At 44.2% G+C, this 143857-nt stretch overlaps 4 protein-coding genes and 1 pseudogene across 15 annotated transcripts in view; 2 read left to right on the top strand and 3 right to left on the bottom strand.

Moving 5' to 3' along the window:
- The window catches only part of RHCG (Rh family C glycoprotein), a gene marked incomplete at its 5' end in the record, with an annotated part of 25637 nt that extends 21694 nt beyond the window's left edge, over nucleotides 1–3943 (bottom strand). Inside the window, one exon of the mRNA XM_082618174.1 lies at nucleotides 3757–3943. Coding sequence (XP_082474300.1) covers nucleotides 3757–3943 — 187 coding nt within the window. The remainder of the gene's footprint in view (nucleotides 1–3756) is intronic.
- Nucleotides 3944–34753: 30810 nt separating this feature from the next.
- Nucleotides 34754–36573, top strand: LOC309803552 (heterogeneous nuclear ribonucleoprotein K-like; annotated as a pseudogene). Its single transcript has one exon. The product of its transcript is annotated as a heterogeneous nuclear ribonucleoprotein K-like (transcript).
- A 22122-nt stretch (nucleotides 36574–58695) lies between these two features.
- On the top strand, nucleotides 58696–105831 carry TICRR (TOPBP1 interacting checkpoint and replication regulator). Of its 3 annotated transcripts, none has more exons than XM_082618330.1 (22): nucleotides 58696–59465; nucleotides 66669–66948; nucleotides 68000–68238; nucleotides 69502–69736; nucleotides 70696–70825; nucleotides 74708–74847; nucleotides 75660–75878; nucleotides 78603–78754; nucleotides 79601–79698; nucleotides 80743–80836; nucleotides 80927–81006; nucleotides 81344–81412; nucleotides 81929–82022; nucleotides 83638–83695; nucleotides 86793–86939; nucleotides 96018–96108; nucleotides 97123–97184; nucleotides 98831–98974; nucleotides 99589–99746; nucleotides 101517–103683; nucleotides 103808–103933; nucleotides 104819–105831. In XM_082618330.1, exons 1-22 carry the CDS (start codon nucleotides 58803–58805, stop codon nucleotides 104929–104931), a joined length of 5559 nt encoding a protein of 1852 aa, XP_082474456.1. In that variant the 5' UTR covers nucleotides 58696–58802; the 3' UTR covers nucleotides 104932–105831. The 3 variants fall into 3 exon arrangements, with proteins under 3 accessions (XP_082474456.1, XP_082474455.1, XP_082474454.1); XM_082618329.1 differs by having other exon boundaries at nucleotides 81176–81412; nucleotides 98840–98974; XM_082618328.1 differs by having other exon boundaries at nucleotides 81176–81412.
- LOC309802634 (acyl-protein thioesterase 1-like) lies at nucleotides 64220–65252 on the bottom strand. Its single transcript, XM_082618340.1, has one exon. It carries the CDS (start codon nucleotides 65175–65177, stop codon nucleotides 64485–64487), a length of 693 nt encoding a protein of 230 aa, XP_082474466.1. The 5' UTR covers nucleotides 65178–65252; the 3' UTR covers nucleotides 64220–64484.
- On the bottom strand, nucleotides 103943–136811 carry KIF7 (kinesin family member 7). 9 transcript variants are annotated; one of them, XM_082618338.1, is made up of 20 exons: nucleotides 136723–136811; nucleotides 133986–134337; nucleotides 132279–132479; nucleotides 131507–131900; nucleotides 130750–131275; nucleotides 130145–130261; nucleotides 129334–129561; nucleotides 128270–128409; nucleotides 127762–127877; nucleotides 127407–127559; nucleotides 125943–126145; nucleotides 124701–124898; nucleotides 124176–124301; nucleotides 123803–123979; nucleotides 122513–122728; nucleotides 121586–121792; nucleotides 121222–121420; nucleotides 120990–121136; nucleotides 120517–120786; nucleotides 103943–104237 (listed from the first exon to the last, which is right to left on the bottom strand). In XM_082618338.1, exons 2-20 carry the CDS (start codon nucleotides 134311–134313, stop codon nucleotides 104218–104220), a joined length of 3966 nt encoding a protein of 1321 aa, XP_082474464.1. In that variant the 5' UTR covers nucleotides 134314–134337; nucleotides 136723–136811; the 3' UTR covers nucleotides 103943–104217. The 9 variants fall into 9 exon arrangements, with proteins under 9 accessions (XP_082474464.1, XP_082474463.1, XP_082474462.1 ...); XM_082618337.1 differs by lacking the exon at nucleotides 103943–104237 and adding an exon at nucleotides 104260–104547; XM_082618336.1 differs by lacking the exon at nucleotides 103943–104237 and adding an exon at nucleotides 119856–120412.
- Nucleotides 136812–143857: the final 7046 nt, after the last annotated feature.

Below are 143857 nucleotides of genomic sequence, written 5' to 3'. Positions count from 1 at the left end.
AAGGCTCTGTGCCCACCTCTCCCACGCCTCAGAACCGACCACAGAACCACCCCATCACTGCAAAGTCTCCTGGGGAGGTGGCCAGGGAGTAGCCATGCGGCAGAGACTGGGGGCAGCTGGTTGGCTGTGCAGTGGGAGGGCTTGGCCTCGCCCCTGCCTGTGCCACTGACCAGCTAGGCAAGTCTCTAACCTCCATCACTGGCACCATAAAATAGAAACAAATACACTCCCTGCCTGACAGAGCATGCAAACAGCACTTGTAAGTGGGGAGAGCACAAAGGAATTTAAATGCTATAATAGTTCAAACTAATATTGGAAGAGACATTCCTCGGCCACATCTCTAAAGGGATGCTGAGCCTGCACTTAAACATGTTCAGCAACAGAGCACTCACTCCCTTCTGAGTAAGCTCGACACCAGCATTTACTGTCCTCTGGTTTCATGCCATGAGACGTGCCCTCCCAGCCACCTGCCATCTTCAATCTTCCAGGAGAGCCTGTGCATTAAAGAACATTCCCACTTCACAGATGAGCATATTGAGGCTCAGCATGGTTAAGGAGGTGGCTTACTCCATTTAGTGATGGACCCAGATCTGTTTAATTCCAAAGTCAACCACCAGGTTACACTGCCCTCTGCTTGTGGGAACATTGGTCTTTTATTAAATGGAGTTGAATCTGAGGTTCAGGTTCCCAGGAGCACAGGTCAAGCCTTGTTGCCTCGGTTTCATGAAACAGTCCTTCAGGTTTGAAACTGTGGCATCCTCTACCTTGGGTGATCTCCCTTCTCCCTTAGTTTTCCCAGGAGCCTTCAAGAGCCGAGGCTCTGATGGCTCCTCCTCAGGCCAACCTCCCCCAGACACTGCCTGGAGACCCTCACGCCCCAGAGCACCAGCCCAGGAGGAACTTCGTGTTCAGCAGCCGGTGCCTGCAGCACGGCCTTTGAGGCCACTGCCAGGGCAGGTCCCCAGCTGGTTCTGTGCCTGCCGCCAAGGGGCCCACGCTTGGGGAGTTGTCCTTAGGCACTCCCGGGCCCCAGCCTGAGCCAGCTGGAGCGGTACTCTTCTGGAAACCGAGATGCCCAGTGGACTCCACTAATCCCTTGGGCAGGAATGAGGCCCACACAGGTGCTGACAGCCTGGAACCAAGAATCCTGAAAGTACCACAAGGGCTGCCCTCCCTCCCCACCCCTGGGAATTGCCTTGAGGCCCAGGCTCAATTGAGCAATCCAGGCACAGGGTCCCACCTGGGCTCCAACTCCTAACCATGGCCACTGGCCACTGGGAGCAAGTGGGGCAGGAAGAGAGGGGAAAGGTGAGACTAGGGGGAGGGGGGCAGTCCAGCAGGGTGGGCTCAGGTCCCCGGAGCTCCTAATCTGGCTCACTAGTTTCCTAGTTGAGTGACTTTTGCAAGATACTTCCCCTCTCTGGCCTTAGTCTCCTCACCTGTAAAATGGGAGTCATAACATTGCCTTCCTCATGCAGTGGCGGTGATGACTTGTGGAGAGATTGCATGTTCGGTTTGAGTTGCTGCCACTACTTCCTGCCCTTGCCAAGGAATCCTGAGGCTGAGATTCTCTCCCTACACTCCTCTCCTCTCTGTCACTTCCTGCTCAGATGACAAAGAGTGCCCCGGCCCTCACAGAGGCCATGGCAGGAGAAACTCAAGGTCCTCATTGATGGCTGGGACTACCTCATCCCGCTTAGCGACCTCCCTCCCAGTCTTTTCACAAACTTGAGCCGCTCAGCCCACGTCCCTGCATGCTCTTTCCATGGACCCCTTAACTGCCCTGCTTTCCCCTCCTCACCATCCCACTGCTCTCCAGGAAGCTGTCACAGATCTCTTCTGCACAGAGCACTTGACCCCCTCACTGAGGCCTGTGGTGTCGGGGTGTACCTCTCTGACCAGAGTGGCCAGAAGCCCTGGTTTGCTGAGACAATCATGGTTTATGCCTGTGTCCTGGTAAATTACTACTAGCACAAATTTCCTACCTCTTCACTCTCCAAAGTGTCATTTGGTTGACAAATTATACGGCCACCCTATAGATAAGTGATCACTAAGTGAATAAAGGTAGAGCATGCAAGGAAGTGGGTGGGTGTGGAGTGGGGATAGGAGTTGGTGAGATGTGAGGATTGTACCCCCGACTGGCGTGGTTCTGTAGCTCATATTAGAGGGTCTTCAGACCTTCCACTGCACAGACACATGGAGGAGCTATAAACGCCCATGGGAGGCCTTGGCCCTGATGCTTTACCAAGGGGCTGGCTCTGTGGCCAACAGAGAAGCAAGAACTGGAGGGAAGGAGTGAAACAGGCAAAGGAGGGTCTCAAGCTTGCCTGCCTCACCATTTGCTGGGTCAGTCCCCCACCAAGAAGCATAAAAGTGGGCAATGTGAAAGGTGGATTTGGAGTCTAAATTCCAAGGCTACAGCTGTCAAGATCTCTTAAAACATGGCCCTGAGTGGAGCCCAGTAGAGGCTGTGGTGTCACCAACGCTGGGCACCCTCTTCTTTCACCTCCCTTCTTTTAGGCACCATATTTCTGTTAAAGAAGCCTGTGATTTTGCTGGCTTTTTGGGAGGCACTTAATGTGGCTGGCTCCCACAGGGCCTACAGTCTCCTCCACCTCTACTTCTTTTCATGCAGGCTGCCATCCTGAATGTGTGTACTTATTTAACTGGATCTGAGTACAATGGGTAGAATCCCATTACAGAGGGTGTACGAGCCATGCAGGGAAGACCAGTTTGTATAGGTGACTGTTCCAAAACCAACAGTCCATGACTATGTGAGCACCAACAGTTAGAAAGATTGTCTTTGGCTGCTGGTAGATGGTGTGGAAAACTAGAAAGCACAAGGGCATGAAAAGAGTCCTGGGCTGGGAGTCTGGAGGTTGGGCCGACCCGAGTGACCTTGGGCCAGTTCTTCTAACTCCTGAATCCTAAGGCCTCTGTGTTTAGTGCTCTTCTAGTAATTGCTCCATTATGAAGTGAGGATTCCATGCCCAGCACCATGCCAGAACTTTATGTGCAAGGTCTCAACCCACTCCTGGGAGGTAAGATCTATTATTATCCTCACTGGACAGATGAGGAAATTGAGTTTCTGCATTGTTGACATTTGCCTAAGGCCACCCACCTGGTTAATGGCAGAGCCATGATAGAGGTGAGGTCTGGTGATTCCAAGGCCATGCTCTTAACCACAGCACCACAGACGCGAGAGAATTCAGGGGTGCTCTTTCTCCCTCTCCAAGCCAAAAGATGGTAGGTGCCGCGGTCCCCCACACCTCTTCCAGCAGCAGGGCTGGTAGGCCAATGAGCCACCCCTGCAGCCCTCGACATTGGAACTACCCCCTTAACGTGGAGAGCATGGGCACAGTTGGACAAGGGAACCAGAGTCACCCACTGGTTGGTGACCAAGATGAGACTCAGGTCTTTGGAAGACATCAAGAAGGGCTCTCTGACAGGGAGGTTGGAGGTCTCTGGCGGCACCTGGAAGGAGTGAGCTCTCCCCGGTGAGTTTTCAGCGGGTGAAAGGAATTTGTGCACTTCGGGCCTCTTCCCAATCTTGATCTCCAGACATTGGGAAGTCCCCCTGGTGAGGAGCCTAAGAGGGGCGGGGCAGGGGACCTGTGGGCAGTATTTCCTCCTCCGCTCCCGCCTGTCCAATGTTCCTGAGCAGCAGGCTGCGGAGGTGAGGCCAGGCAGGGCCCTCAGCCCGGTGGGGACAGCTCGGATATGCCGCAGCTGGGCCTGCAAGGTGGTGGGACTTACTCGGGTAGCGATAGTAGAATTCGTTGTCCAGGTCGCTGGAAATGTTCCTGGACATCCTCTCCTCGATCCAGTGGGCGTCGGCATCCAGGTCGTAGCGCACGAACACGCCGAAGAGGACCACCAGGGCCACCTGCAGGAGCAGGCAGATGACCGGCAGCCGCCAGCGGAGATTGGTGTTCCAGGCCATGCTGCAGGGGGCGCCTGGCCGGGACGGGCAGCAGGCAGTTTGGACGCTCGGAGGCGGGAGAGGCTTATAAGACTTCGGCAGGGGCGGGGCGGCCGCGTCCGGTTGCGGAACAGTTGAGCCGGGGGCAGTCCGCGCGCTCGCCCAACCGGTGAGGGGACCCGCGGCCCGCGGCTCGCCCTCCGCCCAAGGGCCCCCGCGCTGGGGTGGCGGTGACGGTGGCGGGAGTAGGGACCGAGAGGACAGAGGGCAGGGATTAAGGCGCCCAGCCTCTGTGGATCCCATAGATACCGGGCAGCACTGCCTTTCCTCTTCTGTTCTGGTGAACAGAGAGAAAAAGCTGATCATTTGCCTCCCACCGAGATAAAAACGAAGGCATTCCCGGGCATAAATCATCATCATCATCATCATCATCATCATCATCATCTTCATCTTCTTCATCGTCGTGCCTTACAAAATTCACACAGGGTACATGAAAAACCAGGAAAGTTCAAGAAATTGTCACAGACCAGGGAAGTCTGAAGAGACATGACAAATCAATGTGATGTGGTACCCAGGATTGTATCCTGGAACAGAAAGAGGATGTTAATGGGAAAACTGGAGAAACCCAAATAAAGCCTGAAGTTTAGTTACTAGTGTTGTACCCACGTTGGTTTCTTAGTTGCGACAAGCGTACCCTGGTTATGCAAGTTAGGAGGGACTGGGTGAGGGGTACAGGGGAACTCTCTGTACTATCTTTGCAAATTTCCTGTAAATTAACATTATTCCCAAAGAAAAGGGCATTAAGAAAAAAAAAATATATATATATATATAAAAGATTGTAGGAACAGTTTAAGAGCTTTTCACAAGTTCATTTAACTATGATCAGGAATTATCTATTGGTTACTATAGGTGATCTTGATATGAGTCAAGATAGAATTTAACCTTGGAATTTAAGTTAAATCTTTGCTTAGTCCGTATTTTGTCAAAATAAATTTGATTTTCTAATTTTTCTTTTTTTTAATATTGCTTTCCCTTTATTTTTTTTCACACACACATACACTGTATTCTATTTTTACAAGAGATAAATAAACTGACACCAAGCATTGTAAATGGATGATCACAACAAAAGCAACAATGATTGCAATTACCAAACACGAAACACACTCACACTATGTCATAATATTGACATTCAGTCCAGGAATCCTCCACTGTACGAGCTCCTTTACTTTGCAGTGAAAATTGATTTGTATATTTTTTGCCTCTGAGTCCTTGTGGGATTTTTTTTTTAATTCAAACAGAAAGTCACAAAAATTATAATCATCCTCATCAGTTCACTCAGTCCCATGTAATTAAAAATGTTTTATCTTGATCTTTTGTTAGCACTTTTATGAATTCATCAGTTAAAAAGAAAGAAAGAAAGGAAGGGAGGGAGGGAGGCAGGGGGAGGGAGGAAGGAAGGAAGAAGATTCTTCTGCTGCCTTTAGTCCCAGCTCGCCCCTGAACTTGGGGACCATGACCTCCTCAGTAGCATTTTGATGCTATTGCACTTTACTGAATGTCCCAGGGCAGCTGTCCTCTTCACTGGCTGCCCTTGGTCTTAGTGGTGAACTGAGCTCTGTTTTTCCCTTGAGTGGCTAGCAGTTTCATTTCTGGTGCCCCTGGGGGGAAATGGCCACTGCTCCAAAAGCCTAGGGAAAATATCTCCTCCCAGAATACCTTCTCTCCAGCTAACATAAGGCCAGGCCAGCAGGCTGCCCCATCTCAGGCAAGGGACAGACTCTCTGCAGAGCGCCTGTCCTCCCAGGGTGATGGCAGGAGGATGGGAGCTCCCTCCCCAGGCCATTCACCCACTTTCTCCTCTCCTTGATCTACAGTTCATTCATTCAGTCAGTCAGTCAGTGAGTCATTCACTCACTCTTTCTTTGTAGTGCTGGCCTCACATCATCTGCTTATTTATCTGTCTGTGGTCTGTCCCCCTACATTCAGTCCCCAAGGGCAAGGGCCCCTAGAAGAGATTCTAGCTCAAGGTAGTTGCTTGTTAATGATTTTTCGAGTGAATGAATGCATGAATAGATGAACTCTCATTTTATTTAGCTAATCAAACATGTACTGAGCACCTACTGCATACACAATGCAGGATTAGGACCAAATAGCTGCACAAAGATGCACCCCCCCCGCCCCCCCAGGTTTAGTACTATACAAGAGGAGGCACAAGTAATTTGCCCCAGTGGTTAAAACAGAATTCAGCACTTTCCTATGCAGTTGAGAAGAGCTTGGTGGGCACCAAGGTGATCAAGGTGGGCTTCATGGAAGAGGTGAACTGATCTGGGATTTGTAGAGCAGTTAAAAGGTAGACCTTTCCCCTCTGCCCTCTGGCTTCCCTTGACTCACCCACATCCCACCAGTTGATTCCAGGCCACCTCCCTGTCCTGGCCCAGTATTTCCTCTTGCCACCAGCAGGCTGGGATTCTAGGCTTCTCCTCTGAGACCAGGGTTCAAGAAACCGGCTGCTCAGGTCTGTTGGGCCAGGCAGGCGTTTACCACAAAAGCCAGCCACTTCCTCCTAAAACGTGAGTGCCTTGACAAGTAGGGAGGATGAGTGGGGATTGCCGGGACAGGATGGTTTCCTCCCAGCCAAAAAGAGGCAGGGCATGGCAGCCACGGGGGCAGGCATGAGGGGGGTTGTGGTTTGGGGGCAAAGGTGATTCTGAACTGCCCTGGGAAGCAGTTCTGGCCACACCCCGTTCCCTTCATCTCCTCAGAGCCACAGAGAATGCCACCTCCCCACGCTCATGAGGTGGTCTCCAATGTGGCTGGCCTGCGGGACAAGGGGAGAGGATGCAGGCTTCTGCAGAATTCTCTCCCCTGTGACAACCTGTGGGATCAAAAATGAGGTCACAGATAGTGGGACACGGGACATCTTGTGCTCCCTGGTGGGCTGCTCTGAGAGGGTCACAATATTCTATCTGTGCTATTCCTACCAAAAACATACACACTGAAGTTAATCATGTGCAAGCAGCAGACAATCCCCAATTGAGGGACATTCTGCAAAACAACTGGCCTGCATTCCTTAAAAAAAATGTAGGTGTCTCGGATGACCAACAACAAAAAAGAGAGAACTAGGTTAAAAAGACATGACAGCTGCATGTGGTGCTTTGATTGATCGTTGATTGGCTCCTGGATCAAAACAAACAAACAAAAAGAACCCTGTAAAAAACCACTATTGGGACAACTGGGGAAATCTAAACAAGAACCACGGTTAGATAAGGGACTTATCAGCGTCAAGTGTTTTGAGTATGATCATTGTAGTGTGGTTGTATAGGACAGTGTCCTTGTTCTGAGAGTACGCCTGGTGAAGCATTTTGAGGTGAAATGTCATGGTGTCAACTCTCAAATGGTTCTGAAAAAAAATGTGTGTGTGTGTGTGTGTGTGCGTGTGTGTGATGAAGCAAAAGTGGTGAATACAGGTGAGGGGTACATGTATGTTCATTGCACCATTCTTGCAACTCTTCTGTAGGTTTGAAAATTCGTAAACAAAAAGTTTGGAGAAAATCCCTTGTGGAGCTGTCACTGGGAGCCTCCGATATCTGCTAGGAAAAATCAGCTTCCCCAAGGCCTGGGGCAGAAACCACAGAGTTATAGGCTCAAGGAGAGTCCCACCCACACACTCTGCCCAATTACAGTTCAAACTTTGCATGACCCACTGGGCTCCCTGTGTTCCGTACAGCACAGGGGCCAGCATGTACCAGGGACTCAGCACTTACTCAGGACCTACCCCACGCCAGGCCCTGTACTGGGCACCAAGACATCAAGCCCCTGCTTCTTTCAGTGTGCACAGTTCATGGAGGGGTCAGCTCATGCCACTGCAGAGTATGTTCTGGGTACAGGAGTCCAAAAACACACAAATCAAAATGCAGGGGTCTCAGGGAAGACAGAAGCAGAGATTAGCAACAGCAGCAGCCTCTGTAAACTGGGCGGTCCTAGGAGCCACGCACAGAGCTGGGCCTTCTCTGGACAACACTGTGTCTCCTCTTCACGATGGCTGACCATGCAGGAGGGATTTTTTTTTTTTTTTAACAAGGTGGAGACTCTGGCTCAGAGAGGTCACATCACTTGTCTAAAGTCACACAGCTAGAGGATGGCAGATCTGGAAAAGGAGGTGACGTGATCTCAGTCATGAAGAGGTTTGACAAACTGACTTATTTTTGGTTTTGGTTTTGTTTTTGGTTGCACCGTGCAGCATGTAGGATCTTAGTTCCCCGACCAGGGATCGAACCCATGCCCCCTGCAGTAGAAGTACGGAGTCTTAACCACTGGACCGCCAGGGAAGTCCCCCCAAACTTAGTTTGTTGTATGCCAGGCATGAAGGGACTGTTTGAGTGAAGATGTGGAGGGAGGAAAGTGTGGGCAGGGTTTCTCAGCTTTAGCACTAGTGACATTTGGGGCCAAATAAATCTCTGTTGTGCGTCTGTCCTGTGCGCTGCAGGATGTGTAGCAGCATCCCTGGCCTCTACCCACTGTATGCCAGTAGCCAGTAGCACCCTCCACCCCTCGTTGAAACAACTAAAAATGTCTCCAGACGTTGGCAGACGTTTGTCTGGGGGCAAGATCCCTGCCGCTGAGAGCCACTGGGGTAAAGCAACTGCATCCTGCCCTAAGCTGAAGGGCAACTCTTGGCCTAGCTCTGCTCCTGGCTGGAGGGCTGTGCCTGCTCTCTCCTGAGGTGGGCAGGCGGACAAACCCTGGCATGAACTCTACACTATCTCTGCGGCTGCACCCGGCTTCTCCTCCCACACTGTCCTCGCCTCCATTTCTGCCTTGACAGCTCTTCTTGGAGAGCCCAGTGAGCGGCAGCCCCCTGGGCCAGCTGAGAGTGGCCAGAGACAGGCCAGGCCCTGATCCTCACTTGCAGGGCCTAGGAAGGTCACCCCTTCCAGTGCCTCAGTGTCCCCACTTGTAATGCAGAGACAAACACAACTGCTTTGAGGAATCCCAGTGGATCACTGCTGTGGCCTCAGGGTTCCTGGCCAGGCCTGAATTCCAGACAGTGAGTGACAAAGGGGGGGCTCTTGCGCAGGGATCGTCCCCTCCACACCCACACAGGGCAGAGTTCTCTCTGCAGCCCAGATGGAAATGTTGTCCTTCAGACTTAAAAAGTCCCTGAGACCTTGGACAGTCAGGTCTCTAGGAATTCTCCGTTAACAAATAAAGTACAGTCAGTAAGCAGTGGTATGGCCAAACTAGAGCGCCCCTCCACTGCAGCTGACCTGGACGCCCTGGCTTCCCCCAAGCCAGCCACTGTGTACTGTGTGTTATTTTGCCAGCTGCTGCATTAGCCTTTAAAAGTATTTGGAGACTTGGGCCTCCCTGGTGGCGCAGTGGTTGAGAGTCCGCCTGCCGATGCAGGGAACACGGGTTCGTGCCCCGGTCCGGGAGGATCCCATATGCCGCGGAGCGGCTGGGCCCGTGAGCCATGGCCGCTGGGCCTGCGCGTCCGGAGCCTGTGCTCCGCAGCGGGAGAGGCCACAACAGTGAGAGGCCCGCATACCGCAAAAAGAAAAAAAAAAAAAAAAAAAAAAAAAGTATTTGGAGACTTAAGATGAACTACATTTCTTGCAAAGTATATTCCTTTCTGTATCACAGAAATTATTTTATGGAAATGTTCGCACTTCTGTACCAATGTTGAGTAAAATTAAAAATTAAAAAAAAAAAAAAAAAGGATAACACTCTCCTAATGAAGAACCTCCAGGAACCTCCTCCCCACCTCCCATCTGCCACCCCCCTCTGCTATACCGGCCATTAGATATTCTGGCTATTTCCTCTTCACTCCCTCCACCATTCAACATTTATTGCAAACCTACTATGAGCCAGGTCCTATGCTAGGTGCTGCCCTCAATGTGTTCCTGGGTCTGTAGGAACTAAAGAGACAACCAAACATCAAAGATTCACGTAGCACAGCAGTTGTAAAGGTAGAGGCCTGTACAGAGTCCCCTGGGGGCACTATGGAGGTAGGAAAGGTCTACCTGTGGAGGAGTCTCAGAGGACTGGGTCTTGAAGGATAAGTGGAAGATCGTAGTGAAGGACAAAGGGGGAAGGGAATTCCCGGAAGAAGGACCAGCATGTGCAAAATCAGAGCTCATCCATAGGATGTGGAGAGAAAATGTTAGAACTTGTATTTATATTAAGTTCTAGTCTCATGCTTTTTTATTTTCTATTTTATAGACATATTAACATAGTGATACATATATGGTGGTGGTTGTTGTTGTTGTTTTTGGCTGTGCTGCAAGGCTTGTGAGATCTCAGTTCCCCAAACCAGGGACTGAACCTGGGCCACAGCAGTGAAAGCCAGGAATCTTAACCACTAAGCCACCAGGGAACCCTCCTGGTTTATTTTTTAATATATGTATTTTGAGGCCCACCCCTCTCACAATTTCTACTGATGCATGATCAAAACTGTTGCCAAGGCTGGCTTTAGACATGTTGTGTTTGAAGGGCCTGTGAATGTCCAAGAGGTAATGTCTAGGCTTGGAGCTAGATAAGGGTGTGGGTTAGGGAGACAGCCTTGGGTGCTGGGGGTGAGGAAGGCAGAGGGGTTTAGATTGTGTGTTTACAGAGACAAGGCAGGGTGGAGGAAGGAGCAAGTGGTTCTTAGCCTGGCTGAATCTGGGGAGCTTTTAAAAAGCACTCACTCCCAGCTCCTTTGATTTAATGGGCCTGGAGTGAAGCCCAGTCATCATCTTCTTTTAAACTCCGCAAGTGATTCCAATTGCAACCAGAGTCGAGAACCACTGCCCTAGATCAGTGTTCTTTAAATTTTCATGCTGTGTATCCCCTAAAAGAATTTTGGAAAACTACATACTTTCATATTTTTACGTTGACATCTAAATTTTTTATCATAATTTTAATAGCTGTAAAAATATAATTTCCTGCATGTTGTATATATTTTCTCCAGAACCTCAGGGTTGCAGATTTGGTTTATTTAATTTATGGGAAATGTCTGCCATATAAGCTAATTGGCAAAGCCAGAATTCATCGTCAAGTCGGTCAGCCCAATCAGACTTACTGTCAAAAGAAAATCTGCAAAAAAAAAAACAAAAAAAACAAAAACAAAAACAAAAGAAAATCTGGATTCATTTTTCAATTCAAGTAAATGTGTTAATACATAGCCTCGTGACAACCATCTCACTTTCATATTCTAGTTCTAAGCTAAATAGTGCACAGAGCCTTGTCACCTAGAATTTGTCCCTTAGATGGAATAAGATGCTGCCCCTTCCACATTTATAGCCAAAGCTCTCTGTGCTTTGTTGAGGGGGATCTCTCCCTCAGAAGTGTGCACTCTCTAATTGCTCCTTTGTTTGGGTCTGTAGTGGTCTGCACTTGTCTAAATGATGGACCATGGTCCAACTGAGATTGAGTGAAAAGTAAGCCTTACTTGGAAAGGTAAGTGAAGTGGAAAAGGACAACTGGCTTGATGTTTGACTGCAGAAGCAAATAGATTCATTTTAGAAAAAGAGGACAGAGAGAAGTTGAGGATCTGGAAGTTAATACCTCTGAAGTTGTTCATGATACATCCATACATATGGTAACTTGACTTACAATAAAGACACCTATGTAATTCTGGGGAGGAACCAATGCTGTTTTCTCTGCATACTCATAAGGGAAAAAAATCAGCTCTGACCCCTTCCCCCACCATACACATTAACTCAACATGGATCATAACCTAAATGTGAAACTAAACTAATAAAACCCTTGGAAGAAAACATGGGAGGAGATCTTCATGATAAGGCAAAGATCTTTTAAGTAGGACATAAAAGGCACTTACTAGAATTTTTTCTAATTGGTAAATTGAACTTCATTAAAATAAAAACCTCTGCTTATGAAAAGATGTCATTAAGAGAGTGAGAGGGCAAGAGAAGATTTTCACAGTACATATCTCTGACAAAGGACTCATGTCCTGAATATATAAAGATCTCTTCAAATCAATAAGAAAAGGACAGCCAAACCAACAAAACTTTGGGCAAAAGACTTGAAAAAGAGGCTATTGAAAGTGCCAGTAAGCATATGAAAAGACACTCAACACCATTAGTCATTAGGGAAATGCAAAATAAAACCTCAATTAGATTCTGTGATACTCTCATCAGAATGGTTAAAATTTAAAAGACCAGCAGCACAAAGAGTTGTCAAGGATATGGAGCAGCTGGAGCTCTCATACATTGCTAGTGGGAGAATAAATTGGTAAAAACCATATATACCCCTACCCTATGTCCCAGAAATTCCACTCCTAGCCATATAACCAAGGTGAGATAGTAGCTGCAGTTCAATCAGTGTGCAGGCAATAAGGGGATATGATGTTGTAGAAAATTTAGGACAGTGATAAAAACGACTAAAAGTCAATCTGCTTTATTGTCACCATGTACCAGGACCAGAAATTCTAAACAGTGTCAGTTATAAAATATCCTTCCCCCTAGAACATCTTTTCTTGGTCTAAGTTCTAAACAATTGCTGCAATTACCATTGAGTTAAATATATATATATATATATATATATATATATATATATATATATATATATATATATATATATGCTTCAAATTAGCACATTTATAGTACCTACCCTTTCTTCTTTTTGGCTGTGTTGGGTCTTCGTTGCTGCGCCCAGGCTTTCTCTATTTGCTGTGAGCGGGGGCTACTCTTCGTTGTGGTGCATGGGCTTCTCATTGCGGTGGATTCTCTTGTTGCAGAGCATGGGCTCTAGGTGTGCGGGCTTCAGTAGCTGTGGCTTGCGGGCTCTCGAGTGCAGGCTCAGTAGTTGTGGCGCATGAGCTTAGTTGCTCTGTGGCACGTGGGATCTTCCCAGACCAGGGATTGAACCCGTGTCCCCTGCAGTGGCAGGTGGATTCTTAACAACTGCGCCAATAGGGAAGTCCCTATAGTACTTATCCTTTAATAAGCATTGCATTGTACATGGAAGTTAATTTGGAGAATGTCCAGATACACACTTGGCCCTCAACACACATGAATTCTCTGTGTTTATTTATTTAGTGAGGTTTTTATTGTGGTAAAATATAAATACTCTAACATTTATCATTAAAAAATTATTTATTTATTTGGTTGCCCTGGGTCTTAGTTGTGGCAGGCAGGCTCCTTAGTTGTGGCTTGCCGGCTCCTTAATTGCAGCACATGGGCTCCTAAGTTGTGGCATGTGAACTCCTAGATGCAGCATGCAGGGATCTAGTTCCCTGATCAGAGATCAAACCCAGGCCCCCTGCATTGGGAGTGTGGAGTCTTAACCACTGCACCACCAGGGAAGTCCCTAAAATTTGCCATTTTAACCATGTTTAAATGTACAATCCAGTGACATTAATTACATACACGATTTTGTGCAACCATCACCACCACCCATCCGCAGAACTTTTTCATCTTCCCAAACTGAAACTCTATTAAACATTAATTTTCCATTACAACCTTCCCCTATCTCTTGGTAACCTCTAATATACTTTCTGTCTCTATGGATTTGCCTATTCTAGGTACCTTATGTAAGTGGAATCATATAGTATTTGTCCTTTTATGTCTGACTTATTTCACTTAGCATAATGTTTTCAAGGTTCATCCATGTTGTCTCATTTATGAGAACTTCATTCCTTTTTATGGCTGTATAATGTTCCATTGTACCTGTATTTATTTTGAGAGTAATTTCCTAAAGATTCAGAATCATTCAAGCTTTTTCAAGTCATAGTTCCTCTCTCCATTCCCCGTGGTATTACATATTCCTGCACCTAACCATATATTTGAAATAAATAACGGTAGCACAATGATTTTAAAGACAAAGAAGCAGAACTTAAGTTAATTTAATTCTATCACTTTATGTGATTATTGGCTTTCTTTTTTTTCTTTTGGCTGGGCCGAGCAGCTTGTGGGATCTTAGTTCCCTGACCAGGGATCGAACCCAGGCCCTGTGAATGAAAGTGCCAAGTCTTAACCACTGGACTGCCAGGGAATCCCCTATTGGCATTTCTGTGTTTAAAATTTAGTACAGTAAAACAGTATAAACTGGTATATGGTTTTTGCCTCCTTTAGAAAAAGTTAACATACTTAAAAAATATTAATCCTTTTTGGGGGGTTATGGTAATGTTTATTTTATTCTTAATTATTTTACTGGTGTGATGACATACACATGAAGTTCAATAAAATTAAAATGTCATTTTCTGTGTTGTTTTTCTTGTCATCATTATTATTATTATCAATTTCATTATTATTGCTAAAAATAATTTTGTTGTATAGAGAACTGGAAGCATTAAAAATATCCATTCCAAGTGTCCAATATTCTAGGTATGCCACTGGATATACTAAAGAAAAATGAATGAGTATGTCCACCAAAAAATATGTATTATACAGAATGTTCATAGCAGCTTTGCTCATAAAAACCTCGAACTGTAAATAACTCAAATGTCCATCACTTAGATAATGGATAAATTGTGGATTATTCGCACAATGGAATACTACATAGAAATTTTAAAAGAACTAACTACATATACATGCAACCATACAGATGTCTCTCACAAACATAAACGAAAGAAGCCAGGCACAAAAGACTCCATTTCTATAAAGTTCAAGGACAGGCAAAATTAACTGATGGTGAAAGAAGTCAGGAATATGGTTACCTTGGGGAGGGGGTGGCAGTTATTGACTGGGGATGGCAGATACCTAGACGTATATACTTATAAAAATTTATCAAGCTTTACACCTGTGATCAATGCATTTCACTATATGTAAATTATTCTTCAATACAGAAGAAAAAAAATGTTAGCTCCAAAAGTTCAGGGATTTTTGTCTGTTTTGCTCAACTCTATCCTCAGAGATTAGAACAGAGCCTGACACATGGCAGCACACAGTAAGCACTGAATGAACTTAAGACTGGTCTTATTACACCATCATGTAAGTCTTGCAAGGTTACATTTACTTGTCTATCTCCCCCAGTGGATTTCTGGCCTTGGGGATCAGGGACCTGGTGGAGTGAGGCTGTGCCTGGGATTAGGGTGGTTTGACGATCTGGGTACCTTTTTTTCCTCCAATACCCTTTACGGGAAGGTCGGTTGGGCTCTGAAACTGGAGAGCATTCAGGATGTGCTCCAAGGACTTTGAGATGGACCATCAGTGATAATGGAATAAAGGAAAGAGAGAAATAGAGACATCTGTAGCTACACTGACCCCAACATCCTTCGTATCCCCCTACCTTAGACCACACTCCGTGGGCCCTGCTCCTTCGGCCCATGGTCCCTCTTTCCCTGCTGGCCCTGGTGGAAGGTCTCCGCAGGCAGCAGCTGTAGATTCTGCTCCATCCTGCCCCATCTGATGAAAGCCCCTTCCAACCTTATTCCATCTTTTCTGAATTAGCCTCCATGGTGGACGCTCCTTTCTCACTGACTCCAGCAGTTTCCCTCCAATCCGTCTCTCTCTCTCTCTTTTTTTGAATATAATTTATTGGCAAAAAAAAATTTAAATCATACAGCCATGCATGTTTACTTTTTCTCCTTTCTTTAAACAGTTTCAGTGAGTCTCTCTCTTTGCCCTTGTTCCAAACCTCTCATCCTGGTCTCCAGCTCCCATGACTGAGCTTCCACAGTGACTCATACTGACCCTGATCTCTTCAAGGTCTATGTTCGCTTGGAACACCTTTTAAAACTAGGAAAATTTGGAGAGGGTAGTGGCTTTATCCACATGGACTAATCACCCCTGAATGGGTCTTTTATCAAATTATGGTCCAAACATGGCAAGTGGATCAGGACACCCAAGAGGGGTCCTTGGCAGAGGTGAAAGTAGTGAGAAAGATCCCCAGACACATTCCTGCTCTCCCACACTTTTGCTTAAAGTGGTTCCAAGTGCTTAACAATGATGGAGAGACAAACCTAATCACATCTTTCTAGAAGGTCTGCATCTAGAGCTGAGAGACCACTTTTTAAATCTTTGCTTATAATTAAAAAGAACACTGGATTAAATGCAGCAGAAAGGATCTGGGCTTAAAATAAGAAAAGTACTGCCAAACTGATGGTGAGAACTTCAGAACCTGGGCATGACCCAACAGGAGCAGTTGGGCCAGCTCCTTCCAGGAAGTCCTGACCACAAAGACAAGTGCTGATTCAGTTGCATTTATGGAGTGAAACTAAGCCAAGCTCTGTAGTCAAGGCTGCTGCCATTGTAGGGCCAGGTAGGCTGGGTTGCCAGGGAGGCAGTGGCATGAGATGGCCAAGGAGACTGCCCTAGCCAAAGAGGGTTTCTGGGCAGGGCTGGTTCTGTGGAGCAGGAGGGCCACTCAGGAACCTGAAGCTACAACAGACTTGCCCATGAGGCTTGAGTTCTTGCCCATTTTCTTTCCTGATCAACTCTTCCTCATTTATCAGGATCCACCACAGGTATCACCTCCTTCAGGAAGCCCTCCCCTAGGACTCTGAGTTCACAGCAGTGAACTCTGGGACTTGGCTACTTCCTTCTACAGACTGTAGGTCTCTTGAGGGGGGACAGAGGGTGATTCATCATTGTGTCCCTTGTGCTTGGCAGGTGCTTGGAGATGTAGAGAAATGAGAGAAGGAAGGAGGAAGGAATGGAGGGAAAGAGAAAAGGAAGGAGGATGAGGGGAAGGGAAGGATAAAGGAACTGAAGAGGGAGAGAGGAAGGAAGAGAGAGGGAGGGAAGAAGGAAGGGAGGAGGGCTGGAGGGAGGGACTCCTGCACCCAGAGCTTACACAGATGCCCAAGGCTCACCCCTGCTTGACGGTCAGTGGTTTATCAACAGCAACACTACTCCAGGCTTTGCAGCAGCTGGAACTTGGGCTGCTACCTATTTCCTGCCCCATGCAGGCCCAGCCCAGGGAGAGGGGTCAGGCAGGCTGGTGGTTGCTGAGCATCAGAGCTTGGGACTATGGGGGGTTGGGATGGGCACAGCCTGACAAGTGAGCGTGGACAGCTCTGGGGGCCAAGGGACAGCTTGGGAACAGACAGGACCGGCAAATTCTTATTAGGTCTAGTTCTTGCTCATTTCTATTTGATTCACGTAATTTCAGAGCTGTGTTCTTAGAGGGAAATGTGCTTTCGTTTAATATTAATGTTTTCCACAAAATGACAATAGTATTATTGTTCTCCCTGAATATAAAGGAAAGAAAGCTCATGATTACCAATACAAAGGAAAGAATACAAAAATGACCTAAAATCCCAGAGATAACTACTGTCAACGTTTTGCTGCATATCATTCTAGAATTTATATATATATTTATATTTATATATTTGTATGTTAAAATATATAAAAGATTTTTTAAAACAAACAAAAATGGAATCACACTGTACATAGTGTTTTGAAACTTCCTTTTTTCCATCCAATAATGCCTATGAACACTTTTCTGTATTAATAAATAAAATTTCACATCATCATAGTGGCTGCAAATATTTTAGTAAATGAAGGTACATAATTTATTTATTTAACCTCTTTGAACATTTAGAGTTTTCCCCCCATTTTTTTTTCACTGTTAAAAGCAAGTTTTGGGAAAACTTAGTTTTAGCCCTTGTCATTTGAAAAAAAAAACCAAACACACAAGTATACTATAAAAGACAGCTGATTTTGAACTACAAGTTTTAGAAATAACTTCTTTGATAATTAGCAGCAGTATCATTCAAATCCGACCTTGTGGGGAAAACAAAGAATTGGGCAATAACTGAGATTGAGATAATTGACAGTGAGCTGTGGAAAGGGAGACGTTTCATCCTGAAACAGGACTTTTTTTTTTTTTTTTTTTTTGCATCAGTAGACCTCTCCAAATATCGTTGTTTTGAACAAGCTGTTGCCTGTAATCATTCCATCTACCAATCTCTTTTTGTAATTGTACCCTTTCAGGGCACCCCTGGTAAGTGTTAGTTTGTCAACAAACACTAGGCATCCCTCCCTGTTCCAAGCACTGTGCTAGGCTCTGGGGATGGAGCAGTGAGCAAGACCCACCCACGTCTCACTCCCTGTCAGGCTTAGTGGCAAGGCCTTCAGTAAAGACAGGCTGGGTCTCTAAGAGTCAGCCTTCTCCCCTCCTTCTGTGGCCCCGAGCAGCAGCTGGGATCAAGGAGTTCCTGGGTGCTGACTCCCTGCTACCCCCTCCCTGGGAATGAGAAAACGCTTCTCCTAAACAGATGAGGATGTTGGAGTCCCCTGCCTCCTCCTCGCAGCTGCTCCAGATAACCTGCCCCTCCCCGGATGCCACTGCCCAGTACATACACCTTCAGGCACAGGGTGTTGGTATTGTTATTGAGATCAGGCAAGTTTCGGATTTGTTTCCAGTAGGCTAGAAGAGAGCTTAAAGGTCACCTTGTTCAACTGACCTGGCCCACTGAAGATTGAATTTTCTCTCTGATCTCTACCTTAGGTGGCAAGAAGCACTTTACCTCTCAAGGTGGCCCAATTACTCACTAGATACTGCTGTTTAGTAATCTGTTCACTCAAATGGTTCATATTGAGTGCTAGGTACTGAGTGCTTACTATGCGCTAAGAAATAATTCAGTGAATAAACAGACAAAAATCTCTGCTCCTATGAATCTTACCTTCTAATGGCATGGAGTGGGGAGGACAGACATTAAACAAAATAGGTAAATTACAGAAAGCTAGAAGGTAATAAATGCTCTAGCAAAAAAAGTGGGAGGAAGAGTGTGCTAAAATGGATCAGGATGGCAAGGATTGGATTGCAATTTTAAATAATATTAAAACATTAATGTGTTATTAGTTAATAATAACTAATAAATGTTAACTAATGAGTGAGCTTATTAGCAAGGTCACAGGATACAAGGTCCATATAGAAAAATTAAAATTATTTCTATACATTATCAATAAACAATTGAAAATTGAAAAAAAAAACATTTTAAAGCATTATTTACAGTAGCACCAGAAAACAGGAAATACTTAGGTAGAAATCTAACAAAATATGTGCAAGATCTGTATGCTAAAAATTACAAAACACTGATGGAAGAAATCAAAGAAAACCTGAAATATAGAGAGGTACATCATGCTCATGGGTTGGAAGACTCAATAAAATTATCCCCACACTGATCTGTAGATTCAATGTAATTCTAATAAAAATTCCATCAGAATTTCTTGTAGAAATTGACAAGCAGATTTTAAAGTTTATTTGGAAAGGCAATGGAACTAGAATATCAGAACAATTTCAAAAAATAACAACAAAGTTGGAGAATTCACATTAATTTCATGACTTACTCTGAAGCTATAATAATTAAAACAGTGTAGTACTGGTGAAAAGATAATATAGATCAATTGAACAAAATAGAGTCCAGAAATAGACCAAGACATATATGGTCAATTGAATTTTGACAAAGCCGCAAATGCATTTCAATGAGGAAGGCATAAACTTTTCAGGATTGGTACTAGAACAATTGGATATCCATATAAAAATAAAAAACCTCAATCCATACCTCATGTTACTTACAATATTTAACTCAAAATGGATTATAGACTTAAATGTAAAACCTAAGACTATAAACTTTCTCAAAGAAAATAGGAGGAAATCTTTGTGACTTTGCGTTAGGCAAAGATTTCTTAAATATGATGCTAAAAGCATTACCTGTAAAATTTTTTTTCTTTTTTGCTAAATTGTGCTTCATCAAAATGAAGAACTGATTTTTGAAAGATGTTCTTAAGAGAATGAATAGATAAATGACAGACTTGAAGAAAATATTTGCAAGTTACCTATCTGAAAAGGGACTTGTATCTGAATATAGAAAGAACTCTCAAAACCCAAAATACAATTCCTCAAAAATATTAAAAGTAGAATTACCATATTAACCAGTAATTCCACTTCTGGGTATATACCCCATAGAAATGACAGCAGGGTCTTGAAAAGGTATTTGTACACCTGTGTACATAGCAGCATTATTCACAATAGCCAAAAGGTGGAAGCAACCCAAATGTCTGTTGATGGATGAATGGATAAACAAAATGCGTATGCATACGATGGAATACTACTCAGACTTAAAAAGAAAGGAAATTCTGACACATGCCACAACATGGATGAACCTTGAGGACATTTTGCTCACTGAAATAAGCCAGTCACAAAAAGACAAATACTGTACTGTTCCACTTACACGAGGTACATAGAGTAGTCAAATTCATAGAGACAGCAAGCAGAATGGTGGTTGCCAGAGGCTGGGGAAGAGGGAAATGAGGAGTTCTTGTTTAATGGGTATAGAGTTTCAGTTTTGCAAGATGAAAAAGTTCTGGAGATGGCACAACAATGTGAATGTACTTAACACTACTGAACTATACACTTAAAATGGTTAAGATGGTAAAAAAAAAAATTATTTCTTAAAGCAAAATATAGCAACAGATAAATCTATAAAATGTGCATATTCAGCCCCTAGACACTGAGCAGCCTTAGTAAAGCCCTGGTTTATACAAAAGCCACAAACCAGCTGCCCTTGGAGCAAATCCAGACAATTGATATACTCTGTCTTCCACAGTGCCAACATTTAAAAACAGGAGATTTCTCATACATTTCTTTTTTTTTTTTTTAGATTTCTAGCTTCTCTTGAAATATTGGAAGAAGTGGCCCTGCTGACCTCTTATTCTGTGTGGCAATAAATTTACACAAGTGCCCACTCAGAGCTCTTCACCCAGTACATTACCTTCCTGGTCACTCACTGTAGGCATCTGAATTTACCATCCCTGTTTTGATCTTTATCCCTGATGGGCTTGTGATCTGTAGCAGGTATTTGTCATTCTTTTTGGCTGACCAGCATTTAAATCTCCTTCCAATGTTTGAGGACAGTCCTTTCTGATGAGGCATTATAGAAGTGGAAAATTCCAGGTACATTCCCAGTTTTCCTGGAAGTTTGGGAGCTGACCTAGTACCACTCATCAGGAGCATCAGCCTCAGACTCGGAATTGGAAGCAAAGTAGCAGGGATAGTGCACAGCTCATTTTGATGATGGGTGGTAGCTGCGGCAGTGACATATACAGTCTCTAGGGTTGTCATGGCCACAGTTCTTGTGGTATGTCCAGTGGTGGTGGTCCAGGGGGTGTCTAGGGCCTGTGATGGTCTTCCCTGGATTAGTCCCATAATGTGATTTTGGTCATTGATCCCGTGAAGTCTCTAAGCCTGATTCTCTAATCCCACATGAATTTAAGGAAGGATTTCTTCCTTCTTTCCTTCCTTCCATCCAATTCTGAGATCTACCCACAAATATGTAAATAAATTCCTTTCTTGCCTAACTCAATTGGAGTCAAGGGCACTGGTTGATGTAGTAGCTGGGACTTATTAAAAGAGAAGTCCCTGGGAATTCTCTGGCAGTCCAGTGGTTAGGGCTCAGTGCTTTCACTGCCGTGGACTGGGTTCGATCCCTGGTCAGGGAAGGATGAAGTTTCCGCAAGCTGCACAGCGTGGCAAAAAAGAGAGAGAGAGAGAGAGAGAGAGAGAGAGAGAGAGAGAGAGAGAAGTCCCTGAGAGAAGACCCCATGGACTAGCTCTGTTAAACAACCTTCCTCCCTACAGCCTGGTTGTTTACCTTTTCTTGGATCCCCTCGCATACAAAGTCTGTGGAATAAATATTATTTTCCCCCAGTTCCTTGACATAATTTGAATGGATCTCATTTTCCTAAAAGGAAAAGCATCCTATGAGAACAGAGTCCTTCTAAGGAACAATTCAAATGAAGAAAAAGCCAAACAAGGCTGTCCACTGCAGTGTTACTTCTAATAGTGGAAAACTGGGAGGCAACTAAGTGTCCAACAATGAGTGACTGATTAAATAAATCCATATGTGTTCTCCAGGTGAAATATTACAAAGGCCATGAAAATGGTCTCTGGCAGCAAGGAAATGTTTATGAAACAATATGAAATGAAACTTACATAACATTTGTTTACAAAATAGAACTATATATTCCTATGCTGAAGACTGGAAACTATAGAAAAATAAAAACAGCCTTGTCAGAGTGGTGGAATTTTTTCTTTTAAAATTTCCTTTTAAAGTTGTTTCTGACAATAAATTCTTAAAAGGAAAAAAAGTTTCTTACTACTAGATCTGCCCTGCAGGAAATGCTAAAGGAAAAGTGCTTCAGATGGAAATGAAAGGTTATTAGACACTAACTTGAAATCGTGTGAAGAAATAAGATCTCTCCTAAAGATAAATACATGGACAATTATAAAAGCTAGAATTATTATAATTTTGGTTTGTAACTCCAGTTTTTTTTTCTATATGATTTAAGAAAGTAGTACATTAAAAAAATTGTAAGTCTATGGTTTTAGACACATAATGTATAAAGATGTACTTTTCTAACATCAATAACTGAAATACAAGAGAAGACAGTAACACAAGAAATGAGGGCCAAAAGAGTCAAAAGGCATACAGAAAACAAATAGCAAAATAACAAAAGTATGTCCCTCCTTAGCAGTAATTTCTTTAAATGTAAATGGATTAAACTCTTGAATCAAAGGACAGATATTGGTAGGATGGCTTAAAAAAAAATGATCCAATTATATGTTGTCTTCTAGAGACTCACTTTAGATCCAAAAACACAAATAAGTTGAAAGTGAAAGGATGGAAAAAGACATTCCATGCAAATAGTAACCAAAAAAGAGCAGGAGTGGTTATACTAATATCAGACAAAATAGGCTTTAAATCAAAAAAGTTTATAAAAGGCAAAGAAGGAATTATCTATCAGTAAAAGCTTTAATATAGCAAGAAGATATAATAATTATACACATATATGCATCTAATAACAGACCATCAAAATATATGAAGCAATGGAATATTATTTAAGCTTACAAAGAAGGAAATTCTGACACATGATACAACATGGGTGAATCTTGAAGATATTATGCTAAGTGAAATAAGCCAGACACAAAAGAACAAATACTGTATCATTTCACTTGTATGAGGTACCTAAAATAGGCAAATTCATAGAAACAGAAAGTAGAATCACAGTTGCCAACGGCTTGGAGAAGGGAGGAATGAGGGGTTATTGTTTAATGGGTACAGGTTTTTAGTTTGGGAGGATGAAATACATTCTGGAGATGGATGGTGGTGATGGTTGCACAACAATGTGAATGTGCTTAATACCACTGAGTTGTACACTTAAAAATGGTTAAAATGGTAAACTTTATGTTATGTATATTTTAATAACAGCTAAAAATAAAATTTAAAAATCTAAAAGGAAATTTAAAACCTATGGGACCATATACAAGGCACTATTAAGATGAGTATCTGGAGTGGAGGTGGGGAATAAAGTGAGAAGTAGGTGGATAGGGAAAAGTAGTGGGAGGGAGACTTTCACTGCGTTCCTTTTAATACTCTTTCAATGAATGTATTGCCTATTCAAAACACTGAAAATAGAATAAAAAATTTTTTAAGAGAAAGTTCTTTCTGATGTTGAGCAAAAGTATGTCCGGGCTTCCCTGGTGGCACAGTGGTTGAGAGTCCGCCTGCCGATGCAGGGGACATGGGTTTGTGCCCTGGTCCGGGAGGATCCCACATGCCGCGGAGCGGCTGGGCCCGTGAGCCATGGCCGCTGGGCCTGCACGTCCGGAGTCTGTGCTCCGCAGCAGGAGAAGCCACAACAGTGAGAGACCCGCGTACTGCAAAAAAAAAAAAAGTATGTCCATGTTGAACAAATCAAATCCTCCTCTAAATGACAGCCCTTTAAATCCTTAGGACAGTATTCTGCTCCCTCTGAGCATCTGCTTCAGCTCTCTGTTCCTCCCTCTCAGTACTGGGGGCACCAATCACTACAGAGGGGTGTCTGAGTCGATGGGCTCTCTGGTGGACACTTGTGGTTTGGGGACCTCCAGCACCTACTCCACACTGTCCTATAGCACCCTACATCTCCTCTGGAGAATCTCCCACTGTGTACAGTCTCTGTGGAGGACAGCCCAACTTCCCACTATGAAAGCAAAAGGTACCAATGAGTCCTCTCTCTGTCTACACTGGCCCAAGCAGAGGAAAGCATGTGACTCAACCCATCAACTCGCCTTTCCTGGGCTTTGCTCTTCAGAGGGCTGCAAGGAAGCTGAGTGCCTAGTGGTTGTATTTATTCTAGCAGTGGTGGGCTATACTAATTAGACTGAATAGTTCTTACGTTCCTCCTTCATGTGCGTACCTGCTGCCCAGGCCTCCAGACCTCCCTGTTTATGGCCTATTTGCCAATCCTGGCCTTCCAGCCTCCATCAATTCTATGAGCCCTAAAGGTGTCCAAAATTTTTTTATTCTTTTTTTTTTTTTTTTTTTCTTTTTGCTGTATGCGGGCCTCTCACTGTTGTGGCCTCTCCCGTTGCGGAGCACAGGCTCCGGACGCGCAGGCCCAGCGGCCATGGCTCACGGGACCAGCCGCTCCGCGGCATATGGGATCCTCCCAGACCGGGGCACGAACCCGTATCCCCTGCATCGGCAGGCGGACTCTCAACCACTGCGCCACCAGGGAGGCCCCAAAATTTTTTTATTCTTAAGCTAACCAGAGCCAGCACTTCTGTAGTTTATGAATGATAACAGCCCTGATTTACATATGAATTGGGGGGAATGTGACAGATTGTATTTTCCCAAGATGCCCTCGTTAGTCAATTTCTCCCATCCCACACACTGATCGACAGTATAACCTTGCCAATCCTTCCATGGAGTGGTGGGGTCTATGGCCCCTCCTTTTGAATCTGGGCAGGCTTCCACAAATAGAGTATGGCAGATGAGATGCTGTGTGACTTCTAAAACTAGGTCATAAGAAGCCAGGCAGTTTTGGCCTGGTCCCCTTGAGATGCTTGCTCTGGCAAGGAAGTCAGTCCCCATGTAAGAAGTCCAACTACCCTGATGCAGGACAGGCATATGTAGGCAGTCTGGTTGACAGTCCCAGATGGAGCTCCCGGCCAACAGCCAGCATCAACTGCCAGCTGAGGAAGAGAGTCATCTTGGACATCCAGCCCAGCAGAGCCTTCAGATGATGACAGCTCCATTCAACAATTGCCTGGGAGACCCCCAGCAGGAACAGCCTAGATGAGCCTTCTCACATTTCTGACCCAAAAAATCATGAGAAAAAAAATTGTTTTGAGCTGCTAAGTTTGGAGACCATTTATTATGCAGCAATAGAGACTAGAAACTCTGGCTTGATTGCTTGTCTTGCCCCAGAGAAAATTCTTTATTCTCAGCCTGGAGAAAGATAACAGGATCAAAGGCCTCCATTTACTGAGTCCTGCCATAGACAGATCCTTTTCATAAACCACCTCCTATAACCCTCATGATTCTATGAGCTGGGGACAATTACCCCCGGTCAAAAAGAGGACATGGGTGTTCTGAGGGGATAAGAAGGGTTAGTTAAGTGTCAGACTGCAGAGCTGGTGTTCTTTTTGCTGGAGCAAAGCACTCGAAAGCAAGACTAAAGGAGCAAGTAAGAAGAAAGTTAAATTTAGCAACATGATGTCATGGGAGTAAAGATTACCGAAGCTATGTGGTCATTTTTCAGAGATTCAAGGGCCCGTAAGGCTTCACTCCATGCACCAGCCAGTGACAGGCGGAACATGTAGTCCATTAGCTGGGGCTGAGGAATGAGAGGTTTCACAGACCCTTCCAGTTACAGAAAGTTACAGGGAGTGAGCTTCTGTGCCTTCACACTTGTCTGTCCATCACTGCCTTTGGTTCTCAGACAACTCTGTTAAGACCCTTCAGCAGATGGTTAATTTTAAGATGGAAAGAGGTGATGCATTAACATTAAGATGGGGGAATATGAGGCTTAGTAACACTTTGGTGAGTTCCTACTATGAGCTGGGCACTTTCTGAACATTATCCCTAACCCTACAATATTGACATCTTATCCTCCATGACAGGTGGAGACTCAATTGCAGGTGATTTCGTTGTTTGTCCCAAACATCACACAATAAGGAAATGCAGGCTAAAGAAGTGTCCCCCTAGGGTGGAGTGCAGGGGAGGAGAAGGTGGCTGACAGGCAGCGAAGCCCTGTTGACACAGAGCCCTGGGCAGAGACACCAGCCTAGGGCCCCTGAGAGCTGTGGGCACAGACAGCAGGACCTGGAGGAAGAGCTAGCAGAATGCGGGGTTCCCACAGGCCGTGGAGTCAAAGATGCTAGAGAAGGGGCAATGTCCCCATAAACCTATTGTAGGGCCAGAACCCCCAGGGACCCACGTCTCACATTCATTAACTCCCCAGCTAGAAGAGGCCTGTCTGATCTAACCCTTTCAATTCAGAGATGAGGCAGATGCAGCCAGAGAGGACTCGCCCAAGGTCCCCCAGCTTGTCAGCAGTAGGGCAGGACAAGAGTCCATATTTTTTGCTCCTGGACCAGTGCTCTTTCAGAATCACCTTTCCTTGGTTCTGGAGATCAAATTTGGGCTATAACTAAGGTGACCCTAATTATCATCCAAACCAGAGTGAGAGGGGGCATTATTAATCATTACACCAGGACAGCAGGTGTAAACAGGACTGCCATGGGCAAATGGAACAAATGATCACCCTACCATGACAGCTGAATACCACCCACTTGCCCTCCAGGAAGTCTTCTTTGTAGCCTTATGGCTGAAGGGACCTGAAAACTCATCATCACCTTCCATACCCAGTGAGGGGCCAGAGGACCAAGCAACCTTGAGGGTTTGGCCTTCCCAGGGATTATAAGGGTGCCCCAGAACGGGCTGCTCCATAACTGGCCTCCCTCCCACCTGGAACTGTGTATGCATAAACAGAGGCCCCATTTGTACTGTCCCCTCCTATCAGAGGGCAAGTGCCTGCCAAGGCCAGCAAAGCTCTGGTTTCGGGTGCTTCCCTCTGGGTGATGCCCACTGAACCAAAGCCCTTCTCACTGTGGAGCTGTGAACATGGGGCCCTCCGGTGGGGCCCAGGGCAGTGGAGAAAGGGTCTCTCCTGGCCTGGTAGCCAGGTCACAGTAGAAACTTTAGGATTGAGGAGCGCACCTGAGTGTCTCTGGCTAGCTGTGCTGTTTCCTTCCCTCTTTCTTACACCTCTGCCTTCTCTCTGATAGTCACAAGTTTCTCAAAGTTTATTGTGCACACGAATGTCTTGTTAAAATGCAGATTCTAGGGGAGTGGTGGTGGGATGAATTGGGAGATTGGGATTGACATATATACACTAATGTGTATAAAATAAATAACAAATAAGAACCTGCTGTATTAAAAAATAAAATAAAATTCAAAAAATAAAAAGGGTAATCATAAGAAAAAAAAATGCAGATTCTGATTCAACAGGCCTGGAACAGAGCCTGAGTTGCTGTTTCTCTAACAAATCCCAGGTGATGCCAATATTGCTGGTCCAGGAACCACTTGGAGTAGCAAGGTCATAGATGTCCTCCTTTCCAGTTCTTTCCCTGCATTCATGTGGCTACTCCTTCTTTAGATATCAGTGCAAATGACCCTCTTCAGAAAGGCCTGCCCTGACTACCACCTAAATGAGGTCCTTCCTATGATCCTCTCACAGCATCTTGCTCTCTTCCTTCAGAGCAGTAATCAAAATTTGTCATTTGTTTATGTGTTTGCTACTGATTGTGGGAGATTGTTACAGTCTGTCCCCAACTGATCATGTCTCTCCATACTCACGTTCTTGGGAAGCCTCTCATCATAATGATTCTGGGGCCTGGCCATGTGATTTGCTTAGGTCAATGGCACATTAGCATGATGATGCAATCACAGACTTGAAAAGCACATGTGCATTGGGCTTGCCTTCTTCAAACACTGCTGTCAAGTGAAGAAGCCCAGGCTAGCCTGCTGGAGTACCCTGGCGCAGCCAACCACTACTGCCAGACCTTGGAGTAAGGCCACCCTAGATCAACCAGCCCCAGCTGCTCCACAAGCTGACTGAAGCCACAGGAGTGAGTCCAGAAGAAGCATTCAGCTGAGCCCAGCCCACATTGCTGACACACACAGTGGTGAGCAAATAAAAGGGTTGTTGTTTTTAAGTCACTGAGTTTGGGAGTGGTTTGTTACACAGCATTAGATAACTGATACACTCATTTAATGTCTCCATTAGGGCTGGGACTAGGTCTGTTTTGTTTGGTACCTTATTCCCACTGCTTTGATTCATGAATGAATGAACTAACCAGGATCTGTCTGATTCTAAAGCCCATGAGTTTCTGCTCCACCACTTTGTTCCCAGACAAGGTGCTTATCTTGGGACTAGTGGGGTCAAGGATAGAACATGTAATCTAGCCTAGGCCAATCAATGCTTTCTAGTTCACAGTGATTGATTAAGGGATGTATCCATGACCTAAGCTAATGCAATCAGACTGAGATGCAGGATGTTTGCTGAGGATGCTGGGGAAAACACCTTCTCTACCCGCAGTCAATATAAAGGAGAAAATATAGTTAGGGATGATTTTCAAAATCAGAACAAGCCAGTGCAGGAAGTAAGGATTTAAAGGCTCCTGGCTGTGCTGGGTGTTAACATTTTAGTTGCATTTTAGGGAGGTCCAGTGTGGCTAGGTGTATTACTCAGGGTTCTCCAGAGGAAAAGAACCAATAGAATACATGAATATAGGAAGAGATTTATTATGAGGAATTGACTCACATGATTATGGAGGTGGAGAAGTCCCATGATCTACCGTCTGCAAGCTGGAGACCCAGGAAAGCCAGTGGTGTAATTCTAGTCTGAGTCCTAAGTACTGAGAATGAGGGAGCCAATACAGTAAGTCCCCTACATACAAACCTTCAAGTTGCAAACTTTCAAAGATGCGAACATGTGTTCACATGTCCAATCACGTAAGTTAGTTCATGTGTCTCTGACATTATCTGTAAAAGTCAGGTACCTAGGCTAACTTTGTTGGATTTACGAACAAATTGGACTTACGAACACGTTCTTGGGATAGAAGTCGTTCATATGTAGGAGACTTATTATAGTATAAATTCCAGTCCAAGAGCAGGAGAAAACTGGTGTCCCAGCTCAAGCAGGCAAGTAGGAAGCAAAAGGGGTGAATTCCTCCTTCCACCATCTTTTTGCTCTATTTAGGCCTTCAATGGATTGGATGATGCCCACCCACACTGAGTCCACCATTTAAATGTTAATCTCATCTGGAAACACCCATAAATAATGTTTAACCTGGGCATAAAATTAACCATCACACTAGGGGTTACTCAGATAGCTTGGGATGGTGGCTATTGACCAGTGAGCACAGAAAATTTTCCAACATTATAACTATTTGTATCAATATAACAGCACACTGTTGCTCTCAGTTGTTTTTTTTTTTTTTTTTGGTACGCGGGCCTCTCACTGTTGTGGCCTCTCCCGTTGTGGAGCATAGGCTCCAGACGCGCAGGCTCAGCAGCCGTGGCTCACGGGCCAAGCCGCTCCGCGGCATGTGGGATCTTCCCACACCGGGGCACGAACCGTGTCCCCGGCATCGGCAGGCGGACTCTCAACCACTGCGCCACCAGGGAAGCCCCAGTGTTTTCAGTTCTGAGAGCTGTTTGATCTGTCTGAGCATGGAGCCAACACCCAGTAGGTGATCCTCAGAAATGTAGAGAAAGAAACCAGACCTGTTCAGAGCACTTAAGTCCTAGGTAAACCCTTTACTGATGCTAAAACTACGGCTGATCTTTTTGGTCCCAGGAACCCAGAACGTCATTTTGTTTTAGCCAGTAGGGCTCGAGTTTCTGTTGCTTGCAACTGTCGGGACCCTAACTGATAGACCTTTTTTCTGGTAATACAACTCTCTTTGAAGGTCAACCAGATGATCCAATCCCGATATTTTAAAATTAACCCAAGCTTAAACCAGACCAACAGGGGATGAATACCACTTCCTGCAGAGTCACCTTTACTCTGCTGTGCTTCTCAAAAATAATGCTATGCAAAACTCGGCACCAAGTCTATTACAAAGCTGGTATTAAAGGTGTGGCTCCCTACTTTACACAGGGTCATTCTGGTCTTTTAGCTGTGTCTCTCCTAAGGTGTGGATTCATTTTTTGCCACATAGACACTATGAAGTATGTAACTAACTAGTTGTCCCTTTTCCCCTTGCCTGCCGGGAAACCCAATACATAAGCAGTTGTAGCAAAAGTATAGAATTCCATAGTGGATTTTTTTGTTTGCTTGTTTTTTTTTTTTGCAGTACACGGGCCTCTCACTGCTGTGGCCTCTCCCATTGCGGAGCACAGACTCCGGACGCGCAGGCTCAGTGGCCATGGCTCACGGGCCTAGCCGCTCCGCGGCATGTGGGATCTTCCCGGACCTGGGCACGAACCCGTGTCCCCTGCATCAGCAGGCGGACCCTCAGCCACTGCACCACCAGGGAAGCCCTGCTTGTTTGTTTTTAATTGTAGCCTTGTTCCTCATTTAATTTTATGTTCTTATCCTTGTTTTCCCCATCAAGGGGAAAACTTTACTTTTTAGTTATATAATCTTGCTGCATTTCATGTATCCCTATGTGGAAATAGGAATTATATATCTAAAAAAAATCACTTTGATTTAGGTTTGATTAAGATGAAAAGACACTACAGGGAAGAGTACTGTTATATCAATTACTTTGAAGTTTAGTAAAGGAAAGTGAAAGGGGATGGAAGAATATTAAAATTCCAGGGATCTCTAGAGCAAAAGGAATCAAGACACCAGACAGGTGGGAGAAAACTCCTATTTACATTTTAACCTCTGTCTCATTTACTCCTGAGCAAACTAATACAGAGTTCCTCTTGAGATGGTTATTTAGTGTTAAGTACAGAGTCTCCACACTGGGGAAGCCCTGGAAACAATGTATTATTCATTTAATATATAAAGTGTTTGTTGATGAACTGGAATTTGCTAACTTAGCCTATAAATGAACTAACTACAGGCCCTTCTGTTAGAAAAATCTCAGACCCCTGGGTGTATCTCCTTTTACTGGCTGTGCAAGTTAAAAAAAAAAAAAAAGTGGCTCTAGCAGATTCAAACTCAAACACAACATAGAGCTTGGGTTCTCCAATAATCTTAAACTGATTTAAGACCTTTCTGACCTAATACAAATAAGTAAAAAACAAACTAAAATTAATTAAATGAGCACTATCCTCAGTTGTCATAGAACATGTTGAACAGTAGAGGGAAATGGGCACTAAAATCATGAAAGGGGAATCCATGAAGTGCTCTAGAAGGAAGTGTTTTCTGGGGGTTGGACAGGACCTGACAGCAAGGGAAGTAAAGAGAAGGGAAAGGAAAAGGGAGTCAGGGAGGATGAGGTTAGAATGTCAGAATCAGGACAGGGAACGGGAACACTCCAGGTGGTAAGTCCAAAAAGCAGCAGTCTGCAGGGAGGTGAACCTTCCAAGTGCCACTTGTACAGAGTGATGCCTTTGAAGTAACAGCTAACATGGCCTCTGTTTTCATGTGGGGCCCATCTGAAGCATCCCTGGTATTTGAAGAAAAAGATCTCATAATCCCTTATCTTGCCTGTGACTTAAATTGGCTGAGCCTCCTTGCTCCCACCTTAAGATGGGTCTCCCAATGTGTCACATCCAAAGGAAACACCAATCCTACTTTGAATGTCTTGTTTATGCATTTCCTGGGCTTGGGGTAGGGGACACAAAGGAGAAATCATCTCTACCAATGTCAGCCAAAATCCTCTTACCCATTTCTACTCCTAGACATCCACTTCTCAAGGCAGCTTCGACTCCTCTGGTTAAGAAAAAACTTTTTTTGAAATTGCAAAACTGGTTCTTTTTTGCATGTGCAATTAGAGAAACCTAGCTTGTTAAAATACTTTTTTTTTTCCTAGAATTCTGACCCTGAGGAGCAAGTCCTACTAGGAGAAGCTGACATTCTCTCCCTGTGCCTTGAGACTAGGACTCTCAGGAACACTTATCTAGACCGTCTCTGATTCCTGAAACTGAGGGGAAAAAAACAGGGAACGAAGCCTTTTACAATTTTTCTTATTCCAACTGTTATTTATAAACGAGTGAGTTTTATATTGTGATATCTGATTCATGACTAAGTTTAGAAAATGAAGCTAGGTCTCTCGTTGTGTCTGTCTGGATATGTATATATGTCTCAGTATGTGTCTTTGGATAATATTGCTGAGGTTAATTTGTAAATTATATGGAATTCCTAAAGATCTGATATGTCCTGGTAAAATGTTATCAGTGATAATTCTAATTATTATCTTAAAGTGTTGTATGTCACAACAGTAACCAAGTTACTTTGTCAATTGCATTGTAATCAGATTTTAAATGTGCCTTCTTAAGTCTTTTGTCGTTATAGACACTTACAGTTTCACCCTAATACCTTTGCAAAAATGCTTCCTCTTCCATAAGACTTATAGAAAGGACTTTTGGATTAATACAAGTTTCTGACTTTCAGACCATAATGCTGAACTGGGTAAGAAATTGAAGTATCCTAATGAAAAACCTGATGGCTTCATAAAGCTGTTAACAAAAAGGATAAGTTACATAGGACTGAGCGAACTGACAAATATGGTTATAATTTTTATGGTTTCTATCTGAAAAATTTACTGGTTTAAATCTGTGGTTTCCAGGTGTAAGGAAAATCTTCCCCTCAAACTAATTATGGCTTACAGTAATTTGGTAAATTACTTTTGCAACCAGAATTGAAACATTTATATTTTCTCTCTCTCTGCTCCCTCCAGAGATTGGAAACTCTTAGGTTCCCAGCAGCTTTAGCAGATAAATTAGGCTGGCTACCTCACTAACAGGGCCCCTGCACTGGGCTGGCCTATAAGAGAGGACTGCTGACCTCAAACTCACCTTAAAACAACATTCAAACAGAGGAGAAACTACACTTGCACTAAGAAGAGAAGAAGATGACATCAGAAGTAGACAGCCCAAGATCCTGGACCTGACTTGTATGATCATTTATAATGTTTGCTTCACTTCTTAGACCTCTGCATATGAATCAAATGTTTTCCTATCATGGGTATGATCCTATGCTAGTTTTAAAAATCAGTCCAATTGTTGGGTTTGTGGCCAATTACCTGTGCCTAGTACTTCTGAGTTTCCTTGCTAGATTTCTCCATTCCAAGGCTCTAATTGGTTGGCCCTTAGGAAATTTTTGACAGTGTGGCCACAATATTCTTTAGACTTTATGGAGAAAAAATTAAGTCATGTTCAGGCCACTATTGATATTACTAGATGGGATCCCCTCACCTAACCAATTAATAATACCTGTTCTGACCTTGGCCATAAATATGAATTTTCCTCTATTGCTCAAGCTCAATCAGAGCAACAAGCAAAATTTCAGCCAAGGAATAAAACCTCCCAAAACTATGGGATGGATTTATGTAGTTAACACCAGGCTATGGTAATTTAAGTTTAAAGGCTCCTCTGTGTTGGGAATAATTAAATCATACTAAGGATAGTCAGTCTAGTAACACTAGGAAACTGGGCTGGGTGCCTTATGGACAGTGCCAATATATAATTTCCCGGAAAGATAAGGATTGGTACAGAACAGACTAAGTCAGATGACCTGGGATATATTGGGCCACACCTAATGGAAGTTCTTGGCTTAATTCTTACTTATGAACTTACTAATACTGCTAGCTATATATTTTTTTATATTGCCTGTTTTACAAAATTGTTGTTTCTTACATTACCAAATGTGTGACTGAGCCTCTGATAAAATGAAAATATATAGTTCCACATGAGATCAATGATTATTAAGAGTGTAACTCTAGATATGGGAAGAAGCAACAAGAGGGAATATTTTCCTAGACCATAAGAGACTAGTAAGACAGGTGGTCCAGAGACTTTCTGCTGCTTGTAAGGCCTAGTCCAATAATAGTACATTGAGTAGCCTATCAGCAAAATCTTCACCAAACCTGGGAATGAGCATTCCTGGCACCATGGGGCAAAATGCCTCCCAAACCATGGTTAAATTTATAACCACGAGGAGGCCCTGTCACCTACAAATTGGCACTTGCCATTGGCACTTGCCATCTGCCTCTACAAAGATTAAATCAGGGCTTCCCTGGTGGCTCTCAACCACTGTTGAGAGTCCACCTGCCGATGCAGGGGACACGGGTTCGTGCCCCGGTCCGGGAAGATCCCACATGCCACGGAGCGGCTAGGCCCGTGAGCCATGGCTGCTGAGCCTGCGCTTCTGGAGCCTGTGCTCCGCAACGGGAAAGTCCACAACAGTGAGAGGCCCATGTACCGCAAAAAAAAAAAAAAAAAGATTAAATCAGGAGCCACTGCAGCTGCTGACCTTCAACACCCCCTGAAAGGAGTTCAGGGTGGAGATCAGGAATGAGGCACTCTGTGCTCTGGGAAAAACTGGCAGAACAAGCGTTCAGATAGTTAGATATTTTCAGGAGAAGATTTTATGAGCCCAAACTCTTGTATCTTCTCATACCCAGAGAAACACTAACATCATTAACAGTGACATCTGCTTTGGCTATTAAGGAGAGAATTACAATTAAAAGTCAAAATGGAGTAGCTGTGGTTCAGACATCCAAGGAAATAACTAGGTGACACTATGGGTGTGATTTTAGACAAGTCCTTGTGTTGCTAAGAACTTGAGTTTTCTGAGCTATGTCAGACTTGGGATGCCACCAGCCATTCTCAAAACAATGTCTGCTGGCAGCTGATAACTGCAACCTTATTTTTTAAAGGTCTCCTCTTGTAACTATTACTCCTCCAACTACTTCTAACTGGGTTTGTTACACCTACATCACGGCCACGCCCAGAAATTCTGATTTAATTGGTCTGGAGTACAGCTCAGGTATCCCATTTTCAAAAGCTCCATCCCTGGGACTTCCCTGGTGGTCCAGTGGTTAAGAATCCGCCTTCCGATAGGGACGGTAGCCTTGCCCGGTTACTGCAGCACTAGGGTGTCAGTTGGTCCTGCCCAGAACACTGCAGTTCTGCCCTGCAAGGAAATATTTAATAAATGATCGGTGTGTCCCTTTAATACAAGAAAATGGAAACTGAACAGCCAGAGGAAACTTTTCCCAACACCGAAACCAATGGCGGATTTGATAAATGCCCTGCTAAAGATAGGAAGAGGAACAAGCTTTTAGAAGATGTAGAAACACTGATGAGATGGTTGAATTACGCATTCTGCTGCAGAGCAAGAATGCTGCGGCAGTGATTGGAAAAGGAGGCAAGAATATTAAGGCTCTCCGTACAGACTACAATGCCAGTGTTTCAGTCCCAGACAGCAGTGGCCCCGAGCGCATACTGAATAACAGTGCTAATATTGAAACAATCGGAGAAATTCTGAAGAAAATCATCCCTACCTTGGAAGAGGGCCTGCAGTTGCCATCACCCACTGCAACCAGCCAGCTCCCGCTTGAATCTGATGCTGTGGAATGCTTAAATTACTAACACTATAAAGGAAGCGACTTTGACTGCGAGTTGAGACTGTTGATTCATCAGAGTCTGGCTGGAGGAATGATTGGTGTCAAAGGTGCTAAAATCAAAGAACTTCGAGAGAGCACTCTGACAACAATCAAGCTTTTCCAGGAATGTTGTCCTCAATCCACTGACAAATTCGTTCTTATTGGAGGAAACCTGATAGGGTTGTAGAGTGCATAAAGATCATCCATGATGTTATATTAGAGTCTCTCATCAAGGGACGTGCTCAGCCTTATGATCCCAATTTTTATGATGAAACCTATGATTATGGTGGTTTTACAATGATGGTCGATGACCGCCGTGGACGTCCCGTGGGATTTCCCATACGGGGAAGAGGTGTTTTTGACAGAATGCCTCCTGGTAGGGGTGGGCGTCCCATGCCTCCATCCAGAAGAGATTGTGATGATAGGAGTCCTCATCAAGGACCTCCTCCACCTCCTCCTGGACGAGGGGGCCAGGGTGGTGACAGAGCTTGGAATCTTCCTCTTCCTCCACCACCACCACCTAGAGGAGGAGAGCTAATAGCCTATGACAGAAGAGGGAGACCTGGAGACGGTTGTGATGGCATGGTTGGTTTCAGTACTGATGAAACCTGGGACTCTGCAATAGATGCATGGAGCCCATCAGAGTGGCAGATGGCTTATGAACCACACGGTGGCTCTGGATGTGATTATTCCTATGCTGGGGGTCATGGCTCATATGGTGATCTTGGTGGACCTATTATTACTACACAAGTAACTACTCCCAAAGATTTGGCTGGATCGATTATTGGCAAAGGTGGTCAGCGGATTAAACAAATCCGTCATGAGTCAGGAGCTTCAATCAAAATTGATGAGCCTTTAGAAGGGTCCGAAGATCAGATCATTACCATTACAGGAACACAGGACCAGGTACAGAATGCACAGTATTTGCTGCAGAACAGTGTGAAGCAGTATTCTGGAAAATTTTTCTAAGACTAGTAAAGAACTGAAGGAGTCCTGCATCTTTTTTTTTTTTTTTAATCTGCTTCTGTTTAAAAAGTCAACATTCCTCTACCTCATAGGTGTTCTGAATTTGAGGTGTAGTGAAATCTTTGCTGTTCACCAGATGAAATGTTTTAGTTCCTTACAAACAGGGTTGGGGGTTGAGGGAGGGTACGCAAAAACTAACACTGAAATTTTGAAACAGCGGCAGAGTGAGTGAATTTTAATTTTTGTTCATTGTTGGTGGTTTAAAAAAAGTCCCCCCATCTAATTATGGTGAACACTTTGTTTTGTGGTCGCTGTAACATCTGGAGGGGTGGGACAGGGAGGAAAAGTAACAATAGCCCATATGTCCCTGGCATCTATTCAGAGCAATGTGTAGAATGTAATGCTTTTTTGTAAGAAATGTTTTATGATTTTTTTTAAAAAGTTAGTGAACCTAAAAAAAAAAAAAAAAAAAAGAATCTGCCTTCCACTGCAAGGGACATGGGTTTGATCCCTGGTTGGGAAACTAAGATCCCACATGCTGGGGCAACTAAGCCCACGTGCCACAACTAGAGAGAAGCCTGCATGCCACAATAAAGATCCCACGTGCCGCAACTAAGACCGACGCAGCCAAATAAATAAATAAATATTAAAACAAAAACAAAAACAAAAAAACTCCATCTCTGAATCTAGTGTACTTCCAAAATTGTACCCTGGAATTCCCTCACCATTCCTGCTTCAGCCTGAGAGCTCCTCCTCTCTCCCCTAGGTATTAGTTTCACCTTGGTTTTCTCTTCCCTCTCTGGGCTGAAAAGTCAGTGAGACTTCTTCCTGAAATAGCAGGAGACAGGTTTGCTTGTATTTCTAGTTAAAGAAAAAAAAAATTATATGTATATATACCTGTCACATATCCAACGTTGCAGGGCAGGGGATAGATTTAGTCATACACTTCTAGAAGAAAAGGATCTTGGAGAGCATCTGGTCCAGGCACACTCTCTAGTTGAGGAAACTGAGGCCCAGAAAGAGGATGCGACTAGTCCAAGGTCATACAACGAATGAGGCACAGACCCAGAGACAAAACCCTAGTCTTCTGGTTCCAAGCCATGGTCCTTCCCTCCCCCGCCCCACCTTCACTCTGACTCTGTTCCCCGGGGGGGAAAGTAGAAGACCCCAGGGAAGGATCTGGCTCTTTAAAACCATCCCCCATTTCCAGGCAGAAGGGGGCCTGTTCAGTGAGCAAGAGCCAAACTCCCTGGAGGTGACCTTGGGGGAGGCGAGGGTGCTCTCCAGAGAGATTCTCATGGCTCAAGATAAAGGAGATCTGCAGGGGGAGGGGAGCCAGCCAGCTGAGACTATCACGTGGAAAGCAGAAAGCAATGAGGCCTGCTTCTAACCACCTACTCACCACCCTGGGTAGGAGGGGGGTGGGGAGAGAAGGGGTGTGGGGAGGGAGAGCTGGTGGGGAGGGGAGGAAGAGGCACAGTGCCAGGACTTGCAGATAAAGAGGCCCCTCCCTACTGCAGAGGCCCTGGGCCGACAGAGGCCTGGAATCCGGGTGAGGGTGAGCTAGGTCGGTGCCCCTCTTCACCCACCCCTAACACCTCCAGATCCTTCCCTCCCCTAAAGGGGTGAGTTGAGGGAGGAGGTGTGGACCGGAAGGAACTAGGCCTGGCTGCCAAGCGGCAAGGTTGGGAGGGGGCAGCCGTGTTAGGTGTCCCGAAAATCACACACAGCATTTGGAATCACGCAGTCGCAGATCCAAATCCCAAATCTGCCACCTCTTTCAACCGCGTGACCCGGAGCAAGTCTCTGAGCCAGGTTCCCTCATAAAATGGGGATAACAATGCCTGGTCCTTGAGAGGATTCGGAGAAAATACACGTTCATGTACGGTACAGGTGGGGCTCAGAAAATGGAAGGCAGTAGGAGGAAGGGTGGCAGCTGCCTGGGTTCAAATCCCAGCTCCACCCCTTTCCACCTGGCACAGGACTGCCTGGTGCCTATTTCCTCTAATAGAAAGTGGGGTGGCTGCAACATCTACCTGATAGGAGTAAGTGAATTCATAGGCAGATGTGAAAGCCTTAGTTAGGACAGGGGGGCCTGGCTCAGTGGGTGCTCCAAAGTGTCAGCTTAATTTTGCCGCTCCTCTTGCTCTGTGGTGGGCACAGCCAGCCTGTTGTGCCCCTCAGAGACTCTGGACAAGTGCTAGGCCTAGGAGGTTTTCCTATCAATAGAAACATTTATATCACCTGGGAAAAAAATATTTGGCCTCAAAATATGAAAGGAAAAGTGCAAAACCAAAACTAGTGAATGCCTTGTGAAGTGTCTACAAAACACTATTATTTCAACTTCCTTAACTGTCTTCGCAAACATTTAATAACATTTGAAATCCATTTATATGTTAGATTTTTTCATTCTACAAGAATCTAAGTGATGAGGACTAAGGATCAGAACCAATCGGAATGTAAGTAACTTGTAACCAGATAACTTCAAATGAAAAATTGTAAAAATTGTTTTCGTAAATCACTGTGATAGAGCTGAAAATGCAAACATTTTCAATCTGTTTCAGAAATATATATAAAGTTTAAGGAAATAAGTGGGAACAATACACTCAAAATTCAGGATGGTAGTTTCCTCTGTAGGGAGGGGAGGGTACCAGAGAGAGGTACACAGAATATTTCAACTATCCTGGGAACATTTTATTGCTTAAGCTGGTGGTGAGTACCACAGGTTTTTATTATATTATTCTTTATTTTATTTATGAAAAATGTAATAAATTTTTACAATATATTTTTGTAGCAGAAAGAAGAGAAAGAAATATCCCCACATCATTTCAAATGATTTTAGGGCAAATTTATATTTAATGTGAAATGTGGAGGCATCTTAATATGCTCTACATAATGTAAGGCAGGGCTCGCAAAAGTGCAAGTCCCCAAGGCCCTGCCTCTACCAATGGTCCTCCAGGCTCCAGACCTCTTACCTGGGAATCAGGTGCTCACCGTGGACCCTGCAGAACCCAGCAGGGGTTCAGTTTCTTTATTAAGCATATATCTGTCTATGAAGTACAGATAAGTATATTTCTCCCTATGTACTAATTAGGGAGGTCAGATACGTGGAGTTGTGAGAAAGCCAGAGAGTTGCAGAAAAGTAGGAATCACGTGTAGGATTGGAGGTCTGAGCAGGCCTGGTGGTCCCCCCTACAAGCAGGTCTAAAGTGGATCCATCTGTGTGTGACAAGGTGCTGGCTCAGCCAAATGGCCTGAGAGGACAGCCTCCTTCACTTCTAGGGAGAGGAAGCGTCTGCCTGACCCCTGACAATTATAGAGAGATGCTGATAGGCATGCAGGGTAAAGAGAAAACCGTGAGACTTTAAGGCCAGGCCTTGATGGTCAGGGAGTCAGAGAGGGGAGGAATGCAGAGTGGGGAAGGGCTTCAGGGTTGAAAGAGGGAGAGAAGGGGGTTGTTTATTATCTGAAGTGTAAGCTGGACTCCACAGAGTGTCACCAGGCCCCACCCAGAACCCCACTTGTTGGAGCTCCCAGGAAAAGGAAAAGATCTTAAATAAGAATCTGGGAAAGATGCCAACTGTCCTCTGGGTCGTTCCTCTGGGATGGATTTGATTTGGGGCCTTGTTTGCCTTGAGATTAGGAGCCAGGGTCCAAGGAAGAGGTTAGCCAGCACCTGATCCCCTTTGGTTATCCTGGATGTGAAAAAGTAAGTAAGGTACGTTGGTCTCTGTTCCAGCTCCTGACACAGGGCAACCTGAGTGTAAAACAAACAAAAAACACCCTTGTAAAAAAGTGATAAGAGCATTAGGAGCATCTTTTGTTCTAATATTTGGTCTTTGACCTGGTCCCTGACACAGGGCTCCTAAATCCCTTGGAATTTTCTGGGTGATAGGAGTGTCTTTTGTTCTAGTGAGGTGACTCTGGGTGGGCCCTTGATGGGGGCTGGTCACCAGAGAGATCAAGCTTGGATTAGAAGCTTGGAATTTTCAACCATGCTCCCCATTCTCTAGAGAGGGGAGAGGGGCTGGAAAGAGAGTCAATAATTGATCATGCCCATGTGAGGAAGCATCCATAGAATCCCAGTAGTGTGGGGTTTAGGGATCTTGCAGGTTGGTAAACACATCCATGTACTGGGAGACTGACATGCTCCAGCTCCACAGGGAGGGAAAATCCTGTGCTCCAGGGAACTCTACTTAATGCTCTGTAGTGACATAAGTGGGAAGGAAATCCAAAAAAGAGTGGATATATGTATACATATAGCTGATTCACTTTGCTATACAGCAGAAATTAACACAACATTGTAAAGCAACTATACTCCAATAAAAATTAAAACAACAACAACATAAAAAACCCAAAGAAAATCCTGTGCTCAGGACTCTTCCAGGCCTTGCCCTGTGTATCTCTTCATCTGGCTGTTTATCTGCATCCTTTATCATAGCCTTTAATAAAGTGGGAAACGTTTCTTTTTATGGCTGTGTAATATTCCATTGTATATATGTGCCACATCTTCTTTATCCATTCATCCGATGATGGACACTTAGGTTGTTTCCATCTCCGGGCTATTGTGAATAGAGCTGCAATGAACATTTTGGTACATGTCTCTTTTTGAATTATGGTTTTCTCAGGGTATATGCCTAGTAGTGGGATTGCTGGGTCATATGGTAGAATGGACTTGAGGATATGGGGAGGGGGAAGGGTAAGCTGTGACAAAGCGAAAGAGAGGCATGGACATATATACACTACCAAACATAAGTTAGATAGATAGTGGGAAGCAGCTGCATAACACAGGGAGATCAGCTCGGTGCTTTGTGACCGCCTGGAGGGGTGGGATAGGGAGGGTGAGAGGGAGGGTGACGCAAGAGGGAAGGGATGTGGGAACAGATGTATATGTATGACTGATTCACTTTGTTATAAAGCAGAAACTAATAAAAAAATAAAAAATAAAATAAACTGGGAAACGTAAGTGTTTCCCTGAGTTCTGTGAGCTGCTCTAGCAAGTAATCAGATCCAAGGGGGGAGGAGGTTATGGGAACTTTTGATTTGTAGCCAAGTTGGACAGAAGTTGTGCATAACTTGGGGACCTACTATGTGCCACTGGCATCTGAAGTTGGGGGGCAGTCTCATGGGACTGAGCCCTTAACCTATGGGATCTGACACTGTCTCCAGGTAGATAGTGTCAGAATTGAGTTAAATTGTAGGACACCCAGCTGGTGTCACAGAGAATTGCTTGTTGGGGGAAAAAACCCACACAACTGGTGTCAGATGTATTGTGAGTGTGGTAGTGGTGTGAGAGGAAAGGAGAAACACAGGAGGTGGACTGAGGTTTTCTCTATTTAAAAGGTTTCCCACGAAACTCTTGTAATCAACCAGCAATGGGAAAGAGGGCTAGTGGTGCAGGCTGAAGGCTGGACTTTGCTGCAGGCTGAAGGCTGGACTCCAGTGCAGCTTCAAATGGGGCAGGAAGCCCAGAGCCTTGGCTAATGACAGGCCACCAGTAAATTAAACCCTGTGGGAATTGTCTTGATTCATGGCACATACAGTCCCTGTCGTCAAGGGTCTAAAGGCCACTGGAGAGAGAAGGTCAGCAAATAGACAATAAAGAATGTAAATACACCGATTACCTTAATTTACTGAAAAGCTATAGGAAACATCATTCTTAGTGGGGAAAATAGGAAGCATCCTTTTTAAAATCCAGATGAGGACAAGGCCCTCTATCATCCTTTCTATTTAGCATTATTCCAGAGGTCACAGTCAGGTCATAAAACAAATGGAAGGATAAGGATTGGAGAGGAGGAAATAAAACTATCCTTGCAAATTATGCGATTGTCTGCATGCAAAGCCAAAAGATGAATCTACAAACAAGTTGTTAGAAATAATAAGAGAATTTAGCAAGATGGCTGACTACAAGATCAATAATAAATACATTGTACATTATAATAATAATGGCTAACTTTTATTGAATTAACTATTTCCGGGTGCCACATGCTTTATATTTACTCTGCGCTAAGTGCTTTCTATGGACTGGCTTGAGTCCTTAGAACAACCCTCACTTTAAGAATAAAGAAACTGAGGGTCAGAGAGGTCAAGTGAATTTATCATAGCAACACAGCTGTTGTGGGGTGGAGGCTGGACTGACTCTTGAACTCTCCCTTAACCACGACCACTATCCTACATACTCAAGTGTGCAAATCTCTGACGTTCAGGGTGGGACTCAAGATCTAGGGCCCTTCTCCCATCTCCATACATCATAAAAGTTTTCATGTGTGAACAGAGAAAGAGAGAGAGGAGGAAAGCCCCAGTAAGAACTGAAATTGAATTCCCCTCCAGCCTATTGGAGTCAGACTTAAGCTGATTTAAAGAAAATAAGGAAGTGTGGTGTTTCTTGCACACCTGTGTTGTAGCTCAAAGTCTCGCATGCCATTCACCTCTTACCTTATTTAATTCTCAAAAGATCTGTGCCTCCCTTTTACCAATGAGGAAAGTGAAGCTCCTAGAAATTCAGAGACTTGTTCAAATTCACAGAGCTTGGAAGTGGCACAGCCAGCATTCAATCCTGAGCATGCCCTCCTAACCTCACAACTCTCTAGACTTTTAGAAGGAACTAAAGGGAAAGGCAGGCAGGTGCACAGCATCCCTAAAGCATGTGATACATGAGTGTGGGGAAGACAGGCTGGGAAGGGAGCAGTTAGTTAAAGAGGGGCAGAGACAGCTTCTTGGAAAATGTGGCCTTCAAGCTGAGTTTTCAGGAAGGAGCAGGAATGAGTCAGGGAAAAAGGATGGGGAAGAAAGGTACAAAGTCCCAGGGATGAGAGTAAAATGGCAGATTCTGTCAACAACTAAGAGTTCAGACAAGAGAAGAACTGACTGAGGATGAGCCTTTTTTTTTTTTTTTTTGCGGTACACGGGCCTCTCTCACTGCTGTGGCCTCTCCCTCACTGCTGTTGCGGAGCACAGGCTCCGGACACACAGGCTCAGAGGCCATGGCTCATGGGCCCAGCCACTCCGCGGCATGTGGGATCTTCCCGGACCGGGGCACGAACCCGTGTCCCCTGCATCGGCAGGCGGACTCTCAACCACTGCACCACCAGGGAAGCCCAGGATGAGCCTTTTATAGTCACCAGTAATCACTGACACAACCAACCAGTAAGACCCCTTGGCGGGACTTCCCTGGTGGTCTAGTGGTTAAGACTCCATGCTCCTAATGCTGGGGGCATGGGTTCAATCCCTGGGCAGCAAGATCCTGCATGCTGCATGGCGAGGCCAAAAAAAAAGACCCCATTGGAGAGCAGCACAGTGGGGACCTTGCCCAGCATTGCCCCTCTAGGCAGTGCAAGTGGATGGCGGGAGCTTGGCCTGGTGTCAGCTCTCAGCAGTCCCAATTCTTCAGGTTCCCCTCCCTTCCCTTCAATTCTCAGGGCTGCCTGGCCCTGGCTCTCTCCCCTGCTGAATTATGACACTGCATTCCCAATATGCCTCATGGCCAAGCTGGGCCAAGTCATACCATTTACTTCAGTACTTCTCAAACTTCAATGTGCATTCAAATCACTGGAGATGGTGTTAAGGTGTAGACCCTGATCTGGCAGGTCTGGGATGGGACCTGACTTTCTGCATGTCTGTCGTGATCTCAGGTGCTGCTGGTCCAAGGACCACACTTTGAATGGCATCATCTAGGAAACTTCACATTGAGCCCCATGTCAGACACCACTGTGCTAGCTACTTTCTATACATTTTCTAATGTAATAATTACAACATTGGAATTGAAACTTACTCCTCTGAAATGGAACTTACTGTTTTTACTTTCCAGAATAGCGAACTGAGGGTCAGAAAGATGATTTTTTTTTTCACCACCACCTTGCTTGCAGGATCTTTAATTCCCCAACCGGGGACTGAACCCAGGCCACAGCAGTGAGAGTGCCGAGTCCTAACCACTGGACCGCCAGGGAATTCCCAGAAAGATGAAATATTTTACAAAGTTAGTAAGGAGCAGAACTGGGCTTTGAACTTGAGTCTGTCTGACTTTATAGCTCATACTGAGCCTCCTGGTCAGCAAGACTGCTATGGACTGAACTGTGTACCCCCTCCAAATTCATATGTTGAAGCCCTAACTCCCAGGTGGCTATATTTAGAGTAAGGAAGTAATTAAGGTTAAATGAGGTCATAAGGGTGGCACCCTGATCCAATAGGATTAGTGTCCTCATAAGAGGAAACATCAGAGAGCTTGTTCTCTTTCTCTGCCATGTGAGGGCACAGTGAGAAGGTAGCCATCTGCAAATCAGGAAGAGAGCCTGCACCAGGAACTGAATTGGCTGGCACCTTGATCTTTGTCTTCCCAGGCTCCAGAACTGTGAGAAATAAATACCACCCAGTCTGTGGTATTTTGTTATGGCCCAAGCAGACTAAGACAGGGGCCCAGCTGCTGCAGATCAGCCAAGGATGCCAATTAAAATGAACAGCTCCCCTTCTATGGAACGTTGCTCTGCCCAAAAAGAGCAGGACTGGGGCAGAACGAAAATGATGATGATAATGATGATGATGATGACGATGATGATAATTCACACCCAAGCCAAAGCCACCTGTAACATTCACAAATGAAAACACATAAAAACAAGCTCAGAACAATAGAACCACCCCAAACATCACAACCTAAATCCAAACATTTTCCTTGAGAAGACAGGAAATGGCACAGCATTCAGGTATTACCTACTAATTTGCTGCACATACTGAAATGGCTGAGTCTGCAGCCTTGTAGAGTGGACAGGTGAAATGAATAAACAAAGCCCTGGCTCTTACAGTTTAGCCAAGCCCCCTGTGCCTGCAAGTCATTGGAAACCATGAGTGTGGTAGGTCAGATACCTGAATGATTCTCCCAATGAGAAAATGAAAAAACTGAATACTGAATAAAATATTAAACAAAATATCTTTTATTTATTATTTTTTAATTTTTTGGCTGTGCCATGCAGCATGCAGGATCTTAGTTCCCCAACCAGGGATCAAACCCATGCCCCCTGCAGTGGAAGTGTGGAATCTTAACCACTGGACCACCAGGGAAGTCCCCAAAATATCTTTTAAGATGTATCACTGAACTGATACAAAAATGAGTAATGCACAGATCTCAAAACTGGGGGTAAAGGAGCCCCAAGGCCAGCTGGTACTCTGAGACTTTCTCCTGGACACTGGAGACTGTGAGCTTGTACTTTGATGCCTGCCCCAGGTGAGAGATCAAAGACAAATCTCAGGTTCCACCCAGTGATATGGGAAAAATGCATGCAGATATATGTACATAAATTTTACTGACATAAAGGATGTATGGCACCGATTTACAAATAATAATAAAATATACAATACTCCTTATTGTAAATTCTATATAGAAAACTGATTCACACAGGACACTTGATGATTTTTGCCAAACTCTTGTATCCATAGCCAAACTATGGTTGCAATTCACTTCAGTTCTAATGCGAATGTTGGCTAACACTTTTATTTATGTTAAGGAGGAAGATAAAATGAAACAACAAAGACATACATTGGCACGTCCTTCGTTAGTCAGTAATGTAAGCTACTTCTTTGCTAAATCAGATAATAATTTTGAATAGTGGAAGAATATTTCCTCAGTTTTTCTGTGCTATTCTCAATGTAATGGCTACAGACACAACACACTTTTAAGTTTAAATTATTAACATTTTCCATCAGTTTCTTAAGGCTAGACAATAAAACATTAAACCAAGCCTCCATTTGTAGCATTTGCTTATTTTCAGGTGTAAATACTCCCACCATGGCTGATTTCAAGCTACCAGTGTGACATCACTGAACATCACAATACTATTATATAGGATTTCCACCACCGTAGAGACCACTATAAAGACTGATGAAGCAGATTTGAAAAAGAACCAAATCAATTTATAATAATTGAAATAAAATATTCAATGGATGACCATGAAGAAATAGACAAATCCAGAATGTGGAACATACTACAAGATCATTCCTTGGTTTCATCAAAAATCAATGTAAAAAAAAAAAAAGTGAGGTGAGGGAGGGGAGGAACAATCCTAGATTAAAGATAAGAGATAAAATAACCAAATGCATTGTGTGTTCCTTGACTGGATCCTGGTTTGAAAATGTAGCTATAAAAAGGATTTTAAAGTCAGTTGGAGAAATTTTAATGCACTGGGTATTAGCCAGGATTAAGGGATTATTGTTATTTTTCGTGGGTGTGATAAAGATATTGAGTTATTTAGGAGAATGCTTTTTTATTTTAAATATAATAGTGTTTATTTTTATTTTTACTTGTTGACAGTTTGCTTTATTTATTTATTTATTTATGGCTGTGTTGGGTCTTCGTTTCTGTGCGAGGGCTTCCTCTAGTTGTGGCAAGCGGGGGCCACTCTTCATCGTGGTGCGCGGCGGGCCTCTCACTATCGCAGCCTCTCTTGTTGTGGAGCACAGGCTCCAGACGCGCAGGCTCAGTAATTGTGGCTCACGGGCCCAGTTGCTCAGCGGCATGGGGGATCTTCCCAGACCAGGGCTCGAACCCGTGTCCCCTTCATTGGCAGGCAGATTCTCAACCACTGCGCCACCACGGAAGCCCCTGAGTATCACTTTTTAATAAGAAATAATATTTAAGAAATGAAATCAGGATAAACACACAAGGATACTCAAAGAGTAGCCATACTAGGTAAGCAAACAAGAACTGGGCTGACCCAGGACCATGCCTTTAAGGTCAGAGATGCTTAGACAAGAGAACACCAGACTTGTAGGTACCTGCAGGGATGTTACACATCTACTCATCAACTCTGACTCTCACAGTATTCACTGTCATCCTCACCACTCACAGTTACCACACTAATCACAGGGTGGGGAGGGGCAGGATGGGTTGACCAGGGCAGGATGCCACAGGCCCTTAGCTGAAAGAGTCAAGTCATCTTTGTCTTTGTCTTTGAGAGCTTTTTGATTATCTGGCCCTTCCCAGCCAGCCATATCCCACTCCACCCCTGCCAGTTCTGGCAAAAACAACACAGGCTAGTGCCCTTGCTGTCAGGTCAACTGAGCAGTCACCCAACCTGGTAGTCAAAGCCATCAGGCCAGGGGGCAGGATGGTGCCCCAGTGACCTGTGGCTTTCAGCATGTAAGTCTTGCACATCTTTTGTTAAATTTATCCTTACGTACTTTCTGTTTTTGTTGTTGTTTTGCTGTAAATTGGCTTGCTTTTCCAATTTCATTTTTCAATTATCGACTGCTAAAAAAATATGAAATGCTTCACAAATGTGCCTGTCATCCTTGTACAAGGACCAGGTTAATCTTTTGTGTCATTCCAGTTTTATTATATGGGCTGCCAAAGTGATGTTATATGTGTTTTAAGTAAAAACATAATAAGATCCACTCTCGTGAATTTTTAAGTAAAAATACACACCAGGCAGGTAAGTCCCTTCTCTCCCGAGGCCTCCTGTGCTCCTAGACACTGCCACAGACCCCTACCAGGGGCGTATGGGACCTCTGCCCGGAGAGTACACCTCCTGCTGCATCGTTAGCTGGCTCTTTCAGCCTGGATGCAGTCTGCGTTCTCCACTGCAAACTTCACACACTCACAGCAGCTAAGATTCTGTAAAATGGTTCAGCAGTCCTAAAGCAGGGTGCAAAAATGCCAGGGGCAGACTTACTGGCTCGGTCCTCACATGCACCCCCAAATTTTACTGGAGAGGAGAGAGACAATCCTATCTCATGGACCTAAGGACAGCCAGAAAGGGTGAGAAGGGAGGCACATCTGACAGGCTTTTAAGAATTCATTTCTAACGCCCTCGGCGGATCATTTTGAGTCTTAAGGGGAAGACGATGCCTTCCCCAGAAGCCTGCAGGTGCTTCTGGAAACCTCTTTTCAGCCTCAGATGAGACTGTCTGATGCTGTGCTTTCTGGTCTGGTGTGCTTTCTAAGCTAACCACCGTTAAATATTCTTTTCCTTTTTTTAAACTGTAGTAAAATACACATAACATAAAATTTACCATTTTAGGACTTCGCTGGTGGTCCAGTGGTTAAGAATCTGCCTGCCAATGCAGGGGACACAGGTTCAATCCCTGGTCTGGGAAGATCCCACATGCCGCGAAGCAACTAAGCCCGTGCACCACAACTAATGAGCCTGCACTCTAGAGCACTCGTGTCACAACTACGGAAGCCTGCGTGCCTAGAGCCCGTGCTCTGCAACAAGAGAAGCCACCACAATGAGAAACCTGTGCACTGCAATGAAGAGTGGCCCCCGCTCACTGCAACTAGAGAAAGCCCGCGAGCAGCAACGAAGACCCAAAGCAGCCAAAAACAAATAAGTAAATAAATAAATTTGTTTAAAAAAAATGAATGAATTAGGGAATTCCCTGGTGGTCCAGTGGTTAAGACTTCGTGCTTCCAATGCAGGGGGCATGGGTTCCTTCCCTGGTCGGGGAAATAAGATCCACATGCCGTGTGGGCAGAAAAAATGAATTAAAAGCAGGTTCTCCATCCCTCCACACCCAGTCCACTTGGCAGCCCCAAGATGAATGGTGTGATAGAAATCTTTCTTTCCTTGTGCTGGGCTCACTGGCTTAGCCCAGCTTGGGGCTGTGAAACTGCAGGTCTACTCGCCTAAGTGGAAGGGTGGGTAGACTCCTATGGGGAGGCGCCCTCCAAATCAGCTCCAGCCCTCCCCTCTGCTCTGGCCATGGCTCCATTAGAGAGGCTGCAGTCCTGCCCACCCCCTAAATTGTCTGGGGTCTGCATTACTTCCCAACATTCCACCCCAGACCCCATGGCTTCCCTAAGCCAGGGAAGGATGGGCAGGATGCCATCCAAGGCCCTCCAAGAGTAGGGAGGGGAATTTGAGCTCCTTCCTCAAAAGTGAAACTATCCCTCCTTGGGCAGAGCCTGAGGCTGACGGTCCGTCATCAGGGTGAGAATTGCCCCAGTCCGTGTGCAGACTCAGGATCTTTGCAGCATAACTAGCTTCAAAGAAGGAGTTTAGTCTTAGAAGGAGTTTCAGCCTTGCTCAGCAGCTCCAGAGCCCCCCATCTGCTTTAGTCCCATCTCTTGACAGGCTTCCATGAGGAGCCTGGGCTGCCTCCCCAGGGGACCTTCCTTTTGTCCTTGGGTTCTCACAAAAGTGAATGGACCCAGTGTTCCAGACCATTTGCATAGGACCCAAGGTGAGCTGTTCCGGGCTCTGTGCGGTCCTGATAAGGCAGGCCTGGGACATGCCTCACTGGTTTCATCCACGGCTTGGCTCTCTTTGCCAGAAAAGGGAGGGCCAGTCCCACAGGGCTCTGAGATTGTACTGGCCCTCAGACATGGTTTGCCCAGGGACTACTGCTGGGTGGGAGTGGAGGTGGGGTTGGAGCAAGATGGTAGGGGTCCCAGGCCTCAGGCTAGCAAGGGTCGAGAGAGATGATGGGGCAGAGGTGAGGCAAGCACCACCCAGCCTTATACCTACACTTCTACACCCCACTCCACCCTCCACCATGCTGAACCGCAGCACTGCCCCTCCAGTAAGTACAGGGACCACTCAATCAGCTGTGTGATGTCCAGCAACATCCTTAAGCTTTCTGAGCTGTAAAAATGGGGATTCTAGAAAATACCCAGAAGGGTTTTTGGAAGGTTAAATATGAATGTTCCTTGTGTAATGCCAGACACTCAGAAAGTCTGTAATACACATCATTTTCCTCTCTGCTTTCTTCTCTATAACAGTTTTATGCACATTGCTTTGGTTCTATCAGGGAAGCTAGGCAAGCTGGCAGTTCCCAGAAGAGGTGGGGAAGCCACCGTCTTCTCTTTGTGCCCAGAAATACTGCCACCAATGGACGGCTTCCTCCAGAGGCCACCAGCTAACACTGGCGTACTGACACCCTGGGTGGAACCAACGGCTGGGTAAATGGCTGCTGTGGAGGAGAAACAATGTCTCCGAAGACCCACCCTTTACCCAGACCCACCAAGGACACCTATTCTTCATGTCACTGCCAGTAAAAATTCCCATCTTGAGACTCAATCCAGTTCAGTTAGAATCTGTGGAGGTGGGACCAGCTTTGGGTATTGTTTAAAAGTCCCCAGGTGCTTCTAATGTGTAACCAGGGTTAAGAACTACTGGTCTAGTCCAACCTCCCCATTGTAGAGGTAAAAACACACAGGGGGAAATAAAACAACCTCAGAAAGGTTAAAAGAAATAAAATATTTAAAGTGACAGGGAGAATTTAGTGCAAAGTAGGTGCCCCAAAGAGGGAAGCTATTATTATTTCATTATTTCTATTATTGCTCTAGACAGGGTTGGCTTCAGGGACAGGCGACTTGCACAGTCACACAGGCCCTCATGCTTAGAAGGGCCCTATGCTTGGTTTAATGCTCTGCTGTTGCTGTTTTGAAATTTTTAATTTTTTTTAACAAGGGGGTTCCACATTTTTCACTTTGCACTGGCCCTGGCCCAAGATCATATAGCTCTTGAAAGCAGAATGGATTATCACCCCTCTAAAGAAAGATGAGGAACACACTCAGCGCTCAGAGGCTTGCTGGGTGTGGAGCTGACCTGGGTTCATTGCCCAAGGAGGTTCCTTCTCCTGTTCATTCCATCACAGGGAGAAGGCTGCCCTTGCATCTCTTGGAGGAAGCAGTGTAAGAGCTTCAGAGCTCCTTCTTATTATCTGTGAGAGGCCCTCTGAGCCTCAGTTTCTTAATCTGTAAAATGGAGGAAATAATGCCTGTGAATTTTTGTGAGGAGTGCCCAGAAGCATGACTGTCCCTCTAGATGCTGGAAATATGTGACTTCCCATCCCTTTATTGAGAAGAGGGGGACCCATGTGCTCCCAGTACAGCCTTGTCAAGTCCTTTTTTTCCCCCCTGGGAGGCCCATCATTAAGTTCCCAGGCTTCAGCTTTTCTCACAAGAGGAAGTAGTTCTGGGGAAAGGTTTCATTCTGGAGCAGGGTGTGTATGCTTCAGAGCCCTTAGTGAACTGTTGCTGCTACTGCCCTCTGGTGGAAATATATCTGTATCTGCCCAAATTCCTAACATCCTTCCGGGAAATACAAAAATGCTTGATAACACACTACAATCCAATTTAAAAAATAATTTATTGCTACTCTGCTAGACACTAGGGATGCAAAGATGAATAAAACACAGTTCTTGCCCTCACAGTTTAAAATGTGAAACAAACTCCTAAAGAGATAGCTTGAATTATAGTGCAGTGTGATATTTTAATAAAAACAATGACTCCTGACTTCTGGTTCCAGACAAAATGGAGTAGACATATTTATTTCTAGTCTTCCCACTAGTAAAAGCTAAATATCCCCTGGACATTCCACATAAACAAACATAAGAAGACTCTGAGAGGTTGAGAGAAGAGGCAGACTGGCTAGGGCTCTCTTGAGACCCAAGAAATGATATGGCAGTGAGTACCCTGGGTTTCCTTTTTGCCTTTTATATCTAACTGGATACTGGAGAAGCTGGCAACCTAATACGTCGATGGAGGCAGGCAAAAACCAACAACAAAGCCTGCTCTCTATAGTCAAAAGACGAGGAAAGAGGGCTTCCCTGGTGGCACAGTGGTTAAGAATCCGCCTGCTGATGCAGGGGATACGGGTTCAAGCCCTGGTCTGGGAAGATCCCATGTGCCGTGGAGCAGCTAAGCACAACTACTGAGCCTGCGCTCTAGAGCCCTTGAGCCACAACTACTGAGCCCTTGAGCCACAACTACTGAAGCCCGCGTGACTAGACCCCGTGCTCCGCAACGAGAAGCCACCGCAATGAGAAGCCCGTGCACCTCAACGAAGAGTAGCCCCCACTCGCCGCCACTAGAGAAAGCCTGCGTGCAGCAATGAAGACCCGATGCAGCCAAAAATAAATAAATAAATAAATACATTAAAAAATAATAATAAAAAATAAAATGAACTGCTTTAAAAAAAAGAATGAAACAGAGGCTATCACTACAAACACTGCAGACATCAAAAAGATAATAAGAGAATACTGCAAGCAACTCTACCCACATAAATTTGATCAGTTAGACAAAATGGACCAATTTCTTGGAAAACACAAACTACTATAACTCACCCAACATAAAATATATCATTTGAATAGCCCAATAACTAATAAAGAAGTAGAATTTGTAATTAATAAACTTCCCAAACTCATTTTGTAATATTTAGTTGTGATAAAAATACATAATATAAAATTTATTCTCCTAATCCTTTTTAAATGTACAGTTCAGTAGTGTTAACTGTATTTACATTGTTGTATAACAACTGCCCAACTCATTTTATGAGGCCAGTGTTCCATGATACCAAAACCAGACAAAGATAATGTAAGAAAATAAAGCTATAGCCCAGGATTCTTTGTGAATATAGATGCAAAAACCTTCACAAAATATTAACAAGGGGAATTCATCCATACATAAAGATAATTATATACTATGACCAAGTGGGATTTATTCCTGATACCCAAGGCTGGTTCGATATTAAAAAATCAGTCAAGGGACTTCCCTGGTGATCCAGTGGTTAAGGCTCTGTGCTCCCAACGCAGGGGACAGGGATTTGATCCCTGGTCAGGGAACTAGGATCCTGCATGCCGCATGGCATGGCCAAATAAAATTTAAAAAAAGAAAAATAATTCAATGTAATCTACCATGTATACATACAAAAGTCTTATGATCATACCAATAGAAGCAGAAGAAGAATTTGACAAAATTTAACACCCACTTCTGATAAAAACTCCCATAAAACTAAAAATAAAGGGGAAATTTCTCAACTTGGCAGGGAACATCTACAAAACAGCTAACAACATACTTAATGGTAAAAGGTTGAATGTTTTCCTCCTAAGATCAAAAACAAAGCCAGTATGTCTGCTTTCATCACTTTTACTAAGCCAGCTCAATTAGGCTAGAAAAGGAAATAAAAGGCATATAGCTTGGAAAGGCAGTTGTAAAACTGCCCCTATTTGCAGATGGCTTTATGGGTTACCTAGAAAATCCCAAGGAATCTACAACAAAAACAAAAAACCCCCAAAACTCTCACAGAACTAACATGAATTTAGTGAGGTTGCAGGATACAAGATCAACATGAGAAAATGGATTGTTTTTCTATATGCTAGCAATGAATACTTGGAAACTGAAGTTAAAAATACAATACCATGTGCAATTGCTCAAAAAAAAAAAAAAAAGGACTTTAGGTATAAACCTAGCAAAACACGTATAGGACTTGTATGTTGAAAACTACAAAACAAGTTTTCTTTTTAACCAAAAAAATCAAAGATCTAAATAAATGAAGAGACATTACCATGTTCACATATGTATTGGAAGACTCATAGTAAAGATGTCAATTTTCGCCAAATTGATCTATAAGTTTAAAGCAATTCCAGCAAGATTATTTCTAGATATAGGTAGGCTTTTTCTAAAATTTATGTGGAAAGGCAAAAGGAACTAGGAGAACTAAAACACTAGGAGAGCTGCCACATTATCTTACTATAGACAGAGGTTGTCTCCTCCCACTTTAGGCCGATACTCAATGCCTGCATTAAATTCTTCATGCTTTAGGGACTTCCCTGGTGGCCCAGTGGTTAAGAATCCACCTTCCAATGTAGGGGACGCGGTTTGATTCCTGGTCGGGGAACTAAGATCCCCCATGCCGAGAGGCAACTATGCCTGTGTGCTGCAACTACTGAGCCCACACACTCTAGAGCCTGTGAGCCACAGCTAGAGAGAAGCCCGAGCACTGCAGTGGAAGATTCCCACGTGACACAACTGAGACCCGACGCAGCCAAAAATAAATAAATAAATAAATGTTTAAAAAATAAAATAAATTCTTCCTGCTTTAAATACCTACAATGGTTTCTGAGTCCTGCACTGAAACCTCAGCCCTTTTTTTCCAGGCAATCCTCATCATCTTGATTTTAACCACTTACAGCTCTGTATATGCCCTAAGGTGACCCCATCTTCCACCCTTCCTTGACCTCCCTACAGTGTCTTCTGGAATGGTAGTGTACCAGGAACAAACTCCCCTATGTCCTCAGCCCTTCACCTTCCTGCTCTACTGGAAACCTGGCTAATGCCTGCGGACATTACTTCCAGTGTAGTTTCCCCAAGTAAGGGCTGTTTTCCCTTTCACACCCCTTATTCCACCTGGCCTGCAGGTGAGAGTAGCTGTCCTCCTTTCCCCTTCTCCATAAAACCCCAGCCTCTTTGACATTAGACTATACCCTGCCTCCTTGTCACAGTCATCTGTAGATCTCCTCCTCTTCACTGAACATTTTGGCCACTGGCTCACTGTCTCTCTCCACCACTGCTCCTGTCATCATTCTTGGTAATGGGTCACATCTGCGAGAGTGATCCATCCAACACTAGACCTCTCAGTCAGTCATAACAAAATCTCCCGGAATTCCCCAGCCTCCCTTGCAGCTAGAGGTAGTGCTATGTGACCCACTGAGACTTAAGGCAAAATCTGACGGTGGGGTGGTTTCTGTGAAAGCTTTGCTTCCCTGCTGTGGGATCTGCTCTTTTCTTCCTAACTTGAATATGAATGGGGTGTATGCAGCCTTCTTGTGACTATGAGTGTGTGGAAAAAGCAGGAGGATGGCACACTTGTTGGTCCTGACATCATTCAACCAAGGAGCTCACACCAGAAGCCACTTACCTCCAATCTTCTTGTTATGTAAAGAGAAAAAAAAAGCTGTTTTTTAAGCCACTGTGGTCAAACTTTCTGCCCTTGCAGTTGAAATAATTTCTAATCAGTAAACCTCTCCCTGGCGCACAGCCTCAAATCCCTCACCTTCCTCTTTCACCTATTGTTCTTGTCCAGCATCACCAAATCCTGGGGTGTCTAAGGCTGCAAGTCATTCCCCAATATCCATTCTCCCCTTTTCCCTTTAGTAATAGAACTGCAAAGCTGTCACAGAGCCCACGGTCACCCAGAAAAAGGGAGGAGCCCAGCTTTCTCACCCACCCAGACATCAAGCTACTGCACTACTGCAATCCTCTCCCTCCCCAACCCTTTTCTGTATCGTCAGATTTTCAGTCCTTTTTTTGTGGTCATGCTGCGCTGCTTGCAGAATGTTCCCTGACCAGGGATTGAACCCACGCCCTCAGCAGTGAAAGCGCCAAGTCCTAGCCACTGGACCGCCAGGGAATTCCCCTTCACTCACTTCTTGATCATTCCCAACCACATACATTGTAATGTCTCCTACCTTAAAAATACACACACACACACACACAACCTTTCCCTGGCTACCATCTCATTTCTCTGCTCTCCTTTATGAAAAATCTGTTGGCCGGTGAGAGCAGTGAGGTAGGTGTCGTGGTCAGTGGGTGTGTGACAGGACTTCCAGAATGGGAGAGAATGGTTTGAAAGTAACTACCAGAGGCAGGAGTGGAGCGTTCTTTTGAGAAATACTGCATTGCCAACATTCCTGATGGCAGACAGGATGGATGATAGTTTATGAAAACAGATGGACCCTGGAGAATGAATTGAAAAGTGATTGACTGGGATTCTGAAGAAGTTTTAGGAATACTTTAACCAATTAATTTTGCTTATATTCTTGTTTTCTTTCTTTCATATGTACAAGAGTGATAAATTTTTTAAAAATTATGTCTACATAAATCGAAAGGAGTTCTTTCATATATAAACCCCCCAAATTTGAAGTGATTAGAAAACATTGGGTTATTATAATTGGCTGAATTTTTCTTTTAGTGTGACATAAAATAATAAAATCTCACTGCCTATATTATCCTACAGTTGATAAACGATAAAAACTCAGATAAATGTTTACCTGCTCTATGAAACCTCTGCAAAATACTGTCTAGTACACAGTGAACACTCAATAAACTAGCTCTCGCTATGACGATATCTTCCAGTGGGGGTGGGAGCACAGTTTTCTAGTATCTAACTGGACAGACCAGTGCCTTAACCTTTTCTCTGGTAAGATTTTTAAAAAATTCAGGACATGTATATCTCTATTTTTCTATTTTTCATCATGATTTTGCATTTGGCTCCAATTTTGGAGCACTTTAGTCCAAATATTCCACCACTGTCCACAGTGATGTGGAACATTTCCTCTGCTGTTTATTTCACAGTATAGAAATAAGCATTTAGCAAGTTGCTGTTTTGATTGATATGTGACCTCTTTAAAATAGGAATCATTTTACTTTTGTCACTACAAGAAAGGTGCTCAGCTGCTGAGTTTTCACGTAAATTAGTTAAGCAGTATGGCAAGGAGGTTTTTTACTTTTATTTTAAATAAAGTGTCTTTTATTTTAAATAAAGAGACTTTGAATGTGTTTGGGCCACAAGCTCACCCCCCTCTATTTCCCATTTATCACTAATGCCCACCATGTCTCATTTCCTCTACCTGTCTGGTGCCTAAAGGCATCCAAATTTTCCAGCAATGATAAAATGCTTCTCTCACACTCTCACTCGTGCCAGCCTGGTGTGAGGGTGGCATATCTGGAAACCCCAGCTCACTGTGATGGTTTCTTTTTGGATGGTTTCTTCTTTTGGAAATACTAAACATTCAGTTTAGCGTTGAACTCTCTCTTAAGCATTCTGTGTATTTTTGTTTTTAATTCCCCCTAGGGAAAAATATTAAACTTATTCTACCTTTACATCCATCCCTCACTTCCACTAACAGTAGGCAGATAGGCAATAACTTTTCGTTAACTAAATAAAAGGGTAGAAGACAGGGAGATAAAGAAAAACAAATATTAAATAAACAAACAATCTTTAAGGGAGATTGTTGAATGGAGAGGGGAGAAGAAATGAGGATTAAATAGCCAGATCCTGTCACTGTTTTCAGTGAAGACCTAACCAATCAACTTTACTCTTAAAAGTATACTAAGTCCCTCCTTATGAAGCTGGTTTTTCAATCTAGGTTGCAAGCATTGCGCCCCAGGAACCTGTTTTTTGGAATCTGAATTTGATTCCATTTGTGGTTCTGTGTATAAAATCATGGCGGAGCTTCTTCAATTGTTCTGAGGTTCAGTTTCCTCTATTTATAAAAGCATGAGTTTAATAATAACTCTTTAGAAGTTAGCTTGGCGAATAGGGAGCAAAATCCTGTCCCAGGGCCTTTGCATTTGCTGTTCCCTCTTCCTGAAACCCTCTTCTCCCAGATGTCCACGGTGCCTCTCTCCCTATCCTGCATACTCCTACCTACTTCATATTCTTTTTTCCACTTAATTCTTCTCCAAAGATTTTTATCACCACCTAACATATTATATCTTTTACTTATTTGTTTGGCTCCACTTATTGGAATGTAAGCTTCCCAAGGGAAGTATAGTTAGCTCTTTTGTTCCCTGTAATGACTATTTGTTGAATGATGAACAACACAACAGGTGTGTACAGTTTTAGTAAGCACCTGACACATTAAGACTAAAAAATGTTTGTGACTCTAAAATGACAGTCGGTGGAAGGAAAAGTCCATGAATAAAATAAACTGACAATCTACGAAGTATCATTGGTGGTCTTTCTTGAAACAACTGGTTCAGAGAATCTCAGGATTGTAAGGATATTTAAAGGTAGGCCAGTCCTAGCTAGAGAGAGTTTAAATTCTCCTCTGCTGTTAGAACCAATAATAGGGATTTCTCCCATCTAGAGTCACAACCTTCTCTACAATTGAGGATTCTTCTATTTGCAACAAAAGGATCCTTTTCATTAAGAATATTCCCCCCCTCCTCGAATGTAAAAGTAAAATAAAAATATAGAACTTTAGAAAATTAAAAGAAAAAAAAACTTTTAAAAATCACCATCTCGTTACCCAGATACAATTAAAAACAACTTTCAGTACACAGTATAATCTTAACAGTTTAAAAGTATACACATAGGTAGATAGAAAATTTGGGGATCTCATTGCATGTGCGGTTTTGCAGTTTTTTCCATCTAACATTACATATAAAAACATTACTTTAAAAAGCTGCACGATGTTCCCCTTGGGGGTGCACCATACCTTATTTAATCATTCCCAAGCTGTTTCCTTTTTTCTCAAATTAAACTTTTATCCTGATCTTCGATTACCTTCTTCAAGAGAAACGCTTAGAAATTACTAGGACAAAGGAAGTGAACTTATAATTTTTAATATTTTTTTCTTAAATTACAGAAAATTTAAGTCTTCGCCATCAGATCCCGCTCCATAGAAAGTCTAGGGTGGCTTTAAACCAGGTCGATTTAAACCATCCCAAATTCTCTTCCCCTACTGTTTTCAAGGTCTTAGTAAACCTCTCCCAGTACAATCGCACGGACCCAGTCCTCCTTCGGAAAAGAGAAACTTAAAGCCACAGGCCCCCAGCGCCACCTCTTTAAATTTTAAAATGAAGGCCCAGGCCAATGAACGTTAAGTTTCTCCCGGAGCACAGAGTCCCGCCCGCCGTCCCTCAGTCCACCAATCAAGCAGGGCTCTTCTCCATCATCCTCCCAATCAGCGCCAAGGGTGAAAGTTGCTCACGTAACTTACGTAAGGCAAGCGACCAATGGGAGCTGACCTTGGGGGTTAGCTCCGCCAATGCCAGCAGCCCTTGGAGAGCGCGGGAGGCTTTCGACCAGGGTTCCAGAGAGAAGCAGAGAAAGGCGCTGGTTCTTTGAAGACAGGGCCTAGGAGAGAGCGGCGCCGGCCCCGGCTCTAACCCTGAGGCGGCTGCGCGGCCGACATGGCCTGCTGTCACAACGTAATGCTGCTGCTGGACACAGCGGGAGGCGCCGCTGGTGAGAGCCCGGTCCGGCGGGTCGCCCTGCGCCTCCTCACGTACCTGAGTTGCCGGTTCGGCCTGGCCAGGGTCCGCTGGGCCTTCAGGTTCTTTGACTCTCAGGGTGCGCGGAGCCGCCCTTCCCGCGTGTCTGACTTCCGCGAGCTGGGGGTCCGCTCCTGGGAGGACTTTGAGGAGGAGCTGGAGGCCAGGCTCGGGGATGGCGCCCACGGCGCCCACCTGCCGGGCCCGGCGCCCAGGGCCACCCACACGCACAGTGCCCTTATGGAGACGCTGCTAGACTATCAGTGGGACCGGCCCGAGATCACATCGCCCACGAAGCCGATTCTGCGTAGCAGCGGGAGGAGACTGCTGGACGTGGAGGGCGAGGCCAAGGAGGCCCAGTCTGCGCTCGGCGGCTTTGTGAACGCCGTCTTCCTCCTAGCCCCCTGTCCGCATTCGCAGAGGGAGCTGCTGCAGTTCGTGTCCGGGTGCGAGGCCCAGGCCCAGCGCCTGCCGCCTACTCCTAAGCAGGTGATGGACAAGTTGCTGCCCAAGAGAGTCCAGGAAGTCATGATAACCCGAAAAATCACCTTGTACTGGGTGGATACCACCGAGTGGCCTAAGGTAAGATTACACAGCGAACTCAGATTTTAGTACGTGGTGCTGGTGCTGATGAACCAGAACTTGACAGCGTCTGCAGAGCAGCCCGTGGACCCAGAATGAGACTAACATGACCAACAGGTGTCCCTTCAGAAGGAAAGTTCTGGGGTCACAAAGAGGGACATTCATCACAACGGGATAGGTAGGTCCTCGGTACCTACTGAGTCAACGCGTTTGAGGTCCTTCACAATTTGGGCCCTATCTGTCTTCCCAGACTTAATCTTTCCTACACACGACCCTTATTCCAGGCTGTTGAAACAGTTTAATTGGCCAGCGGGCCTTGACGGCTTGTTTTGTCTTAGCAGTGAAACGCCACTGCTCTCTCTTCTGTGCCAGTTTAAATCACACTCATTCTTTAGGGCCTTTGCCCACATGGCAACTACTCAATCTCAACTTCTGAATTTCCAAACACTTTTGTGGCACTTACCCTTTCTCCATTATATGTTCCAGTCATGCAGTCCCTCACCTTCCATCTAGCCTAGAAATAACCTCAGAGGCAGGCACACACATCTCTGTATCTCGTGCAGATGTGTCGTTGCTTGTTATAGGTGTTCAGAAAATATTTGTTGACCAAATGAACAAATTCTTATGTACTTACAGTCCTAAATGGCTAATTTGAATTTTCGTTGAGGCAGTGGAGCCCCCGCTCCAGTGATAAGTATAAATTTCTACCTCCATCATTTTCTTCCTGTCACTTCACTTTGTCAATAAATAACTTGATTTGAGGAGCCGCTACATTGAGTACCGACTACATTGTTGTAGCCGCTGGGGATGCGGTGGTCAGCAAAGGAGAGTTTACCTTCTGGGGGAAGATATATTAGACAGGTATGTTTAACAGATTAAACAGATAAACAAGTGATAGGATTTCAAATAATGTTCTCAAGAAAATAAAGCTGAGTAAGGGGCTGACGGTGGGGCAGAGGAAGTAGAAGCAGGAGACAGTTGTAAATAGGGGTAAATAGGGTCGTAGTCAGGGAAGGCCTTTTTGAACAGAGAACTGAATGGTGAAGGAGGAGGATAGCGAAGGTTGGGCAAGAACATTCCAGGCAAAGAGAAGAGCCAGTGTAAAGATCTGAGCTGGAAATGAGCCTAGTTTGTTTCAGAAACAAAAAGGCAAGGAATGCTGAAACCTTAGTAGGCAAGGGTAAGCACAGTAGGAGAGGAAGTTAGAAGGTAGCAGAGGCATATCTGTAGGGCCAAGGTAATAAATTCGGATTTTGTTCTGACTGTTGGGAAAGTGGCTTAACCAGGTGAAAGGTGTGATTGCATCTGTTGGAAACATATGTCACTAAAGTAGGGGTGGGTTAAATTGCAAGGTTGCAAATGGGAAATGAGCAGATACTTAACACAAGTAATGATATAGTGGGTTAAAATTTCCAAATTGCTTTCACATGCAAAGCCCAAGGAAGACAGCAAATGAAACGTAAGGCAGCAGTGGCTGGTCAAAAGAAAAGGAAAAGGCAAAAGTGTTTAAGGGAATGGTAAACATTGACGGAGAAAATGGAATCCTAAAACTTAGTTTGTTTAAGGCAGCAAATCAAGTGTTGGACACAATACACAACACATAAGGGCTAGATTTGGGATAGTTGATATTAAATCACATCGAAGACTTTATGCTGGAATTGTATTTTATCAAATACTGGCTAGAAATAAGTCTTAGCAGATTGGGCTTGGAGATTCTTTTTCTCTTTTCTGAATGGCATTAAAATAAGTAGGTTGACAGGATCTTTTTAAAGATTCTTCCAGTTCACACATCCCATTATCTGTGGAGATGGGTCTTCTCTGAGGCTTCTTACATCTGTTATGTTGTTTCCCATAAGAAAAAGCCCATCAGATAAGCTTTTCTGGAATTTTTTTTCTGGTGTAGATCTGTCTTTTCCTGTTCAAAAGCCTCTGCCTAGCCGCACTGTGGAGGCAAAAGGGAGACTTAGGTTCTGTCCTTGGGGAGCTCTCACTATGAGGGTAGAGAGAAGAGAAGAGAAATTCCAGGGTCTGTCATGTGGAGCTTACAGTCTGGGAAGTAAGACTGGGAGAAACAGACTCAGGGAGGAGGGAATCCAAGCACACGGAACTCTTGCAAAGATAGAGGATAGAAGGGAGCATAAGAAACCTCTCTCACATTTTCCACTTTATGCCTCTGATTTACTCAATACATATCTGTTGTTGAACCAACTGCGAGGTATGCTGAGTACTGGGTGCACCATTAGTGAGCCAGACAGATGTGGTCCCTGCTGTCTTGGAGCTTATAGTCTTGTGGACATTTATAAATCCCTAAAGTTGAAACTACCACTAGGACTTGTCTGTTACTTAGCCCATAATGTACATAAAAATGAAAAATGTAGCCATAATCTATATACTGGTTGTGGGTTTTTTTTTATCATGTTCATATATTTTTAATCAAAGCTAATGTCCTTTTCAGCTCCTTTTAAAGTTTTACTTTTCATTTGCCAAGCAATTTTTTTTCCTGGCTGGTCCTCTGACTGAAATAATTTCAACAAATTTTTTGTTTCCCTTTGGCAGAAAATCCTAATCAGGATCTATGATACCTGAACTGGTTTACCATTCTCCCCCTTAGCAGTGAGCACAGGTGTGGATATATGGGTGGTAACATCAAATACTAATTGATTAATCTATCACAGCATTTTCCAAACTGATAGGCATAACCAAAACAAAAGCTTGGCAGTACATTGCTTATCTTCACTACATGTGATAGTTTCTGTTGTGCTCTGATACTTTCTTTCCTGGTTTTTTTCTTTAACACTGATCTTAAACCATTCAGTTGATTCATCATAGGGTCCATCCAAGTTCATCAGGATCACGATCCTCATTTTAGAAGCACTATCCAAGAGAGTCGTGGGTTCTTAGACTGGACTGTCATTGCCTTGCTGTGGACTTGGGCACCCTTTGAACTTCAATATAATGGAAAGTTTGGAGAGGACCTAGAAGACCCTTCTAGTTCTAATTTTTCACATTCACATAGCAATTTGTGGTTCACAGTTGTCAGCTCACCTGTGGAGTAGGCAAAGCAGCATGATCAACGTATTCTAGGGTAGGTGCGCCTTTATGTTCCCATAGTACCTGCATATTGTCATGGTATATTGTGATTCTGAGCTAAATATTTCATGTTATTGCTTTTTTACTCACCCCACCCTTGACTTTAAGATCATAGAAGACAGGGACTATGTCTTGCTAGTTCATGGTATTATCATCCTGGGTCCTTGGACTCTGTATTTATTTATTTATTTATTTTGTTGTTGTTGTTTTCAGAATTACATTTTATTTCACATTGATAGAAACCGTGAAAAAGATTTACATTTTCCCATGTTACAGCACATTTCAATGGAATATTTCTTGCCATAAATTAGATCTTGCTGATTTGTGTACGTGAAACAACAGTTTATATTCTTCAAGATAAAAGCAAAATGACTTAGTAAATGATTGTTTAAAAACTGTAAATCCAGACATAAACATATGGCTTCATTATTAACATCCTACACTGTCCATACGAAATCATTTCCATCATCAAGTAGCACCCATTTATAAAGATGCGTTCCTAACGGTGTTCTAGTCAGTTGGAATACAGCAGAAAAATTAACAACAGCTTAGAAACATCAGGCATATATTTTTGCTACATATTAAACTGGATGGTAACTACACCATATGTATTGAGTTCTGACTAACTTTTATTACCCATAAACTTGTTTTCAAATAATGTTAACCAATAATCTGAAAAATCTATTTAAAATCAAATAATTGCTACTTTTATGTTTGCACAGAAACTAACTTAAAAAGATCCTCCCTGACTGCAGTGAAAATTTCAAATAAGTCCACTGGCAGATAAAAGTAAAGCAAATTTTTCAAATGGATTGTTCATTTCCTACAGCAATCGGTTTCGAACATATGTGCAAAATAAGTAAACTAAAACTCTATGCTGTGAGGAGAATCATCTTAGAACAAATCATCTTAGAAATTACAGTTTGTAAGATCAGTCTTAAATATTTCAGAACATACTAGAATATGACCTAATTATTCTTTCAGCTAATTACAGAAAAATACAACCACAGAATTATTCTCGTTACCTGGACTGAAGATTCGAGTAACTCTGCAGGCCTAAACTGCAGACAAAGGTACAGTTTCAGAAGTAGTGTAGAAACTTTGAAGGGATGTCTGGCTTCTTTCTACAAGTACAAATACACTTTCAGTGCCGTCATGTCTGTGATTCAGAATGTCAAATTACAGCACATATTGACAGCAGATGTCCATGGCAAGTAGGCAATATTTGCTCTGTTATGAAGGATAAAAAAGAAGAAAGAACACATTTCTTTTCTAGAGAGGAAAAAAGAGTATTAAATAGAAATTATATTCAGGAAAGAAAAACCTGGTCCCCAAAATAAAAGGGCCGTTAATTGAAGACGGCAATGTTTCCTTTTATTGACACTTGGAAGCCTTATCCCTATTATGAGGGATAATGTAATAACACCTCATTCTTATTACGCATTATAATCATTAAGTACATATGAACACATATATAAAAATACAGATACTGCATGGTGACTAAGTACTTTGGGAATAAGTCCAGAGTCTTAAGTCACAGCACGCATAGACTTTTTATGTCTTAACTGCTCATTTATACCTGAACAAGTTTTCATTAAGCATACTAATAATTTTCAAGTGATGTAATAAAAAAATCTGGTTACAGTATTTTACTATTTTGCTGAATTACATAGGAGAGAAAGAAGCTAGCTGCTTCACCTATTTTAATACTAATATATTCTGGATCATGTTATACAAATACATACATAGAAACTTAAAAGATCATAAATTTCCCACGAGGAGATTTATTTAGTCTGTGTCATTGGTGTGTATTTGCAAAACATTTTAACACTGCAAACATCAGAGGTTTCAAGATCGGGCGCAGAAAAAACTTTATACTCTACGACGACGCTGCTGGTGTGCGCTTCTCCACACGGCCTCTCAGTGACGTCAATCCATGGGAGGTAGGAGTTTATCGATGAACTGCTTGACATCCATCATTTCCTGTTGACATGAACTGTGCATCATGCCTCCATAGGTTTTGAAGGTTACATTGGTTGGATTTACCAATGTCTTTAGCCTTTCAGCAGTAAGAGAACCAAACATTAGGGGAACTAAAGGATCCAAATCTCCATGGCACTGAAGAATAGAAATGTCTCTATTCACGCCACTGATAGGACCCTGTGGAAAGGAAGCCCGCAGGGACAGCCAGCAGCTGAGAGCGGCGACACTGGCCAGCTTCTGCTGTGTGGTCAGTGCTGTGTACAGAGAGAAAGCTCCTCCCTGAGAAAATCCTCCCAAAATAATTCTGTTAGAAGGAATGCCATTCTTCACCTCTTGGTCTAGCAAAGCTTTTACAGTTTCTGCTGCCTGTTTAATTCCAGTTTCATCTTCCTGTGAATCTGGTGAAAGCCCAATAATGTCAAACCAAGAAGGCATGGCCATGTTCATATTTAATGTTACAGGCATAACCGGTGCATGCGGGCAGATGTATTTGATGTGGGTGCTTCTGATACCCGCAAAGGCTTCTGCCCACCCATGCCCTGTGTCTCCCAATCCATGAAGGAAAATCACCACGGCGGTGGCCTTCCGGACGGCGGGCACGATGGCAGGCAGCGGGGCCGACATGTTATTGCCGCACATACAACGGCTCCACCGACCGCGCGTCGGAAGCGGAAGGCGGAGCGGGCGCCGGGCCACAGTCCAAGGGGGTGCGAGCGCCGAGTCCGGCCCGCCCACGGGCGCGCGCTCAGGCCCTTGGACTCTTTAATCAATAGAAATTGATATGAGGCCAGATGAGAAATTCAGGCAAGGCTTTACTGGGACTCGTGCTGCACAAGGGGGCAAGAACAAGAAACGGGCCCTCCCTACTCCCCAGAGACGGGTGGGGGCCTGGTTCCTTAAATGGGGGTGTAGTAGGAGCAGTTTGGTGGGCTGGGCAGGAGGTGCAGCTTAGGTGGTCTGTGTACCCCCTTCGTGCTGTGTGCAGGGATCATGCTCAGCACTCTGCTTTTGCTCTCAGCGCCTCAGAAATGGCAGTTGATTTGTGGCCTTTTTGTGTCCTATTGTTCATAATTGCCCTGACTGCATGCAATTATTTTTAGTCCCTTATAGTTTCTTTGTATTCGTTTGTCCAGGTGTAAGCACTCCAGTAAAGGGTCCCATGTCCCAGCCTATCTCAATGGCACATAAAGGTTGCTCAATAAAAGTTAGCTGAAAGAAGGTTGGATGAAGAATCAGCTATGTGTGAAGGAGTGAGGAATGGCTTTTACAGAGACAGCAGGGTTTGAGCTAGATAATGCAGTATAATAAGCATCCAGTTGGTGAAGATGGAAGGGGAATACACCGCAAACAGAACCAGCAAAAACATGGAAGCATTGTAAAATGTGGCATGTTCAGCAAACAGCAAATGGTTCAGTGTGCCTGGAAGGTAGGGATGGGTGAGGGAAGATTAATGTGTTTGGAAATATTGTTTAGAGCTGGGTTGTAAAGGGCTTTATGGCTATACTGTAGGGCAGTGGGAAGCCCTTCAGAGTTTTTACAGAAGTAGCATGGTCGGATACGTAGTTTCGAAGAATACTTCTTAAAACAAAGGAAAGATTGGAGGCAGAGCACAGACTGTAAGCTGCAGTAAGAGTCCAGACTTTAGTGATTTTCACTGAAGATAGAACTGAGAAGACCTGTTTGGTCTCCACACAGACACGTGGGTGCAGGCAGGGTGGGTGAGTCTGTGGTGATCACCCTCTAAGGGAGGTGCTCCTGCCTCTCTCCTGTGACACTTGGCCGCTGTTGTGTTGTGGAGGACATGATTTTTTTTATTAATGTGTAATGACTTTGCATTCCTTCTAACGTTTTATGATTTATCCCTCGTGAGTTGCATCACTTCTGTTCCTTGACAGAAGATAGAATTGAAGTGCTATTTTCTCTAAATAGGTGCTTTCTTGAAGGCATATTATATAGCAGTTATGCAAGTAATGGGATGCTGGCCATTATTTGTGTTTGGTTCAACAAATACATTAATTGTGTAATTTGATCCTTTAATGTACATATCAACTTTACTTTCTCCTGATTTCCCTTAGCTTTATGAATGCCTAACTTACAATAACCCAAGATTCTTTGTAATTTTTATTTTAGTTGTGGGAATCTCCGGACCACCTTGGGTACTGGACAGTATGTGAACTGCTCCACCATGTAGGAGGCACTGTCTTGCCATTTGAAACTTTCAGCCAGGATTTTACTAAAGCTGGGGAAACACTGCTTGGTAGTGAAAGAAAGCTGTCAAGGGAACCTCACCTCTCTTCATGGATTTCAACTCTGCCAACTGATTCCACTTTAAACTGTTTGCTCTATAATTCTCCTGAGTATGAAGCCTCATTTCCACGGGTGGAAGGAACATTATTTTTCCCTGTTGAAGGTAAGCAACTAATACTTGGGGCCGGGGGCGGGGGAGGAGTGGTGATGGGGTGGTTGGTCTGGGTTTCATTCATTTCTGCAAGGCAGGCCCATGAATTCTTTAGAATTTAGAATTTCCAGCAGCCTAGGCACTCCATTAACGCTTGTCATTGAAAGATATCTAAGCAAAATCAGAGATACCACAGGAAAGGACTGAAGTTTGGTACAACTGTAAGCCCATGTAAAAAGGACAAGTGAATGTTATTAAAGAGTTTCCCAACTTTTTGCAAAGAAGGATAATATTGTTCAGGTGCCCAAGCAAATGGGTAGTAAGGTTTCACTGCTTCATAAAAGAGATTGATAAATTGAAGATCATAGAAAATCAGTGATTGACTCAGAGAAGAAATAACAAATTAGTCAACTGAAGCAGAAAATGGTGCCTGGTACCAGGAAGAGCCAACATGTTGGAATCTTCATAAATTTGCTTTATCATATGATTTGCTATATAGTGAATCTAATTTCTGAATCATTATGTAGTCACATAAATAATACCATATACAGATATGTACATAAAACTATATTATACACTATGGACAATTTAAGGAAATTTCAAGAGTAGTTTTGAAACTTTCAGCCAGGATTTTACTAAAGCCGGGGAAACACTGCTTGGTAGTGAAAGAAAGATGTTAAGGGAACCTCACCTCTCTTCATGGAAAGCAGTTTTGTCTTACATGGTCTTTAGAATTTAAACTCGTAAGATAGGATGCACTGTATTTTATGGATTTAAGAAGCAGTGGGTTTTGTGTGTGTGTATTGCTTGAACACTTATTTCTAAGTCATAATTATTGAGAAGTTCTGAAGTCAAGTCACACCATTGTAATTCCAGTCATATACAGCGTTTCCTATAGAACTGAACGAACTTACTATGATAGCAGTAGAATGAGGGTTGAAGTGTGAACTAAGTGACAATACTAGTACCTCGGCTGGCAATCTAATTTGTTTTTCTTACTATTAAATCTCTTATTAGGAGCTACTTCTTATATTAGAATTTCAATATTCTTTATTTCTAACAGGCAAAGAGATTCAAGAAACATGGACAGTTACTCTAGAACCCTTGGCCATGCATCAGAGACATTTTCAGAAACCAGTCAGAATTTTTCTAAAAGGCACAGTGACCCAGTGGTCCCTCCCAACAAGCTGCACTTTGGGCACTGATAGCTGGATGCTACAAAGTCCAGAGGGTAACAGATCAACCCAAAGGATGTTATTTCAGCAGCTGGTAAACAGGCTGACTGCTGAAGAGTTACATCTGGTAGGTATCTTCCACGTGGCAAGTTATTCTGGTCTAATAACACACTGGTAAAGTGAAATAAGTGCATTTATGAAAAGCCAAGGAGTGCCTACATAGTACAGTCTCAGTGAAACAGATGATATTTTTGCAAGTATTATAGCATCGTGACAATGCTCATTAATGACGAAACAGCTTATAAAAATTGCATGTACCTTGAATCCAATTAAACCAAATTATATTCACATAGGGAAGAGGCAGTAGGCCAAATGGAATGATTATATTAGGGCAGTGAAGTGATGGGTGGTTTCTCATTTTTTAAATGTTGCATTATGTATTTATTACTTTTACGTAATAAATATATTTCATTTTTTTAAAAAACCCTACGTTGTAAAATTAGATATACTAGTGTCCAGTAGTTATACAAATTTAGTAATGTCTTCTGAAAAGGAATACATACATACCCAGATTTGATATAAAGGTGATGCTAATTTTTTAACTACCAATAATTCCTTACCTTACTTTGTCTTTTGCTTTTGTAAGCTCAGAAAGCTTTTATCTTCTGGATTCCACTGTAAAACATTCCAGAGAAAAACTGAGTAGTCATTTGGACAGATGTTGTTCTAAGAGTTATGTGCTCTGACAGAGCACTGGAGTCAGGGCGTCAGGTGACCTGGATTAGATCTCAGCTCTGCTGCCCACCATGTGATCTGAATAAATCCCCTTAAGTGGTAGAATTGATTCCTGGTTAAGAGCATGGGTTTCAAATTCATACACTCTTGGCTTCTGCCTCTTATTAACTGGGTGACAAACAGGTTGCTTATCCCTCAACCTTAATTCCTCCTCTATAAAATGGGGATAATCTTTTTTTTTTTTTTTGCTGTGCCTCATGGCATGCAGGATCTTAGTTCCCCAACCAGGGATCGAACCCATGCCCCCTGCAGTGGAAACACAGAGTCTTAACCACTGGACCCCCAGGGAAGTTCCGATAATAATCATTTTTACTTCAGAGTGGTTATGGAAATCCAGTGAGTTATAATAAGTACATAATAAGTGCTTAGTAAATATTCCTAATAACCTTAGGTTTTTCTTATCTGTAAATTGAGGGATTAGGATTAGATGATCAGTAAGTTCAGTTCTAGCACTAATATCCATGAAGTCTGTCTTTTCCAGTTTTCTCTTTATATTAATCATTGGATGAAACGATCATTCTGTCTTTTACTAAACTACATGCCTTTTTAGACATATGTCAACAATATTCCCAACTAATTAGATCTTCTTATGTAGGTTACCAGTGTGGACCCTGGTGAAGGCTGGCCCCCCATCACTGGAGTTATTTCCCCCTTCTCTGCCAGTGCTACAATTCTCACTGTGTTCCACACCAAGGAGACTGAATTTCAAAGACATTTTCTCCAAACGGTTGTGGCAGAGAGCCCCCAGGCTTCAGCTTCCCTTTTTTCTGAGGTTGTGGATGGTGTATTGAATCAGATTCACAATTCACCTGAAGATCCTGCTACCTCAGGTAAGCTTCTGAAGCAATAACTACCATACTCTAGGTTAGTGGTATACCATCTTTTCTAGCAACATAACTTTTTTTCAATGTGCTCTTAGTAGAGCCCAATATCTGTTATAAAATAGATAAAAGTAGGCTACAATATTTCTGGCAGTTTAAATCATTATTTATAGAAATCCTGAGTCACTTCTGAGGAGGCCAAAGGCTCTGTGAAACCAGTTTGAAATTGAAGGTATAAGAGGAAACCTGGTTTTTAATATGTTTAATAAAGACTACATGTAAAACTGTTATGATTCTGTCTTCCTTCCACTTTGTTGCACTGTTACTGATATGATACAAACCTTATTTATGCTAGATAGATATAAATATAATCAATTTGATATTTCTTCCATTCATATTTACTCAATAGATTTGTTGAGTGCCTGCTGTATGTCAGGCTCTGTTCCAGGGGCTGGGAGTACATCAGAGAACAAAATAGACAAAGGTCTCTGTTCTTAAGAAACTTATCTAGTCAGGGGAGACAAGGCAATAAATTAAATAAGGAAATTATATAGTATGTTTGAAAGAGTTAAGTGCTATAGTTATAAAGCGGAGAAAAAGGAATGGGGAGTGTTAAACGATAGGAGGGTTGTTATTTTAAACAGACCTTGTTAAAAAAGTGATATCTGAGCAAAGGCTTTGAAGGAAGTGATAGGGAGAGAACATTGTAGAAGCAACAGTAAGTGCCAAGGTTTGTGTGTCTGGTGTGTTTGAGGAACATTCAGGAAGCCCGTGTTTGCACATTTTTCATAGACAACATAGGCCTGTTGGGAGTGGGGGTGCAGCTGAAGGAACATTTGTTAATGATGCTGCTTTTTATGTCTTTGGAAGAATGCAATCAGTCCAAGGGAGGAGCAAGTGCTTGGAATTCTCTGCTTTGCTTCTAATGCCTCTTTTCCTCTTCCATCTCTGCTCCTTTGTTTCTGTAGCTCCGCCTACTCCAGAATGGGCCCAGCAGGAGCTTGGCCGCACAGCTCCCTGGAATTCCTCTGTTGTGGAGAAGTGGTTTCCTTGCTCTAACTTTAGTGGTGCCAGTTCAAATTTGATGGAGTCATTTTGGTAAAACTTATTTTTTTCTCTGGGTATTGATTATTGAAGTCAGCTCTCAGTTATCTGCATGTGAGTTTGTTGTTGTTGTTTTTAACAGACCACCTTTTCTGAGTATAGTCCAATAATATTAAAAACTAATTACAAATGGAGAATATTGTTTAATGGGTATAGAGTTTCAGGTTTTTTTTTTTTGGTTTTTTTTTTTTTGCAGTACGCGGGCCTCTCACTGTTGTGGCCTCTCCCGTTGCGGAGCACAGGCTCCAGACGTGCAGGCTCAGTGGCCATGGCTCACGGGCCTAGCCACTCCGCGGCATGTGGGATCTTCCCGGATCAGGGCACGAACCCGTGTCCCCTGCATTGGCAGGCGGACTCTCAAGCACTGTGCCACCAGGGAAGCCCCTAGAGTTTCAGTTTTACAAGATGAATTCTGGAGATGGATGGACATGATGGTATTATGAATATACTTAATACCACTGAACTCTGTACTTAAGAGTGATTAAGATGATAAATTAAGATGATAAATTTATGTTGTGTATTTTATCTAAATTTTATCTAAATTTAAAAATTTAGAAAAAGTTAATTACAAAAACAAAATACACTCATAGATGTCAGAAAATATTTAGTATTAAATCTCAATAAAAAAGGAAAATAGCAAACTTGAATAATGCAGCTAAATTTATACTTAAAGGGAAATTTAAAGTATCTTTTGAAGAGAAAAAATAAAAACCAATTAGCTGAGACCGACACACTTAATACAAGAGAGTAAACCCAAAAATTAAAAAAAGAAGGCAATAATAAAAATAATAAATCAAATAGAAATCAAGAAAAAAAAGATGATTCTTTGAGAAGCCAAATAAAATAATCTATAGCAAGATTGAGCTACTTGTATGAGCAGTCATAAATAATATTGGAAATGTAAAAGATATGGCAGGAATTCAAAATATTAAGAAGTAAATTTGAGGTTTATTTTTCCCATAAAGATACCCAGTTGTTCCAACTCCATTTGTTAAGACAATCTTTTTCTCAATCACTGTGGCACCTTTGTCAAAATCAGTTGACCACCAATGTGCAGGTCTATTTCTGGAAAGAGTCTAGTCCAGAAATTATGTTAATACCACATTATCTTGAGTAGTGAAATCAGGTAGTCTGTGTCCTCTCAACTTTGTTCTTTTTTTTTCTCAGAATTGCTTTGGCTATTTTAGACACTTTGCATTTCCATGTAAATTTTAGAATCAGCCTGTTTCCACACACCCAAAAAAAGCCTGCTAGGATTTTTGATTGAGTGTGTATTGAGCTTATAGGTCCATTTGGGAAGAATTGACATCTTATAATAATGAGTCTTCTGATTCATGGACATGGTACAGCTCAAAAAGGCTAAGAGCATAACAGGTGCGCCTTCCCATATGAGATAGCAAAATTTACCATAAGGCTGTAGTAAATAACATTGTGTGGTATCGGTGCAAGGATCAACAGATAGACCAGTGGAGTAGAAGCAGCAGGGAAAGAATAGACTATTCAGTAAATGGTGGTGCTGATCGGCTATCCAGAAGAAAAAGATAAAAAATTAGATTTCTACTTCACAGCAGACATAATGATAAATTCCAAATAAACTGAAAAAACCAAACGTGAAAAGTAAAAACTTTAAAATTGTAAGAAGGAGAAACACTAGAGAAGAAGATTAGGCTAAGGGTGGATTTCTCAAATAAGACCTAAAAAATTCAAACCATGGTGGAACATATATGACTATAATGAATTTTAAAATGTTTATATGATGAAGACTAGTCATAGACTTGGGTAGCTGTAATCCATATAACCAGCAAAGGATTAGTATCCAAGTTAGTACAGATCTCCTCAAAATAAGAAATCCAATAGAAAATCGGGCAAAGAATGTGAACAAGCGGGGTATCCCTGGTGGCGCAGTGGTTAAGAATCCACCTGCCAATGCAGGGGACATGGGTTCGATCCCTAGTCCAGGAAGATTCCACATGCCGTGGAGCACCTAAGCCCGTGTGCCATAACTGCTGAGCCTGTGCTCTAGAGCCCATGAGCCACAACTACTGAAGCCCGTGCGCCTAGAGCCCATGCTCTGCAACAAGAGAAGCCACTGCAATGAGAAGACTGCTCACCGCAACGAAGAGTATCCCCCGCTTGCCGCAACTAGAGGAAGCCTGCGTGCAGCAACAAAGACCCAACACAGCCAAAAATAAATAAATTTTTTAAAAAATTGTGAACAAGCAATTCATATGAGGAAATCCAACAGAGCAGTAATTTGGAAAGATACCCAGCGTAGGCAAGTGGAAATTAAAACCACAACATGGAAAAACCCACCAGATTCTATTTTACACCTATTAGGTTGTCAAAAATTAGCATGTGGGAAATGAGCACATTTTAGATGGTAGAAGTGTAAAGTGGTTACAACCATTTTAGAGAACAATGTTCCTAGTAAAGCAGAAACTTCACATACTCTGACACTCAGCAATTCTATTTCTAGGTGTCTGTACTGAAGAAATTTTTGCACAAACACAAGGAGAGCTGTGCTAGAATGTTCATTTCCAGTGGAAAGGACTAGCAGACTCTCAGCAGGGAAATGGATAAATAAATTACAGTATAGTTTTACAATAGAATATTATACATAGATTAGTAAAACTGGATAAACCAGAGCACCACGTGAAAAATATGTTGAGTGCAAACAAAATTGCCAAAGGATGGTGTTGTATGATACCATTTTCATAAGATTTACAACATATGAAACAGCAGTTTGTTCGTTTTGTTACATATGTATGTCTCTGTAAATAAGGTACACACGAATCTAGGAATACCTCTGGGAGGAAGGGATGGGAAGAAATTGGGTGAGGCTTTCTCTGTGTCCATGATGCTTAATTTTATTTTTAAAAAATCTGAAGCAGTTACAGTAAATTAACGGGGAGAAAGCAACCCTCCTCACTGCTCAAGGGCATACCAGCACACTTAGGAGAATTAGGCTGCTTCAGACCTGCTGCTTGTATGAACTAATTCAACTAATGACACCATAACTTTCTGCTACTTTTAAGTCAGATGATATCAGATAATGGAAGATAATGAAATAGAAATAATACATTTTGGGGTTTTTTGTTTGTTTGTTTTTTGTTTTTTTGCGGTAGGCGGGCCTCTCACTGTTGTGGCTGCTCCCGTTGCGGAGCATAGGCTCCGGACGCGCAGGCTCAGTGGCCATGGCTCACGGGCCCAGCCGCTCCGCGGCACGTGGGATCCTCCTGGACCGGGGCACGAACCCGTGTCCCCTGCATCGGCAGGCGGACTCTCAACCACTGTGCCACCAGGGAAGCCCCAGAAATAATACATTTTGAAAGTTGTGCTATTTTCATTATTTCCTTAGTGACTGGTATTTAGCTGTAGGAGGGAAAGCAGTTAATAACTAATCATCTCCCCTGCCCTATTTCTTTCCCTGCTTATCAATCCCAAATTAGTTTACTAGAGTGTGAAACAATTACTCAAAAGTTATTCTGATACTCACTACACTGTATTACATCATCTTGACTTTTATGTATGGAAACTGGGTCAAAATTATGGAAGCCCAGAAGTGAGTGAAATAGTTGCCATAATGAGACATGTACCCTAGGACATGAAGAATCTTATTAATAAAAGTCAATACTGTATGTATTAATACATTAATGGTTTTGTGAACAGGTAGCTTCTGCCCCTGAATTTATACAAATCATAAATGAGAAGAGGGACATTTTCCCTCCTGAGAAAAAATACTTGTGAAGGCATCTTGTGGAGACATCTTTTGATTAGCTTTTAAAAGGGTAATGAATACTGTTGTTGCTTTGTTTTTAAAGCATTTTGGAAAATCAGAATTTCAACTTTGTACTAGACATCTTGACTTATTAACAGGTTACTACAGGCTGCCTCATCTAATAAGGAAGAGCCTTCCAAAACTGAAAGTGAATTGACACGTTGCCTCTCTGAGCTCTACCAGAGAAAGTCTCGTGAAGAATATACTGTGTCCAATCAGGAAGACAGCAAAAAGAAGCGTAAGCACATAGAAAGGCTGTTTCTTACAGTCTTTTTTGACACTGTGTGTTTTAAAAGATTGATATTCCTTAAAATGAAGTTGAAATGGTAACTGAATAAAGAAGGACAAGTTCTTATATTTCATATTTGAAAGTAATTATATTAGTACAATAGTGATTTTAAGAATCTCCCACAATCCTACCTTCTTAATGAATTAAACCATTTTTGTTTTTAGTTATAACAGAAATTTAAATACAACTTTGTGTGCTGCTTATAATTACTTGTTTATCTGCTACTTTGCTTTTTTAGTTACCTCATTGCTTAACAAAATTTGCAAATTTCTTATGTTGTTGAACATGTAGATTGTTTTCAGTTTTTACCATTATAAATAATACTGTAGTGTACATCATGCATATGGTTTACCTTTGAGTGATTTCCTTAGTATAAGTTTCCATGAACAAGTTATTCATGGAAAAGGGAGCTCTGGATGCAGACTGCTTAATTGCCTTTCAAAAGAGTTTCATCACAACTCTGTGACTACTGGGTAACACCAAAATGAGTCAGTTCGGCATTTGTCTGTTGTCTCTTTGGCATTAGTTGTAAAAATCACCTTGAGATATTTAGTTCCTAAACTTCAGTTTAAAAAAGAGCTCTTTCTACCCTGTGTTGTAGGTAGAAAGAGATGCAAGAACTACCTAATTCAGATCATTCTGAATGGATATACTTCATTTCAATATTCCTTCACAGAATATTTCATCTGGATTAAAGTAGTTCTTGATTCCACAGAAGTAAAAGTTACTTTACTTTCCTTCCCACGACATCGTTTTGGTAGGAGGTGTCCCTCGTACTCCAGTGAGGCAAAAGATGAATACCATGTGCCGTTCCTTAAAGATGCTGAATGTTGCAAGACTGAATGTAAAGGCTCAGAAGTTACATCCAGATGGCAGTCCAGACACAGCTGGGGAGAAAGGGATCCAAAAGATAGCCAATGGAAGAACAGCAGATAAATTGGAAAACAAAGGAAGAACACTAAGAAGTTCTAAACCTAAAGGTATTCCTCAGTTCCATTGCATTTTGGTATCTAAATTCATGTTTACTCTTCTGTACTCTCATATTTTTAAGTTTTAATCATATCCCTCGCTTAATGAACATTTATTGGCTATCTACTGTATGTCCACAAGTGTGTTATAGGGAGTACAGTAAATAATAAGATAATTTCCTCTCCTTAGATTTATGATCCAGCTACAAAGAATAATAATGAACATATATATATATATATATATATATACACATTCATATACACAACAAATTGGTGAAATGGATACATAACAGAGCCAAGAGACTGTAACAGAAAATACTTGTTCATTTTGAAAGTAAATACTTGTTCATTTTGGAAGTAAAGTAATACTTGTTCATTTTACATTCAGGAGTCAAGAAAGGGAAAGTCCAGTCTTGAGCAGAACAGGCTGAGAAGGCTTTTACGGAGCCAGTGGAGCCCAGGTTAGACTTTGAAGAATGAGCAGAGTTTAGAAAGCAGAAAGGTAAAAGAAGTGTGTGCTAGATGGAGGATTAGCATAAGCAAAGTCACAAAGAAGGGCTGTGTCTTGGCCCTTTAAGTGGTTAAAGAAGTTAAGTGGTTAAAGAAGTTTTATACATTTGTGAATGAAGAGAAAGGAAAAGGTTCGTGAATAATCTAGGCTTGGATTATTGAGGTCTTTCAAAGTCAGGCAGACGAATTTAGTCCAGTAGCTTTTATTTTCCTATTTGTTCTTTCTTCTTCTTTAAAAATGGATTGAATTACAGTATGTTTCTCATTCTCAGGGTACATTCTTAGCTCACACTGACAGTGCCAGTACTGTGGGGTAATTGTGACAATAGCTTATGAACTTTGGGCAATAATTACTTGATGTCACCTTTGAGTTCTTTCGAAAATTCTGGAATGAATGTTTTCTGCTTCTTTAAACATTTTCTTTTCCTGTGGAATACTGGATCATAGATGATAATCAGTTTGAGTGAGATAGCACATCTTCGATGAGCTAGTATGGTATACCAGAATGTGGATGGGAGAGCAAAATTAACAGTAATGCAAGACAATGTGGCATTAGCATAATTTCTGGACTAGATCCTTTCCAGAAATAGACCTGCACAACAGTGGTAAATTGATATTTGACAGTAGTGCCCCCAACAATTCAACAGGACAAGGATAATCTTCAACAGATGGTGCAGGAATAACTGGATATGTTTATGGAAAAATTGAACTTAAACCTTATCTCTTAATAGTATTTTGAATTTCTGCTTTATTTTCTTGAATCATCTTTGTTTTTGTTGCTCTCTCATTTCTTTTTTTCCTACTTAATTCATTTCTGTTTTTATCTTTATTATTGCCTTCTTTATTATTTGGATTTACTCTTTTGTGTTATTTCTTGTGTTGGACCCTTAGCTAATTTGGTTTTAAATTTTTCTTTAAAAAGATAATTTGTCTATAAATTTTCCTTTAGGTATAAATTTAGCTGCATTATATAAGTTTGCTATATTCTGTTTTCATTGATACATCTAAGTATTTTCTGACATCAGTAATAGAAGGGAGTGTTTTATTTTTGTAATTAGCTTTTAATTTTTTTGGACTGTGCACAATGTGTTCTGTAAGATATTGAATCTTTAATATTTGTTGAAACTCTATGGCCTAATATGTGATTGTTTTGTTAATATTCCATGTGTACTTGAAAATAATGTGTATTCTCTAATTTTGGGGTACTTGGTTCCATAAATATTCATCTTAATATTTGAATATTCAAAATCCTTATTAATTTTTTTCTACTTAAAAGAATATATAACTGAGATGATTGTATTATAGTCTTCCACTATGTAGATTTGTCTAAATTTCCTTGCAGTTCTGCCAATTTTTGCATCATATATTTTGAGACTTTCTTTTTAGGTCTATACAAAATCATTTATGTTTTCCTTGTGATTATACCTCTATTCTTTTATTTCCACTGTTTCTTTGTCATGTGTTTTGGGTATGTCTTTTGTAAACAGCATAATTTTTTTGCGGTACGCGGGCCTCTCACTGTCGTGGCCTCTCCCGTTGCAGAGCACAGGCTCCGGACGCGCAGGCCCATCAGCCATGGCTCACGGGCCTAGCCGCTCCACGGCACGTGGGATCTTCCCGGTCCGGGGCACGAACCCGTGTCCCCTGCATCGGCAGGCGGACTCTCAACCACTGTGCCACCAGGGAAGCCCTCTATCTTTTATTTAACCAGCAAGTGTATTCGTAAAATAAATATTTATAATTATTATGATTACTGATAAGCTAGGGTGTATTTTAGTGTCTTATTTTGTGCTTTCGATTGTTGTTTTGCCTCTCTAGCAGGCTATGGGATTAATCAAGTTTTCTTTATGCATCTTTTTCCTTTCTGCTAAGTTTGGAGGTTGTATAGTTTATTTCTTCTCCATTACTGGTTATCCTTAAATTTATAACATGTACATGTGATTTGCAAACCCTTAAAATTAGTCACTAACTCTGAACTTTTCAACCTCAACATTTTTGACATTTTGGACCAGATAATCCTCTATGAACTATAAGATGTTTAACAGCATCCCTGGCCTCCACCCCATTAGATGCCAGTAGTACCCTCCCTCTCCCCACTAGTCACTGCCACCCAGACATAGCCAGATGTCCCTGGGCAGCAAAACTTCCCAGTTGATAACCACTGGCTTAAACAATACAATGACTTCAGCTGGGTCTGATGATCAATTTGACTTTTTTTCCCCACAGATTTTAAAACTGAGGAGGAGCTACTATCTTACATACATGAAAATTACCAAAAGACTGTGGCCACAGGAGAAATCGTGTTGTATTCATGTGCTCAGAACATGATCTCAAACATTAAAGCATTCCTAAAGTCCAAAGGCACCAAGGAATTAGAAGTAAGGGAATCCGGATATTGTTGTTTGTCATAACAATGTTAGTTGCTTGTTGGTGGGTCTGGCTCATATGTCTTGGAAAATATCTGTTATGCAGTGCACATTTCAAAAATGATGAGTGAGGGGGTGAGCACAATTCTAGGTCTTGAAAGATGGACATAGTCCACTGGGAAGGCAGAAATCAAGGAAATGGGCCAAGTGGGAGTAATTACATGTACTTCCCTTCCAGTGAAAGCTCTATCCTCATCTGAGTTGCATGTTAGCTGCATGAATTAAGCCAGTGGTTCTTTTTTTTTTTTTTTTTTTTTTTTTTTTTTTGCGGTACGCGGGCCTCTCACTGCTGTGGCCTCTCCCGCTGCGGAGCACAGGCTCCGGACACACAGGCTCAGCAGCCATGGCTCATGGGCCTAGCCGTTTCCGCGGCATGTGGGATCTTCCCGGACCGGGGCACGAACCCGTGTCCCCTGCATCGGCAGGCAGACTCTCAACCACTGCGCCACCAGGGAAGCCCAAGCCAGTGGTTCTTAACCCTGGCTGCACTTTAGAGTCACCTGGAACATTTCTTTAAAATGTTGATTCATTTTGCTTAGACTTCTCAATCACTACTTTATGGAATCTTCCTTTTATGAAAGTTCAAATCTGCAGGCTTGCTGTATCCATGCCCACTTGCTCTCAAACACTTTTCTACATGTTCTTTTAAAAAATATAAAAGAATATTACACTATTTTTCATTCAAATGAAAGAAAGAGGATGTACTTCTCTTCTTAGGGCATTAGTCAGCTGTGAAGAAACTAGAAATAATGATAAGCATTAATATTAATATTCTCCTATTTAATTTTGTATTTTCAGATGAACTGCCTACATCAAGTAAGAAACAACCTCTTGAAAACTAGCAAAAGTCTTCGACAGAATATAGGAAAACTGGATAAAGAAGATAAAGTCAGAGAGTAATTACCTTTTTAATTTTTTTAAAGATTTATTTATTATGATTTTTTTAATTTTTTAAAATTTTTGGCTGCATTGGGTCTTAGTTGCAGTATGCGGCTCTTCCTTGCGGTGCGTGGGCTTCCTTCTAGTTGTGGCGCGCGGGTTCCAGAGTACGTGGGCTCTCTAGTTGAGGTGCACGAGCTCAGTAGCTGTGGCGTGTGAACTTAGTTGCCCCGCAGCATGTGGGATCTTAGTTCCCTGACCAGGGATTGAACCCACATCTCTTGCATGGTAAGGTGGATTCTTTTCCACTGGACCAACAGGGAAGTCTCCTTTTTTTTTTTTTTAAATCATTACTCCAAAACAGAGCTCCCAAGATTTACTTGTATCAATTTAATTTTTCGTTAAAAAAAAATTCTTTTCCATTATGGTTTATTACAGGATATTGAATATAATTCCCTGTGCTACACACTAGGACCTTATTTATCTTTTTAAAAAAATTTTTATTGGAGTATAGTTGTTCTACAATGTCATTGTTTATCTATTTTATATATAACATAGTTTGTATCTGCTAGTCCCAAACTCTTAATTTATCCCTCCCCCACGCCCTTTGCCCTTTGGTAACCATAAGTTTGTTTTCTATGTCTGTGAGTCTGTTTCTGTTTCATAGGTAGTTCATTTGTGTCCTATTTCAGATTCCACATATAAGTGATGTATGTTTTTCTCTTTCTGACTTACTTCACTTAGTATGATAATCTCTAGGTCCATTCCTATTGCTGCAAATTGAATTATTGCATTTTTCTTTTTAATGGCTGATTATATATCAGTTTAAAATAGATTGCCAATTGCTTGAAGAGGCTTTTGTAGCTGATTCTCTGTAATGTTCTAATGTTCAGTTTGCAACACCTGTTTACCTAATAACCATACTGCTATTTAGAAAGCAATGGCTCTTCTTTTAGGTTGTTATTTCTTATGTAAACAGATCTCTGCATAAGGAAGGAACTTTCATTTCAGTTAAGTGACACTCAAAGCAGATATAACCAAGCTTTTTTTTTTCTCTCAAGGTGCCAGCTCCAGGTATTTCTTCATTTGGAGATGTGTCGGCAGTGCACTTCCGTATATGAACATATAGATGAAATGGAGCAAGTAGTGGAGGAGGCAAGTATACTGCTTAGTGCCACTGGGGATGTGCTGTAGATGCATTCAGCTTCCTGCAGAGGCCATGTGGTAATTTTCTGAAATCTTCAGGTGACAGATTTGCTGCGCATGGTGTGTTTAACTGAAGATTCGGCATACCTAGCAAAGTTTCTGGAAGAAATTTTGGAATTGTAAGTTTGATGACTAATTTAAATTTAAAATAATTTTACCAAGAACTTATGTAGGTATTGTCTCAGAATTGTAGAATTGTAAGGACTATTTCTCATGCTGGGTGAGGAAGGGAGTAGAGAGGGTGGAATGGTGACTGACTGTTCCATATTTAATCAATCTATTCCACAGGTATATTGATTCAATCCCAAAGATACTTGGAAATCTTTACAACAGCCTAGGATTTGTGATTCCTCAGAAGCTGGCTGGTGTCCTTCCTACAGATTTTTTCAGTGATGACTCCATGACGCAGGGGAGCAAATCACCCCTTTCTGTGCCTCTTATGTCAAATGCTCATAGGTCAGTGTCGGGTGGCACTGAATCTGACCAACTGGAGGAGCTTCGTACCAGATCAGCTAAGAAGAGAAGGTAGGAGCTCAAGGAATTAAAGGAATTAGTTGCACTGTTACAGTTCTGGTATAGGGTATGTTTAAGCCATAGTCCAGTTGTCTTTGTCTATAATTTATTGAATTAGTAGTTGCCCTTATGTCTGAATCACAGAAGCCAGTTATTAGAGTTCTTAACAAGGAGCATCTGACACTCTATATTATCTGGGGAACATATAGTCTTGTATTGTAGTCACAGTCCCCTCTTGACTCTCCACATGGGGTCTCCAAGAACTAGGAACCTTCCATGAGATAAGCCTGGGGTTTCAGCTTACTTTGTATATTTTCCATGATGCTCTTCATTGTTCATAACTAGTTAAATTTATAGTTGTTACTTTTAGAAATTCTGGGATTGACTTGTTTTACTGTAAGTTCAGGCCAACCTCAAGATAACCGACTTTTATTTAAGTGTTTTATTTTAAACTCTAGTTCCATCCTGATATAACTAGCTGTAACCTGTATTCAGTGTATATTGACTGTTTCTTTCTATTTTTAAAAGGAAAAATGCAATAAGACATAAAAGCATTGCAGAGGTTTCACAAAATCTGCGACAAATTGAAATTCCCAAAGTATCCAAGAGAGCTACGAAAAATGTAAGTCATTTCCAGGAGGTAGAAAGTGGTATCACTTTGGGCATGAGTTCATACAATAAATAAGAATGAAACACGGTGTCTTTACTTTTAAGAAATGAGCATTGGAGGATACTGAAATAAAAGGTATTTTTATAAATGTGTCTACAACTGTAATCTAAGGAATAAAGAAATATAAGTTTATTAAAGATTAATCATTTTTCCCAAAAGTGTGACAGAGGTAATATTAAGGGGAAAAAAATAGTAAAAGTTAGGAATGAATAAGTTAATTCAAAATCTTTAATGTAGTTAAGAAAACTCATGAAATAATAACATAAGCAAAAGAAGCCATTGAAAAATAATGTACAATCATAATAGGACTTTGATTGTGTACCAGAAAGTACTTTTCAGTAAGTATGTTTTACATCAATAACAAGTTACAAAAGCAAACAAAAAAACTCATGAAGCCAGGTGGTAATTATTTTTCTGTGGCAGTAGATGTTAGGACTTGTTGGTTGCAAAAGAAGAAATCCAGCTGAAGTCTATTTACTAAGAATTAATGTCTTACTAAGAGAAGGAGAGAGGCAAAAAAATGCATTGAAACTTTTGAACTGCATGAATTATGAGAAGAGTTAAAATTCTAGGAGAACTCGCTTAAGAAGCATGAATCATTACAATAGTGGTTTGTTTCTAGAGATTTATAGCTGTGCTTTAGTACTGGAGGTGGGGTTTCTTTTGAAGAGTTAGTGGTGTTCACTTTCTTAGTTACCTTAATATGTATGAGTGAATAAGATGCAAATCTTAGTTATCTTGGAGATTTTGTTCAGAGAGTATGAAGTCCAAAAGGTATCGGACCACCTCTTTCACTAGATTTTACACAATTAACAGTCCTTTCTAGCACTCCTTTTGGAAAACTTTTGTTTCAGATTGGCCTAGAAAGTTAACTTCTTTAAAACCAGATTTACTGAGATCAGGATTTGATTTTGGTTAAAAAAGAATATCATTTGTTAAGTTTCCGCTCCTATTTGGCTGTTTATTCTTTAATGATTACAGTGGCATAATTGAAAAAACAGCAACAAAATCTTTAAAAACAGTTCTCTTGTTTAGATGCCATTTGAGTTTAGGCACTTGAATCCTCTACTATAATAGCAAATAAATAGCAGGTGGGTATTTTTTTTTTCTGCCGCGCCACATGGCATGTGGGATCTTAGTTCCCCAAGCAGGGATCGAACCAGCACTCCCTGCAGTGGAAGCGTGGAGTCTTAACCACTGGACCACCAGGGAAGTCCCCAAGTAGCAGTTTTATACAGAGACGTTCCTAAGAGTATATAGCCATCCTCTAATACTATGGGGTTTCCCTGATCTTTTACTTATAAAAGGTATAAAGAAACATCGTTTAAAAATTGAAATTATATGAAGTTAAATGTTAGTGCCTCTTCACCATCCATTCTTCAGAAGTAATCGCTGATGACAGTTTGTTGTGTATATTTCCAGGCCCTATTTTTGTGCATTTTACAACTATTTCTGTTACAGATTCCTACAAGTGGAATTGCAAGGATCAAAGGGTTTCTTGTGGAATTTTTATTCTTTTAAATGAATTCTTATTTAAATTTTCTTATTGGATTTTCTCATCTTTCAGGAGAATTCTCACCCTACTCTTCAACAGCCTCCACTCCCAGTGAAAGACACGGTACAAGGTATACTTTGTTTCCTTGTTGTACTCAGTGACAGTTTTATTTTGATTACATATATTTAAGCAGTTGCATATAGTTAAAAATTATAGTTTTGTGTAATTGTTGGCTTATGAAATATGTCCATGTACTGTGTGCTAGAGGAGTAGGATGTTCACACGGTCTCAAAATACTGCATTTTGTAAAATAACTGTTCTAAATTTTTTTTTTTAATTTATGTATTTTTTGTTTATTTTTGGCTGCATTGGGTCTTCATTGCTGTGTATGGGCTTTCTCTAGTTGTGGCAAGCGGGGGCTACTCTTCGTTGCGATGCGCGAGCTTCTCATGGCAGTGGCTTCTCTTGTTGTGGAGCATGGGCTCTAGGCACGCGGGCTTGGTAGTTGTGGCACGCGGGCTCAGTAGTTGTGGCTCGCGGGTTCTAGAGTGCAGGCTCAGTAGTTGTGGTGCACGGGCTTAGTTGCTCCGTGGCATGTGAAGATCTTCCCGGACCAGGACTCGAACCCATGTCCCCTGCATTGGCAGGTGGATTCTTAACCACTGTGCCACCAGGGGAGCCCTAAAATATTTTTTTAATGCCATTAACATGAAAGCCGAAAAAGAAAAGAGGCAGTGGAGCTGGTTTAGATAAAAGGAATTTAAGTGTGACATAAGTGCACTACATGATCCCTGCTTGGGTCTTAAATGTGTGGTAAAAAGCTATAACGGGTATTACTGAGACGATGAGAGGAAATTCGAAGATGGTTTAGATATATGCCCTTGTTCTTTGGAGATACATGCTGAAATACAGGAAACTGAAGAGTTATGATGTCTGCAACTCACTCTCCAGTGTTCTGGGGTGGGCAGTTGTACAAACGTAGAGAGAGAGATGGAGGGACAAAACAAATGTTGACAGGTGGTGAATTTTAGTGACAATTCTGTGTGTGTTTTTTTGATTTTGGGTTTTTTTAATATTTATTTATTTGGTTGCGCTGGGTCTTAGTTGCAGCTTGCCAGCTCCTTAGTTGCGGCACACGGGCTCCTTAGTTGTGGCATGCAAACTCTTAGTCTCAACATGCATGTGGGATCTAGTTCCCTGACCAGGGATCAAACCCAGGCCCCCTGCACTGGGAGCGTGGAGTCTTATCCACTGCGCCACCGTGGAAGTCACCATGATTCTATGTTGAAATTTTCTATAGAAATTAAACTTCTCCAAAATTTGGGAAAAATGGAAAATAACAGATCAAATTTGGCTGTCAGGCCGTAAATCAGTTTCATAGACAGCCTAAGGCAGGTAACAGAGGCTTTTATAATGGAGATAGAGAGCATTTTTTTGAAACTTTGGTGTGCATTATTGGTGTCCTTAATGTTTATGTCATTGATGGGTAAAAATGGCTCCTCCCAGTTTGTGGATCCTGGTTTATTTGGTTTTTATTTAAGTGACTTGTTCTTAGAATTTTTTTACTCTTGGTGAATTTTTGAGTAGTCTCCACCAGGTCATCTTGCTTAAGATTAAGTTTAAAATGCTAGTCTGCTAGCTTTGTCAAGTATTTCCTGACTCTTCAGCTATTTTTCCTAACTTTGAGTCTAGATGGTTACAACTCTCATGCTCTGGAGTTAGGAAGAGGATTTAAAAATAGTAGTTCCCCCCTTATCCACAGGGGTTACGTTCCAATACCCTCAGATACCTGAAACTTCAGAGAGTACCGAACCCTATACTATGTTTTTTCCTATACATACATACCTATGATAAAGTTTAATTTATAAATTAGGCATGGTAAGAATTAACAATACCATAATAAAATAGAACAATTATAACAATATGCTATAATAAAAGTTACATGAATGTGGTCTCTCAAAATATCTTGTACAAATTTAATGCCTTTGCCATCTTAACTAAGCACTTTCATGCGTTGTAGCCATAATTTTTGCAGTTTGAGTTGTGACAGCAAAACTAGCGTGAATTTTTCCTTCACAGTTTCACAGATAGACAATGCACTCTTACCATAAATCGTAGCAACCTTAGCATACGATTTTTTTTCCCTTAAGTTGAGAAACTTTTTATTTATAGGAAGCACTTTATGACTTCTTTTCAGCATATCCAAGTTGCCAGCATCACTACTTTTGTGCTTTGGGGCACAAGAGGTATTTAAGTAAAATAAGGGTTACTTGAATATAGCACTGCTATACTGCTACAGTCGGTCTGATAACCCAGCTGGCTACTAAGTGCCTACCAGGTGGGATATGCTGGACAAAGGAGTGATTCATGTTTTGGGTGGGACAGAGCAGGATGGCATGAGATTTTATCACACTAGTCAGAAAGACACACAACTTTAAAACTTATGATTTATGTATTTCTGGGATTTTCAGACTGCAGTTGACTGCGGGTAACTGAAAATGTGGCAAGTGAAACTGCAGATAGGGAGGGACTACTGTATCCCAGCAAATTAGTAAAATACTCAAAAGAAGAAAAATGAAATCTCTGGGAATGAAAAGAACAGTTTCTCTGCTTGACGCTGAATATAAAGCAGCAAAAAGTTCCAATGTGAGAAAAATATCGTAACACTGGGATATATTAAAAGGACTGTGATTTACATTATCCAACCTCTTACTTAAGGATTATGTCCATTTTACAGTGAATAAAACTTCTAATTTAAGTGATGTGGGCTTTCCTTGTATTCCTGAAAGGTTGGGTTTAAATTAAATTTATAAATGTAAGTAGTTTTAAAAAATTTTTTTTAAGTTTTTTAAAAAAAATATTTATTTATTTGGTTGCACCACGTCTTATTTGCAGCACGTGGGCTCCTTTAGTTGTGGCAGGCAGGCTCCTTAGTTGCGCATGCACGTGGGATCTAGTTCCCTGGCCAGGGATCGAACCCAGGCCCCCTGCGTTGCGATCGTGACGTCTTAATTAACCACTGCGCCATCAGGGAAGTCCTGTAAATAGTTTTGATATACCACGTGAGTGTACTATTTAAGGAAATCCTATTAGTAAATGTGAATATAGCAGTCAGCCTGTAAAATAGTTTCCTCAAGCAGATTCTCTGTTTTGGATATCTTTGTTTTCCCACATGTGGCTTTTATTAATGATAATATTTGACTTTCTTTTTTTCTTAATGCTTTCAGAAGTGACCAAAGTTCGAAGAAATCTCTTCAACCAGGAAATGATTTCTCCTTCAAAGAGATCTGTAAAGCGGGGGTTGCCTAGAAGCCATTCTGTGTCAGCTGTGGAAGGTCTAGAGTATAAACTTGACAACTTCAAGAGGACCAAAGGTACTACATTTTAGGGTAACCAAGAGAAGGGGATTCTTGGATCCAAACCGGTCTCCAGACTCTTGTTGCAGAGGCTCATTAATCTCATGTTTTCCTCCCCTCTTTGGTTACCATCAGTTAATTTTCCACTTGGGGTCTCTCCCTCCAAGTTTAGATGAAGAATTAATCCTGGTCTTTCTCATTCCTCCCTTTCTAGTTACCCCTACAGACAACAGACAAACATCTATTTTATAAAACCAATTAAACAAAAATGAAAGATAGTGACTAGCAATTTTCTAGTCTTTTGGTGTGTTGGGGTTTTTTTTTGCCTTTTTATAATTGAGACCATTCGTGCATCATAAAATCAACTTTTAGTGGTTTTCAGTATATTCACAAAGTTGTGCAACCATCATGACACATTCCAGAACATTTTCATCACTCCAGAAAGAAGCCCTGTACCTACCCATTAGTAGTCACTCTCCATTTCTCCCAGTCTTCCCAGCTGTAGGCAACCACCAGTCTACTTTCTGTTTTTATAGATTTCTTATGGATATTTCTTTTAAGAGGAATCATATTATGTGGTCTTTGTAACTGGCTTTTTTTACTTTAGCATAATGTTTTCAAGGTTTATACATGGTGTAGTATGTCTCAGTACTTCATTTCTTTTTATTGACAATAATATACCATTGTATGGATAAACTACATTTTACTTATCCATTCATCAATTGGTGGACATTTAAGTTGTTTCTACTTTTGGCTATTGTGAGTGATGCTGCTGTAAACATTCATATATAAGATTGTGGGTAGACACATTTTTAATTCTCAGGCATATGCCTAGAAATGAAATTGCTGGGTCATATGGTAACTCTATGTTTAACTTTTTAAGCAATTACCAAACTGTTTTCCAAAGTGGCTATACCATTTTATATTCCACTAACAGTGTATGAGGGTTCTAATTTCTCCACATCCTTGCCACCACCTTCCATTGTCCCTCTTTGATTCTGCTCATCCTAGTGGTTTTAGAGTGGTGTGTCATTGTGGTTATGAGTTGCATTTCCTTGATAACTAATGTAGTTGAGCTGCTTTTCATGTGCTCGCTGGCCATTTGTATATCTTCTTTGGAGAAATCTTTGCCCATTTTTAAATTAGGTTGTTTGTCTTTTTACTATTGAGTTGTAAGAGTTCTTTATATATTCTAGATACCAGCCCCTTATCAGATATACAATTTGCAAATATTTTTTCCCCAATCTGTTGGGTTTTCTTTTCACTTTCTTGATAGTGTTTGATACATAAAATATTTTTAATTTTGATGATATCCATTTTTTAAAATTTATTTATTTATTTATTTATTTTTGGCTTCATTGTGGTGCGCAGGATCTTTAGTTGCGGCATGCAAACTCTTAGTTGCAGCATCTGGGATCTAGTTCCCTGACCAGAGTTCAAACCCGGGCCCCCTGCATTGGGAGCATGGAGTCTTAGCCACTGGACCACCAGTGAAGTCCCAATTTTTTTTTTAAATAAATTTATTTATTTATGGCTGCACTGGGTCTTCGTTGCTGCACGCAGGCTTTCTCTAGTTGTGGTGGGCGGGGGCTACTCTTCATTGCGGTGCATGGGCTTCTCATTGTGGTGGCTTCTCTTGTTGCGGAGATGGGCTCTAGGCACACAGGCTTCAATAGTTGTGGCATGTGGGCTCAGTAGTTGTGGCTTGCGGGCTCTAGAGCCCAGGCTCAGCAGTTGTGGCACATGGGCTTAGTTGCTCCGCAGCATGTGGGATCTTCCCAGACCAGGGCTTGAACCCGTGTCCCCTGCATTGGCAGGCAGATTCTTAACCACTGCACCACCAGGGAAGTCCCCCCAATTCTTTTTAAATGTTAGGTAGAATTCAGCAGTGAAGCCATCTAGTCCTGGGTATTTTTTGGAAGTTTTTTGATAACAATTTCATTTTTTACTTGTTAGAGGTTTATTCATATTTTCTATTGCTTAGTCTGTTTTCAGTAGTTTGTGTCTTTCTAGGAATTTGTTGATTTCATCTAGGTTTTCTAATTTGCTGCTATACAATTGTTTGTAGTATTACCTAATAGTCCTTTTTTATTTCTGTAAGGTTGGTAGTTTTATTCTCTCTTTCATAGTTGTTTGAATGTAGTGTATTTTTTCTTGGTCAGTCTAGCCAAAGGTTTGTTAACTTAAAGATCTTTTCAAAGAGCCAACTTTTAGTTTCATTGGTTTTTCTATTTTTCTATTCTTGATTTCGTTCACTTCCTGTCTAATCTGTATTTTTTCCTTCCTTCTACTTGCTTTGGTGTTAGTTTGATCTTTTTCAGTTTTTTAAGATTAAGGTTTTGTTATTGATTTTTTAAAATACATGCTTTTTTTTAACATCACTCATTGAACAGTTTATCACCACTGTTCTTTTTTTTAATTTTTATTTTATATTGGAGTGTAGTTGATTTACAATGTTGTGTTAGTTTCAGGTGTACAGCAAAGTGATTCAGTTACACATTATCATATATCCATTCTTTTTCAGACTCTTTTCCCATATAGGTTATTACAGAATATGGAACAGAGTTCTTTGTGCTCTACAGTAGAAGCTTGTTGATTATCTGTTTTATATATAGTAGTGTGTATATGTTAATTCCCAATTCCTAATTACCCCCACCTTTCCCCTTTGGTAACCATAAGTTTGTTTTCAAAGTCTGTGAGTCTGTGTCTGTTTTGTAAATGAGTTCATTTGATCAGTTTTTTAGATTCCACAAATAAGTTATATCATATTTGTCTTTCTCTGACTTACTTCACTTAGTATGATAATCTCTAGGTCCATCCATGTTGCTGCAAATTGCATTATTTCCTTCTTTTTTATGGCTAATATGCCATTGTATATATGTACCATGTCTTCTTTATCCTTTGCTCTGCCGATGAACATTTAGGTTGCTTCCATGTCTTGGCTATTGTAAATAGTGCTGCAGCGAACACTGGGGTGCATGTGTCTTTTTGAATTATGGCTTTCTCCAGATATATATGCCCAGGAGTGGGATTGCTGGATCATATGGTAGTTCTATTTTTAGTTTTTAAAGGAACCTCCATACTGTTCCCCATAGTGGTTTATGTACCAATGTAAATGTACCAATTTACATTCCCAACAACAGTGTAGGAGGGTTCCAGGCTTCTTTTTTGTTTTCGTTTTTGACCACGCTGCATGGCTTGTGGGATCTTAGTTCCCTGACTAGGGATAGAACCCGTGCCCCCTGCAATGGAAGTGCAGAGTCCTTACCACTGGACTGCCAGGGAATTCCCCAGACTTCTTTTTTAGTACAGCTTTTTACAGGTACAAATTCCCCTCTAAGCGCTGCTTTAGCTTCATCCTGTAAGTTTAGGTATGTTGTGTTTTCAATTTCATCATCTCAAAATATTTTCTAATTTCCCTTGTGTTTTTTTCTTTGGTCCTTTGGCTATTTAGGAGGGTGTAAATTTTCACATATTTGTTAATTTCACAGATTTCTGTTATTAATTTCTAATTTCATACCATTGTAGTTGAAGAACATACTTTGTACGATTTTGGTCTTCTTAAATTTTTTGAGACTTGTTTTATGGCCTAACATTTGGCCTGTTCTGGCGAATGTTCTATGTGTACTTGAGAAGAATGTGTGTTCTGCTCTTGGGTAGAATGCCTATAGATGTCTGTTATGCCTAGTTGGTTTGTGGTGTTCAAGTCTTCTGTTTTCTTGTTGATCTTCTGTATAGATGTTCTATCATTGAAATCCGGGTATTAAAGTCTCCAAGTATTATTGTTGACTTACCTATTTTTTTCTTCCTTCAATTCTGTCAGTTTCATGCTTCATAGAGTTTGGGGCCCTGTTGTTAGTTGTGTGTATATGTTTATAATTGTATCACTTAATGGATTGAATTTTTTAAACCAACATGATGAACTTTGTCTTTTGAACCTTTTTTGACTTAAAATCTATTTTGACAATAATATAGCCATGCGAGCTCTCTTTTGCATACAATATCTTTTTCTGTCCTTTTACGTTCAACCTCTTTGTATCTAAAGTGAGCTTATAGACAGAATATAGTTGGATCATATTTTTAAAAATCCATTCTGCCAATTTCTGCCTTTTCTTTTCTTTTTTTTTTTTTTTTTGTGGTACGCGGGCCTCTCACTGTTGTGGCCTCTCCCGTTGGGGCGCACAGGCTCCGGACGCACAGGCTCAGTGGCCATGGCTCATGGGCCTAGCCGCTCCACAGCATGTGGGATCCTCCCGGACCAGGGCACGAACCCGTGTCCCCTGCATTGGCAGGCGGACTCTCAACCACTGCGCCACCAGGGAAGCCCTTTTTTTAAAAAAAAAAAAAAAACATTTATTTATTTATTTTTATTTGGTTGCGCTGGGTCTTAGTTGCAGCTCACCAGCTCCTTAGCTGTGGCGTGCGGGCTCCTTAGTTATGGCATGCATGTGGGATCTAGTTCCCTGACTAAGGATCAAACCTGGGCTCCCTGCATTGGGAGCACAGAGTCTTAACCACTGCACCACCAGGGAAGTCCCCAATTTCTGCCTTTTAATTGAAGCACTTGATCTATTTACATTTAATGTAGTTACTGATAAGGAAGGACTTCTGCCATTTTCTACTTATTTTTTAATATATTTTATACCTCTTTTGTTCTTTCATTTCTCTGTTACTGCCATTTTTGTAGCTGATTTTTTTTTGTAGTGTACTGTTTCGATTCCCTTCATCTTTTTTTCTGTATATTTTCTAATTATTTTCTTAGTGTTTACCTCAGAGATTACAATTAACACCTTAAATTTAAACCTGTTGAATAATACGACTTAGTTTCAATAGTATACACTCTGTTCCTATATATTTCCATCATATTTAGCAAATTTACAACCATTATTTCTCCCGACTTTTTTCTGCCTTTTTCTCTCTTCTCCTTTTTCTTCTTCTAGGACTCCCGGTGTCTGTATATTCTTATGCTTGATGGTGTCCCACAGGTCCCTTAAGCAGGCTTTGTTCATTTTTCTTCATCCTTTTTTATTTCTGCTCAGATTGGATAATTTTGATTGTCTTATCTTCTAGTTTATTGATTCTTCTCCCTGCTCAAATCTGAGGTTGAACCCCTCTAGTGAACTTTTCATTTCAGTTATTGTACTTTTCAGCTCAAAAATTTCTGTTTGGTTCCTTTATATAATTTCTGTCCCTTTATTGGTATTCTCATTTTATTTATCCATTGTTTTCCTTATTTCTTTTAATTCTTTGTTCTTTTTTTCCTTGAGCTCGTTGAGCATGTTTAGAATATTTGATTTAACATATTTGACCAGTGATTCCAATATCTGGGATTTCTCAAGGGTGGTTTCTGTCAAATTTTTTTCCTGGACACACTTTCCTGTTTCTTTGTATGCTTTGTAATTCTTTTTTGAGAATTAGATATTCTGAATATTACAGTTGGTTAACCCTGGAGATCAAATTCTCCCACTCCTGAGAAATTGCTGATCTTTGCTTATTGAGGGCCTGTCCATCTGTGTCTTTTCCAAACTATTTTTTACAAAGCATGTATTCCTTCTTGTGTGGTCACTGAAGTTTCTGTTCTGTTATCTCTGTGGTTAGCCAGTGACCTGACAAAGATTTCCTTAAGTGTCTGGCTCCAAAAAGGGAAAAACAAAAAGGTGTTCCTGTCCCTCTAAATCTTCTGTTAGATGCAGTGGGGGAAAGCTGCTGCAGCCTGAGAGAGCAGAAACCAAGGCGAATGTCTGCACCAGCCCCACAGGACTCCACTCTCCAAAGCACACTGACTGAACCATATAACCCCAGATTTGGAAGACAAGGTCCCCACTGTCTGCCCTACCACCAACCAGCTGCTCCTAGAATGTGGGCCGCTGTCCCCACAGCTACAGCAGGGCTGAAGAAAGGAGGCTGGTAGCTGGTTCGTGCATGTCATTTCCTTACTAAATATCAGCCTCTCCCTTCATCAGGCACTTCCCTGGTTGTCATAAGTGCCAGTCAGGTTCCAGAGTTCCAAAATAGTTTACTCTGATAATTTTTTTTCCTAGTTTACTAGTTGTTTTGGGAGAGGGACCAAACCCTAGAGCTTCCTACTTCACTGTTTCATGTGATGTCACTTTTTCTGGGGGTTACAATTAAGTATCTTATTTTATCTAGTTGAGGTTAATACCAACTTAATTTCAGGAGTATACAAAAACTTTGCTCCTGTATAACTGTTTTCTATCCCCTTCTTTGGGCTATATTGTCATACAGATTACATGTTTATGCATTGTATGCCCATCAGCACATTTGTAATCATTGCTTTATCTTTTAACTCAAAGGAGAAAAGAATTACAAACAAAAATACTTTTATTCTGTCCTTTGCATTTATTTGTATAGTTGCCTTTACCAGTGCTCTTTAATTCTTCACGTGGATTCATGTTACTCTATAGTGCCCTTTCCTTTCATCCTGAAAGACTCCCTGTAGTACCGACATTACTTTTAGGGCTGGTCTGCTAGTGTCAGATTCTCTCAGTGTTGTTTTTTGGGTGTTTCTTTGGTGGTGGAGAAGATATGCTGATTTCTCCTTCATGTTTGAGTAACAGTCTTAGAGGATATAGAATCCTTGAGTCTTTTTCTTTCAGTACAGTGCCTTTTTGTTATCCTATGTTTCTGATGAGAAATCAGCTGTTAATCTTATTGAGGGTTCCTTGTACATGACGGATCACTGCTTTCTTGATTCTTTCAAGATTCTCTCTTCCCCTTTGGCTTCTAACAGTTTGATTATGATTTGTCTGGTGTGGATCTCTTTGACTTTATCATACTTAGGTTTGTTGAGCTTCTTGGCTACGTAATGTCTGTCATCAAACATCGGAAGTTTTCAGCCAGTATTTCTTCAAATATTTTTTCTGCCTCTCTCTCCTCTTCCTCCAGGACTCCCACTGTGTCTATGTTATTATGCTTGATTGTGTCGTACGGGTGTCTGAGACTGTTCATTTTTCTTCTTTTCTTTTTGTCCCTCAGACTGGATAATCTCAATTACTTGTCTTCAATTTTGTTGATTCTTTCTTCTGCCACCTCATATCAACTGCTGGGCCCCTCTAATGAGTTTTTCATTTTAGATAGTGTACTTTTCAACTTCAGAATTTCTATTTGGTTCTGTTTTTTAATGATATGTCTCTTTATTGACATTCTCTGGCAAGTCATCAGGCTCACTCATACATTCCTTTAGTTCTTTAGATATTGTTTTTTCCTTTGGACATATTTCCGATAGGTAATTTAAGGTCTTGGGCTAATAAATTCAATGTCTGGACTTCCTCAGGGGTGCTTTCTGTTGAATGATTCTTTTTTTCCCACTGTGTACGGGCCATTCTTTCTTGTTTCTTGTCTCATATTTTTTGTTGACAACTGGACATTTTAAATAATATAATGAGTCAACTCTGACGATCAGATTGCCACTGCTCCAGGGCAGGATTTGTTGTTACCATTACTGCTTTTGTTTGTTTACTCTCCTGAACTAAGTCTTTGAAGTCTGTATTCTGTCATGTGTAGCCACTGAAGTCTCTGCTTGGTTAGCTTAGTTGTCAGCTAAGGTTTGGACAGAGATTTTCTTACATGCCCGGAACCAGTAAGTTTCCCAGCCTTTGCTGAGGGGCCTTATGTGTGCATTGGCTCATGTCTTCAGTACTCAGCCAGACATTTTACAACTCTTTCTGTTTTCCAGAGCCTCAAGGTCAGCCAGAGGTGACAGCTAAGGGCCTTCTTGGGTCCATCCTGGGCATGCACACAGCCCTACCACACATGTACTTTTAGGGTCCCAGGAGTGTGTCAGAAGTCAGCAGAGTCCCTTAGGGACATCTCACTCCCCAGTTTTCCCATCTAAACTTTTGGTCAGCTTGTGGTTTGCCCCAAGTGTTATCACCACCTCAGGCAGCTGTGATGTTTACAGTTGCTGCTGATTGTTTTCAGTAAATGCTCCCTGGGAAAAAGTTGTTTGCGTTGGATGAGTTCTGAGTCAGGTCAAATAAAGACAGGCCTTGCGAGTGGGATTTTCCAGGGAACCGCCAGACAGGCCAAATAGTTATCTGGGAATGGGGCTTTGGAGGAGCTTGGATCCCATTCTGTTCCATCCAGAGGCTCCCGGGCTGTTGGTTTTCACTGTAATTATGGGCTTTTGGTTCTCAAGGCTACCACAGGCCTAGGGAGAGGAGGTTGGGATTGGGGCAAGTTAAAGTTTCACAAAGCTTGCTATTCTTAATGAGATTCAGCTGCTTTTGTTGAATAAATACTCCCTGGATTGTTCCAAACTGGTTAATTGCCAGAGTTCTGGAAAAATTGATTTTGAATTTTTGCCAGTGTTCTCGTTCCTTTAATGGAGGAGAGTTTTTTGGTTTTTTTTTTGGTACGCGGGCCTCTCACTGTTGTGGCCTCTCCCGTTGTGGAGCACAGGCTCTGGACGCGCAGGCTCAGCGGCCATGGCTCACGGGCCCAGCCGCTCCGTGGCATGTGGGATCTTCCCGGACTGGGGCACGAACCCGTGTCCCCTGCATCGGCAGGCAGACTCTCAACCACTGTGCCACCAGGGAAGCCCTGGAGGAGAGTTTTTTTAAGAGGTCCTTACTCCACATTCCTGCTGACATCACTCCTCTTTCTAGTCGTTTTTATCTCCCTTAAAACCGGTCCTCCCATGAGTAGCTTGCATACCTACTCTATTGAGAAAACTTATGCCAGAGCATAAGTTAGATTTATCGTTATATTAAATATCTTATTGCATGACACATCAGCATTTTCCCATGCTTTATTTCATTTCATCATAAATACAAGAACCACCAAGTAGGTGCACAGATGTGTTAGCCCAAATAAATGAGAACTTTTCACTTTTTCAGGAATATTATCTTAAAATTTTATAATATTTTACATTGGCTTATTTATTATTAAACTCTAATAGTGCTGATAAATTGTTATATCATGTTAAATTGAGTCTTACGGTTAGACCTTGGTCCAAAAGACCATTAAGAGCCACTCCGGCTAAGCATTAAACCATATTTAAGTTCAAACTGTTCCCTTTGCCTTGCTATTCCTTCTTGATAAGATTATGTGAAATTTATCCTTTTTACATTTTAGGTTATCGCAAGCTGCTAACCAAGAGTGTGGCCGAGACTCCAGTACATAAGCAAATCTCCAGAAGGCTGCTTCATAGACAGATCAAGGGCAGGTAAATGACATCCCTGTCTAGCTTCTTCATACACCTGCACAGCCCTCCTCATCTTATGGGCCATGTTTACCTTCTCATGACCTTTGTGACTCTAGTCTCAACTGTGTTGCTTATAACCAAAGAGCATTCTGTAGATTTTATGGGGGCTGGAGATCCATACAGAATTCACTCTTTGTGTCTTGCCTCTTTCACTTGGCATAATTATTGAGATTTATCCATGTTGTTGAATATATCAATAGTTCATTCCATTTTACTGCTGAGTAGTATTCCATTGAATGCATACTGCCTGATTAAAAAATCTGTTCATGTGTTGACCTGGGGAGGGAGGGATTCTTCCCAGGCTGGAAGTCTGGGATCCCAACTTGGCCTGTGGTGGGACCACAGCTTGCCATGGCACTTGGTTGGAGTAGGGCAGTTCTGGTCTGAAAGTTTCTGTCTTGCTTGGCTGCCTCTTTCCTGGTTCTTTGGCTAAGGAGAGCTAGCTTTCCTTAGGGCAGTTTTCATCTGCACCTCTTGGTGTATCGGGGTTGTCAGGTTGTCGAGCGCCCAATCCAGGAGCTCTGGGGGCTCGCTGCCCTGTCTCTCCTCAGGTCCTAAAGTCCCAAGCCTCTTCTCTCCACCTTTGAGAGTCTTACGCTTCCTTTATATGTAATATCCAGGGTTCTTAGCTGTACATAACAGGAAGAATGGGGAGAAGTGCATCTACTCCTTCTTGTCAAGGCTCCATCTGGACATTGTGTGTGGATTTTACACTTGTGCATGTTTATCTACATGGTAAATTGTAAGAAGTGAAATTTGTGGGTCAGAAGGTATACATATTTTTAACTTTATGTTGTCAAACTGCTTTCCAAAAAAAAAATACTCTTACCATTTCATTCTTGACAGTAATGTGTGAGAGTGCTTGCCAAAGACCACTTGTGGTCTTTGTTACCTTGTGAGGTGTGAACCTGTAGCTCTTTGACATGTGTCATTTATGAGTGGTGTTGAATAATCCTTGTATTGCTGCTCCTCAAGGTCCTCTGATCCTGGTCCTGAAATTGACGTTGTTGAAGAGTCCCCGGAAAAAGGAGAAGATGGTATTACCTACTTTTGTTTTGTTTTAGGGTTCTCAGTTTTTGTGTTTCCTCTGCTTTCTGTGAAAGCTATTCTATACTGGTATTATCGCTCAGCGTAGCCCAAGATATTTTACAGACATTATGACAGCTCTGGGCCCACAGTGTATATCAGTACATATTTACTGGTGAATGGTTTTTTACACAGAACGTACTGAGAGTTTCTGGAGAAGAAATATTTTTACGCAAGAGAAATGGAATTCAGAGTGAAAGCTAAACTACTACGTTAATATAAAGTGCTGTGGCTTTTTAAAATATATATATATTTATTTATTTGTTTGTTTATTTTGGCTGCACTGGGTCTTAGTTGCAGCATGCAGGATCTTTTAGTTGTGGCATGCGGACTCTTAGTTGCGGCATGCATGCGGGGTCTAGTTCCCCGACCAGGGATTGAACCTGGGTCCCCCTGCATTAGGAGCGTGGAGTCTTACCCACTGGACTACCAGGGAAGTCCCCTGTGGCTTATTTTTAAAGTATACATGATGATGGGGCTTCCCTAGTGGCGCACTGGTTGAGAGTCCGCCTGCCGATGCAGGGGACACGGGTTCGTGCCCCGGTCTGGGAAGATCCCACGTGCTGCGGAGCGACTAGGCCCATGAGCCATGGCCGCTGAGCCTGTGCGTTTGGAGCCTGTGCTCCGCAACGTGAGAGGCCACAACAGTGAGAGGCCTGTGTACCGCAAAAAAAAAAAAAAAAAAAAGTACATGATGAAGGAGGGGTTTCCAAAAACTAACTTCTTTTAGTCAAGTAGTTTATGTTTATTGTAGAAAAATTAGAAAACACAGAGAAGCCAAAAATTTAATTATCACTTGGTAATCCCACAAATTAGAAATAAGTCTGTTGAGGAAGGAGATATGGGGATATATGTATACATATAGCTGATTCACTTTGTTATACATCAGAAACTAACACACCATAGTAAAGCAATTATACTCCAATAAACATGTTTTAAAAAAAGAAAGAAAAGAAGTAACTATTGGGCTTCCCTGGTGGCGCAGTGGTTGAGAGTCCGCCTGCCGATGCAGGGGACACGGGTTCGTGCCCCGGTCCGGGAGGATCCCACATGCCGCGGAGCGGCTGGGCCTGTGAGCCATGGCCGCTGAGCCTGCGCGTCCGGAGCCTGTGCTCCGCAACGGGAGAGGCCACAACAGTGAGAGGCCCGCATACCGGGAAAAAAAAAAAAAAAAAAGAAGTAACTATTAACATTTAGCTTTAATAATACTCTTACAGGTATTGTTTCTATACAAATATGTATAACATAAATATGAGAACTGTGATTTTTAAACTTTAACAACTCACACTACACAAACCTTTTTTCACTCTACATCATTCTTAAAGGTGGCAGGTTATGAGACTTCTGCAGATTATAGTGGGGGGGTCAGGGTTTTTTTGGTTTTTGGTTTTTGTGGGGGTTTTTTGTTTTTTTGGTACTTTGTTGGGGCCACGTATCATATCCCTCTTAGCTTTGTCTCACTTCAGGGATCTCAAAGCCAATAGCTTGTCAAATTTCCATCTTGTACGTGGTGTTACATAAATCTAAATCTTACCCATTTAATATGCGGGGAAACATCAAGCTTGCATTTCTTCTTGTCAGAACTAACTGTGATTAGTTCTTGTAGAAGTAAGTTTGAGACGAAGTCCTCGAATCAAGCAATTGGCATTCAGCAGGAAAAATTCTGGTTCCTTCTACTCTGTGTCTCAACCAAAGTCTCGAAGTATACAACGAGTTCACTCATTCCAGCAAGTCAAGTCAGGTAACAATGCTTGCCTACCTGTCTTCAGAGGTCCATGCAGATTTGGTGGGAAGTGTTGGGAAAAGAATGAAGTTTGACGTTGGAGAAATAGAATAGGTATAAATATTTGAGGTTCAGAGTGATGACCAGATGAACAATCCATGGCCACCGTTATCAGAGTCATCCCTTTAGATTCCTACGGCTGGCTGTCCACATTATCCTTGTGGGTAATTCATTCATTCAAGAGGAAATTACCTGTAATTTCTACCATATGTTCAGATCCTACAGAAAGCCATCTCCAGGTGGAAGGTGCTGTTTGTCCTTCATTCTTTTATCATTATTAGCTTGGATTATCAGATATGTCTTTTTATATTTGTCTTTGCAAACTAAATTATTTCGGTTGCCTACATCTCCTAACACAGGGACTGGGCTTGATATGCAGTCTTAAAATTCAAGAAGGCAGCAATTACTGGCACTGCTGTCATAATTAGGTGGGATCTGCCCCTATTTGCTCTAAAAGAATTATCATCTTTCTCGTATGGACTGGCTGTTTTATGGGTATTTGGTGCGGGAGGCGGGTGGGGGGCACAGGAGTTGAAAAAGAATGAAATATTGTCACTGTTTTTGCCTTGCAGACCAAAGAGAAAATTCTCCAATCCAAAGTATTCGATCTCCCAAGAGGCTTCTTTTCGGGGCAGTGTCCGAGATGATCAGTCCCTCCGAGAAGGGGTCAGCTCGAATTAAAAGGCCTTCAGGAAACACATTGGATTCTGAAATACCTATAGCTTCTCAGGTATAAAATTACGATGATGTTTCAGATAGTTTGGGGAGCATGTAGTCATGGACAAGGAAAACCACTGAGTCCAGTAGGGAAGAGAAGATAAAACAGAGATTTGAGGTGGTTGGGGTTGACTTGAATGAACGATTATTGGGTGTATGGGGACTTAGGTAGCAGTTGGGCTGAGGCCAAGGTGGCAGGGAGGAGATGGAAAGATCTCACCCTACTCTCTTGGCTTCATCTTCCATTTATATCAGACACTACGTATATATCCTTCTGAAATGTGCAGTAGCATTCATCTGTTTCTGTTAGATTGCCCACTCGATCCAGTCACCCATGTTAGAAACCTGGGAGTCATCCTGGACTTCCCCCTCTCCTCAGGCCTGGCTACTCAATTAGTCCTGCCCATTTTACTGACAAACTATCTCATACCCATTCCCTCTTCTCCATCCCTGCAGTTCCTGCCCTAGTTCAGTTCTGCCTGGAACACTTCAGTAGCCTCTTCTCTCTCAAATTCATCCTGTCCCCAGAGGTCAGAGGGACCTTTGTGACCCCACTGGACGCTCCTCTGACCACATCACTTTGCTTGAAGCTCTACAGACTCTTCATCTGTTAAAGCAGGGTTTTCTAAGTTTTCCTAAAATGGAACCCTGTGTTCAAAGATAATAATCTGTTTGGAAACCCAAAAACTGCTTAGAGGATGGAGGAGGATACGGAGGGAACTGTGGGGAAGGGTTTGAAAACCACAGATCTATAGGACCATATTCATTCTCCTCCCTGGACAGGCAAAGACCTCCATGATCTGATCCCTGCTCAGCCATCTCTGCTTCACACTCCACCTTCCCAGCAGCCTCAGGATGCACACAGCTGCTGTTTTTTGCTTTTGTGCCTTTGCTTACACTGTTTTCTATGCCTGAGGTTCCCTCTCCCCGACTTTCCCACCTTTTGTCTTCACCTGCTGACACCCATTCTTTTAAGACCTGACTCGCTATTCCTATTCCCTTTTCTCCCCTTTGCTGGGTTAGATAGCCAACCCTCCTGGTGCTCCCATATTGTCCCATGCATGCCCCTGTCATTGCATTGGCCATACTATATATCTGTCTGTATCCCACATGAAATGCCAACTAGACCAGGACTCCCTTGAGATGATCAGATAAGATTAAACAATAGGTGTCGGACCTCCTTACCTGTTGGACTATTTAACTGCATTTTTGCAAGAAGGAAGGGAAGTTTTTTGCTGGAGAGTTTCCTTTCTGAGATGTTATCTTTGAGGCTGTGCCTTATATATCCATATATTCCACGTTCCACCTCATCCCCCTGGGCCTCCTCCCGCACACACATTGCCTGGCACATAGCAGGTACTTAAAAGCACATGTTGAATGCAGATCAACAGCAGGTGATGTGGCTCCGAAAGGTTACTTTAGGCAAAGATCAGAAATAGTTGTCTCATTGAAGAAGAAGATAGCTGTGAGTAGTGGAGTGACATAGTTAGAGGCAAAGCATGTTTTAGCTGTAGTACGCAAATTATTAAAACTATTTGTCTTAGGAGAAGAAACTAAGATTGGATACAGTGCTCGGTGCTAGAAAAAGTGGACATGTAAAATCTGGGTCATGTTTTGGAAGTGGAAACTTGTCACTATATGAAATCCAACTTAAGATCATTCCTTTGGCTGGCTATAAATCTTCCAAATTTGACTTTTTAATCATCTTAGACATTATTAAAACACTCTTCAGAGAATATGGGTTATGATGTTCAAGCACTGAAATAAGCATTTTTCTTTACAGACTCCTGAGAAGAGTTACTGGAAATCTCCAGTCTTTTCTAAAGCTACACCAAGAAAGTTCCCTCATACACCACAAACTCCGCTGCGCACTCCTGAAAGGCTGCAAACATCCCCTGCAGAAATGACCCCTGCCAAACAGGTCACTTTTAGGGAGTTCTTAAAAGACTCCTCACACGGCTGGCATTCACCATCTAGACGAAAAGCCACTCCTCAGAAAGGACACTCCCTGGCAGAAGGTCACTCTCCTCTTGAAAAAATACCGAGAACTCCCCAAAGACAAGGTGGTCAGCCACCTAGATTTTTGCAGAATTCTGCTTGGCCATGTTTGGTGAATTCCAGTCCAGAAAGCACCTGTCCGGCATCCCTGGTTTCATCAACTGCCCAGACCAGGAGTGAGTGTCTGACTCCCATCAGATACTCTCCTCGAATGTCTCTGAGGGCAGCAGCCTCAGGGGTCCGAAGACAAGCTGCCTTCGTGGGCACACCTCCAAGTCAGAAACGCCAACTCCCCCGTGGCTCCGGAGCGTCTCAGGCAGAGCAGCTGGCGCAGCCGTGGAATGATGCTGTCGGAACCCCAGAGAAACCAGGGAACACAGCTCTGACTTCTCCAAAGAAACCTGTTACCTCTCCTTCATGTGGTATTTCCGAGAAGACTCCATTTGGGAATTTTTCTATAGAATCTCCTCCCTCTGGAGAACTGGATTGGCAAGAGGCCCAGAAATCACCCAGTGTAGCCACATCTCCCTCCTGTCCTGCTCCCTCGACTCCCCACAAAGCCTCACAGATAGCTAGATCTGACCTCCTACCGCCTCCACCCCCTTCTAAAATTGGGAAAAGGCATAAAAAGACCTCTAAAAGTGAAAGAAACTTCCCGGAGGGCCAGCCTAACAGCTCTGCTGTTCTGAGAGTTGCCATAACTGACAACCCAGCTGCCATCACAGATGCTAGAAAGAACCAGAAGGAAGCGACCCTCTCTCCTCCGTCTCCTCCTGAAAGACATAGTTACCCTGGGACTAGCTTTGGGAGTCACTGGCATACATCCTCTCCTTTGCTTGTTGCAACAGACTCGGAGTATCTCACTCTCCTGGATGAAGCTGCTGAGCAGCACAGCAGTGATAACTTAAAAAGCAACGTTTCACCGGTGGAAGGTGAGGGGTCAAGGATGGGTACTTATGAGAAGCCGTCTCTGTGTAACCCCAGGATTCCTCCCTCTCCTCCTTCCTCTGGGCCCAGCTCTCCCCTGACACCCTGCTACGACCTGCGCTGCACCGCAGACAGGAAGCAGCGCCAGGCTGCCGCCCAACTAGAGAATCTGCAGGCGTCAGCCTGGCCCTCCAGAGCCTCTGCCAGCCCACAGACCTATGAGGTTGAGCTGGAGATGCAAGCTTCTGGCCTTCCCAAGCTTCGAATTAAAAAGATAGACCCCAGCTGTCTGTCAGAAGCCGAGCCCCTGCGAAGGGAGGAGAGCTCTCTGGGAGAGGAGAGCTGCCTCCCGGGTCTCAGCGTGCCCAGGGCCAGCAAGTCCTCAGGCAAACCCGAAGCCACCTACCTGTCGCCCCCCTGCCTTCGCCCCTCGCACGGCACCCCCGGCAAGAACGGGGGACAGACCTATATCTGCCAGTCCTGTACCCCCACCCGCTGCCCCTCTAGTACCCCCTCTCCATTTCAGACAGAAGTCGGGGTTCCTTGGACACCATCCCCCAAGCACAGCGGGAAGACAACTCCTGACACAATTAAAGACTGGCCCCGCCGGAAGAGGGCCGTGGACTGCAGGCTCAGCTCCTCTGCGGGGAGGAGCGAGGTCGGTACGGACCTTCCTGGGGGAGTGTTGCTGCTGGAGCCGGAGGGGAAGGAGCGAGGCCTTGAACTCAGCATCACCAAGACCCCCATCTTGGGGGATTTTGAGCTCGAGGGGGTGTGTCAGCTGCCAGACCAGTCACCTCCCAGGGACAGTGAGCCTACGGCTGAGGAAGCCTTCTCCTGGGGACAGTTTGGGTTGGGATCTCGGAAGAGGCTCCTTTCTGCCAAGGAGGAGGCTGAGTGTCAAACCAAAAGAGTCTGTGACAAGCAGAGAGGAGACTCCCAAGTCGGTAAGAGTGAAGACAGGTCTCCAGGCACGGGTGTGCAACAGCCCCCCTCCACGGCAGGCGACGAGGTGTTTGTTTCAGGTGAGTTGGCCGCCGCGCAGCTCTGTCAGGCGTGTTGGCCAGGAGGCACTGCAGAGACGCCTGCCAGGAGGCTGCGGCTTCCTTGTGAGGGCTGCGGGCCGTGCTGACCGTGCTGTTGCTGCAGGTGCCGCCCCGCCTCCCGGCTGTGCTGCGTGGAGCTGCCTCTCTGCCAGCGGTCTGCAGGCGCTGACCCGCTCTCCGCTGCTGTTCCACGGGAAGGCACCCTCCTCTCAGTGTAAAGACACCAGAGGTAATTTGTTGAAGGTCCTAGAGATGTTACCAGGATCAAACTTCTATCCTTTGGTTAGCTCTATCCCAAGCTAGCTCGGGGTTTTCAGGCACTTGCATCTTGCAGGAGTCGTAGGGACTGCCACAGTTTGGGATGGTTTTATCCCCGCAGTGTCATATGCCCTTCCCAGAGAAATACCACTTTAGAACTTATGTGTATTTGAACCAAAAAACCCCTGAAATCCTACCAAATTACTTCAGCTTCTTGAAGACAGTGCCAGGAGCTGGCACACAATCACTTCCTGCTCATCTGTGGTCGATGGGATCTGAGGGGAAAGCAGCACGAGTGGTAGGTGGTGTGTGCAGAGCCAGCCACTTCCCCTCGGGGGTTATACCCCTGTGTTTCCATACATTCAGTCTGAGAACGGACTGGCTATTATAATCAGCCTTCAGACCCCAGGATTCCCCTCGACCCCACCTGGAAAGAACGGGATTCACCCTGTTAGCTGCACTGGTTAGAGAGGTTTCCTCCTTCTGCTAGAACTGAAGCGGGGTGCAGGAGGTGGGGCTCTTCAGTGGCTCTCTTCCCTCAAGACCATGATAGAAATCATGCAAAACAGCAAAACCACCACAGATCTGAGACAAAAAGAACTGCAAAGTATCAAACTGAAGTGCCACAGGTATTCTGCATTTTCGCAATTACTTGTTGCTGTCAGCTCTGTGCTGACAGTAAGGGCTTAGGGCCTTGAAAAAGTACAGGTAGTGTGTCCGTGGGATGAAAGAACCTACAAGCAATGCTGGTTTTAAGTCCATCTTAACGTGTAACCCTCTGCAGTTGAAGCCCATTTCCTTTTGTTCTGTTCTGTTACTTCCTGTATGCTAGCTAAGTCTTTCTGCCTTTTTCTAGATGAGGATGTGGATGTATTTTCCCCCACGGCAGAAGACTCTCCTTTCAGACAAGCATTCTCCAGGAGACGTCCCATCAGCAGAACTTACACACGGAAGAAGCTGATTAGCTAGTTAGGATGGAATGGTTGAGGGACTTATAACTACAAACACTACTGAGCTTGCCCAGAGCTACCGCACTTCTTAACGGAAGTGCTCTGACAGCAGTTTTCTCTGGACATAAAAGGAATTCCAGACATGTATCATAAAAGAATTCTTAGTAACGTACCCAGAAACTTGGTTCATTTGAGCCAGGGCCCTACTGGTCTGCTCATGATATGTAAACCTCAGTTTGCTGCATAGAAACAGGAATAACCAAGGCTTAATGGAACTGAGGAAATTTAAAACATGAAGGTGAGGTCAGCCAGGTCCCCATGGGCATAAAGAAACTGGGGCCTGGTCCCAAGCCTCCTTTACCATGATCAGCTTTCAGATTCCCATGTGAATGCCTTCAACTTTTCAAATCCCCCTTGTGGAGTCTGTCCACCTCCAAGCCCAGCCCTAACTCCAGTGCCTGCCCTGCCTTAGTAAGGTGGTATAGCTGGTGGTGTAACTCAGAGGCAGCCTGGAAGTCAGGAACCAGACAAGGAACTGTTAAGATCAGGATCCCATTCCACCCCACCCCAACTGTGACCATGGCAAGTTCAGACCACTCTGCTTCACTTACGAAATGGGAGGAGGACTCCTACATCGGTCCCTCACAGAGCTGCTATAGGCCAGGACCCCAAGACAGAGGCAGTGCCTGGAGGTGGAAGCAGCAGACACCAAACAGAGGACTGTGGCATGGGGGCAGAATAAATGTTTTGCATTTCCTGTGTAACAATAAAATCATCTCTAACTACTTGGCATTCAGTGCATTTCTGTATAACTTTCCAGCCTGAGGTTAAATGTGACCATGGTCCAGTTCTAGTGGTTTCTGGAGCAGCCACATCTCAAGGTCTGCCCCAAGAGTCAGCTAGTCCCTGGCACGGTTCCCACCATTCACAGGGAGACTCACCTGAGTTGTGGATATGCCCAGAGCACCCCGTGGACCAGTTTGCTGTCAAGTCTTGGCCAGGAGCTTGGCTAACAGAGCTGATTCAAAACGGTCTCATGGTCTCTGAAAAACTTTCAAGCCTGTTGTGTTTCCAAACCTGAGTCTTACTATGATCTTGTAAATCAAACTCTTAAGTGAAAACTCCCATTTCTCCCTCCAGAGATTGTCATTTATTTTAAAATGGTTTTCGAAAATCCTGATACTACTAAGCTTTTCAGTCCTCCCCACCAATATACATAAGACCATTTAAACCACAACCCTGTTGCCATTGACTGTTCTGTGACAAGCCTTGGCTGAACTTTAGAACCAACAGCACACACACATCAGCATGAGACCAGAATCATCCTGAAACTCAAGCCAAAACGTGGCAAAAGGAGAGAGACAAGATGGCAGAGTAGAAGGACTTGAGCGCACCTCCTCTCACGAAAACACCAAAATCACAACTGACTGCTGAACAACCATCAACAAAAAAGACTTGAGCCTACCAAACAAGATATTCTACACCCAAAGACCAAGAAGAAGCCACAACGAGACAGTAGGAGGGGCACATTAGTGATATAATCAAATCCCATACCTGTGGAGTTTCTCCCACGAGTGAGAGTTCTGAGCCTCACGTCAGGCTCCCCAGCCTGGGGGTCTGGCATTGGGAGGAGGAGCCCCCAGAGCATTTGGCTTTGATGGCCAGCTAGGCTTGAGTACAGGAGCTCCACAGGACTGGGGGAAACAGGGACTCCATTCTTAGCACACAAAAAGTTCACAAGCACTGGGGCCCAGGACAAAGCAGTAACTCCACTACAGCTTGGACCAGACCTACCTGTGGATCTTAGAGGATCTCCTGGGGAGGTGGGAGTCAGCTGTGGCCCATTGAGGGGACAATGACACTGGTGGTGGATGCCCCAGGCAACACTCACTGGTGTGAGCTCTCCCAGAGGTTGCCATTTGGCCACCAAGACCTGGCCCTGTCCAACAGCCTGCAGGCTCCAGTGCTGGGATGCCTCAGGCCAAACAACCAACAGGGTGGGAACACAGCCCCACTCATCAGTAGACAGGCTGCCTAAAGTCATCCAGAGCCAATAGCCTATAAACACCCTTTGACATGGCTCTGCCCACCTGAGGGACAAGACCTAGCTCCACTCACCAGTGGGCAGGCACCAGTCCCTCCCACCAGGAAGCCTGCACAAGACTCTTAGACCAACCTCACCCACCAGCAGATAGGTACCAGAACCAAGTATTAAAATCCTGCAGCCTGAGAAATGGAGACCACAGACAGAAAGTTAGACAAAATGAGATGGCACAGAAATATGTTCCAGACAAAGGAACAAGATGAAACCCCAGAAGAGCAACTAAGTGAAGTGGAGATAGGCAATCACCCTGAAAAAATTCTGAGTAATGATAGTAAAGATAACAAGATCTCAGAAAAAGAATGGAGGCACAACACTGAAAGGATACAATAAATGTTTAATAAAGAGCTAGAAACTTTAAAAAACAGAGGTGGACAATAACTGAAATGAAAAATATACTAGAAGGAATCAATAACAGAATAAATGAGACAGAAGAACGAATAAGTGAGCTGGAAGACAGATTAGTGGAAATCATTGCTGTGAAAGAGAATAAAGAAAGAAGAATGAAAAGAAATGAGGACAGTCTCAGAGACCTGGGACAACATTAAATGCACCAACATTAGCATTATAGTGGTCCCAGAAGGAGAAGAGAAAAGGGGTCTGAGAAAATATTTGCAGAGATAATAGCCGAAAACTGCCCTAACATGGGAAAGGAAACACTCAAGTCCAGGAAGCAAAGAGAGTCCCATACAGGATAAACCCAAGCAGGAACATGGTGAGACACATATTAATCAAACTGACAAAAATTAAGAACAAAGAGAAAATATTAAAAGCAACAAGAGAAAAGCAAATAACATGCAAGGGAGTTTCAGCTGATTTTTCAGCAGAAACTCTGCAGGCCACAAGGGAGTGGCATAATTTATTTAAAGTGATGAAAGGGAAAAACCTACAACAAGAATACTCTAACTCTACCCAGCAAGGCTCTCGTCCAGATTTGATGGAGAAATCAAAAGCTTTACAGACAAGCAAAAGCTAACAGAATTCAGCAGCACCAAACCAGCTTTACAACAAATGCTAAAGGAACTTATTGAGGCAGAAAAGAAGGCCACAACTAAAAACAAGAAAATTACAAATGGGAAAGCTCACCGGTAAAGACAAACATACTGAAAAGGTAGAAAATCATCCACACACAAATATGATATCAAAACCATCACTGTGGGCTTCCCTGGTGGCGCAGTGGTTGGGAGTCTGCCTGCCGATGCGGGGGACGCGGGTTCATGCCCCAGTCCGGGAGGATCCCACGTGCCGTGGAGCGGCTGGGCCCGTGAGCCATGGCCGCTGGGCCTGCGCGTCCAGAGCCTGTGGTCCGCAATGGGAGGGGCCACGGCAGTGAGAGGCCTGCGTACCGAAAAAAAAAAATCATTGTGAGAATATAAATGCAGGATATTGGAAAAGCATTTGAAATTAAGAGACCAGCAACTGAAAACAATCTTGTATATATATAGACTGCTATATCAAAACCTCATGGTAACTGCAAACCAAAAATCTACAATAGATACATAGACAAAAAGAAAAAGCAATCCAAACACAACAATAAAAATAGTCATCAAATCACAAGAGAAGAGAACAAAAGAGGAAGGGGAAAAAAAAGGCCTACAAAAACAAATCCAAAACAACATGATGGCAGTAAGAACATACATACTGATAATTTCCTTAAATGTAAATGGATTAAATGAGCCAACCAAAAGGCACAGACTGGCTGAATGGATACAAAAACAAGACCCATATATATGCTGTCTACAACAGACCCACTTCAGATCTAGGGACAGATAAAGACTGAAAGTGAGGGGATGGAAAAAGGTATTCCATACAAATGGAAATCAAAAGAAAGCTGGAGTAGCAATACTCATATCAGACAAAATAGACTTTAAAATAAATACTGTTACAAGAGACAAAGAAGGACACTACATAATAATCAAGGGATCAATCCAAGAAGATATAACAATTATAAATATATATGCCTACAAAATAGGAGCACCTCAACATATAAGGCAAATGCTAACAGCCATAAAAGGAGGAACTAACAGTAACACAATAATAGTGGGGGACTTTAACACACCATTTACATCAATGGACATATCACCCAGACAGAAAATTAATAAGGAAACAGGCCTTAAAGGACACATTAGACCTGATGGGCTTAACTGATATTTACAGAACTTTCCATCTGGAAGCAGCAGAATACACATTCTTCTCAAGTATGCATGGAACATTCTCCAGGACAGATCATATGCTGGGCCACAAAGCAAGCCTCCATAAATTTAAGAAAATTGAAATCGTATCAAGCATCTTCTCCAACCACAACACTATGAGATTAGAAATCAATTGCAGGAAAAAAAAACTGTAAAAAAGCACAAACTTATGGAGCTAAACAATATGTCACTAAACGACCAATGGATCACTGAAGAAATCAAAGAGGAAATCAAAAAATACTTAGAGACAAATGACAACAGAAACACGATGATCCAAAACCTATGGGACACAGCAAAAGCAGTTCTAAGAGGGAAGTTTATAGCAATGCTATCTTACCTCAGGAAACAAAAAATTCTCAAACAACCCAAACTTACACCTAAAGCAACTAGAGAAAGAACAAGTAAAACCCAAAGTTAGTAAAAGGAAAGAAATCATAACAGAGCAGAAATAAATAGAAACAATAGAAAAGACCAATAAAGCTAAAAGCTCATTCTTTGAAAAGATAGGCAAAATTGATAAAACTTTAGCCAGACTCATCAGAAAAAAAAGGGAGAGGGTTCAAATCAATAAAATTAGAAACGAAAAAGAAGCTACAACTGACACCACTGAAATACAAAGGATCATAAGAGACTACTACAAGCAACTATATGCCAATTAAATGGACACTCTAGAAGAAATGGACAACTTCTTAGAAAGGTACAACCTTCTAAGACTGAACCAGGAATAAATAGAAAATATAAACAGACAAGTCACAAGTACTGAAACTGAAACTGTGATTTAAAAACTTCCAACAAACAAAAGTCCAGGACCAGATGGCTTCACAGGTGAATTCTATCAAACATTTAAAGAAGAGTTAACACCTATCCTGAAACTATTCCAAAAAATTGCAGAAGAAGGAACACCCCCAAACTCATTCTATGTGGCCACCATCACCCTGATACCAAAACCAGACAAAGATATCACAAAAAAAGGAAAATTACAGGCCAATATCACTGATGAACATAGATGCAAAAATCCCTAACAAAATACTACCGAACAGAATCTAACAATACATTAAAAGGATCATACACCATAATCAAGTAGGATTTATCCCAGGGATGCAAGGACTTTTCCATATCTGCAAATCACTCAGTATGATACACCACATGAACAAACTGAAGAATAAAACCCATATGATCATCTCAGTAGATGCAGAAAAAGCTTTTGACAAAATTCAACACCCATTTATGATAAAAACTCTCCAGAAAGTGGGCCTAGAGGGAACTTATCCCAACATAATAAAGAATTAAAATATGACATATGACAGACACACAGCTAACATCATTCTCAATGGTGAAAAGCTGAAAGCATTTCCTTTAAGATCAGGAACAAGACAAGGATGTCCACTCTTGCCACTTTTATTCAACATAGTTTTGGAAGTCCTAGCCTCAGCAATCAGAGAAAAAAAAAGAAATAAAAGGAACCCAAATTGGAAAAGAAGTAAAACTGTCACTGTTTGCAGATGACATGATAATTACTATACATAGAAAATCCTAAAGATACTGTCAGAAAACTACTAGAGCTCATCAATGCATTCAGTAAGGTTGCAGGATACAAAATTAATGCACAGAAATCTCTTGCATTCCTATATACTAACAATGAAAGATCAGAAAGAGAAATTAAGGAAACAATCCCATTCACCATTGCAACGAAAAGAATAAAATACCTATGAATAAACCTACCTAAGGAGGCAAAAGACCTGTACTCTGAAAACTATAAGATGCTGATGAAAGAAACTGAAGATGACACAAACAGGTGGAAAGATATACCATGTTCTTGGATTGGAAGAACCAACACTGTCAAAATGACTATACTACCCAGGGCAATCTACAGATTCAGTGCAATCCCTATCAAATTATCTATGGCATTTTTCACAGAACTAGAACAAAAAATTTTTTTAATTTGTATGGAAACACAAAAGACCCCAAATAGCCACAACAATCCTGAGAAAGAAAAACAGAGATGGAGGAATCAGGCACTTTGACTTCAGACTATACTACAAAGCTACAGTAATCAAAACAGTATGGTCCTGGCACAAAAACAGACACATAGATCAATGGAACAGGATAGAAAGCCCCAAAATAAACCCACGCACCTATGGTCAATTAATCTACAACAAAGGAGGAAAGGACATACAATGTAGAAAAGACAGTCTCTTCAATAAGTGGTGCTGGGAGGGCCTCCCTGGTGGCGCAGTGGTTGAGAGTCCGCCTGCCAATGCAGGGGATACGGGTTCGTGCCCCGGTCTGGGAGGATCCCATATGCCGCGGAGCGGCTGGGCCCGTGAGCCATGGCCGCTGAGCCTGTGCGTCCGGAGCCTGTGCTCCACAACGGGAGAGGCCACAACAGTGAGAGGCCCGCGTACAGCAAAAAAAAAAAATAAGTGGTGCTGGGAAAACTGGACAGATACACACATTAATAAAAGAATGAAACTATTTTTGTGTATGGTGTTAACCATACACAAAAATAAACTCAAAATGGATTAAAGACCTAAATGTAAGACTGGATACTATAAAACTCTTAGAGGAAAACATAGGCAGAACACTCTTTGACATAAATCACAGCAATATCTTTTTGGATCCACCTCCCAGAGTAATGAAAATAAAAACAAAAACAAACAAATGGGACCTAATTAAACTTAAAAGCTTTTGCACGGCAAAGGAAACCATAAACAAAATGAAAAGACAGCCCACAGAATGGGAGAAAATATTTGCAAACGAAGTGACAACCAAGGGATTAATCTCCAAATATACAAACAGCTCATGCAGCCTTATATAAAAAAAAACAAACAACCCAATCAAAAAATGGGCAGAACAGCTAAATAGACATTTCTTCAAAGAAGATATACAGATGGCCAAAACGCACATGAAAAGATGTTCAGAGAAATAAAAATCAAAACTACAATGAGGTATCACCTCACACCAGTCAGAATGGCCATCATCAAAAAGTCTAGGAGATAGGGGAAGATGGCGGAAGAATAAGACACAGAGATCACCTTCCTCCCCACAGATACACCAGAAATTCATCTACACGTGGAACAACTCCTACAGAACACCTACTGAATGCTGGCAGAAGACCTCAGACACCCCAAAAGGCAAGAAACTCCCCATGTACCTGGGTGGGGCAAAAGAAAAAAGAATAAACAGAGACAAAAGGATAGGGATGGGACCTGCACCAGTGAGAGGGAGCTGTGAAGGAGGAAAGGTTTCCACACACTAGGAAGCCCCTTCGCGGGCAGAGACTGTGGGTGGCGGAGGGGGAAGCTTCGGAGTAGCGGAGGAGAGCACAGCAACAGGGGAGCGGAGGGCAAAGCGGAGAGATTCCTGCACAGAGGATGGGTGCCGACCGGCACTCACCAGCCCCAGAGGCTTGTCTGCTCAGCCGCCGGGGCGGGCGGGGCTGGGAGCTGAGCCTCGGGTTTCGAGTTTCGGTTGGAGCGCAGGGAGAGGACTGGGGTTGGCGGCGTGAACACAGCCTGAAGGGGTTAGTGCACCACGGCTGGCCGGGAGGGAGTCTGGGAAAAAGTCTGGACCTGCCGACGCAAGAGACTTTTTCTTGCCTCTTTGTTTCCTGGTGCGCAAGAAGAGGGGATTAAGAGCGCTGCTTAAAGGAGCTCCAGAGACGGGCGCGAGCCGTGGCTAAAAGCGTGGACCCCAGAGACGGGCGTGGGACGCTGGGGCTGCTGCTGCCGCTGCCAAGAGTCCTGTGTGCGAGCACAGGTCACTGTCCACGCCCCCTTTCCAGGGAGCCTGTGCAGCCCGCCATTGCCGGGGTCCCAGGATCCAGGGACGGCTTCCCCGGGAGAGCACACGGCGTGCCTCGGGCTGGTGCAACAGCATGCTGGCCTCTGCCGCCGCAGGCTCCCCCCAGCCTGAGTGAGCCAGAGTCCCCAAAACAGCTGCTCCTTTAACCCCGTCCTGTCTGAGCGAAGAACAGATGCCCTCTGGTGACCTACAGGCAGAGGCGGGGCCAAAGCCAAAGCTGAGACCCGGGAGCTGTGAGAATAAGGAAGAGAAAGGGAAATCTCTCCCAGCATTTGCAGAAGCAGCAGATTAAAGCTCCACAATCAACTTGATGTACCCTGCATCTGTGGAATACATGAATAGACAACGAATCATCCCAAATTGAGGAGGTGGACTTTGAAAACAAGATTTATGATTTTTTCCCCTTTTCCTCTTTTTACAACAAATTATCCCAAATGGAGGAGGTGGACTTTGAGAGCAAGATTTATGACTTTTTCCCCTTTTCCTCTTTTTGTGAATGTGTATGTGTATGCTTCTGTGTGAGAGTTTGTCTGTATAGCTTTGCTTCCACCATTTGTCCCAGGGTTCTATCCGTTCTTTTTTTTTTAGTTTAAAAAATTTTTTTTTAATAATAATTTTTTTATTTTAATAACGCTATTATATTTTATACTTTATTCTATTTTACTTTATCTTCTCTTTTTCCTACCTTCCCTCTTTCCTCCCTCCCTCCCTTCTTTCTTTCTTTCTTACTTTCTTTCTTTCTACTTCTACTAATTCTTTCTTTCTACTTTTTCTCCCTTTTATTCTGAGCCGGGTGGATGAAAGGCTCTTGGTGCTGCAGCCAGGAGTCAGTGCTGTGCCTCTGAGGCAGGAGAGCCAACTTCAAGACACTGGTCCACAAGAGACCTCCCAGCTCCACATAATATCAAACGGTGACAATCTCCCAGAGATCTCCATCTCAACACCAGCACCCAGCTTCACTCAGCGACCAGCAAGCTACAGTGCTGGACACCTTAGGCCAAGCAACTAGCAAGACAGGAACACAACCCCACCCGTTAGCAGAGAGGCTGCCTAAAAACATAATAAGGCCACAGACACCCCAAAACACACCACCAGACGTGGACTGCCCACCAGAAAGACAAGATCCAGCCTCATCCACCAGAACATAGGCACTAGTCCCCTCCACCAGGAAGCCTACACAACCCACTGAACCAACTTTAGCCACTGGGGACAGACACCAAAAACAACGGGAACTATGAACCTGCAGCCAACAAAAAGGAGACCCCAAACACAGTAAGATAAGCAAAATGAGAAGAGAGAAAAACACACAGCAGGTGAAGGAGCAAGATAAAAACCCACCAGACCTAACAAATGAAGAGGAAATAGGCAGTCTACCTGAAAAAGAATTCAGAATAACGATAGTAAAGATGATCCAAAATCTTGGAAACAGAATAGACAAAATGCAAGAAACAGTTAACAAGGACCTAGAAGAACTAAAGACGAATCAAGCAATGATTAGAAACACAATAAATGAAATTAAAAATACTCTAGATGGGATCAATAGCAGAATAACTGAGGCAGAAGAACGGATAAGTGAGGTGGAAGATAAAATAGTGGAAATAACTACTGCAGGGCAGAATAAAGGAAGAAGAATGAAAAGAACTGAGGACAGTCTCAGAGACCTCTGGGGCAACATTAAATGCACCAACATTCGAATTATAGGGGTTCCAGAAGAAGAAGAGAAAAAGAAAGGGACTGAGAAAATATTTGAAGAGATTATAGTTGAAAACTTCCCTAATATGGGAAAGGAAATAGTTAATTAAGTCCAGGAGGCACAGAGAGTCCCATACAGAATAAATCCAAGGAGAAATACGCCAAGATGCATATTAATCAAACTGTCAAAAATTAAACACAAAGAAAACATATTAAAAGCAGCAAGGGAAAAACAACAAATAACACACAAGGGAATCCCCATCAGGTTAACAGCTGATCTCTCAGCAGAAACTCTACAAGCCAGAAGGGAGTGGCAGGACATATTTAAAGTGATGAAAGAGAAAAACCTGCAACCAAGATTACTCTACCCAGCAAGGATCTCATTCAGATTTGATGGAGAAATTAAAACCTTTACAGACAAGCAAAAGCTGAGAGACTTCAGCACCACCAAACCAGCTTTACAACAAATGCTAAAGGAACTTCTCTAGGCAAGAAACACAACAGAAGGAAGACCTACAATAACGAACCCAAAACAATTAAGAAAATGGGAATAGGAACACACATATCGATAATTACCTTAAATGTAAATGGACTAAATGCTCCCACCAAAAGACACAGATCGGCTGAATGGATACAAAAACAAGACCCATATATATGCTGTCTAAAAGAGACCCACTTCAGACCTAGAGATACATACAGATTGAAAGTAAGGGGATGGAAAAAGATATTCCATGCAAATGGAAATCAAAAGAAAGCTGAAGTAGCAATTCTTGTATCAGACAAAATAGACTTTAAAATAAAGACTATTAGAAGAGACAAAGAAGGACACTACATAATGATCAAGGGTTCAATCCAAGAAGAAGATATAACAATTGTAAATATTTATGCACCCAACATAGGAGCACCTCAATACATAAGGCAAATACTAACAGCCATAAAAGGGGAAATCAACAGTAACACACTCATAGTAGGGGATTTCAACACCCTACTTTCACCAATGGACAGATCATCCAAAATGAAAATAAATAAGGAAACACAAGCTTTAAATGATACATTAAACAAGATGGACTTAATTGATATTTATAGGACATTCCATCCAAAAACAACAGAATACACATTTTTCTCAAGTGCTCATGGAACATTCTCCAGGATAGATCATATCTTGGGTCACAAATCAAGCCTTGGTAAATTTAAGAAAATCGAAATTGTATCAAGTATCTTTTCTGACCACAATGCTATGAGACTAGATATCAATTACAGGAAAAGATCTGTAAAAAATACAAACACATGGAGGCTAAACAATACACTACTTAATAACGAAGTGATCACTGAAGAAATCAAAGAGGAAATTAAAAAATACCTAGAAACAAATAACAATGGAGACACAACGACCCAAAACCTATGGGATGCAGCAAAAGCAATTCTAAGGAGGAAGTTTATAGCAATACAATCCCACCTTAAGAAACAGGAAATATCTCGAGTAAACAACCTGACCCTGCACCTAAAGCAATTAGAGAAAGAACGAAAAACCCCCAAAGTTAGCAGAAAGAAAGAAATCATAAAGATCAGATCAGAAATAAATGAAAAAGAAATGAAGGAAACGATAGCAAAGATCAATAAAACTAAAAGCTGGTTCTTTGAGAAGATAAACAAAATTGATAAACCATTAGCCAGACTCATTAAGAAAAAAAGAGAGAAGACTCAAATCAATAGAATTAGAATGAAAAAGGAGAAGTAACAACTGACACTGCAGAAATACAAAAGATCATGAGAGATTACTACAAGCAACTCTATGCCAATAAAGTGGACAACCTGGAAGAAATGGACAAATTCTTAGAAATGCACAACCTGCCAAGACTGAATCAGGAAGAAATAGAAAATATGAATAGACCAATCACAAGCACTGAAATTGAAACTGTGATTAAAAATCTTCCAACAAACAAAAGCCCAGGACCAGATGGCTTCACAGGCGAATTCTATCAAACATTTAGAGAAGAGCTAACACCTATCCTTCTCAAACTCTTCCAAAATATAGCAGAGGGAGGAACACTCCCAAACTCATTCTACGAGGCCACCATCACCTTGATACCAAAACCAGGCAAGGATGTCACAAAGAAAGAAAACTACAGGCCAATATCACTGATGAACATAGATGCAAAAATCCTCAACAAAATACTAGCAAACAGAATCCAACAGCACATTAAAACGATCATACACCATGATCAAGTGGGGTTTATTCCAGGAATGCAAGGATTCTTCAATATATGCAAATCAATCAACGTGATACACCATATTAACAAATTGAAGGAGAAAAACCATATGATCATCTCAATAGATGCAGAGAAAGCTTTCGACAAAATTCAACACCCATTTATGATAAAAACCCTGCAGAAAGTAGGCATAGAGGGAACTTTCCTCAACATAATAAAGGCCATATATGACAAACCCACAGCCAGCATCGTCCTCAATGGTGAAAAACTGAAACCATTTCCACTAAGATCAGGAACAAGACAAGGCTGCCCACTCTCACCACTCATATTCAACTTAGTTTTGGAAGTTTTAGCCACAGCAATCAGAGAAGAAAAGGAAATAAAAGGAATCCAAATGGGAAAAGAAGAAGTAAAGCTGTCACTGTTTGCAGATGACATGATACTATACATAGAGAATCCTAAAGATGCTACCGAAAAACTACTAGAGCTAATTAATCAATGAATTTGGTAAAGTAGCAGGATACAAAATTAATGTACAGAAATCTCTGGCATTCCTGTACACTAATGATGAAAAATCTGAAAGTGAAATCAAGAAAACACTCCCATTTACCCTTGCAACAAAAAGAATAAAATATCTAGGAATAAACCTACCTAAGGAGACAAAGGACCTGTATGCAGAAAATTATAAGACACTGATGAAAGAAATTAAAGATGATACAAATAGATGGAGAGATATACCGTGTTCCTGGATTGGAAGAATCAATATTGTGAAAATGACTCTACTACCCAAAGCAATCTACAGATTCAATGCAATCCCTATCAAATTACCACTGGCATTTTTCACAGAACTAGTACAAAAAATTTCAAAATTTGTTTGGAAAAACAAAAGACCCCAAATAGCCAAAGCAATCTTGAGAAGGACAAACGGAGCTGGAGGAATCAGGCTCCCTGACTTCAGACTATACTACAAAGCTACAGTAATCAAGACAGTGTGGTACTGGCACAAAAACAGAAAGATAGATCAATGGAACAGGATAGAAAGCCCAGAGATAAACCCACGCACATATGGTCACCTTATCTTTGATAAAGGAGGCAGGAATGTACAGTGGAGAAAGGACAGTCTCTTCAATAAGTGGTGCTGGGAAAACTGGACAGGGACATGTAAAAGTATGAGATTAGATCACTCCCTAACACCATACACAAAAATAAGCTCAAAATGGATTAAAGACCTAAATGTAAGGCCAGAAACTATCAAACTCTTAGAGGAAAACATAGGCAGAACACTCTATGACATAAAGCACAGCAAGATCCTTTTGGACCCACCTCCTAGAGAAATGGAAATAAAAACAAAAATAAACACATGGGACCTAATGAAACTTCAAAGCTTTTGCACAGCAAAGGAAACCATAAACAAGACGAAAAGACAACCCTCAGAATGGGAGAAAATATTTGCAAATGAAGCAACTGACAAAGGATTAATCTCCAAAATTTATAAGCAGCTCATGCAGCTCAATAGCAAAAAAACAAACATCCCAATCCAAAAATGGGCAGAAGACCTAAATAGACATTTCTCCAAAGAAGATATACAGACTGCCAACAAACACATGAAAGAATGCTCAACATCATTAATCATTAGAGAAATGCAAATCAAAACAATGAGATATCATCTCACACCAGTCAGAATGGCCATCATCAAAAAATCTAGAAACAATAAATGCTGGAGAGGGTGTGGAGAAAAGAGAACACTTTTGCACTGCTGGTGGGAATGTGAATTGGTACAGCCACTATGGAGAACAGTATGGAGGTTCCTTAAAAAACTACAAATAGAACTACCATATGACCCAGCAATCCCACTACTAGGCATATACCCTGAGAAAACCATAATTCAAAAAGAAACATGTACCAAAATGTTCATTGCAGCTCTATTCACAATAGCCCGGAGATGGAAACAACCTAAGTGTCCATCATCGGATGAATGGATAAAGAAGATGTGGCACATATATACAATGGAATTTTACTCATCCATAAAAAGAAATGAAATTTTGTAATGAGGTGGATAGACCTAGAGTCTGTCATACAGAGTGAAGTAAGTCAGAAAGAGAGAGACAAATACCGTATGCTAACACATATACATGGAATTTAAGAAAAAAAAAAAAAGTCATGAAGATCCTAGGGGTAAAACAGGAATAAAGACACAGACCTACTTGAGAATGGACTTGAGGATATGGGGAGGGGGAAGGGTAAACTGTGACAAAGCGAGAGAGAGGCATGGACATATATACACTACCAAACGTAAGGTAGATAGCTAGTGGGAAGCAGCCGCATAGCACAGGGAGATCAGCTCGGTGCTTTGTGACCACCTGGAGGGGTGGGATAGGGAGGGTGGGAGGGAGGGAGACGCAAGAGGGAAGGGATGTGGGAACAGATGTATATGTATAACTGATTCACTTTGTTATAAAGCAGAAACTAATAAAATCCTTTAAAAAAAAAGTCTACAAACAATAAATGCTGGAGAGGGTGTGGAGAAAAGGGAACCCTCCTACACTGTTGGTGGGAATATAAATTGATACAACCATTATGGAGGACAGTATGGAGGTTCCTTAAAAAACTAAAAATAGACCTACCATATGATCCAGCAATCCCACTCCTAGGCATATATCTGGAGAAAAACATAATTTGAAAAGATACATGCACCACAATGTTCATTGCAGCACTATTTACAATAGCCAAGACATGGAAGCAACCTAAATGTCCATCGATAGAGGAATGGATAAAGACATGGTATATATATACAATGGAATATTACTCAGCCATAAAAAAGAATGAAATAATGCCACTTGCAGCAACATGGGTGGGCCTAGAGATTATCATACTAAGTGAAGTAAGTCAGACAAAGTCAAATATCATATGGTATCACTTATATGTGGAATCTAAAAAAATGATACAAATGAACTTATTTAGAAAACAGAAAGAGACTCACAGACTTTGAAAACAAATTTACAGTTACCAAAGGGAAAATGTAAGGGGAGGGATAAATTAGGAGTTTGGGATTAACATATACACCCTACTATATATAACATAGATAATCAACAAGGACCTACTATATAGCACAGGGAACTCTACTCAATAATCTGTAATAAGCTATATGGGAAAAGAATCTGAAAAAGAATAGATATATGTATATGCATAACTGAATCACTTTGCTGGACACCTGAAACTAACACAACACTGTAAATCACCTATACTCTAATATGAAATAAAAATTTTTTTAAAAGCCAAAAGGTGGCAATTGGGTATCGCAGCTTAAAGGAAATGAATGGTAGGAATCTACATCTTTTTTAAACAGTTCTGGGCTGTGGCCCAAATTTGTTGACTCCAATTAGAAATATCAGGACCTGATTCAGAGTTTGAGGTAAGGACTCCTTCACAGAAGGGAGCGTCGACATCACAACTTTCAGCAGGCTCCAAATCTCCCTCCAAGACTGGCTCTGCCCCAAGAGCCTACAGGGGGTTTTTTCTGACATCAATCATCCCTGGGCTGGTCCTTCGCAGTTCCCGCCGGGGCTTGGGCAAGGGCCCGAGGTTCCAGGGCAGACCCATCTCACCTACAGGCAGCATCCGCCCCACCAAGGGTTCAGCGGCCTCCCGCTGCCGTAGCTCCTCAGGGGAACCCTGCTCCTCGCTGCACAGGCTCGAGCGTTTCCACGTCAACGGTAATGGGGCACGGACCAAGTCCCGCATCTCCTCACGGGCGCGGGGCACACCCTCAGTGATGGGGAGCTGCCACAGAGGCTCAGGTGCCAGGTGGGGCTCGTCTTCACTTCCAGGGGCTTGTCTGTTCTCCGGGCACAGGGTCCTCTTCTCCCCACCTGTCACTGGGAATAACAACATCCTTGTCAGAAATGGAGTAGCAGCACCTTCCTGAAGTCCGAGCTTTCCAATGCCCCGGTGCAATAAGCAACATGTGAAATGACCCAAGAGCTGAAGTTAGAGTGGTTTCTAAGCTTTCTCCAAAACAAAGAAAACCTGACGTCAAGGCAAAGCATTGGCCAGCCTGGTGACAGCACATAACAATTACCCCTGCTCTGGCCGGCAGCATTCAAACTACTGAGCTTCTGTTTCAGTTCCTGGTTGATCCACATGTGGCGGCCCAGCTCCTTCTCCAGAGCTTGAATTCTGGTCTCATACTGCCTCTTGCTGTCTGCTAACCCTTCACCAAGGTGGTCTGGAGGGAAAAGGCAGAAACAGGTGGCAAGGAGCTATGGGCAGGCAGCAGTCACCACGTTCTTTGGGGGAGGCCTGGGCCTCACCTCGACTCTGCTGGAGGAGGAGCTGGATGTTCTGCTCGTGCTCCTTCTGCTGCAGGGTCAGCTGGCGGTCCATCTCCAGGTGCTGCCGCTCTAGAGCCACCTCCAGCCAATAGACCAGCCTCTGCTGCTCCTCCAGCTGCATCTCCAGCTCCGAGAAGGCAATCTGCTGCTGGTGCTGCTCCTCTCGGAGCGTCACCACCTGTCCCAAGGCCCAGCCAGGCTCAGCCCCAGTGCTGGCTCCCTTCACCCAGGGAATCCTCAACCAGGGGCAGCACGTATTTGGCCAACTAGCTGCCAATGCCATCAACCTTCTCCCACCGAGTTCCAGAAGGAGGAGTCAGGGGCTCGTGGGCCGGTGACCCACCTTGTCAAAGTACTTGCAGAGTAGAGCTCTGGTCTCCGAGGATGAGAGGTAGCTGAGCTTGGCCATGAGGTTCATCTCGCACTGGGACAGCAAGGAAGCCGAGGCCCGCAGCACCCGCTGGCGGCACGTGATGGCCTCGTTCTTGTACTCGATGGCAGCGTCCAGGGCCTCGATGGCCTCGTCCAGCTGAAACAGCGTCCGCTCCTCCTGCGGGGACATGGGACGTGTGGAGGTGGAGCACTGGCTTCCTGCTCCACGGAACGCCCGCTCCCTGAACAGGTCCCGGGCAGGCTTGCAACAGTCACACGCAGCCATGACTCAGCCCGTACGTGTCCCCTCGTCCTAGCGCAGGGTCAGCACATGGAGAGAGGGGCCCCTGGCCACTACGGCAGGAACAGGGACGTTTCCATCTCAGCCTCAGCCCTGGGGGGTACGGGAGGCTGGGGCTCACCAAGAGGCTGCCCTCTGGAGCACGTGGCCTCTGGCGTGACGTGCACTCGGGAGACCTTGAACTGAAGGGAAGGCATGCTGGGACCACAGAGGCACCCAGGATCTGCTGAGGTCCGCTGCTCTTAACATGGGCTTTCTCTGCTGTCAGGAGGGCAAACCTGTGTGGCTATGACGTGTGCTGACATGGTCCCAACTCTCATCCCACGTTAGGGAGTTGAGAGGTGTGAGCACGTGATACATACACGAGGCCAACGTGCCGCAGGACGCGGAACGAGTCCAGAGTCCAGCTGGGTGGGACCGAGGGCAGCCAGGCCCAGCCGTGTGTCCCAGACACGGGGGCTGGAGCCGGCGGTGGGGAGAGCCAGTTCTGTGCGCTCTTGCTGGGCTAACACCCGGGAGGAACGCGTGCGTGTCCGAAAGCAGCAAGGCCCGCACCCAGCGTGGAGCACGCGGCCAGGGCCAGCCCGCAGGGCGCACCTCAGGCGACAGCAGGCTGCCCTGCCTCAGCTTGCCATCAATCTCCAGCCGCTGCTTCAGCAGCGCATCCTTCTCCTGGCGCAGGGCGTCGATCTCCCCGCGGATCTGCTGCTGGCTCTGGGCACTGCCCTGCCGCAGCTGCCCGCTCTTCTCGGAGAGCTCCTTCTCCAGGTGCTCCAGCCGGCTGGACACACGCACAATGTCCTCATTGAGGGCCTGGGGGCGGCACAGCTAGCAATTAGGGAAGAAGCAGGCCCCATCCTCCCCAGGGCGACAGGGATGGCCCAGCCCCACCATGGGATGCTGAGGAGCAGTGCTGCTCCGCGGGAGGCCTGACTCTCAGCTCTGCATAAGCCGGGGAGTGGGGGCCTATGGGACCCAAGCCTCTGAAGAGGGGCCCCCAGAGACGGCCTGGAAGGAGGATACAGACAAGCTGAGGAAAGGGCAGTCCTGACAAGGAGGGGACGACCCGGGCAGAAACAGAGCAGGATGGTGGTGGTCTGTCACTGCGATGACGTGACTCCAGCTTGCGATGGGAATTATGGGGAATCAGTGGCCAAATCCCAAAGGCCCTTCTGGGGACCCAATGTGGGAGGAAGTAAGGGCTCTAGTGGCCGAGGGAAGTTCCAGATAATCCAGCTGAACCCTCTTGGACTCCATGAGGGCAGAAGTGAGTCTGGAACCCTATGGGAATCTAGCCTGAGCACCCGCTCCTGGAACAGGCTCTGGGATTTGTGTGTGACATACCCCTTCTCTGATCCTCATGGCCACACTGTGATTCCATCTGACAGAGGAGAAAGGTATGGCTCAGAGGCTTCCTGCTCAAGAGGAGGCAATGAGGCCTAGCGGAGCTGGGTGGGGCCAGGTTCGTCTGCCTTCAGTGCCAGTGAAGGCTCTTCCTCTCTGGCCACACCACCTCTCCATACCTGTGGTTCCCTGTTCTGCCTGCACAGTCCAGAGCAGGTGGTTAATGAGGTAAAATGAGTTGTGGGGTAGATACTTGGAGAGGTTCTTCTACCCACACAGCAGCACCTGCATCACAGACACCCTAAAGCCCTAGAATTCTTGAGAGATCCATAGGATATAGCCTGACCTGACTGGAACTTACCTGGCAGGGACATCACCTAGAAGAACCGCACCTGTCTAGAACTCACCTGGCAGTGTTATCAACTGGAGAGATCTCACTTGGAAGGACCTCACCTGATGGAATCTCACCTGGCAGGACCTCACCCGGCAGAAACTCAGCTGGCAGGCTCTCTCCTTGCTGGACCTCACCTGGCAGGACCTCACCTGGCTGGACCGCAGGCGCTTGCTCTCCAGCCCCGTCTTCTCCTGCATCAGGGCCTCCTTCTTGGCCAGGATGGCTTCCCGCTTGTGGAGCTCCTCCCCTAGCTCCTCCAGGGCCCGCCGCTGCTGTAGGACCTTCTCCATCTCCTGGTCCAGCCACTTCTTCTGCTCCTCAATCTTCTGAGGGACAGTGGAGGAGGCGGGGAGGGAACTCAGCTCTCACCTCTGGCTGCGTGGGTGGTGCGGGCGGCCACCCGGGTCAGGTGGGGAGAATGGTGTACCCACCAGCTGACCCCCCAGGGACTCTAGCAACTGGCCAGGCTGCCCAGCCAGGCTGTGGGTGCCCCTGGGGGTGCAGGCTCAGCCCAGGCCCCACCTGCTGCTGCTCCAGGCTGACAACAGAGCCGTTGCTTCCGCTGCGCCGCTTCCTCTGAAATGCCGCAATCTCTTCTGTCTTGATCTTCAGGATCTTTTGCTGCTGCTCGTGCTTCAGCTCCAGCTCCTGGGGATGTGCAGGGTGAGAAGCTCAGTGGGCAGGGCCGTGAGTGGTACCCGCATCCTCCCAGAGCCTGTGATCCCCCAAGCCCAAAGGAGTGCCTACCCTGCTCCCAAGACAGCCCTGTGCAACCCCCAGCCTCGCCACCCCCAAGTCTTGCTGGGGACCCGCAAACAGAAGCAAACACTTGCAAGACGCTAGTCCCCTTATATAATTCATCCTACTGAATTCTCACCCTAGCCCTGAGTTTCCCATAACTCTCCTCATTTTCAAGTAAAAAAACAAATTCAGGGAAGCCAAGTGAGCTGCTTTATAAGGTCACGTGGCTGTAAGTGCTCCCCTGGCTGTGTGCCCCGCCTGGCCTCCTGGCTGGGATACAGGCACCCCACCGCCCAAGCGCCCGACCTTGACACGGTGCTGCCGCTTGTTCATCTCTGTCTCCAGGCGCCGCTTCTGCTCTGTCTCCTCACGAAGCCGCCTCTGCAGCTGCCCTTGCTGCTGCCGCATGAGCTGCACATTCCTCTCCAGCTCCTGCAGCCGCTTCTCGCTCTGGGCCGACAGCGACACCAGCCGCTCTGTCGCCTGCTTCTTCTCCTTCAGCACCTGGGACCAACACAGCCTCTGCTGGGCCACGTGTGGGGGCTGCCGAGAGCCTGGCATGGTGCCGGGCACTCAACAAGGGCAGGCAGGACAGAACAGCGCATAGAGGGAAAACAGGCAGATGGATGACGGACTAATAAAAATATCAAAATTATAAGAATGTCAAGATACTACAATGCTTATCATGTACCAAGTGTTTCATCAAGTGCTCTCAGTACACTAAATGATCCTAACAATCTGATGAAAAGGTTTTAAAGGTTTCCTACTTAACAGATTAGGAAACTGAGGCACAGAGAGGTTAGGAAACTTGACCAAAGACACATAGCTAGTAAATGGCAGAGCTGGGATTCAAACCCAAGGAGTCAAGGCTCCAGAACCTGTGCTCTTAATCACTCTACTGTATGGTCTCTTGGACACCTGAACTGAGAAAAGAAGGAATGAATAATGGATGGACAGCTGCAAAGAAGAATGGATGGCAGGGTGGGTGGACAGACAGATGATGGGATCATATAAAGGTAAAACACAGAATGGACAGATAATGCAAGGGTCGATCATGGGGAACAGAAAGACAAATGAATAGACACATAAATGGATAGTTAGTCATACCAACTGAAAAAAGGACAATCGGATGGATGGATTAGATAGACACATGGACTGATGGGTGGACGGACAGAGGAATTATGGTTTGGAGAGGTGGGTAAATGGAGAACTGGAAGGGTAGACAGATGGAGGGAGGCGGGGGGAGCTGCAGGAGTGGTTTCTCCCGATGCCCACCCCTCACCCTCACTGGTCTCCTAGATAGTCTTCGGGCAGGCCCCACCTCCCTGCCTCTGCTGTGTTTAAAGCTGAGCTGACTCCCAGCACCGCCAGCCTCACCCAGAAAGACCAGGAGGGCGTTAGTGCCACCAGCCGGGGCTGGGGCACGAGGGCCTGAGCACCCACAGGTTCCACAGTGAGCTTGGGCTCCAGGGCTCACGTCTTGATCCCAGGACCCCAGCCTGGGAGGCTGCAACCACCCCCCCGTCCAGGGTCCGGACAGGTCAGTACCTGCACTTGGCTCTGAGCAGCAGCAACCCTCTTGCGGAACTCCTGGAGCTGCGAACACTCGCTGGCATCCTGGGGCTCCTTGCCCTCAAGCTCCCGCAGCTGCCTCTGGCCTTCACTCAGCTCAGCCCGCACCCGCTCTGCCTCCTGCTCCAGCTCCCGGATGCGCTGGCTGTGCTGGCGGTTCAGGGCCTGGGCCGCCTTCCCTGGAAGGAAAGGCAAGGGTCGTGTCAGCACAGCCCCTCTGCCTGAAGATCATCGTAGTTCGTTCCCCTGGGAGCTTTTCCAGACCTCTGTCAGCCCTGGACACCTACATGGATTTTGCCATAACTCTGTACCCCGTGATTTACTTAATATTTTTATTTAAATTGACACATTTTAAAAAATTTTTAAAAATAGCCTTATCCATAGCAGTCACCCAGGGAAAATATGGGTTTACTTGTTTTATTTTTAACTAACACATGCTAAAGTAAATATGTAACTTGAGCCTGCATGCAACTAAGCCTCTAGAACTAACTTCCATTTGTAGGAAATATGGAGGACAGAGGGACAAGCTAAATGACACCACAGGAAGCTAATAGACAAACACAGAACATCTGGGGTTTGGAACATTCTATAGGATGACTGTGAAAAGGTGAGAGAAGGGAGATTTCAGAGAACTAACGTGCACATATAATGTGTGGACAAGCCCGGAGCTGCACACAGACACTGCTGAAGAGCTGCTTCTGCTCTGGGCATTGAGAGGGCATTAGTTCTGTTAGACGTGCTAATGGCATTTTGGTTAAAATGTTGAAAAACAGGCATACTAAAAGGTGTAGGGATGAAATGACATTCTGTCCTGGATTTGCTTCAAAATATTTCAGCAAAGAAAAAAGGGAGAGATGAAACAAAACCGAGCAAAGCTTGGAAATGCTAAATCTGGTGATAGGGACTCTCATATGTCTGTTTGAAATTGGTCCTGGTGCATTTTGGAATAAATAAAATTATAACTATTAAAATTAAAAAGCTCAACTAGTCACCACCGAAAATCATCCCCTGCTTGTTCACCGGTATCACCAGTAGTAGACGTAGATGATTTGGGGACGCTGTTTGCTCCCGAGGACCGGGAGATTCTGTGCCCAGTGCGGTGCCTGACACACAGCAATTGATTAATAATATTGGGTTGGCCAAAATATTCGTTTGAAAACCCGAACGAACTTTACGGCCAACCCAATAATCAGAACGAATGCTTCCTGAAAGCCAGCCTAAGCACTTCATTTGAATTAGCTCATTTCAACAACCTATAAAGCAGGTTCAGTTACTATCTCCATTTCAGAGAGGAGAAAACTGAAGCACAGAGGCATTATCCTACCTGCTCAAGGTCACATATCTGGAAGAAACTGAGCTGGTTTACCAAACCTATGCCACCTGGACCCCGCTCCTAACCACCCTCAGGTGGGAGGCCAGCCCAAAAGCCCTCCCCCTCACCTGTGCGGACCAGCTCGCCTATGAGCTCCTCCTTCATGCGGATGTTGATGGCCAGCTCACGGATCTTCTGCTGGGCTTGGGCCAGCCGCCACTCAGAGGCCATGGCAGTGGGGGCCTGGCGGGGCCGAACCAGGGCCTGGCTCCCACCAACCACTGTAATAGGCTGACGGTCAGGGCTGCTGTCCCAGCTAACAGTGGGGGGGAGGTGGGAGGGGAGGGGGAGGGGAGGGGGAGGGGAGGGGCATGCCCTGGCCAGGGGCAGCCAGGGGTTGTGTGTGGACTGTCCGGGGTGGCCAGTCCAGGACCATGAAGGGGAAAAGCGGTCAGGACCCTCTCTGTGCCCTACCCAGCTCACCTCTGGGCCCCGGGATGGTTGCACCCAGCTCCTCCAGGCGAAGCTCTGGGCCCTTCCTGTTGAGTGGACTCCCTGGGTGGGCCCCCATCCTCTGGCTCCCCTTACTGATCCTATTCCTGGAGGGCAGAAGTGGGAGCCTGTACCCCTCCCCAGCCCAGCTACCTCCTGAGCCCAGGAGGGGAAGAGAGGCCACCAGGGTCACTGTGACCCCAGTATGTCAGTCTAGCAGAATTCTGAGGCCAGCAGCTGAGCTTAGAGGGTGCAGGGCAGCTGGGGGAACCGAGGGCCACCTTGGAGGCTGAGAACCAGGAGGTCTGGGCCCATCCCCTCAGCACACTCACCCCAGCGAGAACTCTTGATTCAGAGCCCACAGTCCCTGCCTGCTCTCCCCCAAGGGCCGGCCAGGGCGACGCAGGTGAGGGCACCCTGAGACCCCAGTGGGATCCTCCTCCTGCCCAACCGGGGCCCTGAGCTGGTCCTTGTCAGGTGGGCCGTGGGTCCCACTCACCTGCGTGGGTGCAGGATCCGTCGGGGTGGCTCCTCCTCCCCCCGCTCCTCCTCTTCCTCTGATGCAGCTGAAGAGCCACTTCCCAGCCTCTCTCCCTCTGCCAGCAACTTGGCTCCAGCCTCCCCGCCATTTGTCACCTGCTAGGGGAATGCCAGGTTTCAGGATAGGAAGCTTCTAGGGCATTCTCCATCAGCCATCTCCCACCACCAAGCCTTTGCTCCCACCTACACCCCACGTTGCATGCTCCTCACATCTCTACCTCTTCCAGCCCTACCTTACCTTCAGGATCTAGCTCAAATGACACCTCTGGGAAGCCTTTCCAGTCTCAAGTCGGAGCAGGAGCTTCCTCCCTCTTCCCTCGCTCCTTCCTCTTCTCCCCCTCTTCTCTTTCCCCTCTCCACCCCTGCTCCGGCTCCCATAGCAAACCTGGCACTCCTCGGGGGACAACCGGTCCTTTCTATCTCATATACAGGTCATCTGCACCAAGTTTTATCTCACCAACAATGCCCTGCTAGAGTAGGGGGGCTGCATAACAGGCTTCTGCCAAACCCACGTCCTCCCTCTCCTCAGTCCCTCAGGTCTTTAGAGCTGAGATGACCCAGAGCTCCCAGGCAGATGCAAGAGCAGCCTTTGTCCAAAAGGCCCCAAGTGACAGAACTAGAAACAAGAGACCAGGCTTGAGGAGCAGATTAGAGCTCAGGGGAGAGTGAACTTGCAAAGAAACGCATCCAAAGATGGATAGGGTGTGGCCTCGGAGGTGATGAGCTCCCCACCCCTGGAGGTATGTGAGCTTTCCATTCCACACTGGAAGCCAGAACCCCCTCTATAACCTCCTCACTCTGAGCAATCTCCAGGTACTCCAGGGATGCTCAACGGCACCAGATCCTTCTGAGAAGCCCTACCCTAATTTTGGCCATTCCTCTAGGAACACCAGAAAGGGGCATCTCATAGCCGGTCCCATGAAAGCATGGGGTGAGGGACACATTCCCCAGCATCACCTTCCCCTTCCAGAGCCTGCCCAGGTCAACAGGCCCAGCAGACACCCAGCCTCGCCACCTCCTCACCTCTCCCCAGTTCTCAGGGCCAACTTCATCTCCAGGAAGGCAGGCAGGGGGCACCATGCCCAGCACACGGGTGTGGGCACCCCCCAGGGGGGCCGTGTGAGGCCGGGGCAGAAAGGACTCAGGAGGCAAGCCCTGCAAGAGCCCTGGGGCCCCCCAGCCAGGCCGCACCAGCTCCAGCCGCAGCCGCAGCTCTGCCATCTCCTCCTGCTGCTCACGAAGACGGTCGCTCTGCAAGACACGGGCCAGGTGCTGAGGGGGCAACGCGGATGTGCGAAAGGTGAGGTGCAGGGATGCTGAGAGGCAGAAGTGCAGGAAACTGAAGAGCACGTCTGAGGCCACCCTGCCCTTTCTGTGCTAAAATGGAGGAGGGCCAAATACCTCTGACCACCTCTTGGTGTCCCTCCCGCGCGCGCACACACACTGCATTAGTTTGGGTTCAAACTCACCCACCCTGCCACATCCTATCACTCCCTCCATATCCATGCCATTCACTGCCACCAGAGGGCGCCAGGAACAATGCTGACCCAGTTACCCTGGGACAAAAGGAAAAGCCCAGCTCTGGAGTCTCATCCTGCTACCCCTCCAGTCCCACGTCCTATCCACCCTCATGACCATCCTGCACACCCACCCACGCCAATGTGTTCCTCACCTCCACACTTTTGCTCATACTGCGCACCCCCTATCTCTACCCATCCTGCCAGAAACCCCCCCCACCCACCCAGCTAACTTCTTCTCATCCTGACAGGCTCAGCTCAGTTTCACCTCCCAGCAGAGGTGCCCCCCACCACCACTGTGGAAGGGGGTGCCCCACCTGCAGTTTGTACTGCTCCATGGCGTCCTCCAGCGCAGCCAGAAAGTCTCGGTTCTCCTCCTCCAGCCGGGCCACCTGGCTCTGCAGGGCCAGCAGCTGCAGTGCCCCCTCATCTTCCTATGGGGCCGGGAGAGAAGCTTCAGGGGCAGGAAATGTCAAGACAAGCCTGCCTGTCCCTGAGACACCTCAGCCGTCTCCCTCCCCTGCCAGAGGTTCCCCTAGCCGGGCTTGCTACTCTGCTCCAAGCCCCGCCTGCAACAGGGGCTTGAGACCCCACCTGGCCTGCAGTCCCCTCCCCAAGCCATTGGGCCAGCTCTTGTAATTATTAATCATATTTTCATTAACAGTAACATCCCTATTATTAGGAACAACTAGCCTTCACCTGCACTTGTGACACCTTCAGTCCTTACATCACCAGGAGGTAAATACTAATGCGATCCCTATTTTACAGAGAGAGACCCTGAGGATTGGAAAGTCATCAAGGTCACCAGCAGAAGTGCCTCTGAATGCCAAATGTGCTCTGCTAATGAGCAAGGGACAGGGACACAGCTAGCTGTATGAAGACTTTCTTCCTTCCCCATCCCCTCCCCACCCCTAGGCCACACCTGACCCTTGGCCACCTTCCCTCCGCCGGGTCCCTGCATGGCCTGCTCCTCGGCGGAGGCGCTCTCGATGCCGCTGTCGGGCCCGGAGGCGGAGCTTAGGGCGCTGCGCTCGCCCTCGACGGCGCACAGCCAGTCGCGCACCTTGCGGGCGGCAGCTCCAGGCAGCCCAGGCTCGGCCTGTAGCTCGCGCAGGAGGCTGTAAGCGGCGTCGGTGCGGGCCCGGTAGCGAGCGCACTCGGCACCCAGGCGGGCGGCGGCCTCGGCGGTGGGGCCCGGGGCGCGCCGGCCCCGGTGGATGATGCGCGTCTCCGAGCGGTGTCTAGGCGGCCCCCGCGGGCCAGCGGCTGCCTCCTCGGACGCCCGCTCGGCCTCGGGCCGCCAGTTGACAGTGGCGCGGTTGCGGATGTTCTGGGCGCGGCTAGCGTAGTTGAGGGTGTTGAGAGTCTCGTCGAAGTCCGAGGAGGAAGGGCTGACGCAGGCGATCATCACTGTCTTGGCATTCCCGCCCAGGGAGTCTTTCAGGATCCTGAGGGCGAGACGCGTTAGGGGCCCCAACGTCCCAGGGCCAGAGGTCCAGACCTCAAACCGGGTCCGATCCTCGGCGTGCTTCCCCATGGGCCGGATACCTCGAACCGCCTGAGGGGGACCCATCTCCTAGTCGCCTCCCCCCAACCCCAGAGGCCAGACAGTAGCTAGAACAGACTAGCGCGGCTCTTGGGGCCCCTTCTCCGTGGGCCTGCGGCCATCGGCGGCTCACCGGGTGATCTTGGAGTCCCGGTAGGGGATGTGGCTGCCGCGGCGCTGCGGGTCACCCAGGGCGCTGATGACATTGCCCAGCGCCAAGAGGCTGCTGTTGATCTGGATGCTCTCCTTGAGCCGCTCGCCTGTGCTGCCTGTCTTGAGCACCCTCTCTGAGCCCGCCAAGTCCACGAAGTGGAACTTGGAGATGAGCAGCTGGCCTGCGGCAGGTCGGGGGAGGCGGCTGGGGGCGCGCCCCCGCTGCTCCAGGGTCACGGTGAACACAGTGTGTGAGCGGCTGGAGAGGCGGTTGAGGTGTGTGGCCCCCGTGTGCCGCGCTGCATTGCCCATCTCCAGGAGGCTCAGCACCTCATCCAGGCCCTCCACGTCCACCTCCTTCACTCCACACAGCACTGCGGGCACAGAAGGCCATGAGCCCAGGGCAGGGGCAGCCTGAGACTGACAGCCAGGAGAGCAGGCAGAGCACGGCTGGTCCTCTACAGCTCTTCCTGACTCAGGGGTCCCTTCCCCATGCCCAGGGGGTCCTGCCCATACTGGCTGGGGCTTGAGGGGGCTCCAGCTTCCCCACGCTCACCTCAATGCCTCTCACTCTGGGCACACCAATGTATACTGAGCTCAGTAGAGATGGGAAGCGAAAGCAAAACTTTCCAGAGCTTGATTTCCCAGTTAGGAGATACCCCCACCAGACAGGTAAGCCACCCTAAGCAGGTAAAGCCTCCCCAAGCCAGGTACGCTGCTCCCAGTCAGTGGAGGGCCCAGGAGTTCCTCACCAACATTCCCACGATCGTCTTCCCGAAGCTGGATGTCACGGCTGGCGGTGCCCACCTCCAGCAGGTCTCGGAACTCCTCCTTGTACACTTCCAGGTAGGACACGTGCACCAGACAGTCAAGCAGGTCATTCTCATCAATCAGCTTAAAGGCCTCAGCCATGGCCCGTGGGATGATGCCCTGCTCGTCCTCGTGAAGGGAAGCTGAGGAGACACCGCAGGGCCTCCTGCCACCATGCTTTCAGCTGGACATGGCGCCCATAAGGCCCAGAGGCCCCTAGCAGCAGCTGGAGGATGGGGCTCCAGTGTGGAGAAGGCAGCAGCAGAGGCCAGGATGGGCTGGGCAGCCTGAGCCAGGCCATGCCCCAGGGTGGTGAGGCAGAATTTCAGAGTTGGAAGCAACCTCTCAAGGTTCAACCAATCCCTTTCATGATATAAGCATCCCCTCCACTACATCCCTGCCAGGCGGTCAGATACCCTTTGCTTGATTACTCCTGGAGACTCATTAACATAGTCTATGCTCAGTTATCTAAAGGACTTCCTAAATTTATCCCAAGGAAGTAATAAGAGGATATTCAGAACATATTCTTCCTCATAACTCAATAAAAATGTAAACATCCTAAGTGTCCATCCTAACATCCAAACAGGGGAGCTGGTTAAATAAGTTACCTTATACTCACAATGGCATGCCAGGCAGCCATTAAAATTTTTGATTGAGGGCTTCCCTGGTGGCACAGTGGTTGAGAGTCCGCCTGCCAATGCAGGGGACACGGGTTCGTGCCCCAGTCCGGGAGGATCCCACATGCCACGGGGCGGCTGGGTCCGTGAGCCATGGCCACTGAGCCTGCGTGTCTGGAGCCTGTGCTCCGCAACGGGAGAGGCCACAACAGTGAGAGGCCCGCGTACAGCAAAAAAAAAAAAAAAAAAAAAAAAAAAAAAAATTTTGATTGAAGAATATTTAATGATACAGAGAAATGCTCATGATATACTGTTAAGAAAATAAAACAGGATACAAAAGAATGGGTACACTATAATACCATTTTTTAACATATACTAATTTTCACCCAGAAAGACTGAAATGCTAACAGGGTGAGTGATTTCTGAAAGGCAATTATCAAGTAAGTTTTATTTTGTGTATGTGTTTTCTGTATTTTCCTAATTTTCCACAACAAACATGTACACTTTTAAAACCTATAGGATAAAGCAGTTCATGCTCCTTAAAAGGGGGCAGTTCCTTCAGTTGGCCCAAAGCATCTCTCCCAAAACTGCTCCAGAGCCTCATGGAACCAGCCTGCTTCCCTGCTATGCAGCAGCCAAAGCATATCTCTTCCAGGACAGTTCCCCTTCCAACCACTCTGAATAGAACATGGATTCCTGACCCCCAGCAGCCATCCTAACAACCTCCAGAGACAAGCCAACTTCCCGTGCCCTTCCTCCCCGTGAGGTCCCCAGAGCCAGACAGCATGGTCCCATCTCTATGGAGTTGAGAAGGTCACTCACCTCCGAGGACTCTTCCTGCCTGCCCATCCCAGCCCACTGACACAGCTGGTCCCACTCCGGGCTGCAGATCTATTTAGGAAACCTGCCCCTCCCCCCTCCCCCAGCATCCTCATCTTCAACAGGGAATGGCAGCAACAGGTCAGGGGCAGAAATTCAGGAGACACTGAGGACCCTCAACAAGGGCAGGGGGCCTCAAGCAGGGTCACTCACCCACACTGGCCTCCCCCATGGTGTACGTCTTCCCGGAGCCTGTCTGACCGTAGGCAAAGACGGTGGCATTGAAGCCCTCAAAAAAAGCCTCGAGGAGGGGTTGCACGCAGGCCTGGTACACAGCCTCCTGCCCGGCATCCTCGTCCAGCACTACGTGGAAGCCAAAGTGGCGGTCCCGGCCCAAAGTGACTTGGCCGTGCCCCGGCTCCACCCTCAGGCAGCTCTGGTGCCCGTGTAGCAGCTCCTTGGGCAGCAATGGGCGGACTCGAAGGGCCACCCTCACTGGGGCCTCCTCAGCCCCTGGCAGCCTCTGGGCCTCCAGCCCCATGTTGAGGGAAGGCTGTTCCGTGCCCTGCGAAGAAAGGAACAGGCCCCTGCCATCAGCACCTGGACTCACCTTGCAGGTGACCTGGAGCCAGATCCTGCAGCTCCTGACCTTGCAGGGATTAAAAGGGAGGGTGGTCAAAACTCAGAACATCCTCCGTGCCCCAACCTAATGCCCAGATGCTGCAAGGGCCACGATAAAATCCTACACAGTAACATTTCATGGCTCCCATCACTGGCAAAATAAGGCCCTAACTCCTCCACCTGACATCCAAGAGTTTCTTGGATGCATCCTTCCCCTGGGACCCTATCTCCTAGAAGGAAGACACACAGACACACACACAGCAGCACCACACCAGGGATCTCTTTTCCCTGACACCCACTGGGTTTCCCATAGTCTCTGCCTTTGTCATCTCACATCCCCTGCTCCACCTTCTTAAAGAGTCAGCACAGGACAGGAATAAAGATGCAGACGTAGAGAATGGACTTGAGGACACAGGGAGGCGGAAGGAGAAGCTGGGACGAAGTGAGAGAGTGGCATGAACATACATACACTACCAAATGTAAAATAGCTAGTGAGAAGCAGACGCATAGCACAGGGAGATCAGCTCAGTGCTTTGTGACCACCTAGAGGGGTGGGATAGGGAGGGTGGGAGGGAGGGAGACGCAAGAGGGAGGAGATATGGGGATATATGTACACATATAGCTGATTCACTTTGTTATACAGCAAAAACTAACACACCATTGTAAAGCAATTATACTCCAATAAAGATGTTAAAAAAAAAAAAAAAAAAAAAGAGCAGGGCTTGCCTGGTGGCGCAGTGGTTGAGAGTCCGCCTGCCGATGCAGGGGACACGGGTTCGTGCCCCGGTCCGGGAAGATCCCACATGCTGCGGAGCAGCTGGGCCCGTGAGCCATGGCCGCTGAGCCTGCGCGTCCGGAGTCTGTGCTCCGCAACGGGAGAGGCCACAACAGTGAGAGGCCCGCGTACCGCAAACAAACAAACAAACAAACAAAAAAAGCAGATCCTTTGAGACCAAGCCCCCACCATTAAGTACTGCCAATCCCATCTTCTAAATATCAAGTACACCTGCTTCTTTCCATCCTATTACCAAAGCCCTGATCCTGCCCACCGACATCTCAATGTAATGACATTTACCAGCCTCCTCACTGGCCTCAGCCTACCTGCACCTTCCTATGTAGCAACCGGGGCATTTTTCAGAAATGCAAATGTGCTCACATCACTCTCCTATTTAAACTCCCCTCAAAAGAGACTCCCTAATGCTCTTGAGATTCAAAACCTTAACAGGAAAAAAAAAACTTTTACTGGGTTCTGCCTACCTTGACTACTTACCCCCTATACCCCACCTTTCCTCACCTTTCTCCGCCTGCAGCACACTCAGTGTTGCCCAGGACTCCTCACCCCTCCAGGCTTAGGCTGGTCCCACCTTCAGGGAGCCTGGGAGGGGCCTCTGCTCTGTGCCCCCACCACTACGCACACGCACACGCACACACACATATAATGCCCTGTGGTTCTCCCATCAGCCACTGACCACTCCCTTCCCTTGCAAAAGACAGATTACCCGTTGTTCCCCCGCCCCCACGTCCCAATCTGGGGGCTGGGAGGCAGGGACCCTCCTTTCCCCTTCGTGCTGCATCTTCAGCACCCAGCACAAGGTCCGACGCTTAGTAGCTGCCCAATAGTGATGAATAATCTTCATCCAAGGAACCTTCCCCATCTCCTTCCTCCCTTCTCTTTTCGCAATCCTCACCACTCCCTACCCCCACCCCCAGGTCACAGCACTTTTTCACTACTTAACGTCTCTCAGCAGCTGTAACGGTTTGTTCGTTCATTCAATCATCAGCCCCTGCTGGGTGCCCGGCCCTAGGGCCACAGCGGTAACTGCCACGCGATACTGTGGGCGCCTTCGCGCACCCCTCACCCAAAGCTTTTCCAGCCCCGTGCGGTCCCGGCTTCTCTGCACCCCGGCTCGGGGCACAGTGCTCCGCGCACCGAAGGCGCCCGGACAACACCGGGGCTGTCGGGCGCCCGGGGTAGGGGAACCGGAGTCGGAAGCGCCAGGCACGGGATAGGAGCTCGCGGAAAGTTCGGAGAAGTGATTACAAATGCGAATCCAACTCTCGCAGCGTGGGCGCTAGCTCCTCCTGACCAGGCCCGGAAGGCCGGCCTCAGGCCCCCGACGTAGGAAAGGGGAGACTCCCACCCGCCCAGACACGGACCTCCAGGAGACTGATAAGCAAGGATGGGGGAGGTCCCCGTGCTCGGTCAGGGCTCCCCAGGCGTGCCGACACCGTGCCACCCGGTCCAGGCCTGCTCAGGGAGGGGGCAAGCGCGCGCCTCCTCCCTCCCACCCCGGTCCTCGACCTCCACCCCTCCCCGGCCCACACCCACCTGCTCGGGTGTGAGCGTAGTCTCCCCCGCGGGACAGTCAAGCTCTGAGCCCCAGCGCGGCGCGCGCGGATGCCGTCACCGGGACCCCCGCCCACCAAAACATCCCGCCCCTCACCCGCAACTCCGCCCACCTGGGCGCTCGGGGGGCGGCGGCGCGGGCTGCGCGGCGCCGCGGAGTCTGTCGGCAGACGGGGCGGGGCGGGGACCGGAGGGGCGGGAGATTGGGCGTGGCCTGGGCTGAAGTGCGGGGCCCCTCGCCCCTGGGCCCCCAGCACCGTGTGGGGCCACCTCAGCACCGCCAGGAGTCGCGAGCACTACTCGCCGAATTCTGGGGACACAGCGACCAACAAGGCCGCCCGGATTCTCCGAGCTGGAGAAGCCCACCAGCTCATGGAGCGGGGAGCCTAAGTTTTATAACGCGAGTTGTAACAAGTGAGAGAATGAAAACTAACTAGGAGACATTTTCGTTCCGGTAGGGGAGGGTGGATTTTCTAACCCTGAGACTCCGGTTAAAGTGGGCTAAAAATCAACTACTGTTGGTTCGTTAGTTCGTTTGTTCATTCAACTGCAGACCTTCCCTTCTTCCCGCCATTGCTACCCTTCTATCGCAGCACTCCCCACGCGCCGTCAAAGGTCAGCAAAGCCTCCACCCCTTTTTTATCTGATTTCACTACCCCTTCTAAAGTTGAGAAGGATTCATCCCCCCTGAGATATTGGGGGTTGGGATGGGGGCCCACTCCCGGCGGTGTGGCGGAGGCCCTAGCTGCACCCTGGGCGCTCACACCAGGCAGTGGGTGGATGGATGAAACCAGGAGGGAGCTCCTATTGAGGACTTCTAGCATTCTGGGCAGAGAGCAGGATGGCTGCTGCCCCCTGCTGGGGGCAGCCTCACCCCAGGGCAGGCCCTGACAGAGTCTGGCCTCACAGTTCTGGCTTGTAAGCCCCCAGTTGGGAATGGGCATGGGATCCACTGGACCACTGGTGGATTACACTGCCACCCAGCCTTGGGTTCCTGGATGGACAACTGCCCCTGGAAGAGGCCACTGGGAGTTGGGGGCTGCTGTAGAGTTCTTAGCCAACCTCTCCGGTTGGGGAGGCAATTTTGTGGGTGAACAGCCAGTGGAAATCCTGCAGAGGTATTCATCCTGCATCTACCTGGGCAGGTGCTGGCCAGGAAAGTGCCCCCAAACATCTCTTGCAGCATGCCCCCCACCATCCATCCCATCGCTCAAGCCATCTTTGACTCCTCTGTTCTCCTATCTACCACCAAGCCCTGATTCCCCCTCCTCAGTAGCTTCCAGTCCAGGCAAGTCTCTTCATCCCCCACAACCTTGCTGCCCAAGCCACCACTATCTCTTGCCTGGGCCACTGCAAAGCCTTATCACTGGTCCCCCTTCTGCCCTAGTAACGCATGTCAATTTTTTAAAAATGTTTTTAAAAAGCACAAAAGTACAGAAGGAGAGAGATAAGCATAGTCATGTTTTGGAGGGTACCCTTCCAACTATTACTCTCCATGTTGTTTAGTCCACTCAGGCTGCTATAACAAAATACCACAGACTGGGTGGCTCATAAACAACAAATATTTATTTCTCACAGTTCTGAGGGCTGGGAAGTCCAAGATCCTGGTGATGGCAGATTCAGTGTCAGGTGAGGCCCCACTTCCTAGATGGCCACCTTTTTACAGTGTCCCACATGGCAGATGGGACAAGCTAGCTCTCTAGGGTCTCTTTTATAAGGGCACTGATCTCAATCATGAGAGCTCCGCCCTCATGACCTAATCACCTCCCAAAGGCGAGCCTTCAAATACTATCACACTGGGGGGTAGGATTTCAACATATGAATTTAGGAGACACAAACATTCAGACTATAGCACTACGATATACAAGCATGTGCATACATATATAATATATACAAGTATGTTATACATATTATAACTTGTCTTACTAAATTGTGAGGTCCTTCAATGGAGCATGCTTTATTTATCTCCAAGCCTCTCTCCCTTGGCCCAAGACCTGGCGTAGTCACTCCATGAAGGTTTTTGGTCAAGTTATTTTAGAAAGGAAGGAAAAACTGTCTTTGCATTAACAGAAATATGGGTGTGGATCAATATGGCTCATATTTTTATTTTGTAGGCACAAACGACAGAGTGGTATGTAGAACATCTTTGGAGAATGAGGAAGTATCCTCATGATGGCATCTCCTTACGTCAAGCCTCCAAACTGGACAACAGACGATCCTGTCCTCAGTTCACAGTCCTTTCTCCACTCATCCCTGTTTTCACTCTCAGCCCTAAACCACCCCTCCGCCCAAAACCAGCAGAAACTTGCATCTCCCTACATACAAAAATGCTTCCTCAGTTTTAAGACGCTCATTTTAACATTTCTCAAATTGAGTTGCATCTTGTAGTCATTGCCAAGGGAATCTTGGCACCAGGATAGATGATATAGGAACGTCCACGTGCTGCCTGAAAGAGATGGTCTCTTCACCTCTGTGACCTCTGATGGATTGGGTGCATTGGGAGCATCACGCATGGTTGAATTTTAATGAAAATCTAGAAACATCTTTGCAACTTAAAATGTCATTAGAAAAATCAAACTTTGAGGTAGTAACGAAACAATTTATTATATATACAGAAGATTGCCTGTCACAAACAGGCATTATAATTAAAGGCTGTAGAAACTGCCAAGTCTCTTAGGATAGATCTATATTAGGAAATCCTCAGCCTCAAGGAGCAGAAACCACACTTTGAAGTGGCTTAAACAATAGGCCATTTGTTATCTCGGTGAACAGAGAGACCAGAGAGAGGAGGGCTCTGGGGCAGGTTGAGCCAGTGACAAGGGACCTGGCTTTTCCATTTCTCCCCTCTGCCATCAGCATCAACCATAAAACATCCAGAGGGCGAAGAGAGCATTGTGTCACGCAGCACTGTCTTTGGATCAAGGGAACTTTTCCTAGGAGCCCTACCATCAGCTTTCCCTCACATCATGGCTGAGGCCTGTCCACCCCTGAAGTCATCACTGACAAGGAGACAGAATAACTATGGTTGGCTTGGAATATGCACATGAGATGAATATGCATGGATGTTGGGAAGTGTGATGGTTAATTTTATGTGTCAACTTGACTGGGCTGTGGGGTGCCCAAATATTTGGTCAAACATTATTCTGAATGTTTCTGTGAGGGTGTTTTTGGATGAGATTAACATATGTTTGAGTAGAGCCGATTGTGCTCCCCAACGTGGGTGGCCTTCATCCAATCAGTTGAAGGCCTGAATAGAACAAAAAGGCTGACCCTGCTCCAAATAAGAGAGAGTTTTCCTGCCTGTCTTTTAACTGAGACTTTGGCTTTTTTTCCTGCCTTCAGACTCAAACTGAAATATCGGCTCTTCCTGGGTCTTGAGCCTGCCAGTCTTTGGACTGGAACTAAACCACTGGCTCTCCTGTGTCTCCATGCTTGCTGATTCAGCCTGTAGTTCTCGGGACTTGCCAGCCTCCATAATCTTGTGAGCTAATTCCTTATAATGAATCTCTTTATATATATATAAATATTTAAAAAGTATGTATATATAGTTATATATACAGCTGACCTTTGAACAACACAGGTTTGAATTGTGCAGGTCGGCTTATACTCATATATTTTTCAATAAATACATACTATATTACTACACAATCTCTGTTGGTTGAATCCGCAGATGCAGAACTGCAGGTACAGAGGGCTGACTGTAAAGTTATACTCGGATTTTCTTTTGTTTTTTTTTTTTTTGGCCCCGTGGCCAACCAGGGATTGAACCCAGGCCATGGCAGTTAAAGCACCGAATCGCAGACCACAGCACTAACAACTAGACCACCAGGGAAACTCCCTCGGATTTTCAGCTATGCAGAGGGTCGGCACCCCTAACCTATGCAGTGTCCAAGGGTCAATTGTATATATATTTCCTACTGGTATAAATTTATATACTTCCTCTTGGTTCTGTTTGTCTGTAGAACCCTAATACAGGAAGTCATCCATAATATCCACAACCACCTCCTAGAATTTTCAAAGCTAAGAGAGGCTGGTCAACTGATTCATGTATCATGAAGGACCATCATTCTGGTACCAAACATCCATCTGTTAGAAGCTGCCAGAAGCTATGACTCTTCCTACAATATATAATTCAGTTTAGGAGAACCCAAAAATTCAAGCATGTGGGAAAAGTAGATGAAACCCTAGTGAAACCCTAGTGAAACCCTGATATGCTATAGAACTACACTGTTGGTCTGAAGTATTCTAAAGAAGTTGGGGTCCTCAACTGGAATGATTCGGAGAAGCCTGGTACCACACAGTCAAAAAAGATTCATTTAGACTCAGTGTGAAGAAGCCTAAAACTAAACTTGGATCTTTATGTATGTAAATGTAACAAAAGGTGATCATGATCAATGAAACCTTGGTATAATTATAATTACAATTTTATAGTACTTAAGTTTAGAGAAAAGAAAATTGAAACTTTTGTTACAGTAATTTTAAAGATTTTTGTGATGTTAGAGTTCACTGGAACTATCAATGTGAATTGATGACCTTGGAAAGAAATGCCTTTTTTCTAGCTGTCACTAGTGGGTGTGCAATGTTTTTCTGTCTATCACCAATATTCACATGGAACAATCAGATATGCATACCCAGGGTCCAAATTGTGCTGCCACTATTCCTCTTTAAAAGTAGCTGATCCCATGGATTAGGTCAAGAACAGGAATAATTTTTTTGTGGTCAGAAAAAACATGCTTTTAGGGCTTCCCTGGTGGCGCAGTGGTTGAGAGTCCGCCTGCCGATGCAGGGGATACGGGTTCGTGCCCCGGTCTGGGAGGATCCCATATGCCGCGGAGCGGCTGGGCCCGTGAGCCACGGCCGCTGAGCCTGTGCGTCCGGAGCCTGTGCTCCGCAAGGGGAGAGGCCACAACAGTGAGAGGCCCGCGTACAGCAAAAAAAAAAAAAAAAACCATGCTTTTAGAATGTCTGTTGTCAGCCTAAAGGACAAAGGTCCCAACTTAAAGGGGCCAAATTGTGACAATTTGAGCATCAAAAGAGCACATAATAATTATAGTTAATTGAAACAAGCTGAGTCTGTAAATTTTCCTTTTGTAGAATTTGACAAGCTGACTTTATTATTTGTATGGAAAAGCAAAGAGCCAGAAGTTGTAAAGCCCTCCTACAGAAGGGCAATGTGGGGGGCTTGCCCAACCAGATAACCGTTGTAAGTCAGACAATGTGCTAATGCCACAGGAATAGATAAATAGAACACATTTGGAAACTTGATCTACGATGGAACTGAGAGTGGGGGGAAGCCAGACTATTCCATACATGAGGCAGAACCTGGTCCCTCTGTTCCACCTAGATGCAAGAAAGCATCATTCAGGCATCAGACATCAACAGGTCAGAAGCTTCCAGCTGACTTCTATGAGAAACTCTTAGCCTTCCCACAGTGTACAATTCAATTAGGGAGAAACTAAAAATTCAAGAAATTAGGAAAAGTATAGGATAATCAGTTATCCATATGGAAGAAAAAATCAGATTCCTACTTAAACCATACATAAAAATAAATTAAATGTAAAAGGTAAAACTATGAAAATATTTGAAGAAAATACAGGGGAATATCTTCATGACTTCATGGTAGGGAGAGCTTTAAAAACTACTCAAAATTGCAAAACATAAAGGAAAAGAATTATAATTTTGACTAAGTAAAAATTAAGAACTTTTGTTCATTGAAAGAAACCATAAAGAGAATGAAAAGCCACACACTGGAAGAAGATATTTGTGATGCGTAGAGCTGATAAAGGATTAGTATCCAAAAAATATTAAAGTCTTCTAAAAATCAATGAGAAAAAGAAAAACGACCAATAGAAAACTGTGCAAAAGTTTTGACAGACACTTCACAGAGGGGAAATACAAACATTCGATAAACATAATAAACAATGTTCAATATCATTGTGATTCACGGAATTAAGTCCACAAAGAAATGCCATTATACACACTTCAGATTTGCAAAAATGATAAAACCAGACAATATCAAGTGTTGGTAAGAATGCTGAATAAGAGGACTCATATACTTCTGGTGAGAATGTAAATCAGAACAACCAAGTTGGAGGACAATTTGGCAATATCTAGTTAACAATACACATACTTTATGATTTAGCAATCCCACTCTTCATCATATTTCCTAAGCAACTCATAACAATGTTTACTGCCAAAAGTATGTAATAGTAAAAATAGAGGAACAACCCAAATGTCTGTTGACAGGAGAGTGGTGTGGCAGAGATTGCAAGTTGCCCCCCACCCCCAGAATCCACTTCCCCTCCATTTAAGACCTCAGATTTTTAACTAGATGCATAGCCACCCCAAATAAAGACTATATTTCCCATCCTCCCTTTCAGCCAGATGTGGCCATGTGACTCTTAAGTTTTTTCTAGTGAGTTATAAGCAGAAGTTTAATTTCTTCTACCCCCTTGCTCTTTTCTGTGGCTGGAATATGGAGCTGATGACTTTTTAGTTTGTATCAACATTTAAATATTTAAAATAATTTGATTAATGCATTTTATAAGTTTGATTAAGTAAAAAGTGCTTAAATGTTTAGGAAAACTATGGCTAATACAATGAGCATTAAAACCCAAGTTGCAGAGATATCTCTCTCCAGCCTCAGAAGTCTTTTGGATATTAAGATCCCAGATAAGTATGGAAGAAAAAAGTGGTAAATAATTGCATGGATAAATGTATGTCTGTAATGGTTGTTTTTCCATCTCTAAAAGCTGTGATTGAGTTGGAGGTGCATTTTATGAGCTGGAATAGAAGAGAGGGGACACGGTATTTCTCTGGAGAGGGACCTTGGCATCCCAGTGTGAAGGGGAAGTCTTCCTGAGGTCCAGAGCTACCAAAGATGAGCACTCACATCCACATGAGCAAGAACATGTTCTGTTGTCAGAACAGAGAAAAGTCCCACATCCAACCTGGAGCCAATTAGGCAAATTTCTGCCATTTAGAGGAGAGGCTTTGTTCTCATTTCTCACCAAAAAGTATTCGGAAATACTGAGGGCCAGGCTCAGAGCACTTTGCCATCTATTTAATAATAAAGAGACTTATATGGCAAGCTGTTTGCTTCCTGGGCTGTCCTGTA

Source organism: Mesoplodon mirus (assembly GCF_964341445.2).
Source record: "Mesoplodon mirus genome assembly, chromosome: 4".
In the NCBI taxonomy this organism is placed as follows: Eukaryota; Metazoa; Chordata; class Mammalia; order Artiodactyla; family Ziphiidae; genus Mesoplodon; species Mesoplodon mirus.
This window is presented reverse-complemented; position numbering and strand designations above follow the sequence as displayed.

Coding starts and splice junctions, on each gene's coding strand:
- TICRR (XM_082618328.1), top strand. CDS start 58,803: ATGGCCTGCTGTCACAACGTAATGCTGCTGCTGGACACAGCGGGAGGC. Junction 82,023..83,637: donor CCAAGAGAGCTACGAAAAAT/GTAAGTCATTTC, acceptor CTCATCTTTCAG/GAGAATTCTCACCCTACTCT. Junction 98,975..99,588: donor ATTCCAGCAAGTCAAGTCAG/GTAACAATGCTT, acceptor TTTGCCTTGCAG/ACCAAAGAGAAAATTCTCCA.
- LOC309802634 (XM_082618340.1), bottom strand. CDS start 65,177: ATGTGCGGCAATAACATGTCGGCCCCGCTGCCTGCCATCGTGCCCGCC.
- KIF7 (XM_082618331.1), bottom strand. CDS start 134,313: ATGGGGCTGGAGGCCCAGAGGCTGCCAGGGGCTGAGGAGGCCCCAGTG. Junction 126,146..127,406: donor AGGCGAGCTGGTCCGCACAG/GTGAGGGGGAGG, acceptor CTTTCCTTCCAG/GGAAGGCGGCCCAGGCCCTG. Junction 124,899..125,942: donor CTGCTCAGAGCCAAGTGCAG/GTACTGACCTGT, acceptor TGTTGGTCCCAG/GTGCTGAAGGAGAAGAAGCA.